Source organism: Schistocerca serialis, chromosome 8 (assembly GCF_023864345.2).
Source record: "Schistocerca serialis cubense isolate TAMUIC-IGC-003099 chromosome 8, iqSchSeri2.2, whole genome shotgun sequence".
In the NCBI taxonomy this organism is placed as follows: domain Eukaryota; kingdom Metazoa; phylum Arthropoda; class Insecta; order Orthoptera; family Acrididae; genus Schistocerca; species Schistocerca serialis.
In genome coordinates, this window is record NC_064645.1 from 179,831,257 (window position 1) to 179,975,435 (window position 144,179).

Consider the following 144,179-nt stretch of genomic DNA (forward strand, 5'->3'; position numbering starts at 1 on the left):
ACACTTAATTTTGCCTGCATTGTCAACCATTTCAATAGTCCCCCTAAAGATACCTTTCAAACTCTCTGTTCTCTATTCTTCGAGGTTCCGTGTTCAAAATTGTTGTATTCTTATAACATTTGAACTTTTTTAAAGGAATTAAAAGGTGCTTTTACATCATGGCAGAAAGAGTTCCCAATTTCGGGTGATTAATATTATAAAAATACATGCGTTTTTGCAATATAAAAAGAAACGTCTTTATCTGAAAAGCATTATATTTGAAAAGTATTATTTAGAGGAACATGCATCACATACATTTGTTTTCCAACCATGTTTTTCCGTTCCCACTCAGAATTCGTCAGCTCACTGGAGACATTTTATGCATCTACTCCAATTCACGGCGTGTTGGTAATTTTTATACGTATCAGAGTAGTAGAGGTATTCCTCATCTGCACTGTCTCCGTCATCTGCAGTAACCAAGACTGGTTTGAAGGAAGAGTCATCGGAGTCTGTATCAATTCTTCTATTATTCTTCTTTCCAGTCAGTTGAGAAGACATATTCACTATAGTGTGTCTTTCCTTTAGAGTTCTTTATTTGTAACGTGTAGAGGAGATATTCAGCTTCAGTCTTCATCCTTCAGACGCCTCCAGTGATGCCTGTAGTTGTAATTTGTGGAAAGAAGTCACAGCAGTTTTACCTCCTCTGCTGCAAATTGAACTTCTGGGAAGAGCAGGTGAGGGACTCATTTCGAAAGGAGAAACAAAGTTGGAGTTTCCATTTCGTGAAGGATTGGTAGAGGATGTGGAGTTTCTGGTTCTGGCATGGGAGTCTGTGGATGGGCAGAAGATGCAGGGATTTCAGCTGTGCTGGTGGTTGAAAAAAAAATGTGTTTCTTGGGGGGAAGTAATTGGGTCCAAGTGTTTCAGAGTTTAAAGGTGATATGCCACTTTTTCTGAACCCAATCAAAGCGACTTCCTTTGCTGCGACTCAGATATAAGCTCTCCCCATAAGCTCACTTACTTGCTATATAGTCAGGGGTCTCCTGCTAACCAGGGTCCAATCTCCTTTGAATAGCGGGCTTTGAATGGCTTCATGAATACGATCTCCAGCACTATCAGTCGATGTGTTAGATGTGAAGGAAGAGACACTATTATCACACCATGCTGTCTAGCAAGATTTATCACTTCTGTATCCCACGTGTGATCATAGTGACCATCGAGTACGAAGATCACAGGGTCCTCTACTGAAGGCAAAAAGCGCTCGATGAAATGCTTCAACCATTCTGTGAATATTGGAAGCTGAATCCAACGGGACGGATGGCAAGCTGCGATTGAGCCTGGTGGAGTACTGTCTAACAACCCGGCTTTCATATTCTTCCTTGAAAAGACTAGTAGAGGTGGGAAAGGTTTCCGCCAGTATTCATATATGTTTCCAGGATAATCAGTTTACCTCTCTCCGCGGAAGACAGCTTTGCAACTCGCTTCTTCCCTTTCATGTTGATGACTTTAGAACGTGATCCCTGGACTACAGGCCGCTATGTCTCATGTACATTATGCACTTTCAGCGGATCGAAATTCACTTTTTCAGCTGCACCTTCAGAATATTGAAAAACGAATCAACATTTTCATTTGAGGAACCTTTCGCCCTTGCCGAGGAGACCGACTGCAGAGTTCGGTAAGCTAATTTTGGGTGTCTTCTCATGCAGTTCCGGACCCATTTTTTTGCCGGCAACGACCTTTTCAGGATGACAAGGAGGATCGAGGTCGTTACCAACCGTCAACCAAAAAGCTACTTATCTCAAATCCTTCATTCGAAGCCCACAGCAACGCTCATCCGTATTTTTGCAGTAGAAAACTCGCTCGTCATCTAATTTATCACCCAGACTACACACCCTACCAACCTTTGTCTTTAACAAAGAATCGTTGTCTTTACTCTTAGGTTCATGCAGTTTTCTACTTGGATGTTTTTAGAAAGCCCATTTGCTTACTCTGCACTGCTTCAACAGCTTTTCTCGCAGATTCTTCTGAGCAAGGTTTCCTAACTCCGGGTGCTATCTGCTATAATGATTTGTCCAGGATTAAAAAATCGTGTACAACCAATCAGTGCAAAGTATTATGAGCTAAATACGTTATTGACACGTTTATAGTAACCAAGATTCGTCTAAAAATGTATTGGGATACGTCCCATAGTAATAATTACTTATATAAAAATAACTCAGTGCTTTAAATACCACATAAATTAGTTCCTAATATCATGTATCCGAAAGTAAGCCAGTCTTCGAAATCAGGAATCTTACAAGCTTGCATTCAACATGGCCGATTCGAATGTGTACGTCATGTGATCGTAATTTCACATATACATATTAATCTTAAAGAAAATAGATTGCATACACATATCAAATAAAATTTCATTAACCTTATCTTCCGTGTGAAAACTTGGCTCAGGAAACACCATAAAATATTTCGGAACTGAACAAAACATGCTTGTCACTTTCAACTCCACTGGATCTCAAAGTGCGTATTATAGTATTTGAGAGTTGTAGCATCGCATTTTAGTACCCGAATAGTGTAAAATCGCGTAGTCTCCTTTTGCCGCAGAGCAGTGCGCATGTAGCGGCATTACTGCATTTACTAGGCAATCTTGTATTTTAATAACCGTTTAAATTTTGTGTCGAAATGTTTGTGCTCTCTGTAGATTAGTTCAGACGTTCTTTGCACTACAGTATTTAGCATGGATAGGGACTGCGACTGCTGTGTTTGGATGCAGGCTGAATTGGCATCCCTTCGCTCCCAGCTTCAGGCAGTGTTGGCTTTGGTCACACAGCTTGAGGCTGTTGCCAATAGGCATCACTGTGGGGGTCCGGATGGGGGTTTGTCGGGGACGGCCAGCTCGTCCCATGCATCCCCGCTACGGCTCCCAGGATACTGCCCACATTGAGACTGACCCCTCACCTGTGGTAGATTGGGAAGTCGTCTCAAGGTGTGGCAGGGGGCGAAAGACATTCCAGGGGGCTGAACGGAAGGCCTCTCCAGTTTGTCTGACGAACCGGTTTCAGGCTGATACTGATCTTCGGCCGGACATGGCTGCTTGTCCTGTTCCAGAGGTTGCCCCTCAGTCTGCAAGATCCGGGCGGTCACAGAGGGTGGGCTTATTGGTAGTTAGGAGCTCCACCGTTAGGAGAATAATGGGGCTCTTTAGGGATATGGCAGCAAGAGAGGGGAAGAAAACCAATGTACACTCCGTGTGCATACTGGGGGGGGGGGGGTCATTAGAGATGTGGAAAGGGTCCTTCCAGATGCTATGAAGGGTACAGGGTGCACCCATCTGCAGGTGGTCGCTCATGCCGGCACCAATGATGTGTGTCGCTATGGATCGGAGGAAATCCTCTCTGGCTTCTGGCGGCTATCTGATTTGTGAAGTCTGCCAGTCTCGCTAGCAGGATGACAGCAGAGCTCACCATCTGCAGCATCGTCGACAGGACTGACTGCGGACCTTTGGTACAGAGCCGAGTGGATGGTCTGAATCAGAGGCTGAGACGGTTCTGCGACCGTGTGGGCTACAGATACCTCGACTTACGCCATAGGGTGGTGGGGTTTCGGGTTCCGCTGGATAGGTCAGGAGTCCACTACACACAGCAGGTGGCTACAGGGGTACCAGGGGCTGTGTGGCGTGGGCTGGGCGGTTTTTTAGGTTAGATGGCCTCGGGCAAGTACAGAACAAGCAACAGCTTCAAAGGGTGCGGGGCAAAGGCAGGACATGCAGGGACCAAGCAGCAAGCGGTATTGTAATTTTAAACTGTCGAAGCTGAGTTGGTAAAGTACCGGAACTTCAAGCGCTGATAGAAAGCACCGAAACTGAAATCATTATAGGTACGGAAAGCTGGCCGAAGCCAGAGATAAACTCTGCCGAAATTTTTACAAAGGCACAGACGGTGTTTAGAAAGGACAGATTGCATGCAACCGGTGGTGGCGTGTTTATCGCTGTTAATAGTAGTTCATCCTGTAGTGGAGTAGAAGTGGATAGTTCCTGTGAATTATTATGGGTGGAGGTTACACTCAAAAACCGAGCTAGGTTAATAAATGGTTCCTTTTACCGACCTCCCGATTCAGCAACATTAGTGGCAGAACAACTGAGAGAAAATCTGGAATACATTTCTCATAAATTTCCTCAGCATGTTATAGTCTTAGGTGGAGATTTCAATTTACTAGATATAGACTGGGACACTCAGATGTTTAGGACGGGTGGTAGGAGCAGAGCAACGAGTGACATTATACTGAGTGCACTATCCGAAAACTACCTCGAACAATTTTAATTGTTGAGAAGCGACTCGTGGAGATAACATCTTCGACCTACTGATAACAAACAGATCCGAACTTTTCGACTCTGTAAGAGCAGAACAGGCAATCAGTGATCATAAGGCCGCTGCAGCATCCCTGAATATGGAAGTAAATAGGAATATAAAAAAAGGGAGGAAGATTTATCTGTTTAGCAAGAGTAATAGAAGGCAGATTTCAGACTACCTAACAGACCAAATCGAAAATTTCTGTTCCTACACTGAAAATGTTGAGTGTTTATGGAAAAAGTTCAAGGCAATCGTAAAATGCGTTTTAGACAGGTACGTGCCGAGTAAAACTATGAGGAACGGGAAAAACCCACCGTGGTTCAACAACAAAGTTAGGGAACTACTGCGAAAGCAAAGAGAGCTTCACTGCAAGTTTAAACGCAGCCAAAACGTCTCAGACAAACAGAAGCTAAACGATGTCATTGTTAGCGTAAAGACGGCTATGCGTGAAGCGTTCCGTGAATTCGAAAGTAAAACTGTATGTACCGACTTGACAGAAAATCCTAGGGAGTTCTGGTCTTACGTTAAATCAGTAAGTGGCTCGAACATGCATATCCAGACACTCCGGGATGATGATGGCATTGAAACAGAGGATGACACGCGTAAAGCTGAAATACTAAACACCTTTCTCCAAAGCTGTTTCACAGAGGAAGACAGCACTGCAGTTCCTTCTCTAAATCTTCGCAAAAACGAAAAAAATAGCTGACGTCGAAATAAGTGACCAAGGAATAGAAAAGCAACTGAAATCACTCAACAGAGGAAAGTCCGCTGGACCTGACGGGATACCAATTCGATTCCACACAGAGTACGCGAAAGAACTTGCCCCCTTCCAACAGCCGTGAACCGAAAGTCTCTAGAGGAACGGAAAGTTCCAAATGATTGGAAAAGAGCACAGGTAGCTCCAGTTTTCAAGAAGGGTCGTCGAGCAGAAGCGCAAAACTATATCTCTGACATCGATCTGTTGTAGAATTTTAGAACATGTTTTTTGCTCACGTATCGTGTCATTTCTGGAATCCCAGAATCTACTCTGCTGGAATCAACATGGATTCCGGAAACACCGATCGTGTGAGACCCAACTCGCTTTATTTGTTCATGAGACCCAGAAAATATTAGATACAGACTCCCAGGTAGATGCCATTTTCCTTGACTTTCGGAAGGCGTTCGATACAGTTCCGCACTGTCGCCTGATAAACAAAGTAAGAGCCTAAGGAATATCAGAATAGCTGTGTGGCTGGATTGGAGAGTTTTTAGCAAACAGAACACAGCATGTTGTTCTCAATGGAGATACGTCCATAGACGTTAACCTCTGGCGTACCACAGGGGAGTGTTATGGGACCATTGCTTTTCACAATATATATAAATGATCTAGTAGATGGTGTCGGAAGTTCCATGCGGCTTTTCGCAGATGATGCTGTAGTATACAGAGAAGTTGCAGCATTAGAAAATTGCAGCTAAATACAGGAAGATCTGCAGCGAATAGGCACTTGGTGCAGGGAGTGGCAACTGACCCTTAACATAGACAATTGTAGTGTATTGCGAATACATAGAAAGAAGGATCCCATATTGTATGATTATATGATAGGAGAATAAACAATGGTAGCAGTTGCTTCTGTAAAATATCTGGGAGTATGCGTGCGTAACGATTTGAAGTGGAATGATCATGTAAAATTAATTGTTGGTAAGGCGGGTGCCAGGTTGAGATTCATTGGGAGAGTCCTTAGAAAATGTAGTCCATCAACAAAGGAGGTGGCTTACAAAACACTCGTTCGACCTATACTTGAGTATTGCTCATCAGTGCGTGATCCGTACCAGGTCGGGTTGACAGAGGAGATACAGAAGATCCAAAGAAGAGCGGCGCGTTTCGTCACAGGGTTATTTGGTAAGCGTGATAGCTTACGGAGATGTTTAGTAAACTCAAGTGGCAGACTCTGCAAGAGGGGCGCTCTGCATCGCGGTGTAGCTTGCTGTCCAGGTTTCGAGAGGGTGCGTTTCTGGATGAGGTATCGAATGTATTTCTTCCCCTTGCTTATACCTCCCGAGGAGATCACGAATGTAGAATTAGAGAGATTCGAGCGGGCACAGATGCTTTCCGGCAGTCGTTCTTCCCGCGAACCATACGCGACTGGAACAGGAAAGGGAGGTAATGACACCATTGGGTGGCTTGCGGAGTATAAATGTATATGTAGATGTAGAATAACCCCCAGCACGCTTTCCTACCGCTACTAGAAGGTGATTGAAATGATTTCCAGTAGAGAGCAGCACCTTGTAATATGAGAAACCTCTCTATCCGAAATTGAGAAACTCTCTCAAATACGTGTCGTTTATCCTACAGGTTCCAATTAAACTTATTCATAATTGTAATCGCTAGGTGTTTAGTTGAATCAATATCCTTTAAATTTGTATGATTTATGGTGTTAACGAAATTCAACGACTTTTTTTAGTATTCATAAGCAGTGTCCCACCCTTTTTACTGTTCACGGTCAACTGCCACATTTCTCACGGTAGAGATATCTTGTCTACATCATTTTGCACTTCCTTTTATTCTTCTGAAGTCTTTATTAGATGATAAATGACACTATCATCTGCAAACAGAGCTGTTCAGATAGTTTCATAAATCGTGTACATTAGAAACAGCAGAGGTCCTATAACACTTCGTTGGGCAATCCAAGGTATGTTTCACACGATGACTTCCCGTCAGTTGCTACTAACTGTTACCTCTCTGACAGAAAATGGCGAAAGCAGTCATACCTCTGGACGATATTTAACAGGCACACAATAGGTGTCTAAAGCCTTTTGGAAATCTAGAAATATAGGATCAACTTGAGATTGCCTGTCGATAGCACTCATTAATTTGTGACAAAGAGCCACGAAGATGGTAGTCCCTGAATCCCTGCTGTTTACGTGGCGATACGTCATATACTTCGAGGTATTCCACAATGTTCGGGCAAGGTATGTGTCTCAAAATCCTACAGAAACCAATGTCGGATTTGTTATTATTTGTATGTTACCAAAATACAGACTACATAGATCCATTCCTGTCTTAAAGAAGGAAAAGTATTGTTTAATGTCCCGTCGACATCGAGGTCATTAGAGTCGGTACACAAGTTTGAAATCTGCTGGGCCTTTCCAGCGGAACCATCGTGGCATTTCCCTGGAGCGGTTTAAGAAAATTACTGAAAACCTAAATCAGGATGATGGACGTGGATTTGAATTGTCGTCCTCCCGAATACGAGTTTAGTGTGCTAACCACTGCGCCCCTCGCTCAGTTTCATTTTTGAAAGCAAATATTTTCAATAATATGTACATACGGTATGCCTATCAGATTTCATTGTTTCTCAATAGTTTTGCGGCAGTGTATTACTTTACGGTTGCGTTCTGTTTTGATGATTCCGTGATGTTTACATAATAATAAGAATAACAATAATCACGGTCGTGCAAAAGGAGCCTGTAATTTCTCTAGCGTATCTGATCATCCTCTTGAAGCTACGCTACAAAGTGTTTCCTTTTGTAGTAGATAAGGAAGTTTACCACTAACTAAGACTTTTCGACCGCATAGACACGTACGAACCTGTAGTAAGAGGTACAAATTGACACACATGCTTGGAATGACATGGGGTTTTATGAGAACCAAAAAAATACAAAAGTTCAAAAAACGCCCGACAGATGGCGCTTCATCTGATCAGAATAGCAATAATTAGCATAACAAAGTAAGACAAAGCAAATAGGAGCAAAAATTAAGAGTAAATGTTGTACTCTGTAGCAGTACAGTACACTTTCATTTGCCTCTTACGAAGGTTTTGTTTACTTTACGCTCAATTATTGTGCTGTTCAGAATTCTGATATCGTGAGAAACTTATTGCGTTCTACCCAGCGATAAATTACACAATGCGAGACGGCGCTCTACACTGCCGACCTCACACTAGTTGCCGTGAACTGCAGTATCGATTCTCGCTGTCAATTTTCTTATCATAAATGTCTACAGAAGATAAATTACTGTTCGTAGTGTAAAATGGCAAATGTCATGCTCAGTATATGTCAAATGCCTCGTTACTTTTGAGAACAAATTGAAACACTTCCTACTATCACCCACGTAATGTTTACCCAAAAATTAACGTATTTGGCCCATTTCCCCTCCGTCAAATAGTAAAACCAATACTCCAAGTTTTTTCCCACTTACTTTGCTTTCTGTTTTCCTTTAGTCGTGCTACTTTCATTTCCCTTATGATCATTAGCCATGTGTTAGCATGTTCCTCTTTCCCTCCATCATCCACCACTTTCTAGCATGGCCGTTGCTCCAAGAATTCATTACTAAAATTTGTTCTTTCGTAATTTTTGAGTGTGAATTTCTTTTCCTGTGTTATTGTAGTTATGTCTTTTCATAATATAGTTTAAGAATCTTGTCTTAATATATGTATAACACCTGGTTAGAAGGCCTGATGCCACTAATCTTGCAAAGACAAATATGGAAGTAGGCAAATAAAAATAGGAAACCAACACTATAGGAGAAAAAGGCCGTAGAGGATGTGTGGCTAAAAACCGCAAAGCTGGACACACACGGCTCCTCTCGTCGGTCTTCCGGAAGCTAACATAATACGTAGCCTATAATAGCGAGACATGTTTCCCAACTGGACACTTATAACGCCATTCTCAAATGGTCTCAGGAGTCGTATTGCTGCTACTCTCACCAATCCTTTCTACTCGAACGACATCTTTTTTCGATGTTTGTAGCTTTCGCATTTTGTGAAACACACTGTATCAGTAACAGCATCACAGCTGACTGGGTGTGGTGCACGTCATCACACATGGTAAATCGTTGTATCCGTTTCGCACATTGTAAACAACTTCTGAGTTCGTACAGAAAAAAATTACCGGTACGGAGGATTTGTCCATTATTTACGCTGTCTGTGTGCATGTTCAAATGCTTTCCATCTCAACATAGTTACATTTAAATTACTTAATATTTCGAATAATTCAGCATCGATTTATTTACTTCTGTCAATAACCGACGAAATGTAATTTTTTATTTACGGAGCCTGAAATGGAGAAACATTATCACAATCGTACCTATCTTCTGAGCTGCCTGCATCAAACTTAGAAAAAGAAGTGAAACTAGAGGTAGCTTCCCCCTGTTCCTGTTATTGTTCACCACTTTTTAAGGTCTTCATTGGATGATGCCAATTTTGTTACCTTGTTTTTAAAAATTATTTAATTGATGATTGCGAAAGTATTTTTTGATCTATTGGCTCCGTGATAGCTCAGAAAAGGATGTAATAAACACGTGAAAAGTTCAGTGCTGAAATATTATCACCAACTGCGACATAGTCGGGTATACAGTGATCCAGTACTGTCAAATGTTTTTTATTACAGTCTTTGATCACAATATCAGTTCTTTAGACGATGACCAGTTTCAGTCAGTAATGACCATCCTCGGATCTTTTTTACAGCATGTCCTAAAATGATAAGGCCATAATGGCATTGTCAAAACATATAAATATAAAACATATAAAAACATATAAAAAAGATCTGAGGATGGTCATTACGGACTGAAACTGGTCATCGTCTAAAGAATTGATATTGTGAGCAAAGACTGGAATAAAAAACATCTGAAATATTATGTTACTGTTGGGCTATAATAATCACAAATAGTGTTCGCTAAAATAAAAGAATGAAAGTAGTCTAAGTAAGCTGATTTTATGGAGGTTTTCTAATGCATGATATGAAGAGTGAAAAGTTACACTGAATAAATGTTTAAAGACTCACCAGACAGACTTTGTAATACCACAGAAGATTCAAAGAAAGCATATCACCGCAATGTTTTATTCATTACAGCGAGATAACTATTAACTTTGAAGGTATGGCAGTCAGTACGTATAGCAATCAGTACATTTTTTTTTCTGACTGATTAGTTCCGTCGCGTAACTTGAAGAGTGTGATTGGAGTGGGACGAATTTTTTTCATTTTTTTTTCTTGTATGACTTACACTTTCAGTCTGAAGTTTTTGGGTTTAAATGAAACAGAGTGATTGCCGTACCACTTTTCACACGTAACTCGATTTTTTTTATTTAAAATCAAAAAACTTCCCTGTCTAAGTGAAAGTAGTTTACATATTATACACCATTACCTTTTCCATCACGCTCATGTAGCTGCGGTCCAAGCAATTGCCCCGAATGATACGTTATAGTTTGCCTCATATAATCATGCTGTTTCTTACTTTGTACTCTAAGAGCCACTGCATTCGCATAATGTGACCCTACTATACACCTTTTCCAACTTTTCTTGATGCAGTGCCACCTAGTACTGCTTATAATTCGTCGACACAATTCGTAGGTTTTCGTGACGCTTGTACCGTGCTTGCCAGTCTACACGAGATGACACTAAACGGCACTGAACTACTTGACCTTGAGCTATGGCACTAATTTAATTTAATTTCATATGCATAGCTACAAACAAGAACCAGACGTAGACATGAACATAGCTGACACACTGTCACAAAACCCTGTTACTTCCTTGCGTCATTACGATCACACGAAGTGGTCGGACCGTAAGGTGAACTGCATATGTTTTCAGCAGTGCGGGAGATTTCCCCGCCATAACATTCCATTGAATAAGCTGTACTGCTGTTAGGCTATGGCAGATAAAAAGGTCCGCGATACTGAATTTACTTAATTTCACCATATTCAACAGCTTTCAGTTTCTTTCACCATCTTATCAATTTTTACTGTTTTCTTGAAGAAGGTAATTTGAGAATACTTTCAAATCTGCGTATTTTAAGACATAATTTGTAGTTGCTGCATACCAGGGATAGGATAGCCAGCGTTTTGGAATTATTATCAAAATGAAGTATAAATCGCAGGCCGATGGTGGCCGAGCGGTTCTAGGCGCTTCGGTCTGGAACCGCGCGACCGCTACGGTCGCAGATTCGAATCCTGCCTCGGGCATGGATGTGTGTGATGTCCTTAGGTTAGTTAGGTTTAAGTAGTTCTAAGTTCTAGGGGACTGATGACCTGAGATGTTAAGTCCCATAGTGCTCAGAGTCAGTTTTTTTAAGTATAAATCGAAAGCAAAATTATATATTTCATTGTACCCAACTACCGGAAGGCTTTTTGTGGCCTCCCGATTCCATCCATATAGAGTGGGTAGTTGCATCTCTGTAATTAAATAAGTAATGAAACGTTTTCCGTTCGTTTTCGAGCATTATTCTATACATTAAAACACATGTAAAGTCATATTTGCGTTTTTAAAGTGTTTGTCTCCCCAACGGGTCTGTCTTTTGGAGGAACTCGACGATCTGAGGCGTTTCTGAACAATTTAGTACCGCAGTTATCCAGTCAGGCCATCGCGCACGTAAATTCAATCACCTTACCAGAAGTAGTGTCGCCAAACGTGTTCTGCGATTGGTTGACTCGAATTGAACAAACGTAGCTTAACTTTATCACCTCCGAAAGCGGCTACTTTATGCGGTAATGAGTATTCGAACAAGTGGCATCTCACGAACCCACAGATGCATGTTTAGTGTCGCATTTTAGCGAGCGATAATGACTGCGCGCTCAGCGACCTGGTTGGCTAACTACAACGCTAAATAATTCGGCAACGGCCCAAGTTATCAATTCTTTTTGTAACAGTTATTTATCAGCGCAGCACAACCCCCGCCCCCCCCCCCCCCCCCCTGCAACACCAGTACAAGCTTTTCAGATCGTTTCCGGCCGCCCTGTGTAAGTGGTAGCTAACCTACCTTAATATTGAATGAATAACACAAAAGATACTTTTACTGTCATGTACTATTAACATGACTAAACTAACACAATAATTTAGTAACACTTCACTCTTCGAAAATATAAATAAAAAAATTATCATGGAACGTCTCCTAGGGTGAACTGGTCAAACAACACAATCTCAGTCACGCCAAGTACATCAGCTACCTTCTTGGTATCATCGCGACGAAACGTTTTAAGAGTTCCACAAGTTTCGTTTGTCCTTTAACCCTCAAGTAAGCAAACACACGCTCGTTGAGCGGACAGTGACCCTAGGACACAGCCACCAGGTGTTGTTACACAACTGGAAGTACTTATCAGAAGTATTCCTGGGCGTTCACAGAAATTTTTCTAGGAAAGGGGGGGGGGGGGGGGGGAGGGCAAGACTTTTCCGACTTTTGGTCAGTTTCGAGACATGTCATTCTATGATAACTGAATTGGTAACACAAAACCGTATTATGCCACGGGGAATTGACGGTTATTCACTCGGTATATGAATAAAATCTCTGTATTCCCGATAAGGTAAAGGCACAAGAGAGGCAATTCTGACGCTACCGTTGACAATGGAAGAAAGACTAAAGAAAAGTAAAGACACGTTCATAGGATTTGTAGACCTGCAAAAAGCCCGTGACAGTCTAAAATGCAGTGAAACGTTCGAAATTCTGAGGGATATAGGGATAAGCTTTAGGGACAGACGGTTAATATACAACATGTGCAAGAGCCAAGAAAATATGTTAAGAGTGGAAGACCAAGAACGAAGTTCCCGGATTGAAAAAGATCTAAGACAGGGATTTAGATTTCGGCCCTACAGTTCAGTCTGTAGTTCGAAGAAGCAATGATGGAAATAAAAGCAAGGTTCAGGAGTGGAATTAAAATTCAAGGAAGAAGGATATCAATTATACGATTCGATGATGACATTGCGAAGAAAGACGGGAGTAATGAGAAGTAGCAGATATGATAACAGTGAGAAACTTCACGTCAGGATTGATGGTCATGACGTATGTGAAGTTAAGGAATTCTCTTACCTAGGCATCTAGATAACCAGTGACGGACGGAGCAAGAAGGACATCAAACGCAGACTAGCATTGTCGAAAAGGGCATTCCTGACCAAGAGAAGTCTACTTGCATCAAATATAGGCCTTAATTTGGCGAAGAAATTTCTGAGGATGTACGTATGGAGCACAGCACTCTATGCTAGTGAAAGACAGGATGGTAGGACATTTGTTAAGACATTAGGGAATAACTTCCATGGTGCTAGAGGGGGCTGTAGAGGGCAAAACTGTAGAGGAAGACAGAGATTGGAATACGTCCAGCAAATAATTGAGGATGAAAAAAAATCCGGATTCCTAGGGGGCAAATGCAGCTTGTTGCCACTACCTGCTGGTGCCTATGGGCATTCGGGTGTTACGTGACTACAAATTAATCTCCGAGACGCTCTAACGTATAAACCATTACAAACGTTCAAGTTTTTGTAGTCGTTATCTCGTTTAAGTCATGTTTTATTTATTTCAAGCGTTGGTGATCTCAAATGCCACAGCTCCGCTACATAAAGTGAGAGTCTTCTCCGTTCTAAAGCAATCTTCGACAATAACTTCATACAATCAATTAATAACAAGAACAGACCTACATTATGGTTCTGAGTCAAATTCGGTTCTGTGTTATACATAAATCTCCCTAGTTACAAACACCCACGATCACGGAACTCCAACCAAATCACCACAACAACCCCAAAATAATCTAATTTTCTGTATTACTTAAACCTAGTCTTTCACCATTCAACTCTCAGCCTTATAGACATTCTCGGAAATTCCTGCTAGAGCTTTCTAGGGTTTGTACAGGGGACTGAGGAGATAATTTTTGAATTCGAATCCATGTCCGAAAACGAATCGTTTTCGGGCTACGACCATTTGAAAATACGAGGGTTCGAACTTAAATAGTGGCAGCTATTTAATCACAACCGATACAAAAAAGTTACATGTTTGCCGGCCGGAGTGGCCGTGCGGTTCTAGGCGCTACAGTCTGGAACCGAGCAACCGCTACGGTCGCAGCTTCGAAACCTGCCTCGGGCATGGATGTGTGTGATGTCCTTAAGTTACTTAGGTTTAATTAGTTCTAAGTTCTAGGCGACTGATGGCCTCGGAAGTTAAGTCGCATAGTGCTCAGAGCCATTTGAACCAGTTACATGTTTGCACCTGTTACTGTCCTCCAAAGTAGTCACCAGCGTTGTGTAGAAACCGTTGCCAGCGATGTGGAAGGCGTAGTATACCTTTAGCAGAGCCTGTTATGTTCGATGGTGGGAATGGAGCGGTCTACTGCCTGTCGAATCTCTGGAACAGTTCTGAAGCGAAGTGGTTCCTTCATCTTCGGAATCAAATCAAAGTCACAAGGACTTAATTGCTGAGAGTATGGTAGATGGTAAAGTACTTCGCAGTCCCATCGACCGAACAGACCAGCCATAGCTTGCACTGTATGCGCCCGCGCTTTGTCGTGCAAAATGATGGGTGGGTTGCCCAGATCGTGTCGCCGCTTCTTTCTCAAAGCTGGTCGCAGGCGATGCTCCAAAAACGAACAGTAACACTGTGCACTGACGGTCTGCCGTGGAGGAACGCAACCCACCCATCATTTTGCACGACAATGCGCCGACGCATACAGCGCAAGCTGTGGCTGCTCTGTTCCATCGATGGGACTGGGAAGTACTGTACCATACACCATACTCACCGGACATAATTTCTTGTGACTTTGATTTGATTCAGAAGATGAAGGAACCACTTCGCTTCAGAACTGTTTCAGAGATTCGACAGGCAGTAGACCGCTCCATTCGCACCTTCAACAGAACACTCTCTGCTAATGGTATACTTCGCCTTCCACATCACTGGCAACGGGTTCTACACAACGCTGGTGACTACTTTGAAGGACAGTAACAGGTGCAAACATGTTACTCTTTTGTATCGGTTGTGAGTAAATAGTTGCCCCTATTTAAGTTCCAACCCTCGTACGTCGGCAACACGACCACTTTTGCAAGTAATTTATTAGGTTTGACCCAGTACATCACTGGTTCTACATTTCCACTCTTTAATAATAAAAAAAGAAAAAGGAAACTTAAATAGTTTTCAAAAACACTACTGTTTACAGTACGGCCACTTACAATTCGGGTGTGCCGCGTCTCCATGGAGCACCACAGTCGCGCCTTTTGACGGTGAAGTTACCCCTTTCTCGAAGCTGTTGCATAATTGCGGTGGAAGGGGAGTATGCGATAGTCATAGGTTGTAGATAAAAGTCTTGATAAAGGCGCCGAGCAGCTCTTACATTACCGTGAGCGTCTCCGTACAAAAGGATCAAGTCGGTGTATTCTGCAAAAGTGTGCACAATCATGTTGCTGTAACACTCAGAGACACGTGAATGAAGTTCGAACCCGGTGAGGGAGGTAGGAGAGACGTCAACTGACATTAGCCGATTCGACGTAAGCATTGCTACCATAACTACCCTGTTGCATGCCTACCTAGCAAACACGTTTTCAAGTGGATGTTGCACGAAAACGTGGATTTCGATTCAGAATAGTGTCTACTCACTTGAGCCTACAAGTCCTAGAAATTTGTAACGAGAATTTCCCAACACCCTGTACATCTCTAAGAACACGAACCAACTCCATCTCGCAATCTCAGCTCAGCTGTCGACTTAAGCTATCAGCGCTAAGCTTCGACCTCAGTGGAGTGTGGGATGTGGAGAAAGCAGGAAGGTGAGTTTTGTCCCCAAGTCGAGTATGGACGTAAAGGTGTGGTTAAACTGTGCTCTTTGCAGCTAGTCGCCGTACGGCTGTAGCTTGCCCCCTCATGCAGGTAGAGGCAGGTGTCTCCCCGTCTGTTGTGGGGAGAATTCTGCGCCCTCGTGTGTACAATTCAAAGGCACTGGCGACTTTGGACCGGTGTGAGCGCCTCCTCGCCTCTTCGTGCAAAAGCTGCCTGCGCCTAGTGCTCACGGAAGTTCGGACCTTAAGACGGGCAATGTTATGTGCCTTCTATACAGACGCCACTTCAGGCATGCGTGCGCATAGATAATTATCAACTAAGGTGTAAGTTATACACAGAAGTAACAAAGTTAAGTGAAAGCATGTCATAGAGACAGCAGTTCATGTTCAAACACACTCGTTACGCTTTCTACACGGTCGTAATCATAAGACAGTCGATACGAAATGTCCCGACATGTACCGATAACAAGCAGAGGGCACCTGATAGACATCGTGCTGCTTCGAAACAATGTAACGGTCACTGTAAGTGTTCAAGTTGCAAAATTTAATGTCATATTCATTGACCCCTTCACCCCCCATACCGCCGTCCCCGGTATCTACGCCCCTGGCACAGGGGGTACGACCATACCTTTTGCAGTATCTGAGCCTACGAGTCGAATTGTGTAAGAAACCTAAGTCAACAGCGAAAGATTTTTTTCTTGAATCTATTTCTGTAATTCTCTAGCACAGAATTCTAAATATATGAGAAATTGTTTTTGTTGGCAACAGTTCTAACTGTTAAAACATTGCTGCTGTATTTCTGTATTTGTATTATCAAAAATAAAACGTGGCTCAGTATTAATGGCACTTGAAACCAAACCTTTGTTACTGACACTTAGAACGAGTCAGTTTCTTGGTATTGCACCTAGCATATTCGTAATTACTTTTTTATTTTCTAATTTGTGTCAATACTTTTAAGTGAGGTGAGCAGAATAATTCTGTGGTATCAGAAAAGGTAAGAGAAATACATTTTTTTAAAAATTCTCCTGACAAAAGAGGGATTTAGAGTTCAGAATGTATGACATTTCTGCTCTTCAGCTGTTGCAGGGAGCCAAAATCTTCAACAATTTCACTCAATATAAATCTCTAGTCTTTCTAAGGGGTAAATCGAAAGAAAAATTATATGTTTCGCTGTATCAAACTATGGAATGGATTTTTTGTGGCCTCCCCATTCCACCCATAAGGGATGGGTAATTGCATCTCTGTAATTAAGTGAGGAATGAAACATTTCTGTTCGTTTACGAACATTGCCCTAGACATTACGATACATACAAAGTCACATTTGCGCTCTTAGTGTTTTTCTGCCCAACGGGTAAATAGTTTGGAGCATTACCGTCATTTTTAATGCATTTAAAAGGCCTCCAGAAATAGACTATTTATGGTTTATACAGGTTGCTATAGTTTAATCTTATTGCCTGTAAAATTAATAATAACAGTTAATACTCACACGTTTTCTTAGATTTGTGTTTCGAGGTATGCTGGCAACGTAACTAACGAACTTGAAGCCTCAGAGTTTTAAACGGTGCTGCCAGTTTTGTAGAAGCTACAAATTTACTGAAAACTCTGAGTACTGCTGGTGATACCAACACCTTCACAGCAATTTCAAAAGAAAGGAACAAGCTTTATTGGTTAACCTCCCGTCGACGAAGACTCGTTAGAAATTAATCAAAAGCTAGGATTCAAAAGATGATTGAGAAGGAGATCATCGGTGATTTTTCTACGAAACCATCTTGGCAGTTGCCTTAATCCACTTAGGAAATGTAATACGTAATACCCTGTCTCATTCGCACAACGTTTAAAGCAATAAGTCAAATATTAAAATTATAACCTGTGTACATGCCTTGACGCAACTCAGCTCGCGGCGGACACAATATCCAGACCGCAAATTCATCCAGTATTTGATAATAAGAGCAGATAGTGACTTCCAACAAACTTCACGCACTTTCAAACCTTTACGAAAACTTTTCTCGCTGATACAACACAAAAAATAATGAAAAAATAAAGGTTTATCGCATACTACGTTTTTATTGTTCCTGCCAAAAATGTTCAGCAACAGGCTTGACGCTTTAATACTTCGTTACTGTTATCTCTATTTGCAAAGTAGTTTTCAGGCAGAGCCCACAGATACCACTAGACGTTCCACCAAAATTATATCATTATTCGACTCATAGATCAGGAGGTGTGACGTCGTAATCACTGAGATGCGAAAAAAACTAGGGTTATGTGTCTTCAGCCATAAAAAAAAAGCTTAATGTCAAATATTTACATTTTAACTCACTTATAAAATAATAAGATGTTTACAACTGTTTCATACATACGAATTCAATCAAAGAATGTGTAGTGGGGGCGGTTTTTGGAAGTTTGGTCGATTTACAGATTCCAGTTACATTCTGAAACCGAATTTTAATCTCCAACGAGATGCATGGCATGCACTTCGTCGTTCGACGAGTTACAATGCATAGTCCAAAAATTATGATACAATTTCTAACGAATTACAAATTGCGTTATCTTTAACTAATGCGTTTGATTTAAGACAGTTCACTCGTTCGACAAGAATGCTCTGTTCGTAAGTTATTCTGCAGCATGACAACTGCTGTCACGTTGAACAGCTTGTACAATAAAATCAGACATCCCGTAACTTCCGTAATTAGTGATAATCAACAGAGATGTTATCTCTGTTATTGGTCCTCTGTGTTTACAGCTCAGAGTGCCTGCGGGCTTATCAGTGAGTAAGCGCCACGCTATCTGTGTGCGCCTTGGGTACTGCGAGGCGTGCAGGGCCGAGGAATATTAAGCTGTCTCCGGGGGATTTACCGCTATATATCGCCGTCTCAGCTCTGCATATTTGTAGCAACGGTTCAGCGCACTTGGTTAGTTCATTGACAGTGTACACATGACATTACATTGTAGATAACTTCGGACAGAGGGGACGAGATTGTTACGTCGAAATGATTCAAAGACACGCATTTGAAATACAGTATAATAGAATCAGAAGCATTAAACATTCAATTATTAAAATGTTCATAACAACTGAATTATAATCAAATACACTAGTTTTAGTGAAAGTACGCACATCAGAAACACCTGCTGGTGAATCACGCCTGTGCAGGACACTTGACTAGAAATAGCTGACAGAAGAAATCATTATTGCCAATATGTGATAGATATTGAGAAGAGCGTTAGCGGCGTGAACTCCGTTACCTTAGGACCTCGTATTCTATAACTAACGTCAAACATTATTCTTACTACACGCTCCTGTGTTCTCAACATATAATCGATGAAAGTCAAGCTACGACAAAGAATTATTCGTTAGGTAAATGGTGAAGGATAGGGTTCTCTTATTCATTTGTAAAACGTTTGTAACAGTGACAACGTTAAAGACAAAACAAAATGTGTACACATTGGTACAATAGCAACCAGGACACAACATTTTTTCAGAAACAACATTTAGAAAAAATGTTTGACATTGTTGATTTATATAAACCCATAGAAACTCTCAAGTTAAGTTAGACAACGGGAAAATAGTTTATAACTTCTACAAAAATCGCCGTAAGGTAATAAGATCCACAGGACAGGAAAGAGAAAAATTTGTCTTGAAAAAAGTGAATCACCGTTGTAACATATGCCCCATGTTATTGAATCTGTAGATAGATGTAAACTAAGATGAAAACAGGAAAACAACTGAGCTCATAGGAAGGAATAACAACTTGAAGTATTGTTGAAGCATAATGATTTTACACTACTGAGGCATGCCACTTCTTTATTAAAACTAACAGTTTAAAACAAACAAGCATCTATAGCCAATGAAAAGTACCATAAGTAGCCACAATGATGAGAGACCGAAACAAGGATTGTTTACCAGCAAAACATTCGCCACATAACCTACACATACGACGAACAGCATTAATCACAGGTCATGCGACCAATCGCGGTCAATTGTATCTATGTTAATTATACCTCCTACATTTTAGACTAGATCCATTTATACATTAGGCAAATCCCGAAAAAACAGGTAGTGTTACCTGGCCGCATTCACACACCTCTACGACGGTCATCATACGATAGGCAGTTGTCCATGAAGAGCGTCTGATATCGTTTATCCACGTTTTATTCCAACTCTTCCCATATGCACATTCGTCAGGCACACGGTGATAAGGGTTTGTACTGTTCTCCGGAATAAGTGTAGATTAAAGTGATCAATGTAGACTGCAGTGGGATGTGTGAGCCCAGACCTCCAGTTTCATCCCCTTCTGGCGGCAGTCATCACCATTGAACAGTTTACAGAAGCGGCATTTTTCCTTCTAGACTGGAAATCTAAAAGGCTATTCCGAACTGATCTAACATTGCAGTTTACTTTTGTCTCCGTCATACAGGTTACTTAGTTGGCGATTTCCTGTAGTCAAAAGAGTAATGAATGACAGTTTATTATACACTGTCTACATCTACATCTACGTGGATACTCTGCAAATCACTCTTAAGTGCCTGGAAGAGAGTTCATCGAACCACCTTCACAATAATTCTGTATTATATTTAGATTAAAGTTCAGTCTTGATCACGTTATGTCTGTTTTAATGAGTAACCGGTTTCGGTTTTTTCTATAAAGCCATCAGCATACCCATTGGCTCCCTTGGGTTGGTAGGTGGAGCTCTCCTTGCTGCTGTGCAGATCAGTTGACTGCACAGCAGCAAGGAGAGCTCCACCTACCAACCCAAGGGAGCCAATGGGTCTGATGATGGTTTTATAGAAAAAACCGAAACCGGTTACTCATTAAAACAGACATAACGTGATCAAGACTGAACTTTAATCTAAATATAACAATTAATTGATCACTGTATTCCAAAAATGTTTACCAAAATTCTGTATTATTCCAACCTCGAACAATGTGCGGGAAAAACGAACACCTATATCTTTCTGTGCGAGTTCTAATTTCTCTCATTTTATTATGATGATCGTTTCTCTCTATGTAGGTCAGCGTCAATAAAATATTTTCGTATTCACAGATGATAGTTGATGACTGAAATTTCCGGAGAAGATTCCGCTGCAACAAAAAACGCCTTTGTTTTAATGATGTCCACCCCAAATCCTGTATCATGTCAGTGACACTCTCTCTGCTATTTTGCAGTAATACAAAACATGTTGCTCTTCTTTGAACTTTCTAGATGTACTCCGTTAATCCTATCTGGTAAGGATCCCACACCGCACAGCAGTAATCCAAAAAAAGGGGGACAAGCGCAGTGTAGACAGTCTCATAAATAGATCTGCTGCATCTTCTAAGTGTTATGCCAATAAAACGAAGTGTTTGGTACGCTTTCCCCACAACATTTTCTATGTGTTCTTTCCAATTTAAGTCTCACGTAACTGTAATTTTCGGCCTTTAGATTTGATTGATTTATTGTGTAACAGAAATTTAACGGATTCACTTTAGCACTCATGTGGATGATACTTCATTATTTGGGGTCAACGGTCAATTTTTGCACCGTATAGGTATCTATTCTAAATCGTTTTGCAATTTTTTTCTCTTCTGACGACTTCACTAGACCATAACGGACGGAATCATCCGAAAACAAACTAAGAGGACTGCTCAGATTGTTTGCTAAATCATTTATATAGATCAGGAACAGCAAAGGACATATAACACTGCCTTGGGGAACGTCAGAAATCACTTCTGTTATACTCGATGAGTTTCCATCAATTAATACGAACTGCCATCTCTGTCACAGAAAATCAAGAATCCAGTCACATAACAAAGACGATAATCCATAACGACGCTTGTGAGGTACAGTGTCAAAAACCTTCTGGATATCTAGAACTACGGAATCAATTTGAAATCCCTTGTCAATAGTATTCACACTTCGTGTGAGTAAAGAGCTAGTTGTGTTTCACAAGTACGATGTTTTCTAAAACCGAGTTGACTGTGTGTCAGTAGGCCGTTATCTTCGTGGTAATTTATAACTTTCGAACACGTCATAGGTTCCAGAATCCTGCTGCATATCGATGTTAATGATATGTGCCTGTAATTCAGTGGATTACTCGTAGTGCCTTTCTTGAATATCGGTATGATCTGCACAACGTTCTAGTATTTGGGTACGGATCTTTCGTCGAGTGAGCGGTTATACATGATTGTTAAGCATGAAAGTGTTGCGTCAGTATACTCTGTCATAAACTGTATGACAAAGTAGGTGAATGAGCCACAAGGAGCAGTCCAGTGTTAATGTAACTTCGCACGCATGCATCACTTCAGCATATATGTAAATGATGTGAGATGAATTTCTCTGTGACACGTATACCGCTACCATAGTACATTAGCGTTTTGCGCGTTTAGGTTCTTACTAGGAGTGGAAGTGGATATAGGAGGCGCCAACATCGTCAGATGTTGAATGATCATTGTAAAGAACATGAGATACTGTGAGACAGCGTTATCAGCATCTGACAGAACTGAATGAGGCATAATTCTTGGTCTGCATTTGGTCATCTGGTCCCATCGTTAATATCCGTATTTGTGGGGCATTAGGAAGTGGCAGTGACCCTGTGTTGGAAACGTGAGGCCTGGCATGCTTCTGATCGAAAAAAAAAAAAAAAACTCTGCATCTTCCTGCATCATTGGTTGGAGACTAGCAGCAGTCAGACTAAGGAATTACAGCCCCACGCACAGGCTGTTTCTAACATCATAACACAAACGGCTGCGTCTGGCGAGGTATTTCGAGGATGAGCATGGACTGACAACGAATGGGTCGTTATGGTCAGCAATGAGCTGCGGTTCTACACTACCCCGGAAGACCACTGGCCGTGCGGATGGGTGTGATCCAGGTAGACGTCCCATTTTACCAACACTTTGGAGTGGCACGGTGGTGTTATGACCCATGTCATGATGTTGGAACCCATCAGCTATGACTTCGGTTCACAACGTGCAGTGGTTTTTGAGGGAACTCTGACGGCACAGCAGTATGCCTCGGACATCCTGCGTCCTCATGTGTGACCTCTCATTCGACAGTATCGTGGTACCACTTTTCAATAGGACAATGTTCGTCCGTACATGGCACGTGTGTATATGAACTGTCTGCTTGTTCAGGTACTCCATTGACCAGCATGATCCCCAGTCTGTTCCCAGTAGATCGTGTGTACGGCGAACTGGGATGTTAACACCGTCCCAGTGCCAATATCCTGGATATCAAGGATCGATTACAACAGCTGTGGGCCAGTTGGCTTCAAGAGAGAATGCAACGTCTTAATGACACCCTTTCCAACTGAATCTGTCCATACATCCAAGTCAGAGGGGTCCTACGTCATTCTGATAAGTCGGCTCTTACTGCCAAGTATTTTAAAATAAAATTATTTAATTTTGTAATTATTGAAACAACGCTACACATGCTCAAGCCGTGAAGTTTCATATCGTTTCATCTTCCGCTTGTCGGTGCTTCACTTTTTTTTCAGGTGGTGTTCTTTGGAAATAATGTATGAAAAATACATATTTTCATCCTTGTCCAAATTTGCAATATCCATTTCAGTGTAATTGGTGTTTGTTTCAAGGTTTCCGACATTTGTTGTCTTTTTACTTCCAATTACCAAAGCACAATAATAAGACGGTCACCTACAGTAAGATCAGCGTTAACATATATTTCAAGTAGAACACTGTCGGCGGCGTGTCAGTCAGCTTCCACAGCTAAAATGTCTTAGTGAAGCAGAGGTTTCGTGTACGAAAGGATTTCTGGGAAAACGCAGCTCATTAAGTGTGTGACTCCTCATCACGGTGGACTATTGGAAGACAGATGTGCATAGAAAGGATATTACAAAGAATAGTCACATCTTGTTTGCCTTACAGGGAAGTGAATCATACCCACAACAGCTGTACGAATGCAGTGAACAGATCCGAGTAGCTCACTGATGGGTGAAATAATTGAGCAACCATATTTGAGTAATGGATTCTTCAGCACAGTGTTTTCAGCAAGAGTAATAGCTTTCCCATAAACTCTGCAAACTCTGATTACTACAGACTCGCTACGTCTACCGTCAGCTCTCATATCCTCCGGAATCTTATGACAATAACTCGGTATGGAACGTCGGTGAATTATCTTTGAGTACCTCTTCACCAAGGAGACTTCAAAAATGAGCCTAATTCCAAGGACGCAACATTCAACATGTACCTGTTCATGTACGATTTCATTGGATTCCACTAGCCACATAATCACCTCTCTAAAAATACAGCGAGCACATTGTAAGCATGGAGAGAAGAGTTGGAAGAAACATGGCATTGATTTCGAGCAGTGCTGTAATGTACGACAACACCTCTGCAAGAGATCAAGGTTTGTGAAATAGACAAGCGATAGAGCTTGCACATTGTCTGTCATAAAGACGCTTCTCCATCACAGATACTTAGCCCGTCACCTTCAAAGGAAACGCTTTAGATAATTTCCAACATATTAGTGTGACTAAATATGCGAGAGTAATTTTAGTCTCCTCTTCTAGTGAACGAAAACAGTACAAACTCTACGATAGAGACTAAATCTGACAGCAGAACCACTACCATTGCATTAGGAAAGAGCACAATTTACAGAAGCAAACTATACTTTTCAAATGATCCTAAATTGCACACGTAACTACAAAGTTGTTCCCAAAAAAAGTCTTGGGCACCATCCAATGGACTGTAAATCAATAACTACTTCGAAGGGACCCTTTTTTTTTTAACAATTTCGTGTCCATAAATATCAGGCTTCTACCGAGTTAACACTTCAAAACTTAGGACAAACACAGCACAGCTACAGTATTTATAGTCCGGTATTTTTGGAGAAAGGCTGAAGAGAAATTTTTGTTACATTTGTGCGGTACCTACAGCAATAAAATGCCTGTGAAATGTAAAAAACTTTAGTAAATTAAGAAAGAAGTAGCAGCAATCTAAATCGGTAAAAAATGTAGAAAATGGCATTCGATAATGTATGACAAATTTATGAGGGCGTTTAAAACGTCATGAATGACACAGCCTTGTTCCAATTACTTTATTACAAAAATTACTCAGCAGTACCAAAATGAAAGGACAGTATTCTATAAATAAACTTCACGGACGCCTACACTTTATCCTATGTTTCTCTTTAAAATGTTGTGCAAATGTGATGTACTGTACGTAATAAACTAAAGATATATAACATACATAACCGGAAAATATCTATAACAAATACACTGTTATTCCTTTTCTGTGCTTTGAAAAAAATTGCACATATTGGTATTTAATTTTCTAGTTTTCTGCAAACACAGCTAATTTTTAGCCAGCTGCTTCAACTTTAAAATGCAATACAGTCACGCATACTACAACATATTGCCATAGAAAAGCTTGTAAGTTATCTTTGTCTGCTTCTTATATTTAAGATGTGCTTACGCATTTTGGTCTTGACGATGCATTCGTTTTAATGGCTGATTTGAAACCAACAATCAGCATAAAACATCAGTTTGAAAATATGCCTCACGTTGTTGTTAGTAATCCCCAACTATACAACAAACAAAAATGAACGTTGGACGTAATAGCTGCTATATAAATCCTAAAATGTAATGAAAATGCGTCATTTTATACGATACATCGTAAGAAGCGCTGTCGTACTAAGCGTTTTCTTTTTTTTATGTAGCGTTTACATTGGATTTAGGTGTGACCGTTATATTTCGTTGTTATAAATAATGCGTCGTTAAAAGCGATATCGCCATAAACGGTATCCACTGTATTTACTGCATGTAAGCACTATAATCACGAGATCGCATTAGGAGTTCACAAGCGATACGTTTATGTATGCTGTTTTCCTCTCAGTGGTCTAAATGGATTGTACTGTTGCCAGTTACTCTGATCTGTCATCAGCTATTACCGGGTCTATGTCCTTAAATGGCATCAGATCTACCGTTCATGTGATATGATGCTGGCTGCAGTGGTTTTATAGTGTCACAAAAATTAACAATTCAACGAGTGTAGTACATATGCTTCAATATCTCTGTTGATATACGCTCGTAGAACATGCCAAATCCCATGTGAAATCATACTGAAACGGAATAAGACGTTTTTAAATAGCACACGGAAGACTTCTGTTTTTGTCACTGGATGGCATCACCGGATGACGAAAAAAACCGATTTACTGTTAACTGTCGAGAGGTCGATTGGGAGTGACTATGGAGACACGAGAGGAAGGAATGATAGTAGGTGTCTGGAACTGGACCGAAAGTTTTATGGAAAATCGGCATGTGATTTAATGCCTTTTTTATAATTTAGTTTCACTTGTGAATATTTGTTTTCATTTTTTGAAAATAGCCCTAAGTGTCATTAGCTTTTGAAATTACATGCTGTCATGATGATTACAGATGTGAAACAACAAAATTTTGTAAGTGGAAAGTTGTTGCTGTTTACCATCCCAAGCTTTCCCCTTGTCTTTTGTGGTTGGTGCTACAAAAGATAAATACAGTCTTGATTAAATGGACCGTGAAAATGTTCTTACGTTGGTTTAGCTGTTAAGAAACACATATATTACCAAATAAGTTTACTGATCAATGTTGATAACACCGATTTTGTAATTGTTCAAATTAGGGAGTTATTGACCAGCAGCTGAGTGCAAGTAACGAATTATGTACTAAAATTATGACTTTCCCAAGAATTGTAAAACATACAAAAAAGGGTTGATCTCTGGCAGATTTGACAGTTGGTAACTATTGCTTATAGTTTCGCGCATTAAAATAAGAAAATTTTGGGGAATTTTCGAATTTAATGTCGACTGAGAGAAAGGTATATTGTGGTCTTTTTCTGTGTTGCGATGATGTAGCTGCTGCGTTAATACTTGTTCATAGTGAATAGGTGGAAAATGGTTTTCGGGTAGGAGTATCGCGTAGTTCTATTTAATTAATTTATCCATTCCAGCACGCAGTCTTTGTCAGGTGCTTGATATGAGTGCAGAATCTACAAATAATTTTCAACCCCCTACTCACAACTGCCTCCCCCCTCCACCACCCCACACATACATAAAAACACACACACACACACCCACACCCACACACACACACACACACACACACACACACACACACACACACACACTGTGCCGACGTGGGTTTGCTTAGTATTTTGCACGCCTCGATGTTATAGACGGTCGTACCATTAGTGTAACTACAATGGATGGTTATTCGTGAAGAGTCCACATTAATCTATGGTTCTTGAAGAGTGACCAGTCCTTTCAACAGTTACACGAGCCACAGCCTTGATGACTGACTGATCTGGCCTTGTAACATGACCTTGCCGTGGTGGTATAGCGAACAGAAAGCTCTACAGTATCGTCAAATGATGATTTCATCCTCTTAGGCAAAATATTCCGCAGAAAAAATAGTCTCCCACTCGAATTTCAGGGCAAGAGAATGTCGTCATTAAGAAAAGCAAAACTGGCATTCTATTGGTCGGAGAATGGAATGTTACATCCTTTTATCGAATAGGCAGGCTAGAGAAATTAAAATGGAAATGGAGGGGTTAAAGTTAAAGATAAAAAGGAAAAGTGAAGTGCTATGGCGTGAATAACAAAACATATAATCAGGTGAGTACTGGTTCATAAAAAGAATCTCGAATAGGGGTAACGCAAGACTAGGTCTAATAACAAGAATAGAGCAATGTGGGTTACCCTCTATGAGCAAAATAATATGGTCAAGATAGATACAAAGAGATTAAATGAAGTTTGATGAGACAAAAGAAATTATTCATATAGTTAAACTAGATCGATGTTTACTTATAATTGGGGACCTGAGTTCGATAGTAGGGAGCGGAAGAGAAGGAAGAAGCAGGAGATCATGGATTGGAGGAAAGGAATGAAAATGGTAGAGCCTGATGGAATTTTGTACTGATCATATCTCAAGCATCACTACCAATTGGTTTAAAAACCATGAAAGAAGGTTATATACATCGAAGAGACGTGCAGACACTGCAAGGTTTCCGACAGAATTAATAATGACAGAGACTTTAAAATGCAAAACTTTTCCGAGGGTACGTGTAGACTCTGCCCATATTTTATTGTTTGTGAAGTGTGGATAGAAGCTAAAAAATTGTAGAAAGTAGGATATTAGGGAGATGGGACCTGGATAAGTTTAAAGAACCAGGGAAACTTAACAGACAGCATTAAACGATGATTGACACTAAAGCATGTGTAAGGAACTCAACAGAAGACGGATGGGTAGCCTTGAAAGATGAAACAATGAAAGCAACACAAGATCAACTAGGCAAAAACACTTGTAAAAACTTGGATAACTCACAAGATAATGAATCTAGATGACGAAAGAAGAACATATAGAAAATGTATAAATGACGCTACAAAACGTAATACAGACGTCTGGTAAGTTAGACGGAGAGGAAGTGCAAAATGGAAAAGCAGCAATGGCTAGATAAGAGTTGCAGGAATGTATAACATGAATAACTGAAGGAAAAGGTGGATGCCGCCTATGTGAAATTTAAATAGACTTTTGGAGAAAGTAGCTGTGTGCCTATAAAGAGCTCATATTGCAAGCCATTACTGAGAAAAAGAGGGAAGTTGAAAGTTCAAATGGTTCAAATGGCTCTGAGCACTATGGGATTTAACATCTGAGGTCATCGGTCGCCTAGAGCTACTTAAACCTAACTAACCTAAGGACATCACAGGCAGGGTTCGAACCTGCGACCGTAGCGGTCGCGCGGCACCGGACTGAAGCGCCTAGAACCGCTCGGCCACACCGGTCCCCGAAGCTGAAAGGTAAAATGTATTTCTAGAAGGGCTATACAAGGGAATTATATTCAAGAAAATATTACGTCCCTTTTTCCGGGATTTCTACAGAGCCCAAACTGAAGCGCAATCAAATGAACTGCGATACCACTAGAAGAAACAGACTGAGCGATGAAAGATTTAAGTCCGAAGATGGTCTCTAGAGTAGATGACATAGTCTCAGAATTATTGAAATCCTAGAGAGAGATAGCCATGACTGATTTATTCCAACGTGTGTGCAAGATATACTGACAGAAAATGATCGCTACACTAAATATTAATTAATATAGAATAATGAAATTTCAGGAGAAGATTTATGTAAGTAATGTATTTAAGTGATTAACAATGCAAGATCAGAGGTAAATATAAGCGCGAGATAAGCCATTACAAGTGTGAAATGCTGGTACATTAATAACTGGTGAATGCGAACGTGCATGCATTGTGTTGTACAGGTGCCGGACGTCAGTTTGTGGGATGGGGTTCCATCCCTGTTGCACTTGGTCGGTCGACACAGGGACGGTTAAAGCTGTTTGAGGATGATACTGGAGTTGTCGTCCGATGATGTCCCATATGTGCTCGATTGGAGACAGATCTGCCGACCTAACAGGCCAAGGGACGTATCGACAGTCTCTGTAGAGCATATTGGGTTACAGCAGTGGTATGTGGTTGAGCGGGATCCTGTTCAAAAATAACCCCTGGAATGCTGTTAACGATGAAAGCACAACACGTTGAGTCATCACACTGACGTACGAATTTGCAGCCTGAGTGCCTGAGACAACCACGAGAGGGTGCCTGCTGTCAAGACGCCAGGTGCAGGTCCAGTGTCTCTAGCACGGAGACAGGATGTTGCAGGCTCTCAATTGGCCTCCTCGTAACCATCACACAGCCACCACTGGCACCGAGGCAGAACCAGCTTTCATCAGTAAACACTACAGGCCTGCACCCAGCCCTCTAGTCAGCTCACTACAGTCGGAAATGGCTCTGAGGGTGAGTGGAATGCACGCTACAGAATGTCTGGCTCGGAACTGTCCTGGAAAAAACCGATTGTAACACTGTGGTACCAACCGCTGCTCAAATTGCTGCTGCAGACGGAGTACGATGCGCCAGAACCACACCCTCAATACGATGTTCTTACCTGTCCGTCCGCGGCTCGTGATCTTGCGGTAGCGCTCTCGCTTCAAACGCACGGGGTCCCAGGTTCGATTCCCGGAAGTGTCAGGGATTTTGTCTGCCTCGAGATGACTGGGTGTTGTGTGTCTTTTATCATCATTTCATCCTCATTCACTCGTAAGTCGCCGCAGTGGCGTTAAAGAACTTGTGGAGCGGTAGCCAAACCGCTCCGCGAGGGGTCTCCCGGCCACCAATGCCATACGCTCATTATTATTATTCATTATCTCTTGATAGTGAGTAGTGGCTGTTTGGAGCCTTGTCTTATTGCGATTGTACAGTCTCGTCAACACCGCAGCCAACAACCGTGTATAGTGACTACATTCCTGCCAGTTAACTCCGAAATATTGCGGAAGGAACATCCAGCTGCTTGATCGCTATCACGCGACCTCGTTCAAACTCAGTGGGATGTTGATAATGGCCTTTTTGTCGTCTTAAAGGCATTCTTAACCAACATCAACTCACCACGTCCAGTCTGGATGATAATTTACGCTGCCGACCGTTACTGCAGGTACTTTTTGCACCTTCGATTCACAGTCATGTAGAACTTTATGAAAGATATCATATTTACGCCAGTAACTGTACACACTTTCTTTATTTCACGATTGCAATTTCTACATCTACATTTACATCCGTTCTCCGCAAGCCACCTGACGGTGTGTGGTGGAGGGTACCTTGAGTACCTCCATTGGTTCTCCCTTCTATTCCAGTCTCGTATTGTTCGTGGAAAGAAGGATTGACGGTATGCCTCAGTGTGGGCTCTAATCTCTCTGATTTTATCCTCATGGTCTCTTCGCGAGATACACGTAGGAGGGAGCAATATACTGCTTGACTCCTCGGTGAAAATATGTTCTCGAAACTTCAACAAAAGCCCGTACCGAGCTACTGAGCGTCCCTCCTGCAAAGTCTTCCACTGGAGTTTATCTATCATCTCCGTAACGCTTTCGCAATTACTAAATGATCCTGTAACGAAGCGCGCTGCTCTCCGTAGGATCTTCTCTATCTCTTCTATCAACCCTATCTGGTACGGATCCCACACCAGTGATCAGTGTTCATGCAGTGGTCGAACAAGTGTAGTGTAATCTACTTCCTTTGTTTTCGGATTGCATTTACTTAGGATTCTTCCAATGAATCTCAGTCTGGCATCTGCTTTACCGACGATCAAGTTGATATGATCATTCCATTTTAAATCACTCCTAATGCGTACTCCCAGACAATTTATGGAATTAACTGCTTCCAGTTTCTGATGTGCTATATTATAGCTAAATGATAAGGGATTTCGGCCTTAGGCCATTATCAAGTGCAGATTTTGTCCACCATGTCAACTTGAAATGAGGTGAAACATTTATATGTATATATGAAGATGGTCAGTAGTTAAGACTCACCGGCCATTTGACCGTCTTCTTCTGTGCAGATGCACAATCAGTTCCCGAACTCTTACGGGAATCGGCAGTAAGGCCGCAAGTAATGAGTATAATGAGCAGAGGCACTATGAATATAGTGCGGGACAATAAGCTGCGAATGTGGATCTCACGGGAGGCGTGCCAGAGATACGCCGCTGCAGTCGCATTATCCTCTGTGTCATCCGTGGCTAAGATGGCTAGAGCGTCTCCCATATAAACACGAGATCCCGGGTTCGAGTCTCGGTCGAAGCACACATTTTCAACTGTCCCCGTTGACTTATGTCAACGCCTGTATGCAGCTAGGGGTATTCATTTCATTGTAATTACATTTATATGTCGTTGTCATTACTGTTAAATACATTCGTGCCGCTCGCCTTCTGCAACAGTGTCACGAATGTATTTAATAGTAGTGACAACGACATATAAAAGTGTCAGCTCATTTTAAGTTAACGCGGAGTAAAGCCACAAAAATCTGCACTTGATAATGGCCTAAGGCCGAAATTGCAATCGTGAAATAAAGGAAGTGTTACAGTCACCGGCGTAAATATGATGTCTGTTATAAAGTTACTGCAGGTGTTTACGGCAATCCTGATTTGCATTCTCATAGTGGCGCTACTATCGCTGCTCTTACGAGACTAGCGCGAAATTTTAACAGGCACCATCTTTCAGATGTAGAAACACGTGTACCAAATTTCGTTTATGTTGCGCAACTCCTTCTCTGTGTTGCGATTTTTTCCGTAAATGTATATAAGACAGGCGAAACACCCTCAGACTTCAAAAGTCAGAGTCAGAGTCAAATGTTGACATGTGTGAATATTATCGTTCCACCAGCTTAACAAGTAATGCTTGCAAAATAGTGGCTCGAAATATTCACAGAAGAATGCAAAAACTTTTAGAAGCCACCTCGGAGAAGATCAGTATGGGCTCTGGAGAAATCCAGGAACAAGTGAAGTAATAGCGACCCCAGATCTAATGGTAAAGTAAACAAAGGTAATATTTGGGAAGGGGATTCAAGTTCAGAAAGAAGGAAAATTTGAGATTTGCCGATGACATTCTAACTCTGTCAGAGATACGTAGGACTTACAATGCGGCAACAAAGCAGTCGCATTTTTGCAATTTTGTATATTTATGTTACGTGACGTTCAGAACTCAAATACGAATCTCCAAAAACAGTTCGACACAACTCTCAAAAATCGATAAAATCGACTTTGATATTTTTCGACTGTATTTAATATGACAGAGCGAGGTCGATTTTTCTCGACAGATCATGTAGCTGTTTAGTAAGATGCTCGCTGCCAGGGAATCGTTCAAATGCTTCAAATGGCTCTGAGCACTATGGGACTCAACTTCTGAGGTAATCAGTCCCCTAGAACTTAGAACTACTTAAACCTAACTAACCTAAGGACATCACACACATCCATGCCCGAGGCAGGATTCGAAACTGCGAGCGTAGCGGTGGCGCTGTTCCCAGGGAATGGTGTTAGATTCGATTTGCAGCTGATGCAAATTTATAAACAGAGGTACCTGTCCTACTCGGAATTCCGTTTAAAATGCGTAAAGATGAAAATAATCTACAGCGCCCGAGACTGGTAATCGCTGGTTCGAGTCTCTTTTCGGTCATTATTATTTTCGATTTTTTCGTTCTGTTCGAATACCTGCTGTTTTTGTGGTCTTCAGTCCAAAAATTGGTTTGATGTAGCTCTCCCAGCTACTCTATCCGGTGCAAACTTCTTCATCTCCGAATATGTATTACAACTTGCATGCTTCTGAATCCGTTTACTGTCTTCGTCTCTTGGTCTCCTTGCAAAATTTTTACGCCCCACACTTTCCTCCTACACCAACTCCTGATTCTGCATACAGTATTTATATCGTGGTCTACCTCTACAATTTTCACGCCACCCCTCCCCCCTCCCTCCCACCCACCCTAAAATTCTCGGCAACACTAAGGTGTGACATTTTGATGTCTCAGAACGTGCCCTATCAACCGATCCCTTCTAGCCAGGTTGTGCCAGGAATTTATTTTCTCCACAATTCTCTTCACTAATCCCTCATAAGTTAGCGAGCTACGTACCTGATCTTCAGCATTCTCCTGTAGTACGTCATTTCAAAACCTTCCATACAAGATAAAACACAAATCAGCAAAGGCTATCACTCAGATCTACATTCGATGTTAACGAATTTCTCTTCTTCAGAAACTCTTTCCTTACCATTGCCAGAAAACATTTTATACTCTCACAATTTCGCCCATCACCAGATATTTTGCTGCCCAAATTCCTACACAATTTAAACATGAAATTCATCAATTATATGCTGACTAATACATATTACCTGAGTTCTATTTTTATAAAAATGTTCGTTTTTTATTTCTAATTACGTATGGGACACAAAAATCCATTTTTCATTGCAAATTACCATTTTTAATTACTGACCTTTTATAAAAGACTGATAAAATTAAAAAAGTTACGAATTTCATTTTTTTTTTCAAGCATATGCGTATTACGCTTCAAGGAAATGCTCATAGAACATACATCTTGGTTTAAAGTTATGGGAGGTCCAGGAATGGAACCTGCGCCTCACAAGTGGCAGGTGAGCATACAACCACGTAGTCACACGACCTATCTAGAAACTTTGACCTTGTTTAACTATATTAAAGACGACCCGAAAACTTCAAAATTAATTTTATCGAGAAATTTAGAGAGTTTTATTGAACTGCTTTTGTTGATGTAATTTGAGCTCTGAACTTCAAGTACCATCAGTATGAAAGAATCCGATTGCCGAGTGATCCTCTTGTTTGTAAGGCATTTCACGGAACGAATAGTGTCTTGAAAAGGAGTTATAAGACAGGCATCAACAAAAGTGTTACAAGGAGAATGTAATGTCAGGTGACTTTGAAGGAATTAGGTAAGGAAACAAGAGGCTATAAGTAGTAGATTAGTCTCTCTATTTGGGCTACAAAATAACTGTTAGTGGCCGAAACAGAGAGTAAATAAAATTTAGACTCACTCTAGAAAATGAGGCAATTTTTAACATGTAATTTAAATTTAAGCGTTAGGAAATCTTTTCTGAAGGTATGTATCTGAGATGTAGACTTGCTCAGAAGTTTAACGTGGACGATAAAGAGTTCATAACAAAAAGAAAGTTGTAGCTTTCGAAACGTGATACTAGAGAAGAATATTGCTGATTAGATGAGCAGATCAAGTAACTAATGAGGAGGTTCTGAATCGCACTGGAGCAAAAAGAAATTTGCGGCAGAACTGGACTAATTGAAGGGATCGGTTGATGGGACACGTCCTGAGCCATGGAATTTGATAATGGAGGGAAGTGTGTGTGTGTGTGTGTGTGTGTGTGTGTGTGTGTGCGTGTGTGTGTGTGTGTGTGTGTGTGTGTGTGTCTGTGTGTGTGTGTGTGTGTGTGTGTGTATGGGGGAGGGGTGGTTAAAGTTGTAGAAGGAGACCAAGGGATGAAAACAGGAAGCGGGTACCATTACACCAGTTATCCTATTATCAGTAGTTACTGGGATAGGAAGAGGCTTGCATAGGATATGGTAGTGTGGAGAGCTGCATCAAACAAGTCTTCGGACTGAAAACTACAGCATCTCATCACTCCGATAGAGAGCGTGAATACAAAAGAAAACTAGTAAACGTCGTACAGATGTGTATCATTTTCCTTCACATACTTCATTCGTGATAGGGGTGGGCATAAGCATCGTGCTGGGTGAGGACCTTTTTTTTTTGTATCAAATAACGTTTGACTCGTTAAAGATAACTGTAACCGTTTTGCACCTAGACTAATAGTGACCAGTGGCAAATCAAAGGAACGGCAATGCATTTTTGTAATTTCACTGCCATTTATAAATGAAGCTATGGCTTAATTCTGCGGGAGAGTAGCTTATCAATAGAATCTACGACTTTCGTTGATCTGATGTGCAGTCACGGATTACCGTTAAGTCAAATGTAAGAATATCTTACTACTTTCAGTTTTAGTAGGTGCACCAAGTTTTCTCTACTCTCTACGAAAACGTGCGCTGCAACGTTGAGACGCAAGTGAATACTTGAATGTAAGACTTTAAAAGCCCTTAGTTTTTATTGTTACAAAAATTTATTCAGTCTTTTCATAACGTTGTGAAGTCTCTTTTGGCTCTATGAAATAGCTTTCCGAGTGGAGTTAATCGAATATAACATATCGGTCGCTCCATCTGGATTCCATGGTGAGTGTTGTATATTTCTAGGACACGTGTCGTTTAAATGGCTGCGACAATAGCACGAAAGTCCCCACATTCGACGTATTATGCTCCCAAAATCTCATCTCCGTTGACGCAGTGGGTGAGATTCTCCTGTACGATAGCGACAGACTCTTAGGAAGCCACCGAGCGAGGTAACGCAGTGATAACCATACGGGACTCGTATTTGGGAGGGCAACGGTTAAAATCCGCGTTCGGCCATTCAGATTTAGTTTTTCCGTGATCTCCGTAAATCGCTCCAGGCTGTTTCTTTGAAAGAGAACAGCCGATTTTCTTTCCGAATCCTTGAAATGTTCCGAGATTGTGCTCCACGTGTAATGACCTTGATTTTCTAAATAATTGAAATGAACTGACAGGAAAATAGTCATCGTTTCTTATTCTCTGCACGTACGCCTGTGAACCACTTTACACTCAAAATGAAGTGATTTCTAATTGAGATTGGCAGAATTATTTCCATGTAACCGTCGCCTTGGAGTACCTTCTTCGCCAGGTATTACCGAGAATAGGTCCTCACACTTCTTCAAACGCTTAAGGACGATTACCTGTCACGTCATTTAACCAATATTAGGACGGGTGATAGCTGTACCGTTCCAGTCAAATACGGTCTGGCCTCGTAACACCGACGTCGTGTGGTGTTTTCTCGACCGATATGTACCTCACGTCAACTAAGGTCGTCCTACCGTCCTCTGTTATCACTGACTCCAGCATAACGACACCCCCCCTTCGACTGCAGTGCCTTATATACCGCACGGAACATGCAGGGCTCAATTCAGTCTCCTCTCTGCATCAGCTATCAGACGAACATAAACACCATGGACCACAAGCAGTTAGATGACCTCGCCATCGAAAACTTCAGGCAGTACCTCCGGATCAAAAGCGTTCATCCTAATCCGGACTACGGTAGGCCTCAACCACAGTTACTACATATTTAGAACTAATTTCCAAATATTCTACAGCACGTATATTTTGAAATTGGTGTGTACTTTATCGTTTTTGGTGTGTTTAGTTATAATCAACAGTCTTGTGATCACTCAGACTATATGATTGAATAGACACAACTGTCAGTACAAGTTTTGACCGTGAAAAAATTTAGAATGATTGATTTTTTATCTTGGCGTTAACCAACTAGTAGAGCTCATCTGGGCTTTCATAGTCACTGACATTTCTCTCTAATTACGTTACAGAACTGTTTTTTTTTTTTTTCTTGTGTGAATTTGAATGCAGTGTTCCCACGGGTATTAACGTGCGTTGGGGCTGAGGTACGGGCTCACATCTCGCTTTCTTCAACAAACCGCTTCCTCAAATTGTCGTAGAACCTTTGCTCCCATTGTATCGAAGAAAAAAGAGGGAAACGTACTATGCGCCCGTCGATATGTATGCAAATCCCAGTACGGGAAAATGTTAGCTCTCATGTATAAAACAGTTTCAGATGTCTGATTAGTTTACAAATGAGTTAATATTTTATATATCTGATTAATATGTTATATATCTGATGTTACGCACGTAAACGAGAGATTGGGAAAAGTTTGAAATTATGCTTAAAATCTGTTGGAAGTCGCTAAATGCCCTCGTTATTAAAAACTGGATGAGTAAAGTCTGAGTAATTTGCGCTCCATTGTAAGGAAAAGCTAGTTCTTTATGGAACCGAATTTTTCTGTATCATATAACGATGTAATTGTGCCTTCAATGACAAATGTAGATGTTGTCCACAAAGTGTGCTGTGAATAGAGTTAATAATAGAGAAGCACTAAATTAAAACGTCGTGCCTGATGTTGAAGTCTTACTGCACACAATTTCAAGCAGAAGCTATTTTTTCACGCTTTCAAATGTGTATGGCGTCATATCTCCTGAAATATGTGCCGTACAATGGTATAATTTTGCAGTTACATTCAATGAGATGTATGAATACTACGAGACCTGTTCAAAAAATTCCGGATCTTTGTCCACAAAACGTTTCTACGCTAACGTTTTACATATTAAGCATGGTCTCCCTCGAAACTCACTCTTCCATAACTGACACACCACTAACACGCTTTTCCGACTTCCGAAGTGGTCTTGGTATGCCTGTTGCTGGATCGCGCGAAGCCCCGTCCGCGAATATTTTTATCTCGTCTGTCGTTGCAAATCTTCGTCTTTCAAAAGGTTTTTCTGTGTTGTAAATAAATGAAGTCCGCTGGAGCCAGGTCTGGAGAGTACGGAGGATGAAGCAGCACAGTAATTCCCTTTTTTTGTGCAACAGTCACTCACCAACAGGGATGTATGTGCGGGTACGTTATCATGATGTGAGAACCATGACTCGTCTAGCCACGTTTCGGACCGTTTTCTTATTACATTTTCTCGCAGGCGTCGCAACATGCCCCGACAGTAAATTGACGAACAGTTGAAGGAGTAATTTTAACAGTGGCGCAAGCCCATTACCACCACTTTTCTGAATATAATGCTTCTGAAATTAATGTTCGAAACAAACAGAAAGAAAGGTTCATCTGTAACAAGAAGGCATACGTTTGAATATTTCTGGTATCTCAACTGCAGATTTTTCAGCGCTCATTTAACTTTAGGACTCTGTATCGCAGAATGAACAAAAATGGACTTGCACGACTACTGAAATAATCCCTTCAGTTTGTCCCTGTATCATGAATTCACGTCTCATCAGCAGCTATGATTCTATTAAACAACGTCTCGATCTCATTTGCGCAATCACAGATTGCGAGGCGAACGTTTTCTGGTGTTGAGTCGTGAGCCGAGGGAAGAACTTGGCGGCAACATGATGCATTCCAAGATGTGTCAGGATTTCATGACATGATCCATCTGAAATGTTTCATTCTTCTTGCAATCTCTCGGACAGTCAGTCTTCGAGTGGTGGCACAACATAGTTGACGTTCCTGAAATGAGCGTCGTCGGTAGACGTCGAAGGCCGTCCTGAACAATCGTCAGCTTTAACTTCCGTCCGGCCATTTTTAAACCGTTAGAACCATTCGTAACACCGCGTATGGCTTAAGCACTCATCGCCGTAGGCGTCCTGCATCATTTTTATCGTCTCTACGAACGTTTTCTTGACTTTAAGGCAAAATTTAATGCAGATGTGTTGCTCATATAACTGTGCCATCCCGGAATTCGTCAACTGTGCGACACAACGTTCTACTCAGTACAGCACTGAACAATGACTGACACACATATAACAATGAAATTTGCGACAGTTACACGTTAAAACACTGTCGTGTCGAAGCATAATTTGCTCTAAATCACGAATGTCCCGGAATTTTTTGAACAGACCTCGTATACTGAGACTGTTACAAATTATACGTTGTCTTGTTGGAAGTCACATCTGGAAGTTGGAGAGATCTGTAGAGTTTGAATAAGAGTCTCTAACCATTCTGTCTACCAACCTGTAATCTTCTAGACTGATGACCATAGATGTTAAGTCCCATAGTGCTCAGAGCCATTTTTTTTTTTTTTTTTTTTTTTTGTTGTAATCTTCTAAAGTTGTGCTCCCAGTGCAGAAGACGGCTCGTAGGTCGTGGGATCTTCTTCGACGGAGGCTTCTATGCTCTCATCTCGAAATTGAACCTGTGTTTGTGCTTTTTTGTGGGATGCCACTTGTCCAGTTTAGCCTCTGTATCTACAGAGACACTTCTCATTAATGTATACTGTTTGTTTATATTTTAAAATATCACATTTTACACTGTTTTCTACAACACTCGACATAACTTTCTTAATAGTACGGTAACTTTTCTGACAACTTCAGACATAGAGTACGACAGGCCGTCCGAGACAGAGATTCACGTCCGGCTCAGAAGAACGCCCGATACAGTCCTACTAGCGCAGCCAAAGTACTTCGTTTCCCACGCGCGCCAAAACAACCCGAAGGTGTCCGAAGCATTTCGGTTGTAATATTATTACACTTATGTTTCTCAAAACTATTGAAATTTAATGAACAAAAACGGTAGACTCGTAGGCTAACCATTAAAGACTGTAATACTAAAAACTGGGTTAAATACAATGAAAAGTATATAAATAAATAATAAGAGAAACTAGGAGTTTTGGTGCCTAACACTCGAATGTGTCGACCAATCAGAAGCAAGTTCATTACAGTTGGCGGACTCTCCCACGGGAATGGTACATACTGTACCACATGTTGCTTGTACCCCACTCCACTTTTGCACCATGCGCTACTTAATGTGTATCAAGCTCCATCAAGACGAGCTTCTAGCAAGATAAAATACTGGGAGCCACAGCCAGGAATATCATCTGTGTTGCGGATAGAGTCGGTTTTAAAGAAGTAGCACATTTTGTGCCAGATGTAAGCGAGGAAAAGTTTCGTAAAGGTTTGAAATTATGTGTGAAGTGTTTTGGAATCCGCTAGGTGCTCTGATTCTCAAATACTGGATGGATAAGTTCGGGGTATTTCCGCGTTGCAGCTATGTTGCTTCAGAACAGACACACTGCTTCCAACTGTAATACTTGTCTTACTGTGTTAAGCTTTCAACGGAAGAGTATGCTTCTTAATTAGTAGATTATGAAGGATGTTAAATATTTTAATTCGTTCAATAATTATACGAAATATTGGAATCAAATTTTTCTTCCCCCGAGGATGCCGCTAGATAGGCAAATTAAACTGGTAATGGCTCGGGATTCAGGATATTGGGATAATCGTTTTGTAATTCTTCAGGTATAGCAGTTACTATTCTAACTGCGTATTTTGATATTAATGTTTCCGTGCATTAAAACTGACAGAATACTTTCTATTCAACTAACGCAGCTGGAAAAGACAGCACCCATATCGCCTAATTGCGTAACGTAAGCTGGAATAGACCACAGCTTAGCAGTAGGAAATGGGAGAAAGCTAAGTTCCTGTAAGGATGGTGGTCAAGAATGTGGATGAGCGGTCTTCATATTTAACGTAACTCTTATTTTTCTAGACCGCTAGTTTAAAACTTCCTTTGGAACTCGCATTTAGACAAATAAAGGTTGTAAGTTAAATTTCTTCTGTCTAAGAATAGCTGTATGTTAAACCGTATTCGACTCACACGATGTCATCGTTACTCTGCCGTTCAGTACAGCCTACCTTACATGGCAGGTAAAATCAATAACTGCTACGATTTTCCAATGGCTTACTTCACTAGCTCTTTCTTCCTACCGAAAACATAATGCGTACCCTCTCGTGTTTCACGTGACTCCTATTGTAAACATAGAACGTCGGTTTGATCTCATTACAAAGAAAAATATTTCAAGAGTAATTCTGAGCACCAGTTCGATAGATGGGGCCCACATTAGTCTAGTGCGATGTTCGGAGCCTTGATCGACTTGCCTTGTCTCGAGCGTCGGATCACGCCGTGCTATTTAGTTTCCATAGCGACTCTACTCTGTACTGGTTTGATAATACAGACAATTAAATAGAATACAGACTAATACGCGTCCACCCTATACAATGCATATAATACTTATTTTATAAAATATTTTATGGTGATAATTTACCAACAAATTCCGTTGGCTATGATTGTTGCATGAAGCACGTATCGAGCAGTAGTTACTTGGGATGGTTCCGTCTCCATGTTGCGGAAACGAAATTACTTATGTTCAAACTGTTTACATCGACTGTTTATTTTACTTTCAGTGTATATTTTTCTCGATTCGTTATTTTTTTCTCAGTAAAAGTATCGATTTTATAGTCCAAGTGTGACATATTAGCTATACTGGACCAAATATCCTCTTATTGCAAGGCTCTATTTTTTTCGGCGGCTGAACTCCCCTTGTTACTCTTTCTGGTATAAGAGGCGTCTTGGTTTTCTTTTTCTTCTCCTTCTTCTTCTTTTTCTTCTTCTCCTTCGCAGCATACTGTCCATGTTACCAACACTCCAACGCTTAAGTACATTATTGTGTCGTCTTTTACATGTATTTTACTGTAAAAATATAGGTCGATATTTGCGTACTTGTGCCTGGAGAGTGAATTAAATGGATGTTCTGTCATTAGAGCGGGAAGAGGGACTAAACTGAAGCACCACAAACGAGAAGCCTGTGTAGTCACGCTGTGAAACGTAACTAATAAAATTTATACACAGAGACGTTTTTCGAAGACTCAGTCGCAGTATTAAGATACAAATGCATAAAGAAAAAGGCGGGAGGAAGCTAGCTTGGCCACATATATCTCCTACAACGTGCTGACATGAAGAGAGTTTCCAACCGATTTCTCATACACAAACAGCAGTTGACCGGTGATGCCTGGTGAAACGTTGTTGTGATGCCTCGTGTAAGGAGGAGAAATGCGTACCAAACGTTTCCGACTTTGATAAAGGTCGGATTGTAGCCTATCGCGATTGCGGTCTATCGTATCGCGACATTGCTGCTCGCATTGGTCGAAATCCAATGACTGTTAGCAGAGTATGGAATCGGTGGGTTCATGAGGGTAATACGGAACGCCGTGCTGGATCCCAACGGCCTCGTACCACTAGCAGTGGAGATGACAGGCATCTTACCCGCATGGCTGTAACGGATCGTACAGCCACGACTCGATCCCTGAGTCAACATATGGGGACGTTTGCAAGACAACAACCATTTGCACGAACAGTTCGACGACGTTTGCAGCAGCATGGAGTATGAGCTCGGTGACTATGGCTGCGGTTACCCTTGACGCTGCATCACAGACAGGAGCGCCTGCGTTGGTGTAGTGGACGACGAACCTGGGTGCACGAATGGCAAAACGTCATTTTTTCGGATGAATCCAGGTTCTGTTTACAGCATCATGTTGGTCGCATCCGTGTTTGGCGACATCGCGGTGATCGCACATTGGAAGCGTGTATTCGTCATCGCCATACTGGCGTATCACCCGGCGTGATGGTATGGGGTGCCATTTGTTACACATCTCGGTCACCTCTTGTTCGCATTGAGGGCACTCTGAACAGCGGACGTTACATTTCAGATGTGTTGCGACTCGTGGCTCTACCCTTCATTCGATGCCTGCGAAATCCTACATTTCAGCAGGATAATGCACGACCGAATGTTGAAGGTCCTGTACGGGCCTTTTTGATACAGAAAATGTTCGACTGCTGTCCTGGGCAGCACATCCTCCAGATCTTTCACCAATTGAAAACATGCGGTCAATGGTGGCCGAGCAACTGGTTAGTCACAATACGCGAGTCACTACTCTTGATGAACTGTGGTATCGTGTTGAAGCTGCATGGGCAGCTGTACCTGTACACGCCATCCAAGCTCTGTTTGACTCAATTCCCAGGCGTATCAAGGCCGTTATTACGGCCAGAGGTGGTTGTTCTGGATACTGATTTCTCAGGATCTATGCACCCAAGTTGCGTGAAAATGTAATCACATGTCAGTTCTAGTATAATATATCTGTCCAACGCATACCCGTTTATCATCTGCATTTCTTCTTGGTGCAGTAATTTTAATGGCCAGTAGTGTAACCAACCTTGGGAAAATATTACAAATGCTTAGGCTCCTTTACCTGTCGATAACCGTGTTTAGCAAAAGTAACATTTATAACAGTGACACCTATACCGTGAGAAAGGGTTTTGCGCTCTACATTAACGGAAAATACAGGAATACACTTCAAAAAGCTGAGTATGATTCCAGGACCCAGTTCCTACGTATTCAATTTGATACTGCCAAGCCCGTTGGTTATATGTAACAAGAAGTTGTTCACCGGACTTTAACTTAATTTGAAGCTGTATGGTCCCTGTCGTAGCCCTTAAGTTTTAAATTCACACGCTGTTGATGCTTTTGTAAATTTTGTTTAAAATCCAGACTAGTCCTTAATCTTCTGCACTGTCTCCCATTTATCATATTATCCTAAAGAGTTTAAGAAATTATTACGTTTGAATACTAGCTGTGGTACTTTGGATGTTTAAAGACTACAGCGGTAGAGGTTCAAGACTTTAAAGTTTGGTTGGGAAGTGTCTTCTATTGATAAAGTATGTCTTATAGGTCTGAAAAAACAAATATTCTTGCGTAATCTATACTAAAGACAGACGCAGCTATTTCCGTACTACAGCACGACCAGACACACATCAATTAGAAAATTTGTCCAAGAAACTCTCAGGATTCAACAAGAATTATATTTAAAATGTGGAGTGGAGACAACGAACAATTCCAGCCTTCACTAATTTTCTATCTTAATCTTAATTGTAAGTAGTTCAAAGGAACTTCTGACTCTTTAATTGTTAGACTTTCCGTCTTAGTATCACTTTTGCGCCCATTATTAAATCCAGATATTAGATTATTATGGTGCTCAAACACCTGTCTTTTAACAGACTGAGAAAAACGCACTGAAAGCTGAACTTAAGCTGTGACTCTTGCACTAAAATAGCACAAATACGTAATTCATGGTGTGGCCAATATATATTTCAGCACAGTTATGTCGGTATTTCAGGTAACGAAGACTGATTTATCGTGTCGAGAAGCGGTGTCGGTCTTTACGAGATGATCGAGCAACTTTGGAAATTTTCACATTCATGTGTTATCTTGTGCATACATAGCTTAGCGTGTTATCTAACCCAGTGTTGACCGTCAGTTAGTTTCCATTGCCTTTACACTAATTATGGTTCAAATGGCTCTGAGCACTATGGGACTTAACATCTTAGGTCATCAGTCCCCTAGAACTTAGAACTACTTAAATCTAACTAACCTAAGGACATCACACACATCCATGCCCGAGGCAGGATTCGAACCTGCGACCGTAGCGGTCACGCGGTTCCAGACTGAAGCGCCAAGAACGGCAAGGCCACCGCGGCCGGCACATTAATTATGTCGACTGCATAATGACTTGCCTGTTCACAATGCACAAGGCTGGCGAAACGTGACTGTAATAAATACTTGTGCACTATGTTGCCATATCAAAAAAAAGATATGTGCCAGCAAATAGTCTACTCTTTTCTAAAAGCAGTACTTAGAACCCAGTACGTTAGGAGCCCATTCTACCCCCTTATAGCTGCCTGCAATTCCATGTGTCTTCAGCACATAAGACATTGCGCGGGCGTTCTGACATCAGCACAGGACATTAGCGTCAATGTTAGTCCGCTGTTGTTTCGGCACGAAAGATCTTATTTTCCGCGCTTCCATAACATTTCATCATCAGAAACAGTTCGCCATCACCTTATTTCTATCTTAGATTATCCTACGGCGAGAAAGGGGATTTCGCAATTACATGCAGTCCTGCTGTTAACATGAGTTGGCGCAAAGATTGGAATCCTTGCTTAACAATTCCTTGTCTGCACAATGGCATCGTACCATCTTTCTCATTATATTTATTTTAACTCCACTATTCTGGGGCCACAATACGCTGCTGTGGACATAGTCATCAAACCAAATGCACTGCATGTTAAAAGTAGAGACACGGTGTCGTTTTTATCCACTCTAGCAGTAATGTTCTTACCACAGATACTAAGCACAGACCATAACAAAGTTTGGCTCACAGAGGTTTACGCATGGAAATAGAATACCAAGTTTCCTCTTCTCAGTTACATTGCTTTTTATACCTGTAATCTTTTCTTTACTGGTTCGAGACTCTAGGACGATTATTCTGCCAAATTAGCTGATACTGATTGTTTATCATCAGAAAAGGGACATGCGAACACGAAAATATAAAATTACCAAATATGCAGCAACCAGTCAAAAAATCATGTTTTATTTATTCACTTTTGCAAATCGATTTCAACTGATTAACAGCCATCATCGGTGCTTTCAACCAATTTATGCACTGAGTAGCAATACTGTCTTCAGCAGATGTCAAACGGGCTACAGATGTATTAGTTAGATGTTGGTGTTGCATGGAGAATTTTGGCATTAATATACACTCCTGGAAATGGAAAAAAGAACACATTGACACCGGTGTGTCAGACCCACCATACTTGCTCCGGACACTGCGAGAGGGCTGTACAAGCAATGATCACACGCACGGCACAGCGGACACACCAGGAACCGCGGTGTTGGCCGTCGAATGGCGCTAGCTGCGCAGCATTTGTGCGCCGCCGCCGTCAGTGTCAGCCAGTTTGCCGTGGCATACGGAGCTCCATCGCAGTCTTTAACACTGGTAGCATGCCGCGACAGCGTGGACGTGAACCGTATGTGCAGTTGACAGACTTTGAGCGAGGGCGTATAGTGGGCATGCGGGAGGCCGGGTGGACGTACCGCCGAATTGCTCAACACGTGGGGCGTGAGGTCTCCACAGTACATCGATGTTGTCGCCAGTGGTCGGCGAAAGGTGCACGTGCCCGTCGACGTGGGACCGGACCGCAGCGACGCACGGATGCACGCCAAGACCGTAGGATCCTACGCAGTGCCGTAGGGGACCGCACCGCCACTTCCCAGCAAATTAGGGACACTGTTGCTCCTGGGGTATCGGCGAGGACCATTCGCAACCGTCTCCATGAAGCTGGGCTACGGTACCCCACACCGTTAGGCCGTCTTCCGCTCACGCCCCAACATCGTGCAGCCCGCCTCCAGTGGTGTCGCGACAGGCGTGAATGGAGGGACGAATGGAGACGTGTCGTCTTCAGCGAAGAGAGTCGCTTCTGCCTTGGTGCCAATGATGGTCGTATGCGTGTTTGGCGCCGTGCAGGTGAGCCCCACAATCAGGACTGCATACGACCGAGGCACATAGGGCCAACATCCGGCATCATGGTGTGGGGAGCAATCTTCTACACTGGCCGTACACCACTGGTGATCGTCGAGGGGACACTGGATAGTGCACGGTACATCCAAACCGTCATCGAACCCATCGTTCTACCATTCCTAGACCGGCAAGGGAACTTGCTGTCCCAACAGGACAATGCACGTCCGCATGTATCCCGTGCCACCCAACGTGCTCTAGAAGGTGTAAGTCAACTACCCTGGCCAGCAAGATCTCCGGATCTGTCACCCATTGAGCATGTTTGGGACTGGATGAAGCGTCGTCTCACGCGGTCTGCACGTCCAGCACGAACGCTGGTCCAACTGAGGCGCCAGGTGGAAATGGCATGGCAAGCCGTTCCACAGGACTACATCCAGCATCTCTGCGATCGTCTCCATGGGAGAATAGCAGCCTGCATTGCTGCGAAAGGTGGATATACACTGTACTAGTGCCGACATTGTGCATGCTCTGTTGCCTGTGTCTATGTGCCTGTGGTTCTGTCAGTGTGATCATGTGATGTATCTGACCCCAGGAATGTGTCAATAAAGTTTCCCCTTCCTGGGACAATGAATTCACGGTGTTCTTATTTCAGTTTTCAGGAGTGTATGTACACGTGTCTCGTGCCCTGTAATGCTGCTTGGATTTCCGTGAGTCTTGGGGATAAAACCACTTTCCGCAGTTCATTCTATTGGATTTATTCGCCAATATTTATGAATTTAACTAAACAAAGCATTGTTTCATCCTTGATATTTATTATGGCCCTGTTGTCTTCCATAGCAATTACAAAACGACGCATATGAATATTACGTGACGTTTCATGCCAGGTGATTACTCAGTTCACGTTGCTTTTGATATTAGACTATCGTTGCGTGTACTATAATTGTTCTTTATTAGTTTCATTTTAACTATCGTAGTAAACAGAGAGTAATTAATAGTGCCACAATCAAATTGTTCGAGATCCAGATGGGATAAATCGTAAAAGTAGAAATTAAATGAAAAAATATTTTCCTTCCAAATGTCACTAAACGCCAACGCAGTTGTAGATTGTTCTTGAACGTAACGATTTTATTACGAAGTACGAAGGCCTGCTCACAAGAAATGCCTACGAATGTTTTATGCGAAAACCCTTAAAGCTTTCTAAATAAAACTTGATTAAAATTGTACGTCTTTATTCTTCGTGTATATATATATTTGCAGCCCCCTGCTGCTTAAGGGCTCCGAGTTGTAGCGTGTAACATAGCAATGTGTAACATACATATGTCGGTGCGTGAGAAACAGAGTGCTGAAACCGAGTTTCGAATGCGAAGAGTTCGTGCACATACGGAGTATTCTCTCATTTAGTATGGATAATGCCGGTTCACATACGAGCGCTGCGATATCTGCAGCAAACTGACCCTTCGGTTCGCTATCATGCTCCAAGCAGTCCCGACTTGGCCCCATCCGATATTCTTCTGGTTCCAAAACTTAAAGATCACCATCGAGAATTTCACTTTGGTAGCAATGAAGCGATGCGAGCAGATGTGACGTTGTGGCTCCGTCAACAAAGTCAAACGTTCTACAGTGAGGGTATCAACAAACTCGTCCCTCGTTGGGAGAAATCTGTTCATCGCCAGGGCTATGTTGAGAAATAAAAATGTAAACATAAAGATTAAACATGTAGAATGTTAATTATATTTATTTTACTTAAAAAGCTGTAAAAGTTTCCACATAAGAATTCGGCGGCTTTACTTTTTAGCGCGCTGTCGTGTCGAAAAAAACGGATATTGTGTTCACTAAATTACTTCTTCGTTAATGCCCATTATTTCAGTCCTATGTTCCTCGCACTGTTGAAATAACACGTCTCCCTAGCCGTCATCATTAACTCGTGGGTGGTATGCTGTTTTGAATGTTAGTGGTGGAAAATTTTCGCTGCCAGTGCTTCGCCATGAAGGGGAGGAGAGGTAATGCGTATGGTCCTCATCACCACTCTCCGTGTCAGTGATCTGGATTCAGCTCCAAACCTCTCTGCACTACCTCATGGTGTGAATGCATGTGACACTGTTGACTGTAACTGGCTGTCGGATGGGTACGTTTAACTCAACGGCTCCTTCGGCGGTATTCGAGTTTATTATTCTATGTGAGAGAATTATCGCCCAGTTTTCTTATCAGCTCATGCATCCACGTTAGTAACCCGAATAGTATCCAGAGTGCGCCAGAAAGGCAACTCTGACGTTGCCGTTGATAGTGGAAGCAAGGCCAAAGAAAAACCACCGCGAGGGGTTAACCGAGCTGTCTGAGGCGCTGCAGTAATGGCCTTTGCGGCTGGTCCCGGCGGAGGTTCGAGGCCTCCCTCGGGCATGGGTGTGTGTTTGTCTTTAGAACAATTTAGGTTAAGTAGTGTGTAAGCTTAGGGACTGATGACCTTAGCAGTTAAATCCCATAAGATTTCACATACATTTTTTGTACAAAGAAAAATCCAAACACATTCGTAGGATTTGCCGACCTGGAAAAAGCGCTCGACAAATGTGAAGCAGGGCAAGATCTTCAAGGTTCTAACAAAAATAGGGGTAAGCTGCAGGGAAAGATGGGCAGTATGCAATATGTACAAGAGGCAAGAGGGAACAATAACTGTGGAAGACCAAGAAAGTGCTCCGATTAAAAACGGTGTAAGACAGGAATGTAGTCTTTCACCCCTACTGCTCACTCTACACATCGATGAAGCAATGACGGAAATAAAAGAAAGGTTCAAGAGTAGAAATAAAATTCAAGGTGAAAGGATATCAGTGGTAATATTCGCTGATGACACTGCTGACCTAATTGTAAATGAATAAGAATTACAGGCTCTAGCGAACTGAGTGAACAATCTAATCAGTACAGAATACAGGTTGAGAATAAACCGAAGAAAGACGAAAGTAAAGAGGTCGACGAGGAGCTTAACAATTTCAACAAAAACTAAAGTAATGAGAAATAGCAGAAACAAAAACCAATAGTAATTTAACATCAGTGTTGGTGATAACGAAGGAGATACCTTAAGGAATTCTGCTAGATAGGCCGATAAATAACCCATGACGGACGGAGGAAGGAGGACATAAAAGGCAGACAAGCATTGGCAAAAAGGGCAGATCCTGGGCAAGAGAAACCTACTGGTACCAAAGATAGGGCTTAAATCGAGGAGGAAATTTTTGAGAATGTACGTTTAGAACACTGCATGGCATTTTAGTGAAACATGGACAGTGCGAAAACCGGAAGAGAAAATCTAAATGGCTATGAGCACTATGGACTTAACATCGGAGGTCATCAGTCCCCTAGAACTTAGAACTACTTAAACCTAACTAACCTAAGGACGTCACACACATCCATGCCCGAGGCAGGATTCATACCTGCAGCCGTAGCGGTCACGCGGTTCCAGATTGAAGCGCCTAGAACCGCTCGGCCTACCGGAAAAGAAAACAATTGAAGTATGTGAGATGTGGTGCTACAAAATAATGTTGAAAATTAGGTAGACTGATATGGTAGGGAATGAGGCTCTTCGGAGAATTGGCAAGGAGAGGAATATATGGAAAATACTGCCAAGAAGAAGGGACAGGATATTAGGACATCTGCTAAGACATCAGAAATAATTTACGTTGTATTAGTGGGACCTGCAGAGGTTGAGAACTGTAGAGGAAAACAGAGATTGGAATACACACAGAAAATAATTCAGGACGTCGGGTGCAACTGGTACTCTGAAATGAAGAGGTTGGCCCAGGAAAAGAATTTATGGCGGTCCGCACCAAACCATTCAGATGACTTGCGACTAAAACAGAAAAGGTATTTTCCGGCACCAGGTATCCCCCTCTGCCTTCCCTGTCATCAGTGTGCAACACAAACCTACTATAACTCTTTACATGCATCCGTTACACTCACCTACACTCTGCAAATACAGGAAGGAAAGAGGCCGGTGTGAGCGGAAGAGTAATACGAAAATTGTTTAGGCTTTCGTGGCCACTTGTTGACAAACTGCCTGTTGGCTTCTGTTTCGATTTCTTCGGCCAACTGGTTGACGATTTTTCTAACGTTTCGTCAGCACGCGTGGCTGGCGCTGTCAAAGCTTCACCCTCCACTGATGGTGGTGGACAGTCCATCACCAGCAATCGAGAGTGAAACTTTGACAATGCTTGCCTCTCCTGCTGGCAAAACGTAAGAAAAATCATCAAACAAGTGTCGGCCGAAGAAATCGAGAAGAGGGAAATGGCAGCAGGTGCCCGAATTCACTCTGTGGGATATCGCAGTTATCGGCGTCATACGATATTCACATCTGCCATTCCAAATCTATCATAGGTAATGAAAATAACCGCTTGTCAGCGAAAGACGTTGCAGATCACTGGCATGTAATACTGTTTTCATCACTTACTGGACGCAGATCGCACCACATTTATTATAGTGTTGGGTTATCTCACCTTCCGGCTGAATACGTCTTTTTTATTTTATTTTTTTTTTTTATTGCAGCATCGTGTGTGTCCTTCTTCCGGACTCAGGCGGAATCCACGGACCTGGAATTCTTCGTTCACGAGTTCGTGCGCGGGAAGCCGGTGATAGTGATGAAATGGGACGGAACGGACCCCCAGCTGCCTGCGGTGATGCTCAACTCGCACATGGACGTGGTGCCCGCCAGCAAGGTGAGTGAAGCTCAACGCTACCTGTTGACACGCTGAGCCTGTGACCAACAACCGAGCACTTACTGAAACCGAGAGTGATTGTTGATCACTGCAATATGCGATGAAACCCGTACTTCTCGGACGCATTTACTTTACCAATTCACGGTGGCAAAATAAGGTGACGAAGGAAACATTCTTTTCAGGAACCCCATGAGACTAGGCCGCATTAGAACAGTATATTTTGTTACTACCGATTACGATCAACGACCATCATCTGGTGTGAAACATATGTCACTTCAGGTCTCATGCCACTCATTTTGAACCATAAAATCGCATTAACTGTCAAGCTCATGAATAATAACATGTTGTTGTTGTTGTGGTCTTCAGTCCTGAGACTGGTTTGGTGCAGCTCTCCATGATACTCTATCCTGTGCAAGCTTCTTCATCTCCCAATACCTACTGCAGCCTACATCGTTCTGAATCTGCTTAGTGTATTCATCTCTTGGTCTCCCTCTACGATTTTTACCCTCCACTCTGCCCTCCAGTACTAAATTGGTGATCCCTTGATGCCTCAGAACATGTCCTACCAACCGATCCCTTCTTCTGGTCAAGTTTTGTCACAAACTCCTCCCCAATTCTATTCAATACCTCCTCATTAGTTATGTGATCTACCCATCTAATCTTCAGCATTCTTCTGTAACACCACATTTCGAAAGCTTCTATTCTCTTCTTGTCTAAACTAATTATCGTCCACGTTTCACTTCCATACATGGTTACACTCCATACAAATACTTTCAGAAACGACTTCCTGACACTTAAATCTATACTCGATGTTAACAAATTTCTCTTCTTCAGAAACGCTTTTCTTGCCATTGCCAGCCTACATTTTATATCCTCTCTACTTCGACCATCATCAGTTATTTTGCTCCCCAAATAGTAACACTCCTTTACTACTTTAAGTGTCTCATTTCCTAATCTAATTCCCTCAGCATCACCCGACTTAATTCGACTACATTCGATTATTCTTGTTCTGCTTTTGTTGATGTTCATCTTATATCCGCCTTTCAAGACACTATCCAATCCGTTCAACTGCTCTTCCAAGTCCTTTGCTGTCTCAGACAGAATTACAATGAAATAATAACATGGAAGACAATAATTGCTCACATCTGCAACCTTCATCATGCACACACGCAGAAAACTGGATGCACATTGGGGTTAAAAATATAGGATAGCGAAATGTTCATACACAGAAAGCTGTAGTATAGAGATTACACACGGTGTAAAAGGACAGCGCATTGTCATTTGTACTCAGGTGATTCATGTCAAAAGATGTCTGACGTGATAACGGCCGCATGACGAGACTTCATAGACTATGAACGTCGAGTGGTACTTGGAGCCAGACGCACGACACATTCCATTTCGGGAACCGTTACGGAATTCAATAGTCCGAGAAAGTGTGCCGAGAATGCAAAATTTCAGCCATAACCTCATACTGCAGATAATGCGGTGGTTGACAGCCTTCACTTAACGACCGACAGCAGCGGCGTTAGCGTAGAGTTGTGAATGCCAACAGACAGGCCATATTGCATGAAATAACCGCAGAAATCAATGTAGGACGTATGACGAACGTATCTTCAGGACAGTGCGGTGGAATTCTGTGTTAATGGGCTGTGGCAGCAGACGACCAACGAGAGAGCCTTTGCTAATAGCAAAACATCGCTTGCTGCTTCTCACCTGTAGTCGTAACCGTAGCCGGCCGAAGTGGCCGTGCGGTTAAAGGCGCTGCAGTCTGGAACCGCAAGACCGCTACGGTCGCAGGTTCGAATCCTGCCTCGGGCATGGATGTTTGTGATGTCCTTAGGTTGGTTAGGTTTAACTAGTTCTAAGTTCTAGGGGACTAATGACCTCAGCAGTTGAGTCCCATAGTGCTCAGAGCCATTTGAACCATTTTTTTCATAACCGTATCGGTTGGATCCTAGGGGACTGGAAAACCATTGCCTGATCAGATGTGTCCGGATGTCAGTGCGTAAGAGCTGAAGGTAGGATTCTAGTTTTGCGTTGACTCCACGGAGCCATGGACCCAAGTTGTCAACAAGGCATTGTGCAGTACGGTGGTGGCTCCATAGTAGTCTAGGCTGTGTTTACATGATGGAATGGACTGGATCCTGTTGTCCAGCTGAACATATCATTGGCCGGAGATGGTTATGTTCGCCTACTTGGAGACCGTTTTCAGCCACTCGTTCCCAAACAACAGCGGAATTTTTATAAATGGTTTTGCGCCATGTCGCGGGGCCACTGTTGTTCGCGATTGACTTGAAGAACATTCTCGACAATTCGAGAGAATGATTCGGCCACCCAGAGCCCCGACGTGAATCTCATCGGAGATTAATGGAACATAATTGAGAGGTCTCTTCATACACAAAATCCTGCACTTGCAACACTTTCGCAGGTATGGACGGCTGTAGCGGGCAGCTTGACTCTCAGTATTTCTACAGGGGACTTCCAACGACTTGTTAAGCCCATGTCACGTCGAGTTGCTGCACTACACCGGAAGAAAGGAATCCGACACTGCAATAGGACGTACTCACTGGCATTTGCCAAATGGTTCAAATGACTCTGAGCACTATTGGACTTAACATCTGAGGTCATCAGTCCCCTAGACTTAGAACTACTTAAACCTAACTAACCTAACGACATTACATACATCCATGCCCGAGGCAGGATCGAACCTGCGACCGTAGCAGCAGCGCGGTTCCGGACTGAAGCGCCTGATTGTATGAGTTACGTAAGTCAAAAAAGATGGCATCCAGGTGTTGGCGTCTGGAAAAGGCTGTTCAGATGGCAGACTCGAGGGTACTAGATTATCGGTGTTAGAGCGACCCTGGTGGAAGCCGCCCTGGCATGGAGCCAGTAGGCCACGTGACTCCAGGACCCAACCCAACTGCCGATACATAATACGTTCCAGCAGCTTACAAAGAATGTTGGTGAGGCTGATGGGCCAATAGCTATCCACATCAAGCGGATTTTTACCGGGTTTTAGCCATGGAATGATGGTGCTCTACCGTCAATGCGATGGAAAGACGCCATTGCACCAGATCCGGTTGAAGTTGACGAGGAGATGTCGCTTGTAGTCAGACGAGAGATATTTAATCATCTGACCGTGCATCTCCTCCGGCCCAGGGACTTTGTCGGGGCAATGTGCAAGGGCGCTGAGGAGCTCCCACGCTGTAAATGGAGTTCATTGAGGCATGTAGGGAACGAGAGGACTTTCCTTTCCATCCACCGATTGAGGGTGTGAAAGGCTGGGGGGTAGTTCTCCAATGCAGAGGCTCGAGCTTAGTGCTCAGCAAAGTACTCGACAATCGCATTTGTGTCAGTAGGGAGCACGTCATTGATGTTAACGCCAGGGACACCTGTTGGGGTCTGGTACCCAAAAAGACGTCTGATCTTCTTCCAGAATTGGAAAAGTGACCTACGGCACACAATGGTCGACACGTACCTCTCCCATCACTCCTGTTTCCGTCGTTTTATAAGCAGGCGAACACGGGTATGGAGCTGCATAAAGGCTATTAGGTGCTCAAGGGAAGAGTGCTGCTTATGCCGCTGTAGTGCTCGCCGACGCTCTTTCATTGCCTCAGCGACGTCCGGCGGCCACCAAGGGACTGTCTTTCGCTAGCGGCACCCTAGAGAACGAGGGATCGAGTTTTCCACCGCAGAAATTATCGTTGTAGTGACCTGCTCAATCACATCATCGATGGCACCATGTGGGGGAGATTCAACAGTAATAGAGGTGGAGGCTACCCAGTCTGCCTTGTTTGAGGCACATCTGGGTAGGAATCCATGGGCATGAAGCTGGGGGAGTGACAGAAAGATGGGGAAGTGGTCATTACCACACAGGTCGTCATGTGCTCTCCAATGGATAGACAGGAGAAGTCCTGGGCTGCAAATAGATAAGTCAATGGCCGAGTAACTACCAAGAGCCTCACTGAATTGTGTGGCGGCCCCAGTATTTGAAAAATAGAGGTCCAGTTGGGACACTAAATTTTCGACATGTCTGCCACGGCCAGTAAGCATGGTGGGTTATGGGTGTTAAAATCTCCCAAAAGTAGGAAAGGTTTAGGGAGCTTATCGGTCAGTGCAGCCAATATGTTCAGGGGTACCACACCATCTGGAGGGAGATATACGTTCCAGACATTTATTTCCTGTGTCATCCGCATCCTGACAGCCACAGCTTGAAGAGGAGTTTGAAGGGGCACAGGTTCACTACATACCGAGTTCAGGACATAAACGCTAACTCCACCTGACAGTCTATTATATTCGCTATGGTTCTTCTAATATCCCCTGCAGCCACGAAGGGCAGAGGTCCACACTGCTGGGAACCAGGTTTCCCAGAGGACAAAGCATAAAGCAGGTGTATAGCTTAACAGTTGGCGCAGCTCAGCCAGGAGGTGGAAAAAAAACCGCCGCAATTCCACTGGAGGATGACGTGATCGTGAGACTGGGAAGGCCTGAAACACTCAATGAAGCAATCTATGCCTCAGTCTCTTGCTACCACCGACGTATATCCTGAACAGGCTCTATCCATTGTGTCTGAGGGTCTGGCGAGATCTAGGTCCTCAGCAGACACCTCATCCTCAGACACAGAGCTTGTAGGTAGCAGTGGTGTGGGTGCCACCGCAATTCCCTTAGTCTTGGGGGTCTTCTTTCTGGATTTCTCTCGCTGATCCTTGGGTTTCCCAGGCTGGGAGGGCTTCACTGATTCAGTCTCCAGGACTGAGGATGGTCATTAAGCCCTATGACCAGTTGCTTTTGAGCACATCAGCCACTGGCAGGTGTCATCTATCCCACTAGCAGAAACCTGGGAAGGGAGTGACATAAGGGACCCCTTCCTAGCGACAGAAGACGAAGAAGACTTACACTTCTTCAGCTGAGAAGTGGGGACTGGTGTCCCCAATGGCTGGGGGCACAGTGCTCCCAAGGTAGGTGGTGCAGGAGCAACAGGGAGGGATCCACCACCACCCAGGGGGCAGGTGTAGTCTTCTGGCTCTGAGAGCTGAAGAACTTGTGGAACTGATGGGGCTACAACTGTTCTCGTAGTGTCGGCATAAGATGACATCATAGCCACAGGATGTAGGCATTCAAATTTCCTCTTGGCCTCAGTATAGGTCAGACAGTCCAGGGTCTTGCATACCATGATTTTCCTTTCTTGCTGTAAAATCCTGCAGCCTGGTGAGAAAGGGGAATGATGCTCTCCACAGTTGGCACAGATAGGAGGTGACGCTCATGGAATATTGGGATGGGATGGATGTCCACAATCTCGACATGTGATGCTGGAAGTACAGTGGGCAGACATATCACCAAACGTCCAGCACTTAAAGCACCGCATTGGGGGAGGGATATATGCCCTCACATCACAGCAGTACACCATCACCTTGACCTTCTCAGGTAATGTGTCACCCACGAAGCCCAAGGTGAAGGCACCAGCAGCAACCTGATTATCCCTCAGTCCTCGATGGACACGCCAAACGAAATGAACTCCTCGTCGCTCTAAGTTGTTGTCAGACTGCAAAAGAAGGGACCTGTGGAATATAATACCCTGGACCATATTTAAGCACTTACGAGCCGTGATGGTAGAAGGAGCATCCCCAAGCTTGTCACAAGTGAGTAATGCCCACGACTGGGCAGAGGATGCCGTTTTTAACAAAACTGACCTGACCGCACTTTGGACAAGCCCTCCACCTCCTCAAACTTGTCCTCTAAATGCTCTACAAAAAACTGAGGATTCATCAAGACAAATGAGTTCCCATCAGCTGTCGTACATACAAGGTACCGGGGCGAATAATGTTCGCTCCCATCCTTAGCCTGGTGTCCCTCCCATGGTGTGTCTGGGTAGGGAACGATCTAGCATCATACTTCCTTCCATTGTACTGAGACTTGGAACGCTTAGATACTGCTGGCGTTTGATCACCAGCAAGAGATGAAGTGGTACACTTCATTACGCGTCATCTGGCCTGATGCCACCCACTCCGACCAGGGGCCCTCTCCACAGGCGCCCCTCAGCAGGCATTTACTCCTTGGCATACGTGGGGAGTTAATGGCGCAGGCATAAGCTGAGCGATCCATGTGTAGTCAGGTGGCTACAATCAACAGGGTACATGGCGGCCCCACCACAATGGACTGGCAGCTGTGCTGGATATGAGTTTCAAAGAATTCCGTGGTCATCGTTGGTGCAGATAACGGGACTGCATAGTTGGTGGAGGAAAACACACCCAGAAAGGTGTACTCATGCAAGAGATGGAGGACGAGAGGGACTGCAATGTCACAATGAGAAAGTGGGCTAAGGATCTCAATGCACCATGGACATGATGCACCATGTAAGGTGCCCTTCTCCAATTGGCTCGCTCTTCGGGAAAATTTTGAAAAAATTGAGGTCAAACCCTACAGGGGACCATCACGTAAAGGCCAAATGGTGTGAGACTCCCTTTAGTCGCCTCTTACGACAAGCAGGAATACCTCAGGCTTATTCTAACCGTCAGGCCCGCCGGGGGTCACCCTCGCGAAGATCGAGGAAGCGCTTTGAGGGGCGAAGGGAGGCCAGAAAGAAAAGAGCTGCTCCTCTCGTGTTTATTGTATGATGTCCAAGATATTTTTCTTCAACCGAATTTTTATGTTCTTCACAAATGGCAACATCTTCTAAACATACCACAGAAGCATGAACATTTCCGAGTGTACTTCTGGCAAAAAAGCGGTTCTGACAGATAGAGTCGAAGGTCTTTGTTAATCCTGGCTTTTGGGGTCTTGATGTGATATTTCCATACAAACTTTCATCCCATAATACGTATTTCTTTAAAATTCCAATAGAACTTTCATGGCTTTAGGTTTAAAAATGTTTTAATACATTAGATATTTTCATAAATATTTTCATCTCCTATTTTACCCCCTTAGTAGATGACTTTCGAAGGTTGCTGAAGCTCGTATTTTAATTCCTGACAGAGATTTCAAACACCATTGTTGGCAGCTCTAACTTCAAAACCGATGTAAAAGGACATAAAAAATTACTTTCACCTCCTCAGGGGTGGAATTTCGAAAAATCCGTTACTAGATGGTGCCTATATTGCAAGATCAACGTCCTCTTCAAATTTCTAATCCTAGCGGTTTGGGCTGCGCGATGATGAGTCATTGAATCACTCACACTGTATGTCACCATCTTAAGGGTTTAATTTCAAAAACAATGAAACAGGTACTTTTTAATTTTCAACCGAGAAATACAAACGCTTTAAAAGTGCCTTAATTGTTCTTTAAAACGATTTGTTTTCAAAAAATTTCACCAACTATTTCACCCCACAGCGGTTACATTTTCAGAAATGCTGAAATATCTATTTCTTTATTTGTGACCGAGGAAGTAAATAGTAATTTTCGTAGATCTATTTTCAAAATTACATTAATAGCTACATATTTTTAAAGGAAAGTTTCATTCTCTATTTCACCCCCTTAGGGGTGGAACCACAAAAAGTTCCTTCTTAAACGATGCCTACAGTGTAAGATGATAACTCTCTCCGAATTTCAACTTTCTATCTTTAGCGGCTTGCGCTTGTGTATGGTGAGTGAATAAAGACTTTGCTTTTATATACAAAGATTTTTCATTCCCTTCATCTGGGTTTATTTGCAACTAAAGTTATACAATATTGCGCATTGTATAAAAAATCCAAATCACACACACTGTAAAGGCCGTGAGCGTTTGGTACCTGTAAGAGTGGACATGGTGAGTTGATGGTAGTCAAGAAAGCCTTTAAGGCGACAAAGACGCCATTATCAGTACATCACTGAGTTTGAAAGAGGTCGTACGATAGGGCTACGTGAAGCCGGAAGTTCATTCTGCAATGTTGCAGGAACACATGCCAGAACTGTGCGCACCATACATGATTGCTGGCAGTGATTGTCTCGAGAATGGACTGTCCCAATAAGATCGCGATCCGGACGGCAAAGTGACTCCACTGTGAGGGAAGACCGTCGTGCACCCCGTATGGCTGTGGAGCATCGTACTGCGTCTACAGCAGCAATTAGAGCCGCAATTGGCAGAGCCAGACGCCCTGTAGCGTGCATTTCACTTGCTCCCAACTGCCACCATTTGCAACCTCAGTGGTGTCAAGCGAGAGCTCATCTGAGGTCTGGTTGGAGGCCTGTTGTGTTTTCTGATGAAAGCTGGTTCTGTATCGGTACCAATCATGGCCGTGTGTTGGTTAGAAGGAGGCAAACTGCGGTCCTTCAACCAAATCGTCTGTGTGCTAGACACACTGGACGGACCTACACCTGGAGCTATGGTCAGAGATGCGATTCCGTATGACAGACGGAGCACATTCATGGATACCCAAGAAACACTGACTGCAAATATGTACGTCAATCTGGTGATTTGACCTGTTGCACTGCCATTCATGAACAGCATTCCAGGGGATGTTTTCCAAGAAGACATCGTTCGCCCTCATACACTGTTGCTACCCAACATGCTCGATCACCTGATCTGCCTGCAGTCGAGCACAAACGGGACCTCATCGGAAGACAACTCTAGCGTCATCAACAAGCAGCATTAGATGTCCCTGTATTGACCTAACAAGTGCAGCAGGCGCGGAACTCCAGCTCAGAAACTGACATCCGGCACATGTAAAACATAATGCATGCACGTTTGCATGCTTACATTCAAGATTCTGGCGGTTACATCGGTTATTAATGTACCACAATTCCACATTTGCAAATGGCTTATCTCGAGCATACTTTAACCAGTGATCAGTCAGCGTTAATCACTTAAATATGTTACCTAGGAAAATGCATTCCCGAAATTTCTTTACTCTACATTAATTTTGTTTGGTGTTACAACTTTTTTCTGTCAGTGCATACTGTGAACAGTATAGATCCTATTCAGATCCCATGGGTTACGCGGGAAGTTACGTTTAAGTTCGAAGATTTCTCGCCGTCATGAACGACATGCTGTGTTCTGCTGGCTAGGTAGTCTTCAGTCTAATTACAAACCTGGTCTGATATTTCATACGCTCGTGCTTTTTCGTTGGCAATGGCCTTGCCGCAGTGGATACACCGGTTCCCGCGAGGTTACCGAAGTTATAAGCTGTCGGGCGTGGTCGGCACTTGGATGGGTGACCATCCAGGCCGCCATGCGCTGTTGCCATTTCTCGGGGTGCACTCACCCTCGTGATGCCAATTGAGGAGCTACTCGACAGAATAGTAGCGGCGTCGGTCAAGAATAACATCATAACGACCGGGCGAGCAGTGTGCTGACCACACGCCCTCCTATCCGCATCCTCAACTGAGGATGACACGGCGGTCGGATGGTCCCGATGGACCACTTGTGGCCTGAAGACAGAGAGTGCTTTATCGTTAGAAGACAGTGACAAACCGTAATGAATTCCTTTGATGTTACGTACTCTCATATTCTCTGAAGAAGGGAATCTTTCATAATGTTTAAATTTCTGTCTCCAAAGAAGACTTTGGTAGATTTTTGTTTATAATAATGACTGCATTGAAACGCACGGTGCTCCTAACAACCATCGTTAGAGAGGGAAAAACAATAGGTTAGCGATTTTTAAAGTATGTGGTCCCTAACAGAGCCATTAAAATTTCTTAGATGAGGCTGATGCGATACTGAAAGTTGTCCAGAATAGTCCTTTGCGATGTACCCTATATATTTCTAAAAATTGTATTAGTTCCTTCAAAAAGATAAATCTGGTGTGTAAACCACTGTCCTATAGTAGGAAACCTCTCTGTGAAATAATGCAATCCGTTTCAGGACGATTGGACGCACGACCCGTTTGGTGCCGACATGGACGAGGAGGGGAGGATCTTCGCAAGAGGAGCCCAGGACACCAAGCAGCTGGCCATCATGGCCGTGGAGGCGGTTCGCCGTCTGAAGATGCGGGGTGTCAAGCTGCGCAGAAACGTTCTCATCACCGTGATGCCAGGTACCGTATAAATCTGCAAAGCCACATTAAACAGCGGTTCACAATCGCATTAATGTGATAAGAGGGATATTCACACATGATCCACTGCGAATATCTCCGAATTGAGATGTGCAGTTTTTATGCATATTTCAGAGAATGAAAGACGTAGTTCAGTGCATCCAATAATAAGTAGAGTGTGTTTAGTGGCATCTGTATGTTAGACAGAATAATGCAAATTCTCGCTTCTACTTCACAGTGGAGCTGATGTGGCTCAAAGTGGAGTATGCAGGGTCACAGCACAATTGAGGGGCTTAAAACCACAAGTCATCGATTTTGAGACTGCAGCACGTATGCATACTCCTGATATCTGTTCACCTTACGGTGAACCCACTTTATCTGTATTGATCCTTTACAGTATATGCGTGAACACTTCCGAAAAGTTGTCTCACCGATTTCGCTGATAGTCACTTCCATATGAACCAAAATCACAAATTTTCACTGATGCACGGATGCTCACTGGGTACAGTGGCGCCCATTTTTTCATAAAAGCTGGAAGCTCTTGAAGTACCGCCCCACCACAACTTCACGTTCCATGGTTTCAGCATTCATCTCTATCAAATGGAAGACAATTTCACAAACTTTAAGAGTATTACTGACCTCAGTGCCATACCAATAGTTGATGTTCGTAGTAACAGTGTCCATCACAGAAATTTTACAGTGATGAAGCTTTCAACGGGTTTCTATGAACTGTTATTTATAATAACATATTCTACTCTGGAGTCGTGGCAGGCCACCATCGAGGGAGTACACAATTTATTTCCGAGCAGTTTGTAGATGTCTTACATACTTAGATGGAAGCCCAACATGAACCTTGGGCACACAAAGAATTAACAAAACTACTAGATCACATTTGAAACACATAGACGTAATAAGACTACCAGACTTCATGCCTCAAGTGAACAGACAGTTTTATCTGAACTTCAAGCCAGAGAACGTGCTTGATGAAAGTGATGATAATGAGGACAATGAAGTGTTGGTAAAGGTCGTAACTCTGTGTGTGGTACATTTTGTTCTTTTTGTTCTGATTCTAGTTGAACATTAATTACAAACTATGAACAGTCAAAAGACGCTATTTACTCTAGCCTATGAGTGAAAATTTTGTGAATAAACAATAATTCTAAGAATTATAGGCATTAACTACAACATCATAACCTGAAGTGAGTTCCGTAAGTTCATTTCTGTACTGGTTCTGCGGTGAATCTCCTAATTTGTTCTCTTCATACTCCACCTAATTTTCAACCTCGTTCTGTAGCACCTGATCTGAAACGCTTAGATTTTCTTCTGTTCCGGTATACCCACAGTACAATATTCAGTACCATACAACTGCATGTTCCAAACTTATATTCTCAGAATTTTTTCCCTCAGATGTTTGATACTAAAATAGTCCTTTGGCCAAGATTGTACTTTTTCCTAATGTTGGCCTGCTTCTTCTGCTTCTCATGTCATTCTTCCTTCGTCCATCACTGGGTGTTTCCAAGATAGCAGAATTCCTTAACTTGGTCTACTTCATGATTGTTCACTAACCGAGATCTTACATTTCTCGCTGCTCTCATTTCTACTACTTTCATTATTTTCGTCTTTCTCCGGTATACACTGAATTCATAATCTGTATTCATTAGACTTTTCATCCCATTCAACAAATTCTATAATTCTTCTTCATCGTTATTGACGATAGCACTATCATCACCGAATCTAAACGCTGATACCCTACCTTCCTTTCCAACATCTATGCTTGGGCCTAACCATAATAGCAGGTGCCAGTTCGTATTTGCCTGCCAGTCCACTGTAGAGATGAACAGACAGTAGCCTTGTTTACAGTGAGATTTGACTCATTTCCTTTTCCAGGAACCCATTCTTTGCGTAGCGTTGTCAGTCTCCATTTTATATGCGCGATACTTCTGCCATTGTGATTAATTTTTCCTCCTCAAACAGCAAATCTAAGACTTCAGGCTTTTAATTTCTTCACCCATTTCGCACATCACCACCTCACTCAATTCTGCTACACAGCATTACATTACCCTTCTGAAGACACGATCCATTCCATTTACCTAATGTTCCAAATCCCTTGCGACTTTCTGCTGAACGACAGCAAAGTTAAGTTTTAATTCTTCGACCTGAACTTCACTTTCCGTATCTCATTTGTTCTTTGTTTTCCTGGTTTTTACTTTGCTGGTTGCTCATTGGATTGCCTGAATGACAGTGGGGTGCCATTAAAATTGGAATTACTGATATCTTGCAGTTACAACTCAATCTCCAACGAATGTTTCCGAGTCTCGCACCTTAAAATTATAATAATTCATTTGTATTTCCGTTGTATCGCAGCCCGGCTGGATTTTCAAGTGACCAGTAGTACATATTCCGAAGATTCATTTGCTCATAGGCTGATGACTCAGGAATATACACAAATCGTACATGGGTTACATGATTGCTTATAGATGGTACATGAGGGCTTAGGTTTGTGAGATGTCTTCTTCCGACAACGGGACAGTAGCTTCCGGCGCTGTTATCTTGTTACTATTTCATCAAGTTTCACACGTGTTATGTCGATACCTCTTTGAACATTCTTTCCACTGTCTTAGAATAAAATATGCAGTTTTATTAAAATACACACACACACTAACTTAGCGTAATAATTTGAGAGCTATAATAGTTAAAAATTACTGCCCTACACTATAAAATTCGGTTTATAGTCCACCAAAAGAGCTTCAGCTCTTTGAAACAACCCTCCTCTATGCAAGAATTTTGCTTTCCGTACTTTTGGAGGAGGTAGTATGGATGAAAACAAGAAAAAATTGTCTAGTAAACATGTGCTCTAAAAATTGCATGTCTTAAGAGCTACGATCATCTGTTCAATAAAAGAGATGTGTATCAAAGCAGCGAAGATGAAGAAGTGTTCATAGCCTACGTTTACTGAACTTTCTTTCCTTTTTTGATCTATACTTCCACCTCTCAAATTATTTAAAGCAAAGAACTTGCAATAGAAGAGTTTTTTTCACAGTAACGAAGATGGAGGAAATCTCATAGCTCTTAAAGTATGCTTATTAGAGCCCATGTTTACTAGAGCATTTTGCCTCGAAAGGTTGTTCCTAACATATCCTTGAATATTGACCATTCCCCCTGGGACACCCAGTATAATTAAACACACATGCAAATACGATGGATAAAATTGCTTGAAGGAATTTAAAAAGTCTGTGTGGTTACCTAAAAACCAGTCGCTGGTTTTCTCTGAATTTGTTTATTAACTGTCGTGACGCCCTTCGTGTTTAACTAATCATCTGATGATTATAAAAATACAAAAGTAACAGATCTTATGTTACAAATCTGACAGAAAAAAGAGACAATTTTTCATATGTATTCAAACATAAAACCTTGTAAAGTTTTTTATTCACTGGTTTTATGCAACATACCAATTGAGTTTTTATAAGTAGAATCGAATTTTTGCCTGTGGTTGAGCAAGCAATTTTTTAAATGTTTTGTATACTCACATGCATGTTCAGTAACTGTTTTTTATGTAAATGTAATATATATGAAGATAGTAACTGTTCTCGAAAAAACAGATACCACTGATGACCGTGCGGCTTCTCAAGAATAAATGATAATTAATTGAAACCCTCAGCGGCCGACAGGTGTTGTTGATATACCTCGATACACCTTTCGGTAGCTGAGGGTTTCAATTAATTATCATTTATTCTAGAGAAGCTGCACGGTCATCAATGGTATCTGTTCTTTCGAGAACAGTTACTGTCTTCATATATATAGTTAAAGGCTACCCAGCCATTGACCTTTGTCCGTGCGAATGCGCACACCTTGCCCGAACTCTTACGGGAATCGTCGCCTTAGTGTGCGCGAGTATGAGTGTATGGGCCAATATCTGTTACGTACATTACGGTGGTGGTGGTTGTTGGGATGTTTAAGGGGGACTAAACAGCTAAGGTCATCAGTCCCCCACGTAGATTACGTATGTAGGTTGTGGACAGTTGGGAATGTGGGTCTCACGGGAAGCGTGAAGTCGCGCTATTCATCTGTGTCCTCGGTGGCTCAGATGGATATAGCGTCTGTCATGTAAGAAGGAGTTCCGGGTTCTAGTCCCCGTCGGGGCACACATTTTCAGCTGTCCCCATCCAGGTATATCAACAACACCTGTCGGCAGCTGAGGGTTTCAATTAACTACAGTAAATGTAGTACTTACCTTGGACACGAATTTGTGTGGCGCTCTTTAAGCGTGAATGAACACGGCTGCGCGACCATGCGGCCCTCCCTACACACAACGTGGCGCTGGCCATTGCTTGTATCGTATTCAACAGTCAGGGTCGAACTGCGCAGATAATGGAGCTACCTGTTATTCTGTGTATTAGTAATGACAGTATTTGACGTCTGCATCAAGGTTTCATATATTTCTATCTAAAACTGTATGTATTTCTGCATCAAAAAGTGTGTTCTTTTTTAATATTGTTCATATAGAACTGTTCTCAAGAGAAATTTGCGTTACTGTAAGATTTGTAACATAACATCTGTTATTTTTGTCTTTTTGTTTAGGTCATCAGGTGATGGGTTAAGCGCGCCATGACAGTTAATAAGCATAATTCAGACAAAAAAGTAGAGATTGTTTTTAAGGAACCACCTAGCTTTTTTGAATTGTTTCCAGTAATTATATTCATAATGGTTGCATGTCTCTACAAGGACCTGAAGTCTAATTTAAAATACAGTAGAGTTCAAGAGTAAATGAAAGGCCCTTCCTTTGGCCGGATTCTTTAACTGCATTGAAAACTGTTGTCACTGATTTGGTTTAGCTTATCTGCATGTTAGGTGGCTCACATTTTCCGACGTATCGCCATGGTGCAGATCGTGTAGGAAGAATCACAAATAGTATTCGTTTTCTCTGTGAAAACATAGCTACAAGCTGGCCACTTACGTGACTATTTTATGTTTTAACTCTCATACTTGTAATCCAACGACGTACTGTACATATTAAATTCTAATAATTTTGATGCACTGCTACTGAATAAAAAGTTAGTTACATCTCTTTCATCTGTCACATTTATTCTTGACAAATCTGCTATGTATGTTTTGTGTAAAATAGGTTAAAGTTTAATTTCGTTAGATGATTTTTATCAAGTTAACTCAAATTGTTTACTTGCATTAATTCTAGCACTCATTGATAATCAGTTTTCTTTTCTGTTACAATAACTTTATGCGAGACTGAGTTTGCGTCGACTTAAAATGATGTGCTTTAAATATCTCTGTTTCTCAGATGAGGAAATAGGAGGCGCAGATGGCATGGAGAAATTCGTGCAGTCTGAAGACTTCCATAAGCTGAACGTTGGCTTCGAACTGGACGAGGGTCCAGTTTCGCCTGAGGAGGAATACGCCGTTACCAATGGCGAAAGGAGCTCATGGAGTGAGTGTTGACTTATTGCTTGTGTACTATAAATTTTCAATATAGCTCATGTAACAGTACTCATACGATTCCTCACGCATGTCGTTGAAGGAGAACATCAATATATGAACAACCTCGTGATGCCTCACGTATATGCACAATATAATTGGTGTGATCGTCGCCGTGCAAACTGATAATGCATATACAAGGTGCAGAAAAATTGTGTCATATAATGTTAACCCTGGATAGTTGAAGCCAGTAGGAACCAAAACTACTACCGATTGGCCGCGGAACTGCCCTGTTGCCGGATGCTCCGGACAATGCATGACCGCAAATCCTCTGCCTGCCAGAAATCGCGATGTAGCCAAGGCGGTCCGCACGCTCGGTGGTAGCTCGCCAGCCTTCCACTCCGGGGGCCTGGGGCCGAATCCACCGGCGTCCCGACACATCCATTGTAGTTTCATGATAAGCCGTACCAGGAAGAAACCCCTGTCTACAGCTGTTAGTTCACGAACAGAAAGTCTTTTACTCTTTTTTTTTTTTTTTTTTTTTTTTTTTTTTTTTTTTTTTTTTTTTTTTTGCTAGGACATTGTTGATTTAAAGCAGGTGCGACCCTCTGACGCTACACAAGCTTCGTAACGTCAATGGTATTTTGCCTGACTCCTTCAAAGATTCCTGGCATTGCCCTGATGTGACTGGCGGCATGTTGAATGCGATCCACTACTTCCTCTTCGTTTCTAGGAGGTTCGCGTCCTAGTGAGTGAACTAGAACCTTGAAGAATCCCCACAGGCGAAAGTCCGCTGGCGTGAGGTCTGGTGATCGCGGGGGCCATGTCCTACGAACATCTCTGCCAATTACCCGGCCGTCGAAGAGTTCATTTAAACACCCATGTATAGCATGACTGTTATGTGCGGGCGCCCCATCATGCTGCAACCACATGTGTAGCCGTATGTCCAGGGGAACACCTTCCAGCAGGCTGAGTATAAAAAAAAATGTTCAAATGTGTGTGAAATCTTATGGGACTTAACTGCTAAGGTCATCAGTCCCTAAGCGTTCACACTACTTAACCTAAAGTATCCTAAGGACAAACACACACGCCCATGCCCGAGGGATGACTCGAACCTCAGCCGGGACCAGCCGCTCAGTCCGTGACTGCAACGCCATAGACGCTCGGCTAATACCGCGCGGCGCAGGCCGGGTAGAATTTCTTGCAAAACGTGAAAGTAGTTTGCCCTGATAAGTCGAGGAGGTAGACGGACCGGCCCAAACAGATGGTCACCAACAGTGTCTGCCAAAATGTTGAGCGAAAATCGTTCCTGCTGTCCGTGGTCGTACGTGACGTGAGGAATTCCCATTGCCCAGTAATGAACGTTTCGAGTTTTGTAAACGCCATCCCAATGGTAGGTGCACTCAGCGGTAAACAACACAATGGCGGGGAAGTCGGGATCTCGTGTAACAAGTCGCAGAAACCACCGGCAAAACGCTAGCATGTGTTCATAGTCCGCCACAGGATTTAGGTCTTCGCCATGGTGGAAACTAAATCGATGCTGGCCGTCATCCCCGTAAACGTCCCAGAGTAACCGATGAGTGACCACCATGTCGTGTCCAACGGCTCGAGTACCTGTCGTGGGTGCTTCCTCGAAGCACTCGGGAACAATCTCTTCAAATGCAGCATCCCGTCGTGTTCGAGGTCTTCCAGCTTTACCATGATATCCTGATGACGAACCTGTTTCGCCAAGTCGCCGGTGAATAGCTGTAAACGTTTGCGGGTGTGGATGGCGTCTTTCTGGGTACCGTTTCTCATACAACCGTAGAGCTTCATGCGCATTACCTTCGGCTAGTCCATAAAGAAAAACCATATGTCGTTGTTCCTCAAACAAATACTGTGCTACCATAATGAGATTTTCACTCTGCAGCGGAGTGTGCGCTGATGTGAAACTTCCTGGCAGATTAAAACTGTGTGCACTTGCCCGCCAAAGGCAAAGGTCCCGAGTTCGAGTCCCGGTCGGGCACACAGTTTTAATCTGCCAGAAAGTTTCACATCAGCGCACACTCCGCTGCAGAGTGAAAATCTCATTCTGGAAACGTCTCCTAGGCTGTGGCTAAGCCACGTCTCCGCAATATCCTTTCTTTCAGGAGTGCTAGTTCTGCAAGGTTCGCAGGAGAGCTTCTGTAACGTTTGGAAGGTAGGAGACGAGGTACTGGCAGAAGTAAAGCTGTGAGTACCGGGCGTGAGTCGTGCTTCGGTAGCTCAGATGGTAGAGCACTTGCCCACGAAAGGCAAAGATCCCGAGTTCGAGTCCCGGTCGGGCACACAGTTTTAATCTGCCAGGAAGTTTCACTGTACTACCATGCTTACTGTATGACTTAATCGCAGGTGACGTGTGTGTGCTCCAAAGCGAAGCTTATATGCGAATGCCTCTGACGTGAGGTGAAGACAAACAGCAAGACCTATTCGACGCGTGTGCGTATCACGTTGGGGCAGTGACGGGGCGAGGGACGTTTGTATGTGTGTATCGACAACCATAACGATGCCCGTCAACCGACAAACGAGAACAGGGAAATCCCACGGCCAAGTTTCAAAAATGGCTATAAGCACTATGGGACTTAACATCTGAGGTCATCAGTCCCGTAGACTTGGAACTACTTAAACCTAAATAACCTAAGGACATCACACACATCCATGCCCGAGGCAGGATTCGAACCTGCGACCGTAGCAGCCGCGTGTTTCCGGACTGAAGTGCCTAGAAACGCTCGACCATAGCGACCGGCGGCCAGGTTTCTGTGATATAAAAGTGGTGCGTAGTCGATCTACATAATATTAGCAACTTCGGTTCCTACTGGCATCAGTTATCCAGGGTTAAAACTCCGTGACCCAATTTTTCTCCAACTGGTATACACGATTCTTTTTCCCGGGACCACGCTACCGATGTCCATTACTATATACCTCAGCAGAATTACATAATATTCAATTTGAGCATAAAAGTACAACGTAATTACAATTAAACTTTCGGTACTTGAGACAGCGTAACCTGAAAGCATATACCTAACTTTATAAGAATGATGTTCAGACTTTGCGCTGCAGGAGATGTGTTGTTAGAAGTGTTACTTTCATAACATGGCGTTAGGCGTCGGTACTGCACAACGACGTAGTGTTGAGCAGCTCTGACGCCGAGGACCAAGGACACGCAGCGAGAAACGTTACTGCCTCGCCAAAATAAGACCCCCTCCTCTACGGTAGAGAGGCGCTTTGGACTAAACTGTTCTGATAGACAATGGAGCTCCACCTCGCATTGTGTACTGTGTATTAAACCAGTGACCCAGAGACGATGGAGAGGCTTCGTGCCGCCGTAGAGATCAGTGATTCACAATCCCACAACAGGCCACAGCAGTCCACCCACCCCACCGCCGCCCCACATCGAACACAGGGTTATTGTGCCGTTCGACCTCCATTGCCCCCCCCCCCCCCCCACCAACACCACCAGGAACGTCTCCTACCACACGAGTGTAATCCCAAATGTTTGCGTAGTAGAGTAATGATGTACGCGTATGTGGAGGTAATGGTTGCACAGCAGTCGCCAACATAGTGTAACTGAGGAGGAATAAGAGGAACCAGCCCGCATTCGCGAAGTAGATTGAAAACCGCCTTAAAAACGATCCACAGGCTGGCCGGCACACGGGACCTCGACACTAATCCGCCGGGCAGATTCGTGCCGGAGACCTGCCCGCCTTCCCGCTCGGGAAGCAGGGCGCTAGACCGCGTGGCTAGCTGGATGGGCCACCCACCTCGCATTGCTCGAGAGGCCACTCGATTACTCCGAGACTATAGTGTGCGCTGGGCTGCCCCCTGCACATTTCGGCCACCACACTAACTTGCATGCTTCCAGGCCAGGTACTACTTGACCACGATATTACTGAACCTGGTCACCCGTGGCCGTTATCGGAAACACACAATGACCTTACAGTAAACAAGTATGTAGGTGACTAAGGTAAGCGCATCGCACTGTGAATAATTTCAAAATAGCTGTGCATATACTTTCAAGTGGTTCAGCGTGTCTTAGCGATGTGCCACGATAAAAATTCAAGGTAAGATGACTTACGCGGCCTCACTCCCAGGTACAATAATATTGTGGTAGGCTAATACAGCCCAATATATCATGGCAAATAGCAAGCCGCCAGCAGCCGTCACAGCCTTCGGGCGCCATAACCTCTCCGACAGGCAGCTTGCCTGTCGCGGCAGTGAGCGGTATAGGCGACACACTACCTCCCTACTCTACGCCATGTGGCCTTTCAGTGCTACGCGATTACCCATGTGTGGGAGACTATTTACTCTGCCCCTGACCACGCAGGAGCCTTCTGTCTCAACGACTTCACCACAGTAAAACCCAGATAACTAACCCTCACCTACACGCCACCTAACAGAAAGCTCACTAAATCTACTAACTTGTCGAACATGGGAACTATACTCTACCAATGTCTTTACGCATACAAATCCCTCATTCGTCGCATCCTTTGTTATGCAAATGTTGTGTGGATATCCTCCTCACGCAAGTTCTAAAAGACCACCCAGACACACTAACGCCATGCTTCCGCCTCGCTTTCTGCATCCAGTTACCTTACCCCACAAAATGGTTCAAATGGCTCTAAGCACTATGGGACTCAACATCTGAGGTCATCAGTCCCCTAGACTTAGAACAACTTAAACCTAACCAACCTAAGGACATCACACACATCCATGCCCGAGGCAGGATTCTAGCCTGCGACCGTAGCAGCAGTGCGGTTCCGGCCTGATGCGCCTAGAGCCGCTCGGCCACAGCGGCCGGCATCTTCCTCCACAAGGATCCTTTACCAGATCATCAAATTCCACCTCTCTTCAATCATATCGAACGCCTCCAAATAACCTACACCATCAGCAAACTCGACTCCAATAATACTATGGTGTCCCGCCTCCTTTCGAATCTTAGTGTGCTGCCGCGCCTCTACCTATATATCCCACCAACCCTCCACCTGCATGCCCTAGACGTCCTCTCCTGAAGAAATTTTCGCCGTCTCTCACTCCCAGACCATGAACTCCAATCCGACATATACCCATCGTACCAAACCTGAATCCAACCAACTTATCCAGCTCCTCCCCTCCCCCCTACCGCACGTGAAGGGCTACCTCGTCGTCCTCTACCCAGACCACACCTTCTCCTTTTTCCCTTCCCTGTCGCACTACGGCCCTTTTTCTTCCAAAATAGATCGCAATTTCAGCTACACCACTCTCCTTGTCCGTCACAGCCACCCCTATGTCATTAAAAGTCTTCATCATCAGTACTCGTCACCTCCACTCTCCTATCTCCAAACATACACACATTTCTTTTCATCGACAATTTACCGTCCAAGTGCAGGTGCTTTTCCAGGTTTTAGTTATAGTTTGCTGTGTTACATTTTTATTGGTCGGTGCCTCTTCTGTCGTGTTCAGTGCTTTTCTTTTAAAAAAATAATGTCTTCTGTGTTCTTCAAGTGTTTTTAACCATGCTGTCTGTCGAAATTTCTGTCAGCGTTCTTAAACTATTCATGAAGGGAGCACGCAAGGGAAAGTGTACAAGTCGGTGGTAAGGCCTGCTATGATATACGGGGCAGAGACACGGCCAATCAGAGTAGTCCAGGAAAGGAAGATGGAAGTGGCGGAAATGAGGATGCTGAGGTGGATGTGTGGGGTAACAAGGAAGGACAGGATTAGAAATGAATTTGTTATAGGAGCTGTGAAAGTGGGACCCATGGAGAAAAAGATACAAGAGAGCAGATTAAGGTGGTGCGGACACTTACAGAGAAAAGGGGAAGAGTATATCGGAAACAGAACTGAAGATATAAAGATTGAAGGAGCGAGAAGGAGAGGAAGACCGAAGATGAGGTGGAAGGACAAGATATATGGGGACCTAAGGGAGAAAGAATGGAAGAAGGAAGAAGCAATGGATAACCATGGAGGAGAAGGATCCAGAAGAGCAACGCCGACCCTACGTGACGTGGAACAAGGCGACGATAAAGAAGAAGAAGAAGAAGAAGAAGAAGGCAGCACTGTTTCTTACGTTCTCCCTTAACGCCGTCTGTAAACCATTAAATTCGTGGTAAATACGTCTCCTTGTTTTGTGTTCAACAGCTAAATCTGTTTCTGATGTTTGCTGGCTGAAGAGGAGGTTGAATGTACCGCTGCCAGCCGAATCCCCCGCCCACATGGGGACGAGAGGGGATGAAATAACAAAGAAACAAATGCTAGAGCAGTTGCGTATCAGGGCTTCACGCCTGCCACATCAGCAGCTCGCCGTCCGGAGTCGTCGCCCACGCCGTGAAGCACCTGTTGCTGACGCCACGCAGGATCTCCGCCTACCAGCGCATGGTGCCACGCCACGCCTCACGTCTTCCCACCGGCAGCTGTCGTCCACACAGCGATCACCTCCCATATATGCCGACGCCCGACGTCCCGGAAGTACTGTCGTCACTCCGGCAGCCATCATCTTCCTAGCCGTCGTGTTTGACAACTGCTGACACCCGAATTCCAGGAATTACCCTCAGGTTCAATACTAACGTCGATTATTCTCGGCTCCTCGTAATACGCCGCCTGCTACGAAACTGGCGCAGCTCAGGCAACACCTTGGAGAGACTTTTCTGTTTTTACTGAAATTGTGTGAAATTCACCCACGGACGTTGTATAGGAGTTCTGATTTCTATATCGATATTAAACATTGGTGCTGCAAAGTGAGTTTCATCACTCGTCGATACGAGGTTACTTCAGTAACAGATATGGAGAAGACCGATACCAGATTTCCCGATAATACAAGAAGTACTGCTCTTCTTTGAACTTCCTCGATGTAGTCGGTTAATCGTGTATCCTATCTGCTAAGGACAGCAAACGGAGGATCCCACACCGCGGAGCAGCACTGCAAAAGATGATGGACAAGTGTAGTGTAGGCAGTCTCTCTAGTAGATCTGTTGCATCTTCTAAGCGTTCTGACAATAAAACACAGTCGTTGATTCACCTTCTGCATAACATTTTCTGTGTGTTCTTTCCAATTGTAATTGTAATTCCTAGGTATTTAGTTGAATTTACGGCCTTTACATGTGACCGATTTATCGTGTAACCGAAGTTCAACGTATTTCTTTTAGCACTCCTGCAGACGACCTCACACTTGTCATCATTTAGGGTCAACTGCCAATTTTCGCATTATATAGATACCTTATCTAAACCGTTTTGCAGATTCTTTTGATTTTCTGATGACTTTACTAGACGATAAACGATAGAATGATCACCAAACAACCTTAGACGGCTGCTCAGATTGTCTTCTAATCGTTTGTATAAATAAGGACCAGCAGAGGGCTTGTAACACTACCTTGGGGAACGCCTGAAATCACATCTGTTTTACTCGATGACGTTCCGTCACTTACTGTGAACTGCAATCTGTCTGACAGGAAATCATGAACCCAGTCACGTAACTGAACGATATTCCATAAGCACGCGATTTCGCTACAAGCCGCTTGTGAGGTACAGTGTCAAAAGCCTTCTGGACATCTATAAATACGGAATCGATTTGAAAACCCTTGTCCATAGCACTTTGTGTGAGTAACCACCTGGTTGTGTTTCACAAGAACGATGTTTTCCAAATCCGTGTTGACTGTGTGCCAATAGTCCGTTCTCTTCGAGGTAATTCATAGTGTTCGAACAAAATGTACCTTCCAAAATCTTGCTGCTCAAATGGATTAATGAAGTGGATTATCCCTATTGCCTTTCTTGAATGTTAGTGTAACCTGTGCCACTGTCCAGTCTTTGGGTACGGAGATTTTGTCGAGCGAGCGGTTGTATATGATTGTTAAGTAAGGAGCTGTTGCATCAGCATGCTCTGAAAGGAGACTAATTGGTATACAATATGGATTTTAAGACTTGCTTCTATTAAGTGATTTAAGCTGCTTGACTACTCCAATGTTATCTACTTCATGTTGGCAGCTGTTTTTGATTCGAATCCTGCAATATTTACTTCGTCTTCTTTGGTGAAGGAATTTCGGAAGGCTGCGTTTAGTATCTCTGTAGCACACTGTCATCGGTAGTATTTCCATTGCTATCGCGCAGCAAAGTGATCGATTGTGTCTTACCGCTAGCATACTTCACATACGACCAGAATCTCTTTGGATTTTCTGCCAGATTTCGAGACAACTTTTGTTGTGGAATCTATTATAAACATCTCGTATCGATGTTCGAGCTTCTTTAAAAGGTAGCCAATCTTGGAGGTTTTGCGTTAGTTTAAATTTGTCATACTGGTTTCGTTGTTTCTGCAATAGTGTTATGACTCCTTTTGAGTACCAAGTTGATCAGCTCGGTCGTTTGTTACAATCTGTGGCATTATTCCAGTCTGTGGCATAAATCAGCAAACCAGTGTTTGATAGTATTAGTTGAAAACAGTCTTGGTTGAAATTTAGTTTTTTTATTTATCAACTACGCGTTTCACCTATTTAGGCATCTTCAGGTTGATCTTAATTTGGCATTTCTTAAGACGATCCTTTAGACAGTGTAGCTAAAGGGCATCGTCAAGTACATAGGGCCAACATTGCTTCGTTAACCTCAGCAAATACTTTCCACGTTAACGAAGCGTTCCGTTCCGAACAATGGTCTGATTCTTTGGAAATAGATTTACTTTTAACTATAGAATGTAATTTTCCGTGCACTCCCAACCTGTATTATCTGGTTGTGCGAATTGTACAGCAACACTTTTCTGATTCCCAGAAGTCAAAGTGCGCTGCCGAGGATTCACTGGACATGGCTCCATCCCCGTGCCTGGAACTCCTGGAGAAAAACTGCGGATCGTCCTGGATCGCTTCATGGACTTCCGCCAAGAAGAGCTGGACAAACTACAGCAAGATCCCAACCTATGGATGGCCGACATCACCAGCACGAATCTCACCATAGTCGAGGTACGAAACACACTCAGAATGCCAACAAAGGCTTCTGTGTGAAATGATCCCATTTGAAATCAACAAAAATCCATTACTTCTCTAATTTTATGCAAAGAAAAAATAAAAGAAATTCTCTTCATGCTTTAACCATTCAAGTAACTATCAGAATGACATCTGGTTTTCGGATTTTAACCGCATTTCTCGGACAAAATTTTCGTACCCTGCTGCGGAAGCCACTATCAGATGCCTTCCGAAAAAAAACTGCTATCACAAGCAATTCTAAAAATAAATTATTCAAACACATTTTCTTTTGTAATCTGAGAATGTCTGTTATAGCCAGTGTGATTTTGTAGATAAGTACTAATGCAACTTAATGCAATTTAATCAAACGAGCTAAGTAGAAATTTTTCCCAATTTCACACACTATGTGTGTTTCAGCGATGCCTTCATAATGAATCTGGTTTTCCAAGCTAAGTGCAAACTCGTATAGGAGTCAGTAAAGTCCATCTCTTATAATAATGATATATTAGAATTCTCGGGGCGACATTTCAGTTTTAGCAGACTTCGCATCGGACCATTTGCAGAATGACGCCCAGTTTTACAACTGAAAAACATATACCATGTTTGTTTGCGACACCATCATCCGCAGCAAGCATGGAAATATTCATTTTGTAAATAAAACCCACTTTTTTTGCAGACGTGTTTCAGCTTTCTGCTTTAAGGCATCTTCAGAGGAATAGTTATTCGAGTTTCTGGCTGGCATCTGCGCTTCCTCATCTGGTGACATGCTGCAGGTCGCGTTTTAACTTCACTTACGAAACATAAGCACATCTACGCGCTACAAACTTCTTTCTTCGCAAGTTTCATGTTCCTCGCACTAATTGTTGTGGAGCACAATTATTCTTCTTCTCTCACTAGTTGTCGATGTTTTACCTAAAGGTATGACTTAAAGTTGTAACTATTGTGTGTTCGCCGGCTGTGGTGGCCGTGCGGTTCTAGGCGCTGCAGTCTGGAACCAAGCGACCGCTACGGTCGCAGGTTCGAATCCTGCCTCGTGCATGGATGTGTTTGATGTCCTTAGGCTAGTTAGGTTTAAGTAGTTCTAAGTTCTAGGGGACTGATGACCTCAGATGTTAAGTCCCATAGTGCTCAGAGCCATTTGAAACATTTTTTTATTGTGTGTTCCCGTTATGTCCTAGCAAAAGAAATAAAGTGGAAACACTTTAGTTACGACTTCATATAGGTACATAACCATGTTGTACTATGGAACATGCTTTCAGATTTAGAAAAACATTAATTTTCTAAAGTGATTTTTGTAAATTCTAACTGACTAGTCTCTTAAACTTCAACATACTTTTCATCACTACTAAGTTGTGATCTGAGTCTGTATCTGCTCTTGGGTACGCAGGACATTCCAGTACCTGATTTCGGAAGCTAATCTAACTGAAATCTTTCCGTATAACCTTTTACAAGCATATCTCCTTTTCTTGTTATCCTTGAACAGAGTATTCGCTATTACTTGCTGAAATTTATTCCAGAACTCAATTAGTCTTTCTCCTCTCTGATTCCTAGTACCAAGCCCATATTCTTCCGTAATCCTTTCTTCTACTCCTTCCCCTACAACTATAAACATCGAATAATCTAAACATTTAGCATCGTACTTGTCAGTAGACGTGCAGCAGGGTGATGAGTATTTGAAGAGCACAACATCCCTGAGATAACTGTTTGATTACCAGGGAGGGTCTGCACTGAACGTAATCCCACCCGAGATGTCTGCAGTGTTCGACTTGCGCATCAATCCACTGATGGACTTCGACAAGCTGGAGGAGAAGATCTGGCAATGGTGCTCAGATGCTGGAGAAGGAGTTGAGCTCGAGTTTTTGGCAAAGCAAGATAAGGTACCAACCACTCTTATCGGCGCAGACAACAAGTGGTGGACAGCCTTCCAGAAAGCTACCGAAAAACTGTAAGTAAACATTAAATATGCGCTGGAAGTCTCGCGCCTACGGGTAATATTTTTAACTCATTACGCTAACGTAGGGCATTCTCTGTAGCACACATTTTCCTCCTACACCTAGCGGCAATGAAATCAGTAGCTCATTATCTGAAAATCAGAAGGCAGCTATGAAAAACATAACAAGATTACTTGCAAGCTGAAAGCTACGTTAAAAAAAATCAAAAAATAAAAAAAATTCTTCGTCATGCAGAGCAGTTGTCACATCAGAGTGCGCGCACACACACACACAAACACACACACACACACACCCACACACACACTGAAGATTTCTCTGCACATTGCTAAGCATGATGATGGAAATCTTGGTTCAATCTTTACGGAGCAGACGTAATATGTTGGACCGGTAATACCATTTCGACACAGGAAAATAACCGTTGATACACCGTCTTCGAATCGACCGTAACAGACTTACCGACGAGTAGCATTTTAGTATCAAATGATTAAAAAGTTAGCCGGCCGCGGTGGCCGAGCGGTTCTAGGCGCTTCAGACCGGAACCGCGCGACTGCTGTGGTCGCAAGTTCGAATCCTCCCTCGGGCATGGATGTGTGTGATGTCCTTAGGCTAGTTAGGTGTAAGTAGTTCTAAGTTATAGGAGCTGATGACCTCAGGTGTTAAGTCCCATAGTGTTCAGAGCCATTTGAACCATTTGATTAAGGACTTAACTCACGAAAAATTGGTACGGGATAAATTTTTCCCCCATTAGCGCTCTACGATTTGTATATAAAGAGAAAGCATCATGTATATAAAATACTGCAGACTTTAATACCATTCTTATTGTCATCTTCAGTCCGAAGGCTGGTTTGATGCTGCTATCCATGCTACTCAATCCTCTGGGAGCCTCTTCATCCCCGAAAAACCACTGCAACCCGCATGTTTCTGAATTTGTTTAGTGTATTCCGCTCTTGGTCTGCATCTTGAATATTCACATCCGGCAATTCCCTCCAATACGAAACTGGTGATCCCGTGATGTCTGAGAATGAGTGCTGTCAACCGATCCATTCTTTTGGTCAAGTTGTGCCACAAATATCTTGCCTCCCCAATTCTGTTTAGTACTTCCTCATTAGTTATGTGACTTACGCGTCTAATCTTCTGTATTCTTCTGTAGCACCACATTTCAAAAGCTTCTGTTCTCCCTTAACTAAACTGTTTATCGTCTACGTTTCACGTCCATACATGACTACACTCCAGACCAATACCTTCAGAAAAGACTTTCTAACACTTAAATCTATATTTGATGTTAACAAATTTCTCTTCTTTAGAAATGCTTTTCTTGCCATTGCCGGTGTACACTTTACGTCCTTTCTACTTTGCCCATCATCAGTTACTTTGCTGCCCAAATATCAAAACTCATCTGCTGCTTTAAGTGTCTCGTTTCCTAATCTGATCCCTTTGCATCAACTGATTTAGTTCGAATACATTCATTATCCCTGTTTTACTTCTGTTGATATTCACCTTATATACTCTTTCCAGTACACTGTCAATTCTGTTCAACTGGTCCCTGAAGTCTTTTGTTGTCTCCAACAAGATGGCAATGTCATCGGCAAACCTCAGAGTTTTTATTTCGCCTCCCTGAACTTTAATTCCTACTCCAAATTTTTCTTTAGATTCCTTTACTGGTTGTTCAGTACGTATTGAATAACATCGAGGGTAGGTTACAACCCTGTCTCACTCCTTTCCCTACAACTGCTTCCCTTTCATGCCCCTCGGCTCTTATAACTGCCGTATGGTTTCTGTACAAGTTGTAAATAACCTTTCGCTCCCTGTATTTTAGCCCTGCTACTTTCAGAATTTCAAAGATAGTACTCCAGTCAACATTGTCAAAAGCTTTTTCTGAATCTACAAAAGCTATAAATGTAGGTTTGCGTTTCCTTAACGTACCTTCCTACATTTCTCCGGAATACAAACTGATCTTCTCCGAGATCTACCTCTATCAGTTTTTTCTTTCTTCTGTAAGGAATTAGTTTTAGTATTTTGCAACCATGACTCATTAAACAGAGAGTTCAGTAATTTTCACACCTGTCAGCAACTGCTTTCTTTGGAATTAGAATTACTCCATTCCTCGGTGAGCCGGAGGGCATTTCGCCTGTCTGATGCATCTTGTACACCAGATGGAAAAGGCTGTCATTAGTTCTGGCGGAATATCGTCTAGTCCCGAGCACTGTTTCGACTTTAATGTTTTATAGCTTTTTCAAATTCTTCCTGCAGTATCGTATCTCCCATCCCACACTCACCTACGCCCACTGTCCTTTCTATAATATTGCTTTCAAGTTCATCGTCTTTGTATAGAAACTCTACATATTCCTCCACCTTTAGTCTTCTACTTCATTGCTTAGGGCTGGTTTACCGTCTCAGCTTTGTATATAGATACAGCTGCTTCTCTCTTCCCCAAAGGCCTCTTTAATTTTCCTGTAGGCTTTATCTATCTTTCCCCTAGTGAGATATTGTTCTGAATCCTTACAGTTGTCCTCTAGCCATTCCTGCTTAATGCTAGGAGAACTATTTTATGAAAGCTTAAGGAGACTAGGTGGGCACCACTGCTGCAAGTTCAATTCGGAGCACTCTCGACGGTTACCACGCTCACAGTCTACGGTTGTGTGTTGCATATAATGACGAACATTCAAAGATGTGACGTTGCAGCTGTCGATCCCGAAAGTAAATTGGCTGACAGCTTCCTGCAGGCGAATGAAGTTATTATGTTTGTATCTTCACTTTTGTATGTTTGATAACAGTATCCACAAAAACTTTTAGACGTGCAATGTATGTACGAGTATTCCCTTGCCAGGAAATTCCTACGTGTGAAACCAATAATTTTACTATCAAGACTATTTCAATCAGTTCATAAAAGCATTGAAAAGCTAATCGCGATTCGGCCGACTAGCCATTGTCAACAGCACGCAAACATTGCTTGCCGATGACTGAATCGAAACGTACCAGCGTGAGCCTCAACGAATTCCTGACTCCTAGCAAGAGTCCATTTGAATCATCGTCATACTAGACACTACCCTGCAGTACTAATTATTTTACACCACCTGTCTGAAAGCGCATTGAGGGGAAACTCCTTAGTGATGGCGGCTCATATCTCGACATGCCCCTCAATGATAACATACTATCTGACCAGAAGTATTGGAACGCCGACTAGTGGACAACAGTATGGGACGTGCGCAACCTTCACCCTGATGACTGCAGGAACTCCCGTGGAGAAAAATTCAGTGAGACGTCTGAACGTCAGCGGATCAGTGGCAGTCCATTATTCCCCAAGACCCGAAACCAGAGATGGTAGTGATGTTGGACGCTCCGATCTGGAGCGAAGTCGACTTTCTGTCTCATCCCAAATGTTCTCTTCTTGGTTCATTTAAGGAGCCTGTGTAGGCCACCACATGTCATGAATTTTATTGTAGACAAATGACACGCGCCACATATGGTGCTTTCTGACATTATGAGTGGTCGTAAAGATTCAAATAATCATCCATCGTTTCCGAACTGTTCATCTACTGTAGCGAGTACAGTGTGTCCCTATCCTTCGGGATTCAGCGTTTTCTTAAGTTCAGTAAGAGAACTGCACCCTAACCGTGACGAAAAATACTCCCGTACCGTAGCGTCAGCTCCTCCGTACTTCACTGATTGCGCTGCACATGATGGCGGGTAACCTTCTCCAGGCAATGGTCAAATCCAAACGGTTCCATTGGACTGTCACAGTATACAGTGTGATCTATCATTCCAAATCACTCGTCTAAGTCGACTGGCATCTCTCTCTGTACACAACACCGAACGGTGACCACAGATATATGTGGTTTTCCAATGAGATGCTCGACCATTTTACCCCCTTCTTATTAACTTCCTAAGCACAGTCTTTGTGCTAACTGTACTGCTGGACTCCTGGTAACAAAAAATGGTTCAAATGGCTCTGAGCGCTATGGGACTTAACATTTGAGATCATCAGTCCCCTAGGACTTAGAACTACTTAAACCTAACTGACCTTAGGACATCGCACACATCCATGCCCGAGGCAGGATTCGAACCTGCGAACGTAGTGGTCTGGCGCTTCCAGACTGAAGCGCCTAGAAACGCTCGGCCACAACGGCCGGCCTGCTGGTAACACTTTGCAACTCACGAGTTATTCTTCTTTCTGATTTTATGCAACTTTTTACAACCATCCCCCACAATGCTCGACGGGGAATTTCATTCGCTACACCACGACTGCCTGGTCTCGGTTCAGCTGTGATTCTACACCTACATCTACATACATACTCCGCAATCCACCTTACGGTGTGTGGCTGAGGGTACCTCGTACCACAACTAGAATCTTCTCTCCCTGTACCACTCCAAACACAACGAGGGAAAAATGACTGCCTATATGCCTCTGTACGAGCCCTAATCTCTGTTATCTTATCTTTGTAGTCTTTCCGAGAAATGTATGTTGGCGGCAGTAAAATTGTACTGCAGCCGGCCTCAAATGCTGGTTCTCTAAATTTCCTCAGTAGCGATTCACGAAAAGAATGCCTCCTTTCCTCTAGAGACTCCCACCCGAGTTCCTGAAGCATTTCCGTAACACTCGCGTGATGATCAGACCTACCAGTAACAAGTCTAGCAGCCCGCCTCTGAATTGCTTCTATGTCCTCCCTCAATCCGACCTGATAGGGATCCCAAACGCTCGAGTAGTACTCAAGAATAGGTCGTATTAGTGTTTTATAAGCGGTCTCCTTTACAGACGAACTACATCTTCCCACAATTCTACCATTGAACCAAGACGACTATCCGCCTTCCCCACAACTGCCATTACATGCTTGTCCCACTTCATATCGCTCTGCAATGTTACGCCCAAATATTTAATCGACGTGACTGTGTCAAGCGCTACACTACTATTGGAGTATTCAATCACTACAAGATTCTTTTTCCTATCCATCTGCATTAATTTACATTTATCTATATGTAGAGTTAGCTGCCATTCTTTACACCAGTCACAAATCCTGCCCATGTCATCTTGTATCCTCCAACAGTCACTCAACGACGACACCTTCCCGTACACCACAGTATCATCAGCAAACAGCCGCACATTGCTATCCACCCTATCCAAAAGATCATTTATGTAGATAGAAAACAACAGCAGACCTACCACACGTCCCTGGGGCACTCCAGATCATACCCTCACCTCCGATTAACACTCACCATCTAGGACAACGTACTGGGTTCTATTACTTAAGTACTCTTCGAGCCACTCACATACTTGGGAACCAATCCCATATTCTTGTACCTTAGTTAGGAGTCTGCAGTGGGGCACCGAGTCAAACGCTTTCCGGAAGTCAGGGAATATGGCATCCGTCTGATACCCTTCATCCATGTTTCGCAAGATATCATGTGAAAAAAGGTCAAGTTGCGTTTCGCAGGAGCGATGCTTTCTAAAGCCGTGCTGATGCATCGACAGCAGCTTCTCTGTCTCAAGAAAATTCATTAAATTCGAACTTCGTATTTCCAATCGACAATCGGACCAGTAACAATCGACGTGGGCAGCTTTAGATGGGTTGACATGATCCTGACTGATGTGTTACTGAAGCGAAATCCAAAGATTAATGCAGGTTCGAAGAAACCGAGATCTTCTTCTACCACACTGTTTCTCTGCTGACAATATAGCACTCCACGCCTCCTTTTGTATAGGTGGCATATAGAGGACAGTTCTAGATTATGTAAGGGTGTCCTGATAATTTTCAGAGAGTGTACGTCAAGAACAAAGGGTCAGATCTCGTCCAGTTGGCATTCCTGCCACGTACTACAGTAATAACAGTGCACTTGACGGTAACATCCATTCTTACAGAGAACGAATGCTAACTCTTTGGATTAATTTTGTTTGTGCAATTGCATACAACCACAAAAATGCAATAAATTCGATTAGGTTCATCAGCAACAGGGCGAAAAGTATTTAAACCGACAAACTCTGGGAGGTTGTAGGGGACATCAAAACAAATATTTTTCCTTGATGTCATTTTTTCCTATGAGGATTATTTAAACCGGTGGAGGCCGTATTACGATCTTTAGTTGTTAGAGGCCGTATTATGCTCTTCAGTTGTAGGCAACTACTGTCTACCAGTGTAGTAGTGCATTGTTTCTGCTTACTAATGGAGCGATACACCTGGATTGAGTACAATGATATGGTTGGTGCGTACCACGTAGCGCACCACAACGGACGAGCTGCACAGCGGGTTTATCAACAACAACATCCTAATCACCGTATTCCACATTATACGACCGTTGCTGCTGTGTACCAACGTCTGCGTGAGACCGGGTCATTTAGTAGATTACCTGGACAGGGACGCCGTCACACGGTAAGAACGCTGCAGTTTGAGGAAGCTGTCTTGCAGCATGTGGAGCGCGATCCTTCAATCAGCACTTGTGCAATTGCACTTAACATGAGGATGAATCAGACGAATGTTAGATCAGTCCTTCGAGAGCAGTTGTTACGTCCATTTCATTTACAGCGTATCCACAACATGAAACCAGTTGATTATCCACCCAGAGCACAGTTTTCGCAGTGGTACCTGGAACAGTGTGAAATGCATCCTACATTTCGATCCTCTGTGTTGTTTACCGATGAAGCAACGTTCGGGCGTGATGGAATCTTCAACATGCATAATTCGTATGTTTGGAGTGAGGATAACCCACATGCCACAGTTACTAGAGCTCATAAAGTGCGGTTCTTCGTTAATGTGTGGGTCGGTGTTGTTGGGGGTTGTTTAATTGGGCCGTATCTGCTACATAGGCCATTGAGTGGCAGGCACTATTACAATTTTCTCGCCAGAGTATTGCCAGAATTGCTGGAAGACGTCCCGGTCCCTACAAGACAATGCATGTGGTTCCAACATGACGGGGCGCCGGCACATTTCAGTCGTCGTTTGCGTCGATTGCTGGACCGACGGTTCCCAGAAACGAGGGTTGGCAGGGGTGGTCCTGTACCATGGCCTGCTCTATCCCCAGATATGGTCCCCTCTGGATTTTTTTTGTGCGGTGAGAGATGTGCAACCTTGTTTACGCAACTCCTGTTGCATCAGAAGAGGATCTGGTTGCCCAGATAGTAGTAGCTGCAGGAACAATTCAGGATACTCCTGGGGTTTTTGCCCGTGTCAGTCAGAACATGATCCGACGGTGTAACCTTTGTTTATGTGTCAATAGAAGCATTTTTGAAAACCTACTGTAATTGAAATTGGGTTGTGTTAATGTGTTGTCTCTTGGTCATAAAAAAAATTGTAAAAGTGTTTGTTGGTTTAATTAACTGGCCACCAGAGAAATCTTCCTCTACCGGTTTAAATAATCCTCATAGGAAAAAACGACATTAGGGAAAAATATTTGTTTTGATGCCCCCTACAACCTCCCAGAGTTTGTCGGTTTAAATACCTTTCACCCTGTATAACAACAGAAGCCAATATTGTGAATGTGCCAAAATCATTTATTTGGGATCACTGCCTTAGGGCTTGCCTCTATTATTTTTCTGTAGTATTTAATTTATTTTTATTATACAATCACTACAAGTTCATTGCTACAGCGTGAATTTCAGCTACCGGAGTCGCTATTTTGAGTTCGAAAAATGTAAACTACTTTAGATCGAAAAGATTACTTTCACTGTCTTAATCCTTCCATGTGTAATGGATATCACGTATCGTTGTTTGCCGGCCGAAGTGGCCGTGCGGTTAAAGGCGCTGCAGTCTGGAACCGCAAGACCTCTACGGTCGCAGGTTCGAATCCTGCCTCGGGCATGGATGTTTGTGATGTCCTTAGGTTAGTTAGGTTTAACTAGTTCTAAGTTCTAGGGGACTAATGACCTCAGCAGTTGAGTCCCATAGTGCTCAGAGCCATTTGAACCATTTTTGAATGTATCGTTGTTTACAGGGAAATGAAGATAAAGCCATTGATTCTTCCAGCAACCTCTGACGCCCGCTTCATAAGGAGGGTAAGCAGCATTCCTGCAATTATGCTCAACAATCTTTTCAATAAATTCATTCTGTAAACCATCGTTCCTGTCATATGACGGCTTTAATCTGCTCCACTTCTGTTATAATCGGTGGCTTCACCGTTCTAATAACATTATGTAAGATTATAATGAGGACTGAAAGAATCAGTTGCGAACGGCCTTGCCGCAGTGGTAACACCGGTTCCAGTCAGATCACCGAAGTTAAGCGCTGTCGGGCTGGGTTAGCACTTGGATGAGTGACCATCCGGTCTGTCCAGCGCTGTTGGCAAGCGGGATGCACTCAGCCCTTGTGAGGCAAACTTAGGAGCTACTTGACTGAGAAGTAGCGGCTGCGGTCTCGAACTGCTGCGGTCTCGAAAACTGAGGACGGCCGGGAGAGCAGTGTGCTGACCACATGCCCCTCCATATCCGCATCCAGTGACGCCTATGGGCTGAGGATGACGCGGCGGCCGGTCGGTATCGTTGGGACTGCATGGCCTGTTCGGACGGAGTTTAGCTTTAGTTTTAGAAAGAATCGATTAGCTTCCGTCATTGTGGTAAGTTACGCCCTTCGTGAAATTGGCCGCAGTATTAGTGAAGACACTAGAATTATTGCTAAGCTTGTTAAGACTCGCACTAACGTACTGAACCAAATTTATTTTCTTTTGTATTTCATACGCTTAAACATTTTCAGTCCACGCTAGTATTTTGCGTAATGTACATTCCCAAAATGTTATTCTGCACTCAGTGTAACGACAACTTTGAATTCCAATATAATCTCTTCAGTTGCTGTTTTTCACTTTAACGTCAACAGCGGTTCTGAGCTCCATGATTCGTATATTAGGAGGAAATGTTCAACACACACACGCAGATATACCGGGTGATCAAAAAGTCAGTATAAATTTGAAAACTTAAAAAACCACGGAATAATGTAGATATAGAGGTAAAAATTGACACACATGCTTAGAATGACATGGGGTTTTATTAGGAAAAAAAAGTTCAAAAAATTTCCGACAGATGGCGCTGGACAGCAAAACTGCTACCGTGACGGGTGAGAGGTACGTCGATTTTTTACAGCCTCGCATCATCCCCAGCCTGGCTGATAAACACCTCCTGGAACATACGATGTTCATGGAGGATGGCGCTTCACCCCATATTGCTAGACGCGTGAAAGACCTCTTGAGTGCGTCGTTTGGTGATGATCGTGTGGTCAGCGGCCACTTCCGTCATACTTGTCCTCCCAGGTCCCCAGACCTCAGTCCATGCGATTATTGGCTTTGGGGTTACCTGAAGTCGCAAGTGTATCGTGATCGATCGACATCTTCTAGGGATGCTGAAAGACAACATCTGACGCCAGTGCCTCACCATAACTCCGGACGTGCTTTACAGTGCTGTTCACAACATTATTCCTCGACTACAGCTATTGTTGAGGAATGATGGTGGACACATTGAGCATTTCCTGTATAGAACATCCCCTTTGCTTTGTCTTACTTTGTTATGGTAATTATTGCTATTCTGATCAGATGAAGCGCCATCTGTTGGATTTTTTTTGAACGTTTGTATTTTTTTGGTTCTAATTAAACCCCATGTCATTCCAAGCATGTGTGTCAATTTGTACCTCTCTCTCTACATTATTCCCTGATTTATTCAGTTTTCAAATTTATACTGACTTTTTGATCACCCAGTATATGAAGCATCTAGAAGGCACTGCCGGATGTCAATGTATCTTCGTACATGCACACACCATCATTGCGTATGAAAATCGTTTGAGTTACAGTTCTGTGTTAAGTCAGAACGGTCACCAGAGTTCACTGGTGTTTTGGACAGTGTGGTGTCACCGCCAGACACGACACTTGCTAGGTGGTAGCCTTTAAATCGGGCGCGGTCCATTAGTATACGTCGGACCCGCGTGTCGCCACTATCAGTGATTGCAGATCGAGCGCCGCCACACGGCAGGTCTAGTCTAGAGAGACTACCTAGCACTCGCCTCAGTTGTACAGCCGACTTTGCTAGCGATGGTTCACTGTCTACATACGCTCTTATTTGCAGGGACGACAGTTTAGCATAGCCTTCAGCTACGTTATTTGCTACGATCTTGCAAGGCGCCATATTCAGTTACTATGTCTTCTGAACAGATAATATTGTGAATCATGTACCGTCAAGAGAGACGTTCATCATTAATGGATTGAAGTATCAAACTAATTAAGTCCACTTTCTGAATTCTAATTCTTTGTCATGTTCCAGACCTCACGTCAGTATAGTTCTTCCCTCCTCACTCCAGCCTGCGTGAGCTAAAACTCGTGCATTTCGGCTTCCCCTAGTAACACGGTGTTGGCTCTTCTGCCAACAAAACAGACAGTATCTTCACACGTCACAGATAGCGTTACCAGGTGCTGACAGGGTTTGATAGCGGTCTCGTCGTTGGTCTCCATCCGGCTGGCTGATCGACTCGTGCAATATCCAGATTTGTGGTGCATTCCGATATGACAGTGGTCCGATATTCCCCATGGCACCGTAAGTACACACACTCCACTACGTTACGGTCGACCGCGTCTGGCCACCACAGGGGAGCATCGCCGTACTGTGCTCCAAGCACACTGCAATTCCTTCATATCTGCTCCAGCCATTTGAGAACAAGCAATGGACTCGCTGCAACACTCCGTGTCAAACAGCACCATTGCTTGAAAGCTAACGGCAGCCGGACTACGGAATAACGGGAATGACCATCACACGCATTTTTTTTTTTTCTCTCCACTCATCTGACTGATTTGATGAGGCCGCATGAGTTCTTCTCCCGCGCCAACCTTTTCATTTGAGAGTAGCAATTGCAACCTACCTCTTCAATTATTTGCTGGAAGTATTTCAATCTCTGTCTTCCTCTACAGTGTTTATCCCCTACAGCTCCCTCTATCATCGTGGGAGTTATTCCCTGATATCTTAACACATGTCCTTATCGTCCCGACCCTTCTTAATATCAGTTTTCCATATATTCTTTTCCTTACGATTCTGCGGAGAACCTCCTCATTCCTTACCTCATCAGTTCACCTAGTGTTCTACATTCTTTTGTAGCACCACATTTCAAATGCTTCGATTCTCTTCTGTTCCGTTTTTCTGACAGTCCATGTCTCAGTACCAAATAATGTAGTGTTCCAAACGTACAGTCTCAGAAATTTCTTATAAAAATTGAGGCCTACGATTCATACTGGTAGACTTTTATTGCCCAGGAATCGCATTTTTCCCTGTGCTCTTCTGCTTTTAATGTCCTTGCTCCCACCATCATGGGCTATTTTGCTGCCTAGGTAACGCAGTTCCGTAAATTCATGTACTTCGTGATCCCCAATTTTGATGTTAAGTTTTTCTCTCATCTTATTTCTGGTACTTCTAATAATTTACGTATATCTTTGGTTCACTTTCAATACACATTATGCACGTATCAAACTGTTCATTGCATACAACAGATCCTGCAGCTCATCTTATCTTTCACTAAAGATGGCAATGTGATTACATTTTCACGCAATTTGGGTTCATAGATAGTGAGAAATCAGTAACCAGAACAACCACCTCTGGCCGTAATAACGGCCTTGATACGCCTGGCCATTGAGACAAACAGAGCTTGGATGGCGTGTACAGGTACAGCTGCCCATGCAGCTTCAACACCATACCACAATTCATCAAGAGTAGTGACTGGCGTATTGTGACGAGCCAGTTGCTTGGCCACCTTTGACCAGACGTTTTCAATTGGTGAGAGATCTGGAGAATGTGCTGGCCAGGGCAGCAGTCGAACATTTTCTGTATCCAGAAAGGCCCGTACAGGACCTGCAACATGCGATCGTGCATTATCCTGCTGAAATGTAGGGTTTCGCAGGGATCGAATGAAGGGTAGAGCCACGGGTCGTAACACATCTGAAATGTAAGTGCGAAGACGAGGTGACCGAGGCGTGTAACCAATGGCACCCCATAACATCACGCCGGGTGATAAGCCAGTATGGCGATGACGAGTACACTCTTACAATGTGCGTTAACCGCGATGTCGCCAGACACGGATGAGACCATCATGATGCTGTAAACAGAACCTGGATTCATCCGAAACAATGACGTTTTGCCATTCGTGCAGCCAGGTTCCTCATTGAGCACACCATCGCCGGTGCTCCTGTCTGTGATGCAGCGTCAAGGGTAACCGCAGACATGGTCTCCGGGCTGATAGCCCATGTTGCTGCAAACGTCGTCGATCTGTTCGTGCAGATGGTTGTTGTCTTTCAAACGTCCCCATCTATTGACTCAGGGATCGAGTTGTGGCTGCACGATCCATTACAGCCATGCGGATAAGATGCCTGTCATCTCGACTGTTAGTGATATGAGGCCGCTGGCGTTCCGTATTACCCTCCTCAAGCCGCCGATTCCATATTCTGCCAACAGTCATTGGATCTCGATCAACGTGAGCAGCAATGTTGCGATACGATAAATTGCAATCGCGATAGGCTACAATCCCACCTCTGTCAAAGTCGGAAACTTGATGATACGCATTTCTCCTCCTTACACGAAGCATCACAACAACGTTTCACCAGGCAACGCCGGTCAACTGCTGTTTGTGTATGAGAAATCGTTTGGAAACTTTCCCCATGGCAGCACGTTGTAGGTGTCGCCACCGCCGTCAACCTTGCGTGAATGCTCTGAAACGCTAATCATTTGCATATCACTGCATCTTCTTCCTTTCTGTTAAATTTCGTGTCTGTAGCACGTCAACTTCGTGGTGTAGCAATTTTGATGGCCAGTAGTGTAAATTGCACAATAGGATCTAAAGACCACATCCCTGTCTTACACCATTTTTAATCCAAGCAATTAGTTCCTGGTCTTCCAGTCGTGTAAATATTGAATACTACCTGTCTTTCCTTATAGTTTACCGATATTTTCCCTGGAATTTCGAAAACCTTGCACCATTTTACGTTTTTTCCGAAGCCGACAAAACCTATGAACGTGTCTTGATTTTTCTTCAGTGTTGCTTCCATTATTAAGCGAAATGTTAGAATTGGCTCCCTGGCACCTTTACCTTTCCTAAAGCCAAACTGATCATCATCCAACGGACCCACAATTATCCTCTCCATCCTTCTGTATACTACTCTTGTCAGAAATTGTGGATACGTGAGCTGTTAAGCTGACTATGCGATAATTCTAACACTTGTCGACTCTTGCTGTTTTCGAACCTGAGTGGACAATCTTTTACCGAAAGTCAGATGGCATATCGCCAGACTCTTACATTCAACATACCAATATTAATCGTCGTTTTGTTGCCACTTCCCCCATCGTTTTTGGAAATTCTGACGGAATGTTGTCCACCCCTTCTACCTTTTTCTACCTCAAGTCTTCCAAAACTCTTATAAATTCTGATTCTAATAATGGATCTCCTATTTCTTCCGCGTCAACTCCTTTTCCTTCTTCCATAACGTCTTCAGACAAGTTCTGCCTCTCACAGAGACCTGTAATGTACTCTTTCCACCTATCTGCTCTCTCCTTTGCAGTAACGGTGGAATCCTATTGATTCTTAATGTTACCGTCCTTGCTTTTAATTTCACCAAAGACATGCAGCTACTTTGCCGTAGCTTTCCCGAACTTAATGTTTATTTCATTCCTAACTGGCTTGTATTTCCATGTTCCTGAATTTCCCTGAACATTTTCGTACTTTCTTCTTTCGTAGATCAACTGAAGTACAGGGTGTATAAAAAAGAATCGTCCGATTTGGCACGTCCGTATTTCTGAAACTAATAAATATATACAATGATTTTTGTTTTTTGATGAACGGGAAACTCAAAAAAAATTTTTCATACCTTTTCATAGAATTTCAATGTGATCCCTTGAGATCCACGTCATATGTCAACTAGGTATTCAATTTTTTCCCACACTGCAGTGAGCATTTCTTGAGTTACAGCTTCCACAGCTGCTGTTATGCGATGTCTCAGTTCATTCATTGTTGTTGGTAACGGACGCACATAAAGAGAGCCTTTTGTAAGCCCCCGCAAGAAATAATCACATACATTCAGGTCCGGTGACCTTTGAGGCCAGTAATGTAAGTCTGAATCATTTGGTCTACGAGGTGCATTAAAGTTCTAAGGCCTCTGATTTTTTTTCTTCAGACTGGAAAGAGATAGAAACATGCATATTGTTTTAAAATGAGACCGCGTTCATTGTCAATACGTCCCAGAGATGGCAGCATCGTATGGCAGATTGGAATTTTACCGCCAGCGGCGAGAATGAGAACTGTTTTAAATACTTAAAATGGCGACGTTTTCCTTACTTGAACAGCGTGCAATCATTCGTTTTCTGAATTTGCGTGGTGTGAAACCAATTGAAATTCATCGACAGTTGAAGGAGATATGTGGTGATGGAGTTATGGATGTGTCGAAAGTGCGTTCGTGGGTGCGATAGTTTAATGAAGGCAGAACATCATGTGACAACAAACCGAAACAACCTCGGGCTCGCACAAGCCGGTCTGACGACATGATCGAGAAAGTGGAGAGAATTGTTTTGGGGGATCGCCGAATGACTGTTGAACAGATCGCCTCCAGAGTTGACATTTCTGTGGGTTCTGTGCACACAATCTTGCATGACGACCTGAAAATACGAAAAGTGTCATCCAGGTGGGTGCCACGAATGCTGACGGACGACCACATGGCTGCCCGTGTGGCATGTTGCTAAGCAATGTTGACGCGCAACAACAGCATGAATGGGACTTTCTTTTCGCCGGTTGTGTCAGTGGATGAGACGTGGATGCCATTTTTCAATCCAGAAACAAAGCGCCAGTCAGCTCAACGGAAGCACACAGATTCACCGCCACCAAAAAAAGTCGGGTAACAGCCAGTGCTGAAAAAATTATGGTGTCCATGTTCTGGGACAGAGAGGGCGTAATACTTACCCATTGCGTTCCAAAGGGCACTACGGTAACAGGTGCATCCTACGAAGATGTTTTGAAGAACAAATTCCTTCCTGCACTGCAACAAAAACGTCCGGGATGGGCTGCGTGTGTGCTGTTTCACCAAGACAACGCACCCGCACATCGAGCTAACGTTACGCAACAGTTTCTTCGTGATAACAACTTTGAAGTGATTCCTCATGCTCCCTACTCACCTGACCTGGCTCCTAGTGACTTTTGGCTTTTTCCAACAATGAAAGACACTCTCCGTGGCCGCACATTCACCAGCCGTGCTGCTATTGCCTCAGCGATTTTCCAGTGGTCAAAACAGACTCCTAAAGAAGCCTTCGCCGCTGCCATCATGGCGTCAGCGTTGTGAAAAATATGTACGTCTGCAGGGCGATTACGTCGAGAAGTATCGCCAGTTTCATCGATTTCGGGTGAGTAGTTAATCAGAAAAAAAATTGAAGGCCTTAGAACATGAATGCACCTCGTAGTGCAACCCATCCATCGTTCAGTAAATCCCTCGATTTAAAACTTCTCGCACTTCCAGATGCCAGTATGGCGGTGCCCCATCCTTTTGGTAAATGAAGTCGTTCGAATCAGTCTCCAATTGTGTGAAAAGAAAGTTCTCAAGCATATCGAGATATGTACGTCCTGTAACAGTGTTCTCGGCAAAGAAAAATGGACCATACACCTTTACCTGTGAAACTGCACGAAACACATTAAATGTTGGAGGGTCCCTCTCATGTTGTACAACTTCATGTGGTTTTGCCGTAACCCATATTCTCACATTATGACGGTTCCCTTTTCCATTTAAATGGAATGTTGCCTCGTTACTAAGCACGAAGCGTGGAAGAATGCTGTCACCCTCTATCTTTCCGAGAACGAAATTACAGAACTCCACACGTTGTTGTTTGTCACCTTCGCAAAGAGCTTCCAGTTCCTGAATTTTCTGTGGTTTCATGTGTAAACATCGACTCAACTCACGCCAGACGGACATCGGCGGCCTGTTGAGCTGTCCAGCTGCACGGCGAACGGGTTTCTGCAGACTCCTTGTGAAACTATGGCGGATGCGTTCGACATCTGTGTCAGACACTCGCAGACGGCCCGGCGATATACACTACAGGCCATTAAAATTTCTACACCACGAAGACCACGTGCTACAGAGGCTAAATTTAACCGACAGGAAGAAGATGCTGTGATGTCCAAATGATTAGCTTTTCGGAGTATTCACACAAGGTTGGCGCCGGTGGCGACACCTACAACGTGCTGACATGAGGAAAGTTTCCAAACGATTTCTCATACACAAACAGCAGTTGACCGGCGTTGTCTGGTGAAATGTTGCTGTGATGCCTCGTGCAAGAAGGAGAAATGCGTACCATCACGTTTCCGAATTGGATAAAGATCGGATTATAGCCTATCGCGGTTGCGGTTTATCGTATCGCGACATTGCTGCTCGCGTTGGTCGAGATACGGAATCGGTGGGTTCAGGAGGGTAATACGCAACGCCGTACTGGATCCCAACGGCCTCGAATCACTAGCTGTCGAGATGACAGGCATCTTATCCGCATGGCTATAACGGATCGTGCAGCCACGTCTCCATCCCTGGGTCAACAGATGTGGACGTTTGCAAGACAACAACCATATGCACAGTTCGACGACGTTTGCAGCAGCATGGACTATCAGCTTGGAGACCGTGGCTGTGGTTACCCTTGACGCTGCATCACAGACAGGAGCGCCTGCGATGGTGTACTCAACGACGAACATGGGTGCACGATTGGCAAAACGTCATTGTTTCGGATGAATCCAGGTTCTGTTTACAGCATCATGATGGTCGCAATCGTGTTTGGCGACATAGCGGTGAACGCACATTGGAAGCGTGTACTCGTTATCGCCGTAGTGGCGTATCACCCGGCGTGATGGTATGGGGTGCCATTGGTTACACGTCTCGGTCACCTCTTGTTCGCACTGACGGCTCTTTGAACAGTGGTCGTTACATTTCAGATGTGTTACGACCCGTGACTCTACCCTTCATTCGGTCCCTGCGAAACCCTACATTTCAGCAGGATAATGCACGATCGCATGTTGCAGGTTCTGTACGGGCCTTTCTGGATACAGAAAATGTTCGACCGCTGCCCTGGCCAGCCACATTCTCCAGATCTCTCACCAACTGAAAACGTCTGGTCAATAGTGGCCGAGCAACTGGCTCGTCACAATACGCCAATCACTACTCTTGATGAACTGTGGTGTCGTGTTGAAGCTGCATGGGCAGCTGTACCTGTACACTCCATCCAAGCTCTGTTTGACTCAATGCCCAGTTGTATAAAGGCCGTTATTACGGCCAGAGGTAGTTGTTCTGGGTACTATATTTCTCAGGATCTATGCACCCAAATTGCGTGAAAATGTAATCACATGTCAGTTCTAGTAAAATATATTTGTTCAACGCATACCCGTTTTTTATCTGCATTTTTTCTTGGTGTAGCAATTTTAATGACCAGTAGTGTACCTTTACCCAGACAAACTAATTCTCCGAATTGTTCATTCCATCGTCTAATGCTCTGTGCTGTAGGAGGATGCACACCATACCTAGTACGAAAGTCACACTGAACAGTTATTACTGACCCGCACTGCGCAAAACGTGGAACACGAAACGCTTTACATATTTCTTGAGACAGTCACTGTCAAAAAATTGTCAAAATGCCTCCAAATGTCTTCTGTTGTCCCGACAACATTTTTACTACAACTGAAGTTGCCGCACATTGCTGCTACCAGCGGGAATGATGTAAAACTCGGGAGTTTCCTCTTTCCAACAGTACGTTGTTCACGCACATACCTCAAATACATATTAGTTATGATATTTTAAAGATAGGATTGTTCTTTTTGTTAAATCCTGTATTTCATCTGTTACCCATTGCTTCTTCGCACTTACCATAGTTGCACTTGTGTTGTCATTTTCAATGTCTGTGATTACTCTTTTTAGAGATTTTCATTCCAACTCAACTGAAATGCCTGCTGAACTACTCATTGTGGCAATGGTTATAGCCTCATAGAACATTAAGTGTATCTCTTCAGTCCTTAGCCGTTTTTCCGTATCCCACTTCATTGCGCATTGATTCTTCTTTTGGAAATTTGTGGTAAGGTCTTATGGGACCAAACCGCTGAGGTCATCGGTCCCTAAGCTTACGAACGACTTAATCTAACTTAAACTAACTTACGCTAAGGACAACACACACACCCATGCCCAAGGGAAGGGGATTCGGACTTCTGAAGGGGGGGGGGCGGACCGTGACAAGACGCCCATAGACCGCGCGGCTACCCCGCGCGGGGCGATTGTTCTTGACTAGTCTATTAAATTTCAGCTTACTCAAAATCATTACTAAATTGTGAGCTGTTTCTATATCTACCCCTGGGTACGCCTTACAATCGCACATCTGATTTCGGGATCTCTACCTAACCACGATAGAATCTTCCCCTATCTCCCAGCCTTCACCACACGCTCATTTCATTTTCGAGTGATCGATCTCTTCTTGTGATTCTTCAACAGAGGATTCCAACTGATATACTCCCTTGCATAGTCTGGAGATAACACCACAATACAAATGGATGCGTTTACAGTACTACCGTCACCAGGGAGGAGGGACAACTGATGACCGGCTTTGCACTGTGTTCATCAATGAGCTGCTGTTCTGTTCCACTCCGGATGACCTTATTCGGCGAACATGGTGGCGTCCTCCGTAGAGTTCCCATTTCTCCAGCGATTTGGAGAGGCATGCTTTTGGGAGCCACTGAGTATGGCTTCATATCGTTAGTGGTAGTGATTGAGGGAATTCTGACGCCAGAGGCTCTGGACATCGTACATCCTCGTATGTTCCCATATGCAGTTGTGCGCCACCTGGCCTCAGCAGGAGATAAAAATATTTTGTTACGCTTCCCAACCGAATAAATGCGTGCATGTAGACCAGAGAGGGTGAAACATGCTACCAATTTCTTTTCAAATTTGACTCGATTTTATAGTCACTGAACAAACATCATATACCCTTTGAGCATGTGAAGTTTCATTTCGTTTCCTCCTTCCTTTTGAATACTTTTTTACTGTTTGTCAATACGAATCTCTTATCGTAAAGCTATAATTTTGAGTCAGTCTTCTTCTTATATTATCTGAAAATAATAATTGAGAGATTGAACAGGTTACGTTGTGAAATGTTCTAGTGACTGTATCAGTAACAGAATAAAAAGAAAGAGATCAATCCTCTCCTTTTTAATTACCAACGACATTACAAAACTTCTCTTCCTTTCAGCATTAATAAGAAGAACGATTACGATATCCCTTGTTGGATTACCACTCTTCCAGATCATCAGACATTTAATGTCTACTTCTGAAGAAGGTTTTGTTTTTGAGTCTTCTATTCATTGCGATGTTCAGCTTTATGGATCCACGTACATTCTTCGCTGTCCAGTAATGCCATCTATCCTCCTTCCATTAGGACGTTTGAGTGCGATTAAAATTTCGTCTGTTTGACCTTACAGTCTGGCGTCCCTTCGCTAGGTGCTTCTGTCTATTAGCAAAGGATAGGCACATATGCTGTTCTAGACTCCTGGACTACGTACGCTCGCTGTATGGCGGGGAACTAGTTGATTGGTTTTCTCAAACTCTCAATTAGAGTGAACTGTATGCACAACGGACAGTGCCTGCCGAATGTTGGGTTCTTAAATTGCTAGATTGCATTACAGGTTTCATATTTTCCGATTACATAAGGTATTCACCGAGTACGATTAATTTGGAAGTAACGCTGCGAGAACCTAGGAATTAACAAAGTCCAGAGGAGCGCTTGGTAGGACTAAGTCGCAACGCTGACACAAATTCGGAAGCTATTTGGAACTCACGAAATCTGAGGGACGGTTGAAAACCAACCTAGATGTCAGAGACGAATCGGAGTTCTTTTGGGCAGCGATACTGTTAGACAACGTTATACGAGGGCAGTTCAATAAGTAATGCAACACATTTTTTTTCTCGGCCAATTTTGGTTGAAAAAACCGGAAATTTCTTGTGGAATATTTTCAAACATTCCCGCTCCGTCTCGTATAGTTTCATTGACTTCCGGCAGGTGGCAGCGCTGTACGGAGCTGTTAAAATGGCGTCTGTAACGGATGTGCGTTGCAAACAACGGGCAGTGATCGAGTTTCTTTTGGCGGAAAACCAGGGCATCTCAGATATTCATAGGCGCTTGCAGAATGTCTACGGTGATCTGGCAGTGGACAAAAGCACGGTGAGTCGTTGGGCAAAGCGTGTGTCATCATCGCCGCAAGGTCAAGCAAGACTGTCTGATCTCCCGCATGCGGGCTGGCCGTGCACAGCTGTGACTCCTGCAATGGCGGAGCGTGTGAACACACTCGTTCGAGATGATCGAGGGATCACCATCAAACAACTCAGTGCTCAACTTGACATCTCTGTTGGTAGTGCTGTCACAATTGTTCACCAGTTCGGATATTCAAACGGTTGTTCCCGCAGGGTCCCTCGTTGTCTAACCGAACACCATAAAGAGCAAAGGAGAACCATCTGTGCGGAATTGCTTGCTCATCATGTGGCTGAGGGTGACAATTTCTTGTCAAAGATTGTTACAGGCGATGAAACATGGGTTCATCACTTCGAACCTGAAACAAAACGGCAATCAATGGAGTGGCGCCACACCCACTCCCCTACCAAGAAAAAGTTTAAAGCCATACCCTCAGCCGGTAAAGTCATGGTTACAGTCTTCTGGGACGCTGAAGGGGTTATTCTGTTCGATGTCCTTCCCCATGGTCAAACGATCAACTCTGAAGTGTATTGTGCCACTGTTCAGAAATTGAAGAAACAACTTCAGCGTGTTCGTAGGCACAAAAATCTGAACGAACTTCTCCTTCTTCATGACAACGCAAGACCTCACACATGTCTTCGCACCCGAAAGGAGCTCACAAAACTTCAGTGGACTGTTCTTCCTCATGCACCCTACAGCCCCGATCTCGCACCGTCGGATTTCCATATGTCTGGCCCAATGAAGGACGCAATCCGTGGGAGGCACTACGCGGATGATGACGAAGTTATTGATGCAGTACGACGTTGGCTCCGACATCGACCAGTGGAATGGTACCGTGCAGGCATACAGGCCCTCATTTCAAGGTGGCGTAAGGCCGTAGCATTGAATGGAGATTACGTTGAAAAAAAGTGTTGTGTAGCTAAAAGATTGGGGAATAACCTGGTGTATTTCAATGCTGAATAAAACAACCCCTATTTCAGAAAAAAAATGTGTTGCATTACTTATTGAACTGCCCTCGTACATTACTGAGGTAGAACGTTAGCAACTACCTAAAAAGTTATTCTCCATTTACAAATGTTCACAAGTGCTTTTCCCCTTCGTGAACTCGATTCATAGTCAGGGGTCTCGTATTAGATCGCGGAAATGATGCATAGCTGGAGTTGGAAGGATGAAATTAATATATTTTTGTTTCCTGTTGCATAGCTGGAGTTGGAAGGACAAAATTAATATGTGTTTGTTTCCTTGGAAGCTTTATGTATTTTTGTGTGACTCTTAACCTACATAGTTGTGAACTGATACCCTTTTCTGGAGCAAATTTCTGTGCAGATTGCAGGAGATCAACAGGTACAGTGCGTTGTATTTTAGCAGTGTACAGTTTCCAATCCAAGTTACCGAGCCTTGAAATTTATGTTGCTACAGAGCTCATTTTACTGGTGGAGGAGTTGGTACAAATTGAAATCTTTTTACTGATCAAAGCGATGATGACCACCTGTATTAAGCTCCGTTTACGGTGGCAACAATGGCCAGAATCGAACCGGATGTGTCGATGGAAATTTTTTTATCAGTACCTGTAATGCGTCACTTAATCTGTGACAGTCATTGGGCATTGTTACGCGCACGTGAATTTTGGCAGCGTTCGAGTGTGAAACTTTGAGAAAAACAAAGGCGTCACAAATAAAAAGCCCAAAAAAAGGTCTCCTGCTGGTCAAAAGCCTTCTCTGAACTTAGTATTGGATTGTTGTTTTCATTTGTAATTGCCCATGTTTATGTTGTCATCTATCCACCTTTTATTAGGTCATCAACTCTCTTGGAATCTAGAAAACACTGTTGATCTTTCATGTTTTCTGGTGTCATCTGCCCACCTTTGATTAGAACGTTTACTCTGTTCTATGTCCTCGAATTTAGAAAACAACTGCCTTTCTCTGCCTACCATGCCACTAGATGACGATGTTCCAATCATGACCATATCATTTTCGTAGCAATGATAATGCAGTTTACCACTCAGTTTTGCTCCATGACTCATTTATTTGACTTCAAGGATATCTATGGAAGCGCTAAACAGTTGTGAAATGATTCTGCCTTTTTTTTCACCCGTACATGTTTCGTGATACTTCACCATTATCAACATATATCCTATTACGTGAGAAATTTAGGCCCATGGAATAATATGATAACACTGATTATTCTCACTAAGAACATAATATAAGAGAAGGGGAACCATATTTTGTGCAACGTACGACAGCAACATCTCTTCTTTATGGATTTTTTCAGGATTCCAATACAATACTTTACTCCCCAATCTTTTGGCTACAACACCCTATTTTTCCACACAATCTCCATTCAATGCGATGGACTTACGCGACCATACTGTGGTTGCCTGTATGCCTGCATAGCACCGTTCTACTAATCGACGGTGGAGCCAACGCCTTGCTACATCAATAAACTCCCCATCAACCTCGTATCGCGCAAGCAGTTCCGCTGAGATGGTGCTTCGTTCCTCTTTATGATCTTCAGTTATGGGGCTAAGAGTCCAACGGGCACACACCTTTAAGTATCCCAACTTGCGGACAAGTGAGTCAGCATCACCAACAGAGATGTCAAGTGAAGCAACGTGATGTTTAATCGTGTTCTGTAGATCACCTCGAATGAGAGTGTCCTCGCATTCCAACATTGCAGCAGTCACAGTTATTTACGGACGTTCGGCATGCAAGAGATCGAAAAGGTTTGTGCGACCTCATTGCAATGAAGACAGACCTCTCGTCCAACGACTCAGCTTGCTTTTGCTCACTGCCAGGTCTCCGCAGACATTCTACAAGCGCCTATGAATACCTGCGATGTTCTGTTTTTCCATCAAAAGAAACCCAATGAGAGCGCTCTGCTTAGAGCGCACCTTCATTACGGACGCCATTCTGGATGCTATGTACAGTGCCGCCAACCATCGGAGCTTCATGAAACTACAGGCGCTGAAGTGCGAATATTCCACAATGTCCCACAACAAATTCCGCATGTTTTCAATCGAAATTATCCGAGAAAACAAATTTGTTGCACTACGTATCGAACGTAACTCGTACTAATACTGGGCATAAGACAGGAACTTCACTGAATTTCATGAAGTACTGAGAAGCTCAGTTTACAGGATATGTGTACATGATAACCGTTAACATTAATGAACACATCATTTTATTGCTACTCATGCAACTACACTTGAAAATATCTTTTAGAATGAGTTGTCCAGGAGAGAGGATTTTGAATTAGATTTAAAACTTGCGTCGCCACCTGTCAGACATTTTAAGTTGTTGGACAAATGATCAAAAAGTTTTGTTGCTGCATAGTGAACTCCTCTCTGAGCCACTGATAGCTTTAACAGTGATAAATGAGATCCATTTTCGCCTCAAGTGTTATAGGTATGTACATCACTGTTCTTCTGAAATTATGAGGAATTATTTGTGATGAATTTCATTAGGCGAAATATGTATTGCGGCATCACATGACATCTGTGAGTGAATGACACATATTATTCTTACTGCTCGCCTTTGTGCAGTCAATACTTTCTTTCTGTTTGATAAGTTACCAAAAAAAGTGTTCTGTGCGAGATTATTGTGTGGAAATGTACAAAACATGTCGGAAGTTACATACGTTTGTTTCGAAGATTAGCAGTCATATGACGAGTAAAAGTAAATGAACTTAACTGTTTGAGAAGCTCAGTAATATGCTTCTTCCAGCTCAAATTTTCATCAATATGTACTCTCAAAAATTTGGAGCATTCTACCATAGTTACTGACTCCTGCACATGTGCTGCATCAACTGGTGTGATTCTCTTTATTACACAGAACTGAACGTAGTGTGTTGTTTTCATAATTTAGGCAGAATCCAATTTGAGACAACCATGTAATAATACTTTGGCAAATATCATTTACTAACTCTTCTGTTGCTTTCTCTCTAATGGGATTATAAGACTACTATCATCTGCAAAAACTACCAGTTTCGCTTGTTGAATGTTAAATGGAAGGTCACATATATAATTAATAGCAGTGGACCCAAAATTGAATCTTGTGGAACTCCTGTTGTAATTTTTTTTTACCCCAGTCACTAAAGTTTTCTAATTTTACGACACTGTCTTAATTATTGAGAACAATTATTTGTATTCTGTTTGTCGAGTATGATTCAAATCATCTGTTTGTAAAGACATCAGTTTCGTAAAACGTGAGTTTTTCTAAGAGAGCATCACGATCTGTACGCTCGAAGGCCTTCGAGACATAATAAAAAATACCAACTGGTGATATAGTCTTATTTAAGGCTTGCACTATCTGATGAGTGAATGTACTGCTTAAATAGAATTACCAGCTAAGCATACTTTCTGGAATCCAAACTTTGGTGTACTACTTAAATTGTTCCCACTTAAGTGAGCAACTATTCTCGAAAACATTATTTTTTTCTAACAACTTGAAGAAAGAAGTCAGTAAAGTAATAGGATGATAACTGTTTAAGTCTGTCTTCTCATTTTTCTTCTGAAGTGGTTTAATAATTGCAGATTTTAACCTGGCTGGAAAAATTCCCTGTGCCATTCATGCACTGCTCTCATCACTAATGACATTGCTTACTAAGTTGGACAAACTTTTGTAAATTTTGTTTGAAATTCCTCCTGCCTCACAAAAGCTTTCGTTTTCAGAAATTTTACGATTATATTAATTTTAGTGGAGGATGATGATGCTACTTCTAGTTGCTTAAAGTTTTGTTGCATGACCATTCTAATATATTCTCTTGCATCTTCAACTGATCCATTCAATACTATATTTGGTACTATGTTTCGAAAGTGTTTGTTAAAAGTTCTTCCAGCTTGTGAATCATCAGTTATGACATTGCCATTTAGTTTAAGTATTATGGAATTTTGTACGCTGACTGACTGTCCTGTCTCTCTCTTTTGACGATTATCCATGGCTTAAATGTCTTTCTTTAATTGATCACTTAGATAATTTAGCAATTGGGTGCACATTAATTGTTTCGGCCTGAGCACTGTGCGTAAAAATGCTATCTGTCAATGTCCCACTATTGTGCTGCAAACGAGTGGAAAATTGACTACTGAAATTATATTAGAACACTCAAATAATAATTCTACTTAATTTTTCCTGTCAGTATATTTTAAGAAATTTACATTGAAACCACCACAAACTAGTAACCGTTTCTTCCTCTCTGACAGGTAGCTCAGTAATGCATCTACATTTCTCATACAGAGCTGAAAGTTTTCTATAGGGGATCTGTAGACAGTTGCAATTATTAGAGAAGTATTGTGCACTAACAAGTCACAAGCACATGCTTCTAGGTTCTGATCAACACAAAAACTTTGTGTTTTCATTTTGCGTCCAACTTTTACATGTGTTGCAATTCCTCCGTTCCCAGTGTTAGCACGTCTGTAATCCCTGACATTTAACTTATCTCTCCGTGTGGTTACATGGTGTTCAGCGGCACAGGACAGCTATCCCTTCTGAAATTTCCGCATTTTCTAGGCATACAATAAGTTAGTCTGTCTTGTTTGTCAACTCCCTAACATACTGATGAAAGAAATTGATTTTATTTTCCTGGAAACTGCTACATGGTCTTGTAGTGCTCTAATTTCTTTGGCCACATTAGATATTTTTTTAAATAGATCAGAAACTGAATCATGTGCTGCAGCCCTCTTTGTGTTACAGGCTGGAATTCCTGCGCTGGGATTCATGCCGATAAACAACACTCCACTACTTCCGCACGGGATAGACGAGTACATTACAGCGGCCTCCCTGCTGCGTGGCATCGACATCTTCCAGGGTGTGCTCCAGGAGGTCGCCAACGTCCTGTAGAGGTCTCCAGGGGCAGACACTTACCCACTTAGCTGGGCACCGCTCGTGGTTGAAACCACCAACCCTTCTGTACCCATATTCGATTAAGACATTATGGGCAACATTCACACTATACACAGCATTTAATTTCACAAAGTAACAGCCAAAAACTTTAGGACTTCTTCGAAGTCACCAAGCACAGACATCACATTTCACAGAAGAGCTTTTGTAAGGTTCGCCTATGACAAACCACAAATAAACGTTGGAATACACAGTATATAACTGAAGACACACCTCTGGTGTGGAAAATAGAAACTGTTCAGAGAACAAAAATACCTTGTTCTTTTACTGGGGTGAAATAAATCAACTTTATGTGTATTATGTGGTTGAGTTTCTATGCTCCTTTAAGCTGTTTTTCAGAAGAAGTGCAGATGACTTCTGATATATACTGAAAAAAAAAAAATCGCAACACCAGAAACGAGTTGTGCAGCAATCGAAAGTTGGTATTCATGACTCGATATCTGAAAGATGATATCTGTTCAAATTTCAAGCCAATCGCACAAGACACTAAGAGGATGGAAATCAGGTTTACTTTAAATGCATGCTGCAACGGTCATTACTTTTGAAACAGGACGTGGTGAATTGATGTTAGTCAAGAATGCCTTTATGGGAACAAGGATTAGTTGGTTGGTTGTTGGAGTTAAAAGGACGTAACATCGAGGACATCAGTTCCTTCATTTTATGTGTATCGAACCACAAATAACCTTCAGAAGGAGGATACAAAAAGCAAAACCTGAGAAAGCAAGTGCTGGGAAAGGAAATCCTGGGAAACTCGATTGTAAGGAAGATACAGTAAGACAGACAAAAAAATCAAGCAGAAGTAGGAGGGGAGTGAGAGGAATAAGTTGGAGAGCCGCTCTGCCAGAATACAGTTGGAAATCCCTGGAGCAATGTTTGCTGTGGGTGACGCAACCTTTGCATCACACCAGCACCATCTCACTGTCTGTTACACGAAGGAAACAAACAACACAGACAAGATAATGAAAGTTTACGAAAGATAAAACATTAAAAATGGCAAACTAAAGAGAACAAGGAGAATAAAAAGGTGGGAAGCAGAGGGGCCAGGCCAGACAGCCGAGCAAGGGCCAACATGGGAGCCCTGGCCACAGAAAGCGAGCAGTGACCTCCAAACCGTCATGCGATCAATGAAGCAAAATTGTCCCATCTCGCAGAGGCAAGTCGAAATCGCGCTCACGGGTGGAATACAAAACCAGGTCAGCGCCTTTGGCACCGTCCGCTAGCGTCAGAGGCAGCGTGTCAAGAAGTTTAAGATATTGCCACAAAGCAGCAAAATTTGGACAGTGTAGTGGTATGTGGGCCACCAACAGGTGGCTACAACATCGATACTAAGGTGCTTCTTATGTCTGAGAATATGTCCTCGGATTAGCCAAGTGTGGCCAATGCTTAGCCATCGAAGGACAGTGGATTTCCAGTGAGATGTGTAAAAGAGAAGACTGCCACATGGTGTGGTCTTCTTCATTGCCCTTAGTTTGTCTGGGGACTCCTGGGCGAACCATTCTGATTTCCATACCTCCAACGATTGATGGTGTAGAGTCAACCGAAGGTCCAGTTCTGGGACCCTCATTTCCGAAAGTAGCATCTTGGTAGCCAACTTGGCCAAGTGGTTGGAATTTTCATTCCCTGAGATCCCAACATGTCCAGGGGTCCAAACAAAGACGACTGGCCGTCCCGCTTGATGGAGGTCCTAAAGAATATAGTGGATAGCTGGGACTAATAGGTGAGGAAGGCAGCACTGCTCTACAGCCTGAAGCTGCTCAGGTAGTCGCCACAGATTAGAAGCATCTTGCAGGTGCACGAACGAGTCTGGATAAGGGCTTGTTTGATGATCACCAATTTAGCAGTGAAGCCACAGCATACCTTCGGCAAGGAGTGTAATTTCCTACACTTTGCATGTGTGTATGCAAAGCTGTTTCATTCATGGACAGTTGAACTGTCAGCGTATGCCACTTATGAAACTGGAAATGCATCGAAAACAGCCAGAAGTACGTGGCAAAACACGATGGGATCAACGGAATCTTTCAGTCCAAAGGATAGATTGGGGCAGAACCGAGGTAGGGGTACACGCCATTCGGGCACGCGCAATTGCTCCCTGACAAAAAGCGACAGTGGGAGAAGTTGGAATTCAGAATAAAGACACTGTAGTTGAAATGTAATTGCGCCTGTTGTGGGAGGTGGACTTCCTTACTAGGAATAATAACGTGGTAGCTTTGACGCTTAGGACAGCTGTGAACATGTATAGCATAACTGAGTAGTAGTCGTTGGCACGTGATCTGTAGTGGAAAGACCCCAGCCTCTGCAAGCAGGCTGTTCACAGGGCTAGTTCGAAATGCTCCTGTTGCCATTAAAAAGAGAAGGAAACTTAATAAAGAAGCCTGCAGGACCCCATTCTCTTGGATGTTGGGGCTATTATGTGAAGCACCAACTAGAACGTGGAAAAGCGGTGTGACAAAACAACAAGCATTGAAATAATTCATAAGCCTGGCTGGGCAATGGATCCACTTTTTCCGGTGCGAATACACAAATACGTCCAAACTCCTGTGTGAATCCGTAAGTAAGATGATTTAAGACTCAAGGTAAAGTTAAACAAAAAGACAGAAGGCCTTATCTTCAATTAGGCTGAAGGCCTCAAACAACCTGATGCTCGAAAAACAAAGATCCTTAATTTCAAAATGGCTGAAGGTCCCAAGACTTAAAACTCAAGGTAAAATAAATTTAAACAATAAAGCCATATCTTAAATTAGGCTAAAGGTGCCAAACAATCTAACACTTGACAAGCAAGGACTTTTAATTTTAAAACGGCTGAAGGCCCATGACTTAAAAGACCACTAAAAAAATTCAACTTTAATTCAAAACCATCGGCTATGAGCCATACAAATACACACAGAAGAAAATAAGAATAGGCATTGCAGCTAACGGCGCTCAGAAGTTTCATGGGTCGGCCAGCACTTGAAATACTAGCGTTCACTTAGGTGAGACAGGCAGTCGGCCCAACCATTCTCGATCCGACGACAACCCAACCAACAGTCAATGGACCCACTCGACCTGCACACAACCAGGAGTTCAGTGCAAAACATTAAATGCATGGACGCTCACAACCAAGCATACATTAATCTGTCAAACTACACACCGTGCTGGACAGGTACAACATGGTGAGGAAAGGACACTGCTTGAATTTACGTTAACGGCCAGGGCAGGTAACCAGAACGTTAACGGCCACAAGGCAGAAAATTCCTCTGATGCACTTCAATTTCAAATAACCAAATGCAGTTAGACTCCACCGGATGGTGGCTAACCCTTCGCCAACTCGAACACACAGGTTGTTGCTCGCAGGAATGTCCCAACAGCCAACAACGAGAACCAGACGGCACAATGTGAACTGTCTTGACTTGCTGATAAATTAAATCCAAACTCAACTTTCGTGTCCATGGTCGGTGAGCCACGGACCTCATAGCAATGCGAACAGCCCCACACACTCCGACACTCCATAGAGACCGCCATCGGGCCCGACCAAACTGTGCCCTGCAGAGATTTCGTCGCTGCTCCACGCCAACCGACCAACTGCTCGCACACAGCCTGGAGACAGCACTAAACTAATTGGGCAGTCGACATCACAAGCTACACACAGTTTTATGAGCACTTGCACGAAGGACTAGACAATACTAACGGCAGCGATTGAACAATGATAAGGACGAATCACGAGTCGTTACACGCAGGCAACACCTAAGCGATCTCTGGCCAACATACATGTCGTCCGACAAGACGACCTACCGACGACCAACGAAGTTAGTCCACACTCAAGTGATATGTATCGGCAACCGTCGGGCGAGTCATGGCTGTCCAGACCTAACTGCAGCCACTCCTCGATTGAACTTCTGCCATGTCCTAAGTCAAACACTACCAGGTCTGAACTGCACTGCTAGCTTCCCAACTCACTGGCAGATCTGAACCAACTCCAAACACACAACAACCGGAAAGTAATAGCAGTCGGATAAGATAATACACCAAGGCATATATCGATAAACGCCGCTGCTGCCGCTCACGGGCAGGCAAGGCTCAACGCAGTGACACCAGTAATTGAAATTAACATAACGAGGCGGTAGTACAGTAAAAACAGGATGTCAAATGAGATATAGCACGAACACGAGCCACACACAGCTCAAGGAGTATAATGGACAGGGACTGTGGGCGGGTGGCGCTGAGTGGGAGTGTGGATTGGCTGTTGCGATAATGCTGTGTCCCAGAAGACACAGTGGTTACCGCACCTGGATAGTAAGCAGGAGATCGAGGGTTTGAAGCCTGGTCTAGTACACATCTTCGCTCAGTGATGCTGATTCCGCTTAATGTCCCGCAGCTGCTGATAGCATAAACCCCCTTCAATTTACTTGTAATATCTAATGGTCTTGGTGGTTTCCAATTTCGCTATATGTAGAGTTTAGAACTACTGTGTCAACTCCACCTGACACCCTACCACAATCTGCACGATTCTTAAAACATCCACGGTAGCCAAGAAGGGCAGGGGCCCATGCTCCTACGAACCAAGATTCCTGAATGGCGTGCAGAAAGCAGGGGATAAGCTTAACAAATTTCACAGATCAGGCAGGTGGTGGGGAAAAACACTACAAGTCCACTGAAGAATCATGCCTTCGGTATACTGTGAGAGCATAAAGGGACCGAGGAGGCAGGTACATATCCCATCGTCACCTGCTGCCACTGGTTGAGAGGGTATGGTATTAAGACACACAGATTTTGAGGCATATTATACGGTGTGATCTGGAGTCTCAGGAGCCACCATTGGTTGAGAGGGTATGGTATTAAGACAAATAGGTTTTGAGATATATTATACGGTGCGATCTGGAGTCTCAGGAGCCACCACTGATTGAGAGGGTAAGGTATTAAGACACATAGGTTTTGAGGTACATTATACGGTGTGGAGTCTCAGGAGCCACCAGTGGTTGAGAGGGTATGGTATTAAGACACATAGGTTTTGAGGCATATTATACGGTGCGATCTGGAGTCTCAGGAGCCACTAGTGGTTGAGAGGGTATGGTATTAAGACACATAGGTTTTGAGGCATATTATACAGTGCGATCTGGAGTCTCAGGAGCCACCACTGGTTGAGAGGGTATGGTATTAAGACAGATAGGTTTTGAGGCATATTATACGGTGTGATCTGGAGTCTCAGGAGCCAGGGGGATCACTGCCACACCCACAGAAGCAGAACATCTGGGATCTGGTGATGTGGGGGCCACTGGAATTTGCTTGCTCTTGGAAAACTTCTTTTTGTGTTTCTCTTCTTTAGGGGTTTAGATGACTTGGAAGGCTTCCCGGAATTAATTTTAGGCAATGAAGAACATTATGAAAAACTACATCTGAGAAGCCAGGTGGTGCTGTGACCATGGCGGGGGGTTGAGGATCGGCGTACCCAGTGGATGGGGAGCCATTGCTCCCAAAGTGGCATGTCAGTGAGGAGGAAGCAGCAGGAGGAGAACCCCCAGCCATCGGAGAGGATGGGGGGGGGGGGAGGGGGGGGGCGAGCCACGGCTGAGTGGTCCTCAGGATTCCCCATAGGGTGCATAATCAAGGGGAGTGTCATTGGCAGCGAGAGCGAGTTTAAGTAATATACCACACAGATATCATCATCAGTCGTTGAATAGTTTAAGAGACATGAAAGCTGATCATCATTCATAAACATCTTCTTGGGTCCCAGGAAAGAAGCAACGTTGGTAGATACGTTTGTTTACATCAAATCATGGAGTGGAACCTCAGTAGGAAACACCTGGCACAGAACTACCTGTCCCTGGGGAATAATGGTTCTGTCAGCGATGGAAACGGCATCAGATAACTAAGCTCAGAAAGTTTCATCAAAACTAACGCAGACTGCGTGCAGGGGCGTTTTACGTAACAGTGAAGAGGTACTTCACAGTGGCACAGCATACGCAAAGTACTCACCTTTTGATTATTTTGGAAACTTACTAAAAGACAGTCACAAAAAATCGCAAAGAACAAAAAACAATTAATTTAGAATAATGATGTTGTCTAGATATAAGAATTAAGTCACAGGTTAATTTAATCCCGAGATTAACTGTAGCATACGACATTTTCAAGCATGTAGGATGTAGACGCTCATACTTTTCATTGGCGTCTCTGTATGTCAGTCTGTCCAGAGTTATATACTGTTGTATTTTTTCTCTTTCTGAAAGACAATGTAGTCTGTTGAGCATGGAGAATGGTGAAGACTGGGCTACCATCGCAACGCGAAGACATGTTCCCTTCATACATTTGAAGCACCGCATGTGGGGAGGGGGTAGCTCATACGGTTTCACATCACATCAGAATACCATCACCTTGACCTTTTCGGACAACGAATCACTCTCAAAGGCCAAGAGGAAGCCTTGGAGCATTTCTATTGTGTTTTGCCCCCCTATGGCTGCAATGGACGAGGTGTACACCCTGCGCTGCAAGTTGGTGTGTAGCTCATCTTCAGACTGCAAGAAGACGTCACGATGGAAAATGATGCTTTGAACCATGTTTAGACTATTATTAGGCGTGAAAGTCATCAGAATGTTATCTACCTTGTCAAAAGCAAACAATGGTCAGGGGGATGGTGTTTTAATCACAACAGACCCACTCTTCATTTTTGAGATGGCTGCGACTTCCCCAAACTTGTCCTCTTTAGTCTCTACAATGAATAAAGGCTTTGTGGCCAAAACAGAATCCCCATCTGTCCTTCTACAAATCTGGTGTTGGGGAGAGCATGTCTCTGCTTTTCGCTTAGCCTGATGTTCCGCCCACTGTATAGACAGGGAATGAAACATTTTGTGGTCGTATCTTTTTGCATTGAACGAATTATTTTGTTAGGAAGAGACTGCTGGGGCCGTTTGACCATCAGTGGAAGAAAGCTTCATCCTCTTCGTATGCAAGTAATCGATCTAAGTGCCAACGCTCTACATGGCACCAACCAGCCTCAGCAATGGTTACCTAGCCAGTAAGCCATTGCTTGGAGACCCTGTGCCCCAATCACGACAGGCACATACTCCTTGGCATACGCTGGGAGATATCAGTTCAGAGACCAACGCTGCGATGCCTCTGTGGTCAGGGTGCTACGACCGTGCTGGTACTTGATAACCTGTCAGAACCGGATGGTTACAGTGCAGGCTATAGGGCACACTCCCTTATTAGGAAGGAAGGGTGCTAAAGCTCAAGGTGGAACAGACTTTTCCTCCATGACCAGCAATTATGATAAGTTTGGAAAAGTGGTGGCAGATCAAACCCAACAGTGGGTACCGTGTATTTATTAACCCAATAATCCTGACTTATTTGTTTTTCAAAATTGATTTATATCTTATCTACATTCATTCACAAGGTTGTAAGGAAGAAAGTAAAAACAATTTTGAGTATTTATTTTTATTTAGTATTACCAAAAATGGGCGTCCTTCCAGAAGGACGTCAGGACAATAAGGGACATTGCACAATTAACTAGTTTTGGTTGTTATACTTTCAAATAAACATAAATAAATTTGAATTATGGGCTAAAACAGCTAATAAATACAAAAAAAACAAAGAAAATAACCTATACACATTTTTATGCACAAGTATGATAAGACAAAAAGCAACAAACATGAAGTGGTTCGCCACATTTTACGCACATAGTGGTAGTTTTTTTGTGGCAACTTCGACATTTCAACTGGTTATTCTTTTTTGTTATCTCGTCCGTTGGTAATTCAGAAACATAATATTTTCTTCCATCAAATCTAGAATCTAGTTTTGCCCTCTTACTAGGATGTCCTCTTCTGGTAGTGACTCTTTTGTTACTTTCAAGATTTGCAGTGACAAATCGACGACGAAATGTCAGATGATCTATGGGTTATTCGTTGTGCTTGTAAAGATCCCAGGCATTTTGCTCTGCAATGTCTATAAAATGTGCAATGATCGGGAAATACGACTTTTTCCCTTTTATGAAGCATCTATATAGGGATACATTTTGGTCAGCTCGGTCTATGCCTCCCATATGAGTATTGTAGCAGTGTAATCAGTTAGGTTGAAGCACGCTAATCCTTTTCTTTTGGTCCCTGGAAAATCTTAGTACAGAGCATAGTGGTTACACTCTGTCAAAGTTGGTGGCTACGGTAACAAAATTGTTGTCATTCCAACGTACAATGGAAATCCCGTATGCTGAGTCAGAACAAATTTCATATGATCCTCTATTTTCTTTTATCATTTTATCTACAGATGATAGAGTACTTAACTCTGTTTCCGCTTATTGTTCCTGTTGCTTCCACGCCCCTCTCTTTTAGGTCATGTAGCACAGTAGCATTGAGCTGACTTGTTGGTAATTTATCTACACTTGGATTTTCTTCAGCACCCGGATCTTCATCTGTTACGTCATCAGTTGAATTTAGAGGAGGTGTAATGTTACATTCACACCAGTATTAGGTATTTCCTCATCTTCTGATTCTAGTATGTCCAAAAGTTTCGTAAGTGTACATCGTTTTCTGTGAGTCCAAATGACAACATATTACCCTGACGTCCTTCTGGAAGGACGGTTGAAAACATTATTGAATTACAACTGACGAAAACTTTCAATCATAATATGAACCCATAAATAATATAGGTTAATTCCTTAAGATATTATATGACTAGTTTCAGAATTATTGACGCAATATGAAAGAAAATATACATACCCATCGATGACTTGGTCAGTCAGTTCGTCCATGGTAAAATCGGCCCTATTTTCAAGACACAGTTTCTCATTCAATATGAAAGACAGCGTCAAATTGACTGTCGCAGCGCGCAACTGACTCTGCCTACTTCATATAACAACGTGTCACAGTCCGTTGCAACAATGCGTTATTCGCAAAAATAAATAATTTCAACAGTGAGTGACGTCGTCCTTCCAGAAGGACGTCAGGGTTATCTGGGTTAATGCAAAGATGTAGGGAGCGCAGGAAGTTAAATGGAAACCAGGGTCCTAAATCAACTAAAGGGTCCAAGTGAGGTCTACATCAGAAAGACCGTACGGTGGAACGGTACAGGTGAAAGGAACAGTAGAAGTGTAGGCTTGCATTGCAGAAAGAGAAGTAGTGGTGCAAAGGCTAGGGTCCCGTGGTAGCTAAGAACGTACTCACGAGAGAGTTGTGAGCCATCTGGAGAGGGGGCTGGGAGTAGCGGCGACAAAGGTGCCAATATCGCACCTCACTGAATTTAAACGAGGTCGTGTAATAGGGATACGAGGAGTTGCATGTTTCTGCTACTATATTTCAGAATTGCTTGCAGCGATGGTCACGATAGTGTTCAGTCACAAATAGGCCGATCTCTGGACGGTCACGTGGCACCAACGAGAGGGAAGACCACTGTGTTTGGCGTATGGCTCTGGCGCATCTTACTGCATCTGCCGCAGCAATTTGAGCAGCAGTTGAATCTCAGTTATACAGCGAACCGTTACATATCACTTCTTCTAGGATAGCTTCGAGCCAGACGCCATGTAGCGTGTATTCCACTGACCCCAAACCACCACCATTTGTGACTTCAGTACATTACCAAATATTGGTTACGATTACTTCTTGTTCTTAATTTCTGTCATTCCCACGCAACGGGTGTTTCAATTAACACATGTTGCCGTACTTTGATATTTTCTGACGATATTCTGGTCGTAAATGCACATTTTAATCATGTAATACGACTCATGTATCCTAGTTAATGTAATTTTGTTTTTGTTCTACGTTTCGAAGAAACAAGAAGAGAAGTATATGCCTTGACAAGGATGCTTGCATAATCCAGCATTTTCCTTAATACGGACTGACGAAACTGTGTTCCGTGTACGTCATTCTCCCGAAAATACTGAGAAAATATTTTGCTTCGTTTGGTCGAATTACAGCCTCTCCTCACAGAGTTCATCAGGGGAGCTTCTAAAGTTGGATCGATACGAAATCTAAGGTTGAATCACAGAAATAAAACCAATAAGGCAAAAGCACTTAGTGCAACCATAATTCGTGTATATAAGAGACAATGTCGCTTGAACAGGTCCCATTACGAGTGAAATGTGATTCCCTTGCACATTAGGCTACAATTAAAACGATTTTTTATCCAGATACTTTCATCAGAAGCTAATATTTTGGTCAAGTAACAAGGCGGAAATCGGCTTCAAATTTGTTACACCAAGACAACTCCCCTTATTATGCGCCATGCGGATCACATATGAAAGACAGACATTGTTTATTTTTAAGTAAAAGTTTTTATTACTAACACACAGCTGTGAATACTTTTATCATGTACATGAATTTTGTATAGAAAAGTGGAATGTATTCGTAATCAGGTAATGAAGTTACATAACGCAGTTTTACAGATTGGAAAAGTGAAATTATGCATCTCTTCAAGCAGAGGAATCCTCTGTTCCAAACAATGCCCGAATGAATTCGCATTTAAGCTTAATCTTGCTAGCAATAGCTGTGAACTGATTGTACAGTAACATAGCACAACGTAAACACATCATCTGGTGAGAATCTTTCGTTCGTATAAATTCAGTACAGAAGACTTACAAAATTTTTAAGTTATAGTGATTGCACTTTACAACGAAACAGTGGACAATGGTGGGATTAAGTGAATGTTCCCAGTAATCATTCACATACTAACATGGCACTAGAAGTGATGAGAGCTAATTCACTTTTGGAACTACATCCCGTATCCTTGTTCCATACGAGCAAGCGCTGCATCTCCAAAGAGCTAGTCTGTAATACAAACCGAAACAGACAGCGACTAGATGGGCCTATAAATAAAAATACTAAAATTTATCACTCATTAACTAATGTGTATAACGTGATAGTCGTAACCTCTTTCGACTGATCGTAGATTCTCGCATGATCAGAATCGAAATCTATAAAACAGCTAGAAAGAAATAAAGTTGTCACACAAAAAATAAAAAGCGTAAACTATGTAAATTCATTTAGACTAGGAAATGAATCTAATTACAGTAATCAACAAATACAGAATCTTACGTACTTAGCATGAAATATATGCAAACTACTAATATTCACAGCGGAAGGTGTTGGGAGTATAAATAAATCAAAACAAAAGAATATCTCGAATGGATCGAACAACTGTCGAAGCAGAGACGAGGAATTCATGCAACCGATAACGCAGACACAGTGATAATTGGTAAATGAAGAAAACTATTAGAAAATGTCTTCCAGACGCTGTGAGAACACGTAATGAAATCGTTCTTCAAGCAATCGACATGTATGCGAAGAAAACAAAACATATTTTTCAGGTACACATTTCATCAGCTGCAAAATATCTAGACTTAGAATAAAACATTATTCAGTTTCTACGGTGTATTTTGTAACAAAACAGTCCACGGGTGTCCTGTCGGGTATTAGTGTCCAAAGGGCACAGTATTTTGGCAAATCAATTATGTCGCCTACATCAGGTGTGCAGTTGATGGTACTGATGAGATCGATCGTCGAAACGCTGTGCTCTTTTGACACTTAACAGTCAGGATAACTATAGATTACTTTTTTAACAGAGTAAATTAGTACACGAATACGAAATTTTGTGTAACATTTTGTGTAATTATAGAGATGAAGCAGGAAAAAAGCTACGTATTTAATGATATCCATGGAATTGTATGAAATGAGGTAAGATAAACTAGAATGGAGACTTGAGTCTTATTTATCACTGCACCTGGAATTCATAATATTGAGAAGACTTTTGACGTGGTTTCAGCAAAAAATGCCTTAAAACACGGTACCGAAAATACATACTACGTCAGAACTCTGAAGGAAATAAGCGTCAAACTGACTGTCTACGTTACAGTACATTAGCATAGTGAGAAATACAAAGTAAAGAAATCAGGTAATGAGTTCCTTATTACCAAAATATTACCAGCAACCCTAGAGGAAGAAAGCAGGTGTTGACAGATGTGAAATTTACCAGTAAATTATCATTTTAATAAGTCACAGCTGCAAAATACTAACGCGAGTTCTTTACAGACGAATGGAAAAACTGGTAGAAGCCGACCTCGTGGAAGATCAGTTTGGATTCCGTAGAAATATTGGAACACGTGAGACAATAATGACCCTAAGACTTATCTTAGAAGCTAGATTAAGGAAAGGTAAACCTACGTTTCTAGCATTTGTAGACTTACAGAAAGCTTTTGACAATGTTGACTGGAATACTCTCTTTCAAATTCTAAAGGTGACAGGGGTAAAATGCAGGGAGCGAAAGGCTATTTACAATTTGCACAGAAACCAGATGGCAGTTATGAGAGTCGAGGGGTATGAAAGGGAAGCAGTGGTTGGGAAGGGAGTGAGACAGGGTTGTATCCTTTCCCCGACATTATTCTGTATGCTGAACAAGCAGTAAAGGAAACAAAAGAAAAATTCGAAATAGATATTAAAATCCATGGAGAAGAAATAAAAACTTTGAGGTTCGCCAATGACATTGTAATTCTGTCAGAGACGGCAAAGGGCTTGGGAGAGCAGTTGAAAGGAATGTACAGTGTCTTGAAAGGAGGATATAAGATGAACATCAACAAAAGCAAAACGAGGATAATGCAATGTAGTCTAATTAAGTCGGGTGATTCTGAGGGAATTAGATTAGGAAATGAGACACTTAAAGTAGCAAAGGAGTTTTGCTATTTGCGTAGCAAAATAACTGATGATGGTCGAAGTAGAGAGGATATAAAATGTAGACTGGAAATGGCAAGGAAAGCGTTCCTGAAGAAGAGAAATTTGTTAACATCGAGTATAGATTTAAGTGTCAGGAAGTCGTTTCTGAAATTATTTGTATGGAGTGTAAAAACGTATGGAAGTGAAACATGGACGATAAATAGTTTGGACAAGAAGAGAATAGAAGCTTTCGAAACGTGGTGCTACAGAAGAATGCTGACTATTAGATGGGTAGATCTCATAACTAATGAGGAGGTATTGAATAGAATTGGGGAGGAGTTTGTGGCACAACTTAACAAGAAGAAGGGACCGGTCGGTAGGACATGTTCTGAGGCATCAAGGGATCACAAATTTAGCACTGGAGGGCAGTGTGGAGGGTAAAAATTGCAGAGGGAGACCAAGAGATGAATACACTAAAGAAATTCAGAAGGATGTAGGATGTGGTAAGTACTGGGTGATGAAGAAGCTTGCACAGGATAGAGTAGCATGGAGAGCTGTATCAAGACAGTCTCAGGACTGAAGACTACAACAACAACAAATGATGCTGATACGATACCGAAACAACAACATGTGTAGGCAGAAGTATATTCTCTTCTTTCAGTGTAGCTACGATTAATGTATTTTCTATATCAAATGTACCTTCTGTGTAAATCGTATGTAAAACTCAAAATTTTATGCATTACGTTATTTAAGAAACATTGGACTGATGTAGCAATGAACTACATTATATTTCTCCTAATAAATTTACAAACATTATTTTATTCTTGATGTAAAGCTACAATTCATGTAATATATGCAGCAAATGCTCAATCAGCATGTAATCTGCGTAACATCAGTTGTGTATGTTTCTGAGGTATCACACAGAATATACTACAACTACCAACAATACGATCAACAACAACTGAATATCATGTAGTGTCTTGACCTGCAACACTCCAAGTAATATATGAATACACAGAAACGCCATAAATCCACATGAACACACGTAATTTCAGATGAGAGTAGCTCGAGGTTCTCCCGAAACGTTCTCACGTTAAATAGGTAGGCTAATAGGTAGGCTAGGTAGGCTAATATCAAACAACAAGCTACTTAGACCATATTAAAAACTCCAATGTAGCATATCACTTCCTCTACATTCTGCAACTGATTTTTGCCGTACTTATTGTACTACATTTCTCTTTTAATTTTCTTTTACATTTGCACTATATACAGGGTGACTATAATTAAAGATAAACGTTCAAACAGCTATAGAAATAACACCACCGGTCAGTATGACGTCAAATTGCAGCGGAATATTATCAGAGAAGGGGGAAAACGTATGGCAGAAGAAATAGTTACAACATGTAGCAATAGCCGGCGTAGTAAACATCATAATTTAATAGTGGTCGACAACAAATGATAAATCAATCATACAACAATGCCTAAGGTTTTCGTTTGACGGCAAACAAACCGTACTACTCAGTTTGCATGGGTGTACAGGTGTGATACTGTTGGCCCATCAACCACGGCAAGGTCATATCACATCGGATGGGATAAATCGGTTTTTAATTGTCCTGAGGCCAAAAATCGTATAAAAACCATCAACCAAAATCAAATCGGATTATTAATTTCCGTGTGACTGGCGCAAAACGTTCATTATGCTGTGCACTGTTTACAGCAACAAGGTTGAAATCGAGAAACATCATTTTCCACAGCTGATCGAATTGTTTCCGGGGTCACGTTCAGAATGTGTTGCGCAATGAGTGCCTTCAATGCAGCTACATTTTCAATCGGAATACTGAACACAACGTCTTTCATATAGCCCCTCAGCCAGAAGTCACACGGATTAAGATGAGATGATCGGGACGGCAAGGCTATAGGGAAATGGCGGCTGATAATTCTAGCATTTCCGAAATGGCGCTTAAGCAGCTGCTTAACTGGATTTGCAATGTGCGGAGGAGCGACATCTTGCAAAAAAATGATCCCATCCACACATCAACACTATTGGAGAGCTGGAATGGCGTGGTTGCACAAAAGACACTCATAGCGCTTACCGGTAACGGTACGGGTAACAGGAAATTAAGCACCTGTCTCTTCGAAAAAATATGGCCCTATCGTAAATGATGCCGTAAACCCGCACAAAGTGACCTTTTGAGGATGAAGTGGTACTGGTTGATTTACATGTGGATTTTCCGTTGCCCATATTCGGCAATTTGGTGTATTGATATATCGTGTAAGATGGAAGTGAGATTCGTCTGTCCAGGAAATCTTCCACGGCCTATCATTGTCTGGTTCAAATGGCTCTGAGCACTGTGGGACTTAACTGCTGAGGTCATCAGTCCCCTAGAACTTAGAACTACTTAAACCTAACCAACCTAAGGACGTCACACACACCCATGCCCGAGGCAGGATTCTAACCTGCGACCGTAGCGGTCGCGCGGTTCCAGACTGTAGCGCCTAGAACCGCCGGCCACAATGTCCACTTCCGTGTGAACAAGAAATTCAAAAGCAAAGAAATCTCTTGCTGGATGGTAACAGAGAGCAACTTGTGCACACGGGAAATTTCGAATGGATAGCAAAGAGTAATGTTTCGTAAGATTTTATGCAGCGTGCTCATAGGTATGTCCAACGTGCGGGCAATTCTCCATGCACTACACCTTTGCACACCATCACACGTCTCCTCCTGCACTGCTGTGACCACTGCTTCCACTCTTGCCGAACCAGTTCGTCTCCTCACTGTGCCAGGTTGCACACCGAAAGAGCCCGTCTTTTCGAATTCTCGAATCAATTTCTCCAGACCCACGGCAGTCATCGGACCGACGCCTATTTCCAAAGCCTTCAGTGTCCGGAACTTCTGCAGAGGGACGTGTGCGCAGTCAGCTTTCTTGTAATACAGCTTTACAAGCAGAGCACAATGATGCATTGATACAATCATGACGAACGTCGCAGACGCGAAAGGAGGAAAAGCCGTGTACCCGCGTGTTTATACCAACTTTAATGGGTAGTGTGCATGACGGGTGTTTTCATTTACGTAGTCTGACACATACATCGCCATCTATTGATCAATTTTCACACTATTTTTTTACTTGTGCCATACGTTTTCCCTCTTCCCCGATAATATTGCGTTGCGGTTTGACATCAATCTGACCAGTGGTGTCATTTCTACAACGTTTTGAAAGTTTAACTTTAATTATGATCACCCTCTAAATTATTATCTGCTCAACTAGGCAGAAACAAATTATACAGAAACACCATAACAATCGTAAAGCTTTAAATTCTCTTTAACCTTAGAGAAATTTTCATGTATTAAGTTGTTTTTGTTATTTAAAATAGCATTAACAACTGCGTACCAATAAGACTGAAACAGTACGAAGTCTCTGCTATTAGGTTTAGTGGGTGGATTACTTCGTACTGTTAAGGAAATAAATAAATAAGTTAAGTGCACAGTGAATATCTTTATTAAGAAGCAGCGTAATGGAAAATGCTGACAAATTTAAGTATCTCACGGATACACTGGGTTTGAAAAATCCGTCGTAGGTAAAGAGACATTAACAGATGTTTGTTGTCTACTCCGCAGTTCAGTTTCGGCGCGTTGCCATTCAGATAAACGTCATTTGATAAAAATTGAATTAATTTTTCTTGAAATGTCAGATTCTTAGAGCTTTGCTCCTCGATTTCTACATCTGCGACAGAACAGCTCTACAGTACTAGCTGCATGAGCTTCTACGTTTCCTGAAAAGCTATCACATTGGCAAGAAATTCAGGTCTTATTCTTCTTAATGTGTTCTCCACTACCAGCTATTCTAAGAAACTCATTAGTACCTTTCAGCTTGAAATCCACTAAAATCAGAGTGACATATTCAACTTTGTATCTCTAAGTACTCACTTTACACGGTTAGCCTAAATGATTCATCCAGATTCAAAGCAATGTTTATTTGTAAGTACACAATGTAAAAAGATTGGTGATAGGCCTACATGAAAAGATGCAGACACCAAGAGTCTCGCATTTTCTACATATGTTCAGTGTGTGCGCCCTTGGACATGCGGCACACATCATTACTATTATTGCAGTTCCGTACATACTTTCACAAGCATGTTTCCATCAAAGTCAGTCACAGCAGCAGCGATGCGTTCCTGCTGTTCTTACCACGAGGGGTAGCCACGCGATCTTGGGCGCCTTGACACGATTCGAGCGGCTGCCCCCTTCGGAGGTTCGAGTCCTGCCTCGGGCATGGGTGTATGTGTTGTCCTTAGCGTAAGTTAATTAAAGTTAGATTAAGTAGTGTGTAAGTCGAGGGACCGACGGCTTCCAAAAATTTCCACATTTTTTTCCTGCTGTTCTTACGGTGTGGTTGTTATTGGACGTACATAAACTTCGTGCTAAATATGGCGTGAAATGGGGCGACATGGAGGGCCACGGCATTGGAGGAGCACTCCGAAGACCAGCGCCTTATCAAATGGCTCTGAGCACTATGGAACTCAACATTTGAGGTCATTTGTCCCCTAGAACTTAGAACTACTTAAACCTAACTAACCTAAGGACATCACACACATCCATGCCCGAGGCAGGATTCGAACCTGCGACCGTAGCGGTCGCGTGGTTCCAGACTGAAGCGCCTAAAACCGCTCGGCCACTCCGGCCGGCAGCGCCTTATCCACCGATACGACTGTTCTCTATTGAAAAAGGCGCAGGCAGTTGTGCTCCCATGGCGTAGCTGGCCTTTGCGACCGAGCTGTTCTAGGAGCTTCAGTCCGGAACAGCGCTGCTGCTACGGTCGCAGGTTCTAACCCTGCCTCGGGCATGGATGTGTGTGATGTCCTTAGGTTAGTTAGGTTTAAGTAGTTCTAAATCTAGGGGACTATGAAAAAAATGTCCAAATGTGTGTGAAATCTTGTGGGACTTAACTGCTGAGGTCATCAGTCCCAAATCTTACACACTACTTAACCGAAATTATCCTAAGGACAAACACACCCACCCATGCCCGAGGGAGGACTCGAACCTCCACCGGGACTGACGACCACAGAAGTTAAGTCCCATAGTGCTTAGAGCCTTTTTTTCCCCCATGAGGTGGATCCTCATCCTGTTGAAAAATGAAGGTCGAGGAGTCGGTAGTCACTTGTGGCAACTGTTGCATATCCAGGTGCATAGAATCTGACACTTTCTCCTCGATAATGACGAAGGGGCCATACTCCTTCGTCTTGGAGATTGCACAGAAGACATTCTCTTTTGACGAATCCGTTTCCAACTACACACGGATATGCGGCATTCTCAAATTGCGGCAACTAACGCTTCGTTACAGATGTAAACTCGCCTCGTAGCTGAATATCAATGTCCCCACAAAATCATCACCCTCTTCCATAGTTTGTAGCCGGAAAAAATTGCAACACCAAAAAATAATTAATGCAGAGTAATGAAATTTCGGGAGTACATTTGTTTAGGCAACATATTTAAATGATTTACATTGCAAGATCACGGGTTAATGTAAGTGCGAGGGTAGCTATTCCAAATGCGAAATGCTGATACACTAATAATGCTGGTACACTAATGCAAGCATGCAAACTTGCAGGGATTCTGGTGTACAGGTGCTATATGTCGGTTTGTTGGGTAGGAGGTCCACGTCGACACTCTGTTGAGCATATTTTCCTCTTACAGCAGTGGTATATGGGCGAGCGTATTCTGTTGGAAAACGCCTCTGGAATGCTGTTCATGAATGGCAGAATGACAGGACGAATAACCAGATGACGTACAGATTTGCAGTCAGGGTGCTGGGGTAAGGACGAGCGTTCTCCTTCTAACATAGGGGAACCGCACCGAGACCATAACTCTAGGTGTAGGTCCGGTGTACCTAGCATGGAGACAGGTTGGTTGCAGGCCCTGAACTAGCCTCCATCTGACCAACATCCGACCGACACTGGCACCGAGGCAGAACCACCTTTCATCAGAAGTCACAACAGACATCCATCTGCACTCCAAAGAGATCGCGCTTGACACCACTAAGGTCACAAGTGGTAGGGGAACGCACAGTATGTGGTGCGTGGAGCCATCCTTGAAGTAACCGATCTGAAACGGTTCGTTGTGTCACTGTGGTGTCAGCTGCTGTCAAACTGCTGCTGCAGTCCCAGTACGATGCGCCGCAGCCATAAGCCGCGCACCATGGTCTTCCCTCTCGATAGGCCACGTGGCCGTCTACATCCCGGTTTTCTCGCGACCGTAGCTTCTCGAGACTATCGCTGCCAGCAATGACGTTCAGTGCCTACATTCCTGGTAAGTCTTTCTGCAATATCGTGGAAGGAACATCCAGCTTCTCGTAGTCGTATTACACGACGCTGTTCAAAATCATTCAGTCGTTGACAATGGCGTCTTTGTCGTCTTAAAGGCATTTTTCACTAACAGAACCTCACCACATTCAACGTCAAAGCTAAGTAACGGTCATGGCCGTTGCTGTGAGGAGTTAAAACAAACTTCATTTGCATCATCATGGTGGCGCTACTAGCGCCAGTCTTACGTTACTGGCGCGAAATTTTAATAGAAAGCATCTTTCAGATGTAGAAACTAGCCTACAAACATTTTTATGTCGCATACTCCCTGGTGGTCTAGAATTTTCCTGTCAGTGTACTTCTGTCCACAACTCTCCATTCTAGATGACATGCTGCGCCAAATCAATAAATCTTCATTATAATCACAAATTCTCTTTGTCACCCCATAAAAATCTGTACTTTTTTTTAAATGTACGTTGATGTATTACCGAGTCAAATGCTTTCCGGAAGTCGAAAAATACTGCATCCTCCACGCTGCCTTGTCCCATAATTTCAACATGTAGTTTGAAAAACAGAGCTAGTTGGGTTTCGCACGAACTTTGTTTTCCGAATCCGTGCAGGTTAGCATTGAGGACTTCATTCTGTTGGTGGAACCTCTTTGTATGTGACCTTAGAATATGTTCTAGGATTCTGCAACCGATGGATGTCGATAAGACTGATCGGTAGTTGTGTGGATCACTTGTATCTTTCTTGTAGCTGAACGTGATCAGTACTTTCTTACAACGACTGTGTACAGTTCCTCGTTCCAATGATCTGCGGTATATGATGGTTAAAATGGAAGCTAATACAACTATTAGTTCCGTGTAATATCTGACAGTATTTTGATCAGGGTTTGGAGTCTTGTGCAATATTAGCGATTTTACCCTGTTATTTTTCCATACTGACACAAATAACTTTCAGCTTTGTGCTGTTCCAAGAAGGAAACCGGGAAGTTTTTCCGTATCTGTTTAGTAAAGCAACCCCTTAGGAGGGGCTTCTGAATTAATGCTTTTGGTTTCCTATCCGCTATTTCAGTTCCTGTGTCTTCGATATGTCTGGACACTATCTCTAGTGAAATTGGCAGCTTTTGTTCAATTGTTCAAATGTGTGTGAAATCTTATGGTACTTAACTGCTAAGGTCATCAATCCCTAAGCTTACACACTACTTAACATAAAATATCCTAAGGACAAACACACACCCCCATGCCAGAGGAAGGACTCGAACCTCCGCCGGGTCCAGCCGCACAGTCCATGACTGCAGCGCCTTAGACCGCTTTTTTTTTTTTTTTTTTTTTTTTTTTTACCTTTGCCTTTCGCGGGCAAGTGCTCTACCAACTTTTTTTTTACATTCGGTGGAACAATAACAAACTTAAACTGCTTCTAGCACTTTTTCTTTAAATATATAAGACGATGACTTTATAAAATAAAATTTTTCTGGGAAACGTAAATAAGTGGACTTTTTTTTACATAATAGTGAAAAAAAAATATCCTGCTTCTGTCAGTACAAAACAATAACGCTCTACGTTCCTCTTTTAGGCTCGTACCTCGCTAATCCCGTCATACCTCGCGTTGGTGTCGGGTACGTCTTCACGTGTGTTTGTGGATCCTCTCCACTGTCCTGGTCCTTTCTTGTTCTGATACTTGTAGACAATAATTACATTCTCCTACCCGGGACACCCCAACTGGGTGGGGGATCAAGCAAGGCACTCCATAAAAAATTTGCGTAATAAGTTCGATAGCTCGGATGTCTCATAACCTATGAGTAATGTTCCTGTAGTAAGGCCCAAAAGTCAAGCACATTCTTACTGCCGTCTCGGAAAAGATAACGCACAGTCAAACCTCGAATCCAGGTCACTGCGTTTGTCTTCGTTCGGGGATAATATGTCCTATCTGGGAGAAGTAGTGTGCGTGGTTCTATTGTTTGCGGCCCCACCCGAAGGAGGAAGGCGATCATTTTTTTGACCAAACACCATACGTCCGCCGAAGGACCGCATATCAGGCGATGCTCCTCAGTGTCTATAACATTGCACTGCGGACACAGTGGCTCGTCCGCCATATGTATTGTATGCAACCTGGAACGAGTCACGTATTTCCCATTTACCACCTGATACCACAGTGCGCGCGTTCCCATATCAAGGTGTGGGTGGTGCACTGTACGCCATACCACTGACCACGTAACCGTTGGTTAGCGGCGCTCTACGGCATTATTCGGCCATCGTCGAGTCAAGATGTGATATATATCACGTGCCGTTGCCGTCCTGGTAGTCGGTAGTTCCATATGTACATAACTGTGTTCCACAAAGAAGGTTCGCATATGGGCAAGCGATGGTGAGATGTGAGCCACCGCTACCGGAGCCGAACGAGAAGGTGGAGCGAGTTCGTCTATCAAGCTGCCCGTCAGACTTGTCTGGTGTCGTGTCCACATCTTTATCATCGTGGTTACATAAATAGCCACTGCTCGGTCGCGTACGTGGACTAGTCCAAGACCTCCACGACTACGAGGAAGGGTGAGGGTTTCATATCCTACCTTAAAAAACAGACCTGTGCTCACAAAATATCCTAGTGCCGCCACGATTCGGCGGGCCAACACCACCGGCATAGGAAGAACTTGTGCCAGGTGTGGGGTGCGAGAGGCTAGGTAAGTGTTGGCAAAGGTGACCCGTTGTATCATATCCAGTGCCCTTAACCTGTGACTTCGGACACTCGCACGAATTGTTTGCAGAAGATGTCTGTAACTCAGTGCCACCGTGCGTCGAACGTCTGTAGTGAAGATACTTCCTAGGCATTTCATCTTGGTGATCGGCTGTAATGGTGCTACACTTCCTGTCGGGAGTCCTCTCCCGATGTTCATCGCTCCCGACTTTGCCATGTTCAGGCGACTTCCCGTAGCCATACAATACAAATTAATCCAATGCAGGGCCGCTCTTGCCTCGTCGCCTGACCGTGCTAAAAACACTAGGTCATCTGCGTATGTTCGGCATATAAACTTGTTGTGCCTTATCGTCATTCCTTGGAGTCGATTCCGGAGCCCGCAAAGCAGCGGCTCGACAGCGATGGCATACAATATCGTTGACAGCGGGCACCCTTGTCTGACCGATCGTGAGATGTTGATGGGCCCCACCAAGCGTCCATTGATGAGCACTTTGGATGCGGCTCCGTGGAGTAGTCTCATGACGACGGTGACAAAACTTTCCGGAAACTTCATTTTCGTCATCACGTCCGTGAGATAAGCATGACTCAGCCTGTCAAATGCGCGATCGAAGTCTATCGATACCAATACACCCCGCAGACGACATGTTGAAGCCAGTGCGATAACATCGCGGTAGTCTCTGAGTGCCGTTTGTATATTGCTAGCTCCTCCTAGCTGGGTTTGGTCGAGTGAAATCACTTGGCGTATCACGCGTTTAAAGCGTGCTGCAAGTATCCTGGCGTAGATCTTGTAGTCGCAATTAAGAAGGGTCAGTGGCCAGTAGGCCTGTATCCCTGTGCCGCCAGATGGTTTGTGGATGGGGATGATCATTCCTTCCACGAAGGTGGGTGGAAGAGGCACGTTGGGAGACATCAATTCGCAGTACATGACAGTCCATCGTGGAATCATGAGATCTTTAAATGTACGATAGAACTCTAACGGAAACCCGTCGGGCCCCGGCGATTTGTGCGACGCTCCCTTATCAATCGCTTCCATTACGTCGTCAACTGTGATTTCACCTGTTAACTCCAGGTTGGCCGACTCGTCGAGACACGCGGAGAGCGTTCGTCGGACCTCATGAAAGGCGGCCTGATCGTGTTCCGCTTCTTCATAGAGATGACCGTAGTGTTCCACGAAAGCGTTGGCAATGTCTTTTTGCGTTGGCATGCGGCGACCATCTGGCAGTACGACCGTCTGTTTTAAGGTTCTGCGACTACGTTGTTTTTCTCTGATAACGTGATACATCGACGGGGATTCTCCACGGACTCGTTCAAAGGCCCTTGCACGGATTGCGACACCCTCCAGTCGGCGGCGCGTTATGGAAATTATTTGGGCCTGTGCTCGTTTTATACCGGCACGACGCTCCTGTGAAGGTGCTTGTACAGAAAGTTCGCGGAGCATCGTGAAATAAAATTCCGTCGTGTATCGCCTCCACATCATCTGCTCCCTTCCGTACGCAATTAACGCTCGGCGCAATGCAGGCTTAACGCATTCCAGCCACCACTGCAACGTCGTCGGATATGTCGGGAGGCGTCGTTCACACACATGCCAAGTGTCTTCGACTAAGCGTTTGCACTCAGGTTCCCTAAGGTGTGCTGTATTCAGTTTCCAAACACTGCGACTCCTCCACACTTGTTGACGACTCAAGGAGACCGTGCATATATATGCTATGTGATCTGAAAAGGCGACAGGCCACAATTCCGCATCGAGGATCGCAGGTTCGAGACGACGTGTTACGTAAATGCGATCGAGACGACTTGCAGAGTGACTCGTGACGTATGTGTATCCACGTCTGTCGCCATGTATCTTCTCCCATGTATCAATGAGATTCATGTCCTGTATGAGTTGCCGCAGCTCCGGGCACGAAGTATAACGTGGGTGTTGATCTTTTGGTGCGATCACGCAGTTGAAGTCGCCTCCAAATAAGACATGTTCATACCGACCTAAGAATAGTGTTGCAATCTCCTCAGCGTAGAATCGGGATCGGTCGCGCCGTCTGTCTGACCCCGACGGTGCGTAAATGTTAACGACCCGTACTCCCAGCACTGTGAGCGCCAGTCCTCGCTCTGACGGCAGGTACACCATGTCCTCGGCTACTATGCCGCTACGTAGAAGTATCGCTGTTCCGCTGCCGCCGTCGGTAGTTGGTGTAATGTACGTATCGTACTCATAGAGGTCGGGGAAGCTCTCAACACATACTTCCTGCAGCAGAACGATGTCGACGTCTGACGCATGCAACATGTCTCGTAATAATTGCAATTTGACAGGCGTTCTGATCGTATTAATATTAATAGAGGCTGTTCGATATGCCTGCCGCTGTTCCTCAGTGCGTAAAGCGCACATGCACGCTTATGTTAATTTTTGTGCTTCTGCCCGGTGACATGCTGTCCGTGCGTCAGTCTGCATCTTCTGCGCGGTTAACATCCGGTGGACGCAGCACTCGCCATGGCGGGTGCGTCGTCGGTGTGGGGGTCAGTATCGGATTCGTCGGCCCAGTTCCTGTCGTGTCTCTCCTGCCGGGCTGACTGAAGGCGGTGGCGTTGCTGCGGTGGGTGGAGGGACTCCTTCCGTCGGCTTTCTGTCCGGTGTGTCGGTATTCAACCCCTGTGTAGCATGATTCGTGTCGTAGTGCTGTGTGGGAGGTATAACCTCCCGTTGCGCATCCGGATGCACTGTGTCGGCGTCACACCCAAGTCCGTCTGACGCGGACTGCAGTAAGCAGGTATCCGACGGCGCTAGCCGTCGTTTCTTGTGGCGCTTCGGCGATCGTTGTTTGCGCGTGTGCGCCTCCGTATCCGAGTGCGGAAGTGACTCCCGGTGCTCAGGGACGAAAGCAGCTGTCGGCACAACAGCAGGATCAATTTCCATTTCTCCTACCGATCCTGTCCGCTCGGTTAAGTGCGTCGTCGGCGCCGGAGCGGCAGAAGTGTGCGTCGTTTCGTCACTGGAGGCGGTCTCCGCCGCAGTCGGTTGCCGTAAACTGTCAAGATTCTGTAGCTGGTCATTTTTCGGGATGGGATCCGTTCGAAATGCGTCCGCATACGTTAGCGGCAGCGGCGTTAACGTGGACGGAGGTACGGGTTCGCCGTTTGGAACTTGCACTATCCTCCGCTGCATACATTCAGAACGGACGTGGCCCTCTTTCCCGCAGCCTGAGCATGTTTTGGGCTGTCCGTCGTATATGACTATATAGCTCTGCATCCGCCGATGAACAAGTATGAGGGTACATGTTGTGTCAGTTCTATTCTGATTTGACGCACCCCATTGAGAACGGGGTACGTCGTGAAGTTGGACCATTTTTCCTCAACGTGGCTGAGCACTCTTCCATATGGGCGTAAGGCGTCAACGACCAAGTCAGACGGAACCTCGAAGGGAAGTTCGAAAATACGTATGTTTCGTAAGCCCAGTCCTGCATGATCAATAGTTACTTCTCCAACATGTCCATCAGAGTGACGAAATTTGAGTCCATGTTTAGTTTCTCGGATGATTCTGTCACATACTGCATCGTTAATCAGCTTGACGTAAACAACACTGCTCACTATGGAGAGGTGGATTCCGATCAGTTCGTTGTAGTCAAGTTTAACTTCGTCTGGCAGGAACCTTTCTATTTCGTAGGCTTTCGGTCTCGCATATTCATTCGAAAAACTAATCTTGAGAGTCGGCTTTCGGTATGCATGTGCCATTCTATATCGAGTCGTCTAAACGCACGAGTACGCCGAAGAGGTAAACAACTGCGCGAGCGCGAACTTCTCCGGCAGGGACGTAAACAGACGTCGGTGCCGTAGCACCGCCGAAGGCAGACTGCTCGACCGCTCGGCTAATCGCGCGCTCCCGACAGCTCTTGGATTTGATAAGAATTTGTTTGGGTTTTTCGACAGATCTCTCGATATTATCTTGCTACTGTACTTCTCAAAGCCCTCACGCATTGCCATCTTGGCAGCCAATTTGTCTTCATAGAACAGCCTTGTTTTACACATAATAGTCGGCGTTTCTTTTCAAGTTTCTTGACAATCATGAAATATTGTGCTATGTACAAGTCTATTCAGTGCATGGTTAACCGATTTACTAAGCGTGCGCCGCAGTCCTTCTAGATGCTCTGGCCCGGATCTAAATATTTGGGCTTTCTGTTTGAGATATGGCATTACTGCCTCTTCATCTAGCTTACAGAAAATGTAATTGTTCTCACTTGTTTTAGTCGCCCTTCTAACGTTAGTAATCATCTTCAAGACAACAGCTTCTTGGTTTTATTTTCAGAGGGGACATCTTCAACGAAATCAGGTCTGTTTGTTTCCATCAGATCTAATATATCTCCATCATGAGTAGATAGTTAGTGAGATTACTCCAGATCTGGAATGTATTTTATTTTCTAACTTATACGTTTACCAGTACTCGGCACGTAGAGGAATTAATTAAGTGTCTTAGGCTAGGCGCGCATAGCCAATTTTTCAGTCGGCTGGAATGAACAACCGTTATCACGGAAGTACAGTATGGCGCGAAGACAGTGATAGGAAAACCGCAACTACTCTGTGTAGTGCCATACACTTCATCGAAACAACTTATTTGGTAGCACTTTTACTATTAAGAAGAACGATAAAATGCCGCAAATATCGTTACTGGGAGCACCAAATTGTAAGTCAAAGAGTGGTGAACTGCCAGTTTTAAGAAATACATGAAGCGTTACAAAATCGGCCAAATAAATTCTTTCAGTACTATCGAATGAGTAATAATAGTTGTGACGCACTGTTTCAGGCAATAGATAACAAAACAAGACACGACATGGAGGAAGTCTGTACGAACTGAGAAGCGCTTATCAGTGACCTTCATGTAAGCACACATCATTTGGAACAACAGTTTTTACTCAGATACAAGATAATCTATTCTACAAGTCTAAAGAGACGAACTTATTTCCTGTGAACAAAGCAAAACCAAGCTGAGCATAGAAGCTCTTGAGTTCTATCTGTGGCTGTCAGTCCCCGGGGGGTTGGGGTGAGGGGTGGGGGGAGGTGGAGGGGGCTCAGGAACACTGTTTGTGAAGGTTCCGTTTCATTTAGGTCATTTGACGAATAAAGCTGTGTGGTGTCTTTATGACACAAGTTCGGACGCTGTGGAAACTTGGCGGAAGCTGATAATACCGGCCATTTCTCATCACGCTCAATGCTACTTTTGTTCTCCGTTTAACTTCGCCAGCATTAAAGCAAAATTTTTGCCCTCGTTAATTTCTTCGTTTTGTTTCTCTTTTAATATATTTAAGAGAGATTCCTGGTATGAAGTAACCCTCTTGCTTTTCATTTAGTCGACTGCCTTATTATTGTGCTCTGTACTGCATCGCTGTTGTTGTTTTGTGAAGAAAATCTAAAGGGAAAAATGGTTCAAATGGCTCTGAGCACTATGGGACTTAACTGCTGTGGTCATCAGTCCCCTAGAACTTAGAACTACTTAAACCTAACTAACCTAAGGACATCACACACATCCATGCCCGAGGCAGGATTCGAACCTGCGACCGTAGCGGTCACGCGGTTCCAGACTGAAGCGCCTTTAACCGCACGGCCACACCGGCCGCCACCTAAAGGGAGAAACAGCCTGGCTTCCTCTGATATTTATCGCAATTTCGATTTTGGCGGTGGCCTGTCTCCGATTTGAGGAGCAGAAATAGCATTGCATCGAAGTACAGATAATTATTTGTCCTGTTTTCTTGCAGTCTCGCCAGTTGGAGACTTTATCTACGATGCCAGTTCTCTCAAGAAACACTCCTTCAGTTTCTTCCACTTCTTTTGAATTGCTTTACCTGCCATGAAAGAAATTAAGACAGTCTATACTCTATAGTAAGTATGTATAGGGAACTCTCGTTCTCAGATAGGCTGCCGGCGCACAGAAGGTGTCTGTCTCCACTCTAACACAGTGTGACAGTGATTGGGAAACAGCGTCGATAATGCGCGAGGATCCAAGTCATTGTGCGTTATTCATTCAACATTTGTGACTATCAAGTCGCACGTGAAAGAAGGCCGGGTGCCTCTTTTAGATCACTGCCATAGTTTGATTGCATGTGCGCACGCTCATATTCCAGCCAACCACGAAAACTCGCTAGCGCGCGCCTAGCCTTAAGCAGCGCTACAAAATACGATGGTAGCGAGTAGGAAGCCGATGGTGCTGACAAGTGGACCATATGGCGTGGTAGTGAATCATGGGAGTGGGGAGAAGTACGCGGACCTTCAGAGAGAATCTTGCTTTACAAGCAACAAGTGTTCTAGCATCAAGCCTATAGGTCATCAGGGCTTTAATACTATAACATCGCTATACAGTAAACCAGTTAATTCAGGAGACAAACGATGACTGTCAAATTACCAAAGGTGCACGAAGAACGATGAAGTTTCACAATATAAGTAAGAGCTTTCTGCCGCACGCCAATCTCTCCAGTTGGCGATAGAATATACTCTAAGCCTGTTCTCAAGCGATAATCACTATTACCATGCTACCTCGGAGTTTCTGTGTCCCAGCGCTCGTGCGCCGACTGTAACACCACGCTTAAACTCCCTTAAATCTTGATGACCTGCCACTGTAACAGGAGTAACAGATCTAACAACTGCTCCAGACACTTGTTCTCTTATATAGGCGTCACCGACCACAGCGCCGTATTCTGTCTGTTTACATACATCTGTATTTGAATACGCACGACTACACCAATTTCTTTGGCCCTTCAGTGTATATTCTCGAACGCTCTTTCCAGGTGGACAGTTCTTATGAACGCACCTTGATTTCTCTGTTGTCTCGCTTCCATTATCAACTGCGAACTCTGAAATGCCTCTCTGGTGCCTTTTTCCTTTCCGAACATATCCTAAGTTTTCCTTTCATTCTTCTGTATATAATTCTTGTCAGCAATCTGGATGCATGAGCTATTAAGCTGATCGCGCAATAAATCAGTCCAGTAAAAATGACGTTGCCTGACAAAGAGTTAAGAATGGTCAGAACTTTATTGAAACGAAAGTGAGAAACGATAGAATAAATGTTTATTAAAGGAAACTGAAATGATCAACTAGATAGCAGAAGAAGGAGTAAGGAAACTGATTTTAAAGTACCAGAATGTATTTTCAGACAGAAAATACGTAACGAAAAGTAGAAGGATTTTAATATTATTGACATGACGACAGTAATTCATGAAGCTCTGAGATGAGGTTTAAAGAAATGGCTTTTGAAATAGCAGGAAGTGTTTTCGAAAAGTGAGTATTTATTGAAGAAAGACGAGAAATCATTCAACATTGTGGACATGGTAAACAAGTATTGTGAGAATTTCATAGGTTAGTATACAGTGGGCAGGGTGCCTAACCAAGTTCCAGTGGAAGTATCACGTCCTGCATCCCGTCAATAAGAAGTATATACAATGGCCGTTATTTCCAGATATAGCAGTAATGAGTAGAAAGACGTTTGGCTATGACAAGTGTGAATATCAGGTACCAGAAGAAGGAGCAAGTCTTTTGTGAACAGATGGAGGATTATTGAAGAAGGAAGTTTTAAATAGAGTAAAATGTGTAATTAGACGTGACTGTCTTAAGGACCGTAGAAAATGTAAGTCGTTTCAAATTTACTTGACTTCAGTACAGTAATGGTACAAATGGCTCTGAGCACTATGGGACTTAACATCTGAGGTCATCAGTCCCCTGGAACTTAGAACTACTTAAACCTAACTACGGACATCATACAAATCCATGCCCGAGGCAGGATTCGAACCTGCGACCGTAGCGGTCGCGCGATTCCAGACTGAAGCGCCTAGAACCGCTAGGCCACACTGTCAGTACAGTGATTTACTGCGGCTATGGCTTCACTACTGTACCGGAGTCAGATAAATTTGAAAATAAAAAACGTTAAATTTGTATACTAGAGTGGGGAGACGTTCTTGGCAAGAGGCAACTAATGTTAAAGAATCGTGTATAACGTATCTTATCAGATGTTTGTCAACATCCAGAAGGCCGCCTGAGTTGAACTGCAGTGTAGATAAGGAAGCGAGCGGAATATGACTTCTAATGTGGCATTTAAAGTTCATGATCAGATGGGCAATACAACGCAAATGGCCTCTCGGAAGGAGGCTGACAGATTTCAAGACCGACACGCAACGAAATCATAATGTGACGTAACCACCGACGCGTCACTGTACGAGGCTTCTGTAAACAGAAACTGTGAATAGTAGTAATATTAAGGAATGTTTGTAAACATACACACTGACGGGAAAAATCTCAACACCAAGGGGTTGCCAGCCGGTGTGGCCGACGGTTCTAGGCGCTTGAGTCCGCAACCGCGCGACTGCTGCGGTCGCTGGTTATAATCCTGCCTCGGGCATGGATGTGTTTGATGTTTTCAGGTTAGGTGGGTTTAAGTTTTCTAAGTTCTAGGGCACTGATGACCTCATATGGTAAGTCCCATACTGCTCAGAGCCATCTGAACCATTTGAAACAAGGGGTTGTCCGATATAAATCCTAGTTGATAGGCGTGTTTCAGCATCTGAAACAAATTTCGCGCCAGCTGGAGAAGAATGGCGCCAGTAGCGCCACTATGAGGATGTAAGTGATGTTTGCTTTAAATACACGCTGCAGTGGTCTTGAGCATTAGCTACCTTTGAGACAGGACTAGAGCTGATGTTAGTCAAGAATGCACTTAAGATATCAAAGATGCCATTATCAACACCTCACTGAGTTTCATTGAGGTCTTGTAACAGTGCTACGAGAGGGTGGATGTTTCTTCTACTGCACTGCACAAAGACTTGGCAGAAATGCGACCAGTGTACATGAATGCTGGCAGCGGTGTACGGTCACAAGAAGGCGCGTCTCTGGACGGCCACGTGGGACTAACGAGAGGGAAGACGATCGTGTTCGGTGTATGGCTCTGGTGCATCGTACTGCATCTGCAGCAGCAATTTGAGTAGCCGTTGGCACCAGTGACTGAACGAAGTGTTGCAAATCGATTATTTCAAGTCTGCAGCTCGTGATCGTGCGGTAGCGTTCTCGCTTCCCGCGCCCGGGTTCACGGGTTCGATTCCCGGCGGGGTCAGGGATTTTCTCTGCCTCGTGATGAGTGGGTGTTGTGTGATGTCCTTAGGTTAGTTAGGTTTAAGAAGTTCTAGGGGACTGATGACCATAGATGTTAAGTCCCATAGCGCTCAGAGCCATTTGAACCATCTTTTTTTTTTTTTTTTCACTGTTTCAAGGACAGCTCCGACCAAAGACGCCCTGTATGAAGCATGCATTCCACTGACCCAAAACCACTGTCACTTACAATTTCAGTGGTGCCAAGCGCGAACTCTTTGGAGGGGAGGCTAGAGGTCTTTTGTGTTTTCTGATGAAAGCTGGTTCTTTCTCCGGGCCAGTGATGGCCATGTGTTGGTTAGGAGGAGGCCCCTTTGAAGGCCTGCATCCAGCCTGTCAGGCCGGCCGTTGTGGCCGAGCGGTTCTAGGCGCTTCAGTCCGGAACCGCGTGACCGCTACGGTCGCGGGTTCGAATCCTGCCTCCAGCATGGATGTGTGTGACGTCCTTAGGTTAGTTAGGTTTAAGTAGTTCTAAGTCTAGGGGACTGATGACCTCAGATGTTAAGTCCCATAGTGCTTAGAGCCATTTGAGCCATTTGAACCAGCCTGTCAGCGTGATATGAACATGAACCTATATTTGGACTTGTGTTTTGGGATGCTGTAATATCCACGACTATATACACACACATTGTGTGTGTATTTTGAGCGAACATTCTCGTGATATCAATAAAAAAAAACTCCGTCGATACTAAAATAATCATTATTAATTATTGTCAGTGTTCTAATTTAATTTTCTGTGAAAATTATATCTCAGACAATACACATGGAAAAAGATAATGTAAATCTTAATCTTTTGTTACCTAGAATAATCCTTCTTCTGTTCGAACTGTTGTAGTGATCTAACACCATTGATGTCTTGTACCACTGACATCGTTAAAAAACTGTTATCTTGCTAAGCAATATTTGAAAAATAGATTTGCTGTGTCATTGAAATCGATACGTGTGTTTGAACTTTTAATTTGATATGATTCTTGTCCTCTATAAATGATAAGTTTTCTGTTCAGCGCTAATGGAGCGCAGCCATTAGCGCCATTCGTCTACAGCGCGGATTATTCGTGAAGTGCTGAACAATGAGTGATTAACATGGACAAATACTTTTAAATGTTAATGCATACAGAATATATATATATATATATATATATATATATATATATATATATATATATATATATATGTTATTTCAGAGTGAAACAACATCTGAAACAGAATTGATAAGTGGCTGTCTTACGTTGGCCGCCATCTTAGTGAATAATTTCAGCGGCAACTTTTAAAGCAAACTGCTAAGGACAGCCGGCCGAAGTGCCCGAGCGGTTCTAGGCACTTCAGTCTGGTACCGCGCGACCGCTACGGTCGCAGGTTCGAATCCTGCCTCGGGCATGGATGTGTGTGATGTCCTTAGGTTAGTTAGGTTTAAGTAGTTCTAAGTTCTACGGGACTGATGACCACAGAAGTTAAGTCCCATAGTGCTCAGAGCCATTTGAACCATTTTTTTTGCTAAGGACACAACAATCTTGATGGTCAATTTTCACGATAAAATTATGTATTGGTGGCCCAGAACCCACTCAAAAATAAAAAATTCGACTCATATTACGAATAATCTTTAAATACGGTGCAAACAGTATCTTACGTGGTGAAATTGTTCTCTGCTAATGTATCAAACCCTGATTATTTCGTAAGAACTATTAGCAAATATTTTTTGACAGGAAAGATTATATTAGTGTTGTGCGCGTGTGGTATTGTGTTTAAAAATAGTTCATTTTGTTCAAGGAACAATGTTGCCACCTTGAACAATAGCTCGCTAAACTGTGTGAGATTACGTTTGTGAAAAAATTTAGTCCTGCAACTTCCTGGCAGATTAAAACTGTGTGCCCGACCGAGACTCGAACTCTGGACCTTTGCCTTTCGCGGGCAAGTGCTCTACCGTCTGAGCTACCGAAGCACGACTCATGCCCGGTACGCAGACGGTAGAGCACTTGCCCGCGAAAGGCAAAGGTCCAGAGTTCGAGTCTCGGTCGGGCACACAGTTTTAATCTGCCAGGAAGTTTCATATCAGCGCACACTCCGCTGCAGAGTGAAAATCTCATTCTGGAAACATCCCCCAGGCTGTGGCTAAGCCATATCTCCGCAATATCCTTTCTTTCAGGAGTGCTAGTTCTGCATGGTTCGCAGGAGAGCTTCTGTAAAGTTTGGAAGGTAGGAGAAGAGGTACTGGCAGAAGTAAAGCTGTGAGTACCGGGCGTGAGTCGAGCTTCGGTAGCTCAGACGGTAGAGCACTTGCCCGCGAAAGGCAAAGGTCCCGAGTTCGAGTCTCGGTCAGGCACACAGTTTTAATCTGCCAGGAAGTTTCATATCAGCGCACACTCCGCTGCAGAGTGAAAATTCCATTCTGGAAATTTAGTCCTATTTACACTGCTTGACAGACAACATTGGTACATATTCTCAGGTGGAGATTTCTTTGACAGGATAACTATCTCTAGCGGTTAAATGAAACCTCATGTTACGCTAATCATAAGTAATTGGTTATGTTGTATTGCTGCCCACGATTTGTAAAATACTGCAGTCCTAACCGCACGCCACAATGCGATTTCGTATGACAGCAGGAACACCCTTGTGGTTATCCTACGCACCCTGACAGCAAATTTGTAAGTCAATCTGGCGATTCGACCTGTTGTGCCGTCATACACGAACAGCATTCCAGGGTGTGTTTGCCAACAGGATAACGCTCGCAAACATACTGCTGCTGTAGCCCAACACGCTCTACAGACAGACGACCTGTCATCTTGGCCTCCTAGATCACCAAATCAGTCTCCAATCAAGCACATGTGGGACATCATCGAACGACAATTGCAGCGTCATCCACAATCAGCATTAACCTTCGTTGTGTCGTCCGAACAGGTGAAAACACGCATGAGACTCCATCTCACAAACTGACGTCCAGCACGCGTAGAACACCAAGCATGCACCTTTGCATGCTTGCATTCAACATTCTGGCTTTTATACCGGTAATTGGTGCACCAGTATATCACATTTGGAATGGCTAATCTCGCGCTTACATTATCCTGTGGTTTTGCAATGTTAATCACTTAAATACGTTATCCAGTCAAATGTATTCCAGAAATTACGTTATTCCATATTAATTACTTTTTTGGTATTGCGATTTTGTTCCGTCACTGTATTTTAAGTATGATTCTTTGGGAAATGAAATCGTTTATCTGAAGGATATGTCAACGTCTAAGGGGCGGAGATTCATTAATTAATTATTTGGGAAGTTGAAAGACATTTGTGTGTCATTTTGGGAGAGAAAGAAAATAGTTAATAATATACAAGCAGTATGGAAACTGTGAGGGCTTGTTAGTATGTCGTGCCTAAAATGTTTGTTTGGTACATTTAACTATAATAACATTAATGATGCATCAAGTCTGGGGAAATTTCGAGCCATGATTACAAGGTGACAGGAGGTGAAAGTTTAAAACAGAACCGCAGTCAGTACGGAAGAATTATGAGGTTTTTGTGTTTATGTAATGCTTAAATGATAAATAACGCTGTTATGGATCGCTATAGGACGAAGAAATCAAACCGTCGAAAGATATGAGTGATTGGTTTTGTGCATAGGTAGTGTAATGAAATTATATCTCACTAATGAATACGACAAAAAAATTCTATTCAAACAGCATATATCAAATTTTCTGTTCGTTGTCTTGTACGGTATGGCATTTTCTACATTACCTTGTATTGATCGTATATCATATTAAACATAGTAATGGGGCTGATATTACGGGAGTACGGGAAGTGAAAAGACAATTTTGTTCGGAGACTAAGAAATTGAAAATCAGTGTGGTTTTGATATTATAGATATTTGTAAAATCTGTTTGCTTTTCGTATTGTTCCAAAGATATCATTTTAAAAACTTGTTTGAAGTAGGTAATGATGAGATTCTACATTTTTCCTGGAAATTTGGAAAAAGCGTGAGTATAGTGCATAAGAGGAAGTTAAGGACCAATTCTACAGGCTACTCCTATATACTGTTATTTTCAAAATATTATTTTTGTTTCAAAAAACTGCAATTTTGAAAAGAAATCACATAAGAGAATGTGTGAGGTTCTCCTTATTTAGGAAAATACTTTTTTCTGAATTTTACGTTTACTAGCATTCGGCAGATAGCAGAAGTAACTCTCTACCTTAATAAGCCACATGGTGCGGTAATGAATAATAGGAGTCGCAGAAGGTAAGCGAAACAAGAGAGCGAATTTTGCTTGGCAGTAAATACCTAAGTGAACAAGAAGTGTGGAACGAAACCCAGAATTTTCTTTATTGCGAAGTTTTACGAAGTAAGAACGAAGCAGGAATAGCCTTCGGGTCATCACGAATTTGATACCATAAAATAGCCCTACAGTAAATCTGTTAATTCAGGAGATGAGTGAATATAATACTTCCTGGCAGATTAAAACTGTGTGCCGGACCGAGACTCGAACTCGGGGCCTTTGCTTTTTGCGGGAAAGTGCTCTACCATCTGAGCTATCCGAGCACGACTCACTCCCCGTCCTCACAGCTTTACTTCTGCCAGTATCTCGTCTCCTACCTTCCAAACTTTACAGAAGCTCTCCTGCGAAACTTGCAGAACTAGCACTCCTGGAAGAAAGGATATTGTGGAGACATGGGTTAGACACAGCCTGGGGGATGTTTCCAGAATGAGTTTTTCACTCTACAGCGGAGTGTGCGGTGATATGAAAATTCCTGGCAGATTAAAACTGTGTGCCGGACCGAGACTCGAACTCGGGACTATTGCCTCTCGCAGGCAAGTGCCAGGAAGATTCATATCAGCGTACACTCCACTGCAGAGTGAAAATCTCATTCTGAGAACATCCCCCAGGCTGTGGCTAAGCCATGTCTCTGCAGTATCCTTTCTTCCAGGACTGCTAGTTCTGCCGGGTTCGCAGGAGAGCTTCTGTAAAGTTTGGAAAGTAGGAGACGAGGTACTGGCGGGAGTGAAGCTGTGAGGACGGGGCGTGAGTCGTGCTCGGATAGCTCAGATTGGTACAGCGCTTGCAGCGAAAGGTAAAGGTCCCGAGTTCGAGTCTCGGTCCGGCACACAGTTTTAATCTGCCAGGAAGTTTCATAATAGCGCACACTCTGCTGCAGAGTGAAAATCTCATTCATGAATGAACATAGCTAAATTACCGAAGATATGCGAATAGCTACGTAGTTTTAAGATGTAAAAAAGAAATTTGGACCGTGCGCCTATCTCACCTGTTGGAGATACAATATACTCTGAGCCTGTTCTTGCATGTTGGTATTACCACGCTCTCGAATTTCATTAACGTTTTGAGAATAATCGTTTCAAAATGTTAAATTACTAATGTTTTGCGATGCTGGCTAATACAAGCATCGTTATGGCATTCCAGGATTACGTCAAGTAAATTAGCTACTGCATGTCCACTTATAATCACAGGTAGCCTGCATCTTCTGGAGAATCCAATGCGCTACAGGAACTGCTATAAGGGAGTACATATACGAGAGATTCACGGAAAACAGGTACAAGTCAATCCTTCGGTGATTCATTTAAATAATCCACGAAAGGGTTAGCCGAACTATACTGTATGTCGCCTGCACCACTTTCCACGGCAGCGCGGATAAACGGAGAAAGTTTTCATCGGCTTAGTAAAGCTCGGGGTTTTAAAAGTTTCAGTGAAGGCTTTTAGCAATGTTTAGCATGATGCTTGTCACGCTCATCACTTAGAACAATCTACTGTCAGATGAAAAAATTTTCCGGTGATGAAATTATATGATTGATGGAGGTATGGCATGATATATCTACTAACGAAGTGAAGGGTTCGGCAAAGTTTTGGGGTACACCTGAGAGTGAACCTCATTGTCCATAAAAAGGCGTACTGACAAATGAATGCCCTCCCTTGTTGCTGAGTCTTGTCAGCCTATTCCGCATGCAACTTCAGTTTCTATCGCGGAAGATATGAATTTCTTGTCTCACGTAAATTACTAAAACTCAATTTTTCATTGGTCTATCTAGTAGATATAAGTTTATATTTCCCCAAAAAATTTCGTTGCTGTCACTTTCTGGTTTTGATCAGCTTTCTGACGTTCACTGATTTTTATGGCCAAAGCTCTGCGCCTTCGTAGCTAATACTTCGCCAGTCGATCACTAGGAGTTTATTAGTTACGTCTGTGGGGTCGTTTTCTTTGGGTCCTACACGCCTGTATTAGTGGCTCATAAAGCTACCAATATGCGGGCTAGATGGAGCCGGCTCAGCTAATATAATCCTGAAGTATTATCTCTGAGAGGCTGGAGTACGAAAATAATCTCCAGTAGCGGGATTCCTCAGGGCAAACTGAAGTTTTGCTAACTCTCATAAAGCATTTTGGTACGAGGGGCAATTTCGGAGAAAAAAAAAGATTTCGGGTGTATTACATTTATGCCTACGTATTATCTAAGTAAGTTGCCCATCCGGATCTTTATGTTATTCATGTAAACCAGTGGGTTACAGAACTCACGTTGATAATAAACAGAAATGCTCTTAAGCTGAAAAAGTATAATCCACTCGAATAATCGATCTACAGTTCCGAAAGGCATTGTGAGTAAAACAAACAAAATCTTTTGGCTGCATACAGCCGCTTTGGTTGCTTTAACTGTTACACTTAGGTAGTTAGGTATGAAACCAAATATTACGGTGATTTTTAAAGCTAGTCAAGGAAACGAGGAATTATAAACAGTACTTTCCAAATATTAAAATGTAAACAAGGTAAAACGGCAGGAGAAAGACGAGTATCTGCTTTAGGCCGTGTTCCACAACTTCCAAATAATTAATAACAGAGAAATTCGCTGCTAGGCTGTAGGCTTTATTGCCGAAACTAGTTTCGATCAAAAGACTATCCGTCGTCCAGCATGTAACAGAGAAGAGGTAGTTCACATTGCCTGAAATGATTTAATAGTTGTCGGTGACAAGAGTACCCACTAAAATGATTATTGCAGATCATTACTACAAACACTTAACAGAAATGTTCTATGGAGTCGAAAGCCATTTTAAAAAAGAATCTGCTGAGAAAATGAAACTTTGTCGTGTTTACCTACTTACGCATTTTCGTCGATTGGTCAACAGGTGCCAACTACATCACAGTAACAGGCGTGTACACTAACACGAGACTCATTTCATTTAAAAATAACCCAAAATAAAGAAATCGTATTGCACTCATGTCAGACATGTTTAGGAAAATTTGTGTAATAAAGTACGTAATGAAAGCGGATTAATACATTTTTTCTGAATTTTTGGATCAAGAGTGTGGTTAGGGTGAAATTTTGAAAAATTTTCATAAAAGGGCTACGTTACGACAGGTGGCTTAGAAGTTTGTAATCACTATAACCTCTTAGTTAATGAATGAGTTTTACTCAGTTTGATGTCACTGGAAACATAAAAGGACCAATCATGAAATAAAATTATTAAAATGCTGTAATTACGCACATAAATATTACATTTACAAATATTTAATTAGAGTCGTTTCTAAAGATCTTTTCTCCAAATTTTGGGACTTTTTTCACTAAAATCACAAGTTTCACCAGCTTAAATTTTGTTTCAAATAATGCCTGTTATCACACTTTTTAAGATTAGTAAAGTTAGAAGGGTGTTTGTCTTTTTTTAGTTATTTAAAACTAAAAATGTTTCGTTTTCTTTTTTGACTCTTAGCTAGTGTACAACAAATTATGTCCAGTTCACATAAAACCTATTCATAACATTATAAATAGAGTTCTTTCTTTCAAACAAGTTGTAAATGGGTAATATTGTGTCTGATCCGAAAGTATATACGCGACCAGTGTTCGTGCTTGAGCTAGGAGCATGCAGAGTCACTGATATTTTACCATTAGGGATTCAGCAAACATCAGCTTGAAATGGCGACAACCTGAAGAAGTTACACTTGGCCTCATAATTCTGATCTTTGCATCTCTATGTTCTTCACAGATATGTTTTCCAATTTTTCCAAGCCAAAGTCGGTTATCGTAGACAACTGCGATCAACGACTCTTCTTTAATAGTGCTAGAGGCCCTGATTCGTAGCCCAAGATGAACTAGTGTAAATTTACTAGCTGATGAAATACTGTTTATCTGTAACCTGCTGCCATTCGGTGGTTTGAAGAAATGATTGTTTCTTGCTCCAGGAACAGCAGAACTAGTTTCGTATAGTTTTTGTAACATACTTGTGAAGTTTGTTCTCTCCCCTCTTGTAACATCAATTGATTAAATTTCAGGAACGACGGTTTTGATAAAAGTAAACAGGTCTTTTGGACTTAAAACGTGAGTATTTGGTGAACACGGTATATTTGCTCTTGTTGCTAAACGTTTGATAGTACCACCAACTCCACGGCATTGTCACAAATTCACAAATTTCTTAAAGCTTTTGTATTGTGCAGAACTGGCATAACTGAAGTAAATGACATACAATATGTGTGGTATTTGTTCCAGAGCATAGGTGAGAGCGGTGCACAAAGTATCATAGAGTCTTTCATTGCTTGATTTTAAATAGCGACCCTAAGATTTTGATATGTAATTATGTTGGGAGGAGCTTTGAAGTCATATAACGAGATCCTCAGCAAATTCATCCACTGTCGTCATTAATGTGTCCAATGTAGAACGATCAGTTTGGATACATTGCTTGAAAATAACCTTTACAGACTCTTGTAAGGATTCCAGCTCCAGTAAAATTTATGCAGTTCTTCTTCCATTCTGGTGATAAATGAGTACACTTACTTTAATATTTACAGTAAAACATTTGTCACTTATTGCAAAATGAGTCTTTTGTCTTATACACTCTTTTTCTAATACCTGAAAGGTTAGTTAGACAATCGCTTATTAGCAGGAGTTTTATTTATATTAGGCTGATGCATAAGTTCGTAGCGTTTTTCCATGCGTTTAATAAACACAACAGATACACATAACAGAGAATTTAGTCATCAGTAATGTACAAGGCGTCCCAAAATAGTGTATACACTCTTTGAAACACGATACCTCTTTAATTAAGGGAGACAGAAATACAATTTTTATGGGTAATAATTTAGAAGGCCGTGAAAAACATAACAATGCTTTCTTTTGCTTCAGGATTGTCAGCAAACATGGCGTTATCGTTTGAACAACGAAAATGGGTGCTAAAGTAATACTGAAAAACAGAGAACGTGACTTCGGTAAGCCGACGTTGGAGAGCTGAATTTGGAACACCACCACCGACAAAAATTACAATTACAGGAACCAGAAATAGGTTTGAAGTGGAAGGTACGGTGCACGATATGAAGAAGGGACATAGCGGGCGGATGAGAAGTTCAACAGATAATGAGAGTGTTGATGCAGTAATCCAGGCATACACACGATCCTCGTGAGACTGGGATCTGCAGAAGCAGTGTTCATAGAATTTTGCGGTCTCCGAACTTTAAGCTTTACCTTCCAAGACTTGTCCATGCTCTTAACGAGGATGATCCTGATAGGCGAAGCGAATTTTGTCAGTGTTTCATTAATAGATGAGAAGAACAGCAACGTTTACAAGATAAAATTCTTTGGTCAGATGAAGCGACGTTTAAACTTGATGCAACAATTAACCCCATAATTGCGTCTACTGGGCCAGGGAGAATCCATATGTAACAGAGCAAAGGCATCTTAATCCACCAGGAGTAACAGTCTGGTGTGGTCTGTCTTCTAGAGGCTTAATCGAGCCGTACTTCTTTGACAACACTGTCAAGGGCGACTTGTACTTGGAAATGTTGGAAATGATAACTCCTGGTCTTAGCGTTGTGTTTGGAAATGAAGATTATTACTTTCAACAGGATGGAGAGCCACCTCACTTTCACCTGGACGTGAGGGCATTTCTCAATCGTACATTCCCTGCTAGATGGCTAGGTCGAAGGGGCAGTGTGGAGTATCCCGCTCGATCTCCAGATTTAGACTTCTCTAGACTTCTTTCTGTGGGGACTCTGAAGAACACAGTTTACACTGTGAGACCACACACACTGGATGATCATAGAGAGAAAATTGAGCAAGCCTGTGATGCTGTTCCGTTTGAAACAATAAAGTTGGCATGTTGCTTACAAGGGAACCTCCCCATCGCACCCACCTCAGATTTAGTTATAAGTTGGCACAGTGGATAAGCCTTGAAAAACTGAACACAGATCAATCGAGAAAACAGGAAGAAGTTGTGTGGAACTATAAAAAAATAAGCAAAATATACAAACTGAGTAGTCCACGCGAAGATAGGCAACATCAAGGACAAACTGAGCTCAGGAGCTCCGTGGTCCCGTGATTAGCGTGAGCAGCTGCGGAACGAAAGGTCCTTGGTTCAAGTTTGCCCTCGAGCGAAAATTTTTTCTTTATTTTTGCAAAGTTATGATCTGTCCATTCGTTCATTGACGTCTCTGTTCACAGATAAGTTTAGTGTCTGTGTTTTGCGACCGCACCGCAAAACCGTGCGATTAGTAGACGAAAGGACGTGCCTCTCCAA

The 144,179-nt window shown here is 43.0% G+C and overlaps 1 protein-coding gene across 1 annotated transcript; it reads left to right on the forward strand.

Moving 5' to 3' along the window:
* Positions 1-36,213: 36,213 nt before the first annotated feature.
* Positions 36,214-103,294, forward strand: LOC126416910 (aminoacylase-1-like). The gene is made up of 8 exons (XM_050084792.1): positions 36,214-36,301; positions 50,487-50,656; positions 60,432-60,603; positions 65,894-66,040; positions 74,776-74,963; positions 76,682-76,911; positions 84,839-84,899; positions 102,788-103,294. The coding sequence occupies exons 1-8, from the start codon at positions 36,214-36,216 to the stop codon at positions 102,932-102,934; spliced, it is 1,203 nt and encodes a 400-aa protein (XP_049940749.1). The 3' UTR covers positions 102,935-103,294.
* Positions 103,295-144,179: the final 40,885 nt, after the last annotated feature.

What these genes read in the sequence shown, in the direction of transcription:
- LOC126416910 (XM_050084792.1), top strand. Translation starts at nt 36,214, where the DNA reads ATGGACCACAAGCAGTTAGATGACCTCGCCATCGAAAACTTCAGGCAG. An exon ending in TCTCATCACCGTGATGCCAG is followed by an intron (nt 60,604 to 65,893) that starts GTACCGTATAAA and finishes TCTGTTTCTCAG; the next exon opens with ATGAGGAAATAGGAGGCGCA. An exon ending in ACGCCCGCTTCATAAGGAGG is followed by an intron (nt 84,900 to 102,787) that starts GTAAGCAGCATT and finishes TTTGTGTTACAG; the next exon opens with GCTGGAATTCCTGCGCTGGG.